At 44.7% G+C, this 139145-nt stretch overlaps 3 protein-coding genes across 4 annotated transcripts; 1 reads left to right on the top strand and 2 right to left on the bottom strand.

Moving 5' to 3' along the window:
• Positions 1-13116: 13116 nt before the first annotated feature.
• Positions 13117-23293, top strand: DNAJA1 (DnaJ heat shock protein family (Hsp40) member A1; the record flags this gene model as incomplete). Its single annotated transcript, XM_084238462.1, has 8 exons — positions 13117-13248; positions 13689-13866; positions 16504-16608; positions 17318-17545; positions 19589-19703; positions 21807-21927; positions 22220-22315; positions 23075-23293. The coding sequence occupies 8 exons, from the start codon at positions 13117-13119 to the stop codon at positions 23291-23293; spliced, it is 1194 nt and encodes a 397-aa protein (XP_084094588.1).
• A 6520-nt stretch (positions 23294-29813) lies between these two features.
• SMU1 (SMU1 DNA replication regulator and spliceosomal factor) lies at positions 29814-51074 on the bottom strand (the record flags this gene model as incomplete). The annotated part of the gene is made up of 12 exons (XM_084237165.1): positions 29814-29912; positions 31108-31260; positions 32844-33011; positions 34140-34266; positions 34807-34934; positions 35524-35640; positions 37370-37489; positions 38821-38949; positions 44433-44543; positions 45825-45977; positions 47896-48106; positions 51049-51074. 12 exons carry the CDS (start codon positions 51072-51074, stop codon positions 29814-29816), a joined length of 1542 nt encoding a protein of 513 aa, XP_084093291.1.
• Positions 51075-76100: 25026 nt separating this feature from the next.
• B4GALT1 (beta-1,4-galactosyltransferase 1) lies at positions 76101-121123 on the bottom strand (the record flags this gene model as incomplete). Of its 2 annotated transcripts, XM_084238753.1 has the most annotated exons (6): positions 76101-76233; positions 76456-76560; positions 78611-78733; positions 81105-81292; positions 94047-94282; positions 120733-121123. In XM_084238753.1, the coding sequence occupies 6 exons, from the start codon at positions 121121-121123 to the stop codon at positions 76101-76103; spliced, it is 1176 nt and encodes a 391-aa protein (XP_084094879.1). The 2 variants fall into 2 exon arrangements, with proteins under 2 accessions (XP_084094879.1, XP_084094880.1); XM_084238754.1 differs by lacking the exon at positions 78611-78733.
• Positions 121124-139145: the final 18022 nt, after the last annotated feature.

Genomic DNA, 139145 nt, shown 5'->3' with positions numbered 1-139145 from the left:
GTTGCCAGTTAGCCACCATTTCCTCTCACTGGTTATAACCTGTCTGGTCCCCTAAAGGCCCTCTTATCTTTGTGACTTTGAGACTCCTGGTCTAAAAGAAAGGCAGTTGGAGCCAGAAGATCAATGTGAGGAGGCTGCAGGGGTCTGGTCCAGAGATTTGCTCAGTAAGAAAAGTATAGAGTTTGGGGAGAGACTATGTAACAAAGTGGTACCCAGGAAAAAGGGGAGGTTCCAGGTTCCCTGCCCCAAGCAAAAGGAGGGTGGAGCTGAGCAGGGAGAAGCAGCTGGAGAAGAGACTGGAGAAGGAAGGAAGCAGAATGGAGAGCAATGAGGAGACCAGGAGGAAGCACAAGGAGCAGAGAGATGTGAAGAAGCTGTACTTCCTTCTTGGTCCTGGACTGATTGAAATAGATGTGGGTGAGAGACCCATGGTAAGGTTAACGGTGGCAGCTTTTATATTGATTTTGATTTTGCTCTTTTCCTCCCAGACTTGTCTGACTGTTTCTGATCCTTTTCTGTGGGTCCCCACCAGAAGGCTTGTGGCAGGCTTTTGGGCCTTGCTCTGGGCCAATCCCATTTGGGTGAACTTTTACCCAAGAGTGTTACTTTAATACTACTTGTATTAAAGTTCATTTCCATTAAAGGTCTTACATGTTTTATCTTGATGTGGTGGATGGCAGAACCTATTTAGAGCAGGCAGGTTTGGGGGTTCTGGGGTGCCCCTCTCTCTGCCCTGCAACAAATATAGCTAGGAAACTTTATTTTGCTTTGGGTTTTTTTGAAGGATAGCATGAGAGGAGTTTGGAAGGGCTGTCAGGAAAGACCTATCTTGAGAAAGAAAATTAAACTAGGTCCAGAAAGATGAAAAGGAAGCAGACAAGTGAAGACTTGGTAAAAGAATATTCTAGGTCTGTGATCTGAGGAAAGAGCATGTACAAAAGCCCTATAGCAGGGCCTTTAGCATATCCTTTCAGACATGACAGAAGTCCAGCGGAGCTGAAGAGTAGGTAATGAAAGGGGAAAAAATGGTGAGATCTGAGCAAGGGTCAGATAGTAAACCATTCAGGAACTGTAGGTGGGTTAATCCTATCTTCAGTGAAAAACCCCTGAGGAGTTAGCCAGGGAGTGACATTATTTGATTTTCACAGTGACTGCTGTGAGGAAGAATGGATTAGAGGGAAAGGGCGAGAACAGAAAGGTTGATGGCAGAGTTTACTGACATAGTACAAAGGCTGCTGGCAGGGACAAGAGAGAAGTGACTGATTTCAAAAGATAATTTGGAGGCAGAATCAACTAGACAAGACATATTCTCCTCTGTAGGCAGACCTCAGTCAGATGCAAGTAAAAAAAGTCACTTGGTGGGGATAGGACCAAAACCCAGTAAGCGCTAAATATAGTTGCAGAAATTCATAGATTCAACAACTTCTCAGTGCAAGCACCTGTGACTGTACCTACAGACTTTGCGTGGCCCCCAGAGTCTTCTCTGGCTGCATACGGTCAGAAGTCGGAGGCTTTTTCCCCAGGGAGCAGTAGTGAAGTGATTTAAAGAAGTCGATAAACTTCCCTCACCTCTGGGATCAAACAATTTTTCAAGAACAGAGCACACTGTCTCCTAGAGACTCAGCAGCAAGACTAATCCATAGTTGCCCAGAATGGTAACCTGCACATTAACCCACCTGTACTGGCCCCCTTCCCAGTCCCTTTTCAAGCCTCCTGTCCCTTGTTCACTTCTTGGCATCATTTCCAAACAAACTATTGGCATTGAAATCCTTGCCTCGGTGTCTACTTCTGTGAAAATTCAATCTAACTCACTCCTCACTATTTTCTAGTGATGATCACTTTACTTCTCTTTTTAGGTAAATTGATATCTCCAAAGTATTTGGAAAAATAATATTCATTTAGGCTAAATAGCCAAATAAAATATTTTCAATTTTTCATGAGAAACTTGAGCATGTTTCTGTGAATATTATACTTTCTTGATGTTAGCTTTCATGATGAAATATATATATATATCATTTCTAACTATATTTTATTAATTATAATCTTTCCATATTCTTGGTGGCACACCTGTAACTGGCATAGAGAAGTTCTGTTCTATATACCCCGTGCTAAACATGCGGATGTATCCTTGAACTGTACCCCACAATTTAAAATCTTCCACCTATAATTTACACTTTGTTTTCAACTCCTTCCTTTAGGACTGGTTAACCTTTCCCACAATGTGTTGATTTCATAGCTTAACTCTTTCATGGTTCTAAATTTCCAGGAGTTTAGGGGATAGTCACTGTAATCCCAAGTACTGACATTGTATCATTGATGGTTCACGTTAGAGCTCTGATATCAATTCAGCAATTCTTACTTCTGTAAATGGTGGCTGTTGTGGTAGCCTCTCGTGAAATTTCTTACAAACATATTACGAAGAAAGTCAGAGGAAGTCCTTCTAACAGTCTGCCTTAACTTCCACCTTACCAATCTCTTTATTCCCAGTCTTCCTAAGCCCTTCTCAATATTGCCAGTAATAATGAACTTTTTAACTTTTTTTTTTCTACTGCATTCCCTTATGTTCATGCTATTTCCTCTGGAATGCACTTTATTTTCTCCATAAATCACTCCCACCTTCTCCAGTGCAACCACAAAAAATATTTCAGGGCCTCCCTGGTGGCACAAGGGGTTAAGCACTGCACTATGAAGCAATCCGCAGCCTCTGCAGCAGGAGTTCAATCCCTGGCCGGCCAGAGAGCAACCCACATGGCACAGCAGACCTCTCCTGTCTCGCCCACTGCTCCCCTCAGCAGTGTATTTCAATAGATCTGCCTGTTCTGTTCCCCACTCTGTCTCTGGTGAATTCTCTCACCCCTGCATCTCTGGCCTATACCCCAGCTCTCTTATGCATAAATAAATCAATCTTTAAAAAAAAAAAAAGAAAACATTTCAAAACACTAATGTGATCATGTCACCTCTGTTAAATCGTTTCATGGCCTTCCAGTGCTCATTCAATTATAACTAAACTTGTTGTTTAGTCTTAACTTCTATTTATTTTTAAAGATTACATTTTTATTTATTTATGCATACAAGAACTGAGGTATAGGCCAGAGGTGCAGAGGATTCACCAGAGACAGAGTGGGGAGCAGAACACGTGGATCTACTGAAATACACTGCTGAGGGGAGCAGCGGGTAGGACAGGAGAGGTTAACTCATGGGTTAACTCGTGCTGCAGTGGCTGCAGATAGCTTCATATTGCTGAGACTTAACCCCATGCACCACCAGGGAGACCGCTCTTCAAATCTTGATGTCTGTATTCATGAACAATCACATTAAAAGCCTCTCTGTAGCAGACAGTAAGCTAGGTGGTAGGTAGGATAGAAAAGTCAGTAAGCCAGACCCAGCTTTGGCACACATTCACCTTTCACACACTTACCTTTGAGCTGTTCTACTTTCCTGAACTTGCTGGCATCGTTTCTGCCAATCCTCAAACATTTTTAATCACTCTCCAAAGGACATTTGTTACAGAAGAGACTTTATCTCCCACCTATATGACTTCTCCTTGGATATCTTAGAGAGGGGGTATGGGATATGTGATTAAGATGAAAAAAAGAACAAAACATTTTTTAGATCACATAGATTTAGCCTCACCATCTGTGGTAGTCAATCACACTGTAGTGACCCTATTGATGCTTACCTGCCCTTATGTAGGCCTCCCCAACAATTACTATGTACTTTGGCTAAAGGTCTGGCTTTGGCAATGGGACACTGACAAGTATGATGTTAGCAGAATCTTGATAGTGCTTGAAGCTCTAGGACCTGTCCTCTTGAGGTACTACTGTTCAGAATCCAGGTGTGAGAAGCCAACCTTAGCCACATAGGCAATCTTATGACGAAGAGTTGGTCCTAGCCAACAGTCCCAGGTGAGCTCGCAGCCAACAGACGGCATGTGAGTGGTCCAGCTTAGAAGGCCCCTTCAGTGCTAGTCATGCCATCACAGCAGTTACCACCTGGAAGAAAAATAAGGTGCTCCTGCCTTGCCCGAATTGTAGAAATAAATGATTGTTGTTACTTTCAGCCACCATTTGGGGAATAGTTTGTTACAGCATTAGAGAATCAAAACACTTAAAAAAAAAAAAAAAGGGTTTGTTCCTATGGTGTGCTGGAAATCTTATGGCTGAAATGTCTACACTTTGAGTCAAGATTCAACTTCCCTAAGAAAAGAGTCTCTTTATCTCCTTGTAATAGTTAGTGTAATGTTGCCCTGATGCATCTATAAATTCATTAGGTACAGGATTATTTCTGTCATGGTCAACATAATTTCCTTTACCTAGAAAAGACTGGCACATAGTAGGCACTCAATTAATATTTTAGTAAATCAACATTATGCTGACTTATTAACTACATTAGTTCTTCTGTTTGAATAGGATTGTAATTCTTATGACCATTTTTATTAGCAGCAAACAATTATATAATATTTACGACATACAGACACTGTTCTAAGCACTTTACATGTATTAACTCCTTTAGTTCTCATAATATCCCCATGAGCTAGGTAATATTTTTATCCTCTTTTGCAGATGAGGAAACTGAGACACAGAAAGGTTGCAAGTAACTTGATTGTGGCAGGGTCAGGACTCAAACTTAAGAGTGTCAGTCTCCAGAATCCACATTCCTAAGCACTACTTCACCTTTCCCAGTTTCCCGGCCTAGATCTAACTATGCCATTGCTATGAAGCAAGAGCAAGACAGGGTCATGTAGCAGAAAATGAAGAGCATCTTCATCATGATGAAGACACCATTGTGACCATGCAGGTAAAAAGCTACATGTAGGGGGTCTCCCCTGGTGGCGCAGCAGTTGAGCGCTGGGCTGCAAAGCTGCCCGCAGCCTCTGCAGCGCCAGTTCAATCCCCGGCCACCGGCAAGGGTCCCACATGGCACAACAGACCTCTCCTGCCACGCCCGCCGCTCCCCTCAGCAGTATATTTTGTCACTCTATCTGTTCTGTTCCCCGCTCTGGCTCTGGTGGATTCTCTCACCCTCCCGCGCTTCTGACTATACCCAGTGCTTGTATAAATAAATAAATAAATCTTAAAAAAAAAAAAAAAAAAAAGCTACATGTAGGAAAAAGTTCCTGCTCCAAAACATCTTTACAATGTCAATGACAAGAGGAAGATGCCAGTCAGAAATGAGAGATGGTGATACCTATCAGGAACAAAGATCCTTGAACCAGTTCCATTCCCAAGCCTCTAACTCTGCCAGTTAAATTGGCTGAACCCTAACCTATAAGTTCAACCCAACCCCAATTTTCGAACAGCACTGTAAAAAGCACTGAACCAGTACAGCTAGCTCAGCACTGAGTCTTTTTATGGCATTGCTACTGTGACCTGTGACTGGCTCTTCCTTATGTTCAGCAGAGCCCAATGGCAAAGGCCCATCATGACACCATTAGCAGCACTGGCTCTGCTCAAAAGGACACTCTGGATGTGGGAGTCTGGATATAAGCCAATGACATTCTCAAGGGCACCTGCAAATTGACCTGCTAGTTTGATGAGTACAGTACTTTCTTTACTCAACACCACCACAACCAGAAAGTGTATACATACACACACACACACACACACACACACACACAAACACACGGCCTCATTCTCATATCTGGAGAAGATTTGAGAAATTTAACATTGAAATGTTTAAATGGCAGTTTAACCCAAGCTACAAAAGGGAGTACAGAGGTGGGGAAAGAGGTTGGGGGGGTCTTCCTAGAGGTAGTCTTTGTTTTTTGTTTTGTTGTTTTTTTTTAAAGATTTATTTATGCATACAAGAACTGGGGTGTAGGCCAGAGGTGGGAGGGGGTGAAAGGATTCACCAGAGACAGAGTGGGGAGCAAAACAGGCAGACTGACTGAAATACACTGCTGAGGGGAGCAGCGTGCAAGACAGGAGAGGTCTGCTGGGCCAAGTAGGTTAGTTCCCTGACCAGGGATTGAACTCATGCCACAGTGGCTGCAGATAGCTTCACAGTGCTGAGACTTAACCTCTTGTGCCAACAGGGAGGCTCTTTTAGAGGGAGTCTTTAGACTGCATTTTCTCCATTTGACATTCACTCAAGAAATACTTCTTGACACATGGTATATACGTGTGGGAGATAAAATGTTGTAACACCATCATCACTGCGACAACTCTCCACCTCAGAGGCATTGCTTACCTATTGAATCGCCTTCTGGTATGTTGCATCAGGATGTATAAGAGGCATCCCTGTGAACTGGTCATCCATCAGGGCTGTTATCAAGGACACTGCTCCTCATATAACACAATGTTCTCTTTATGCGCATCCCTGGGAGACAGTCCAATCTGATCTTAGTTCCATAAATAGTTTAACTTCTCCAGAGTAACAGGTTTGTTTTTTATCTATGGACACCTTGAACTGTGAGACCAATGAGGCTGTCAGCATAGATGCAAATTCATGGCCCAACTGTAGCAAATATGAAGGTCATTCCCACATGCATTTTTAGCTTTGTCCCTGGTTCCATTTTGTGTCTACCCATGTTATTTCTTTATTCCCTACCCTTTTAATTTATAGCATCTTGGGTATGTGTGTTTTCTGCCTTTTGGGCTTTTCTTGTATCCTTGGAAATGGCTATAAATATTTTCTAGAAGGGGACTTCACCATCAATGTTTATAGCAGGTTATACATATGTACATAAATGCTATGGAGGTATCCACAGAAGGAAGTGGGAACACATGAGGGCTTACAAATCAATGAAGAGCACTTGAAAAGACCTTGCAAAGGGTCACTGCTTCAGTTGAGTTTTTCTTTTGTTGAGGTTGTTATAGAATTTATTTGAAATGTGACAACTGTTAAATAAAATTAATTTGTTGCCAAGTTCAAGAAGATTTTTTTTAAATCTTGCAGAGGTGATTTTTGTTATATTGTGGCTTTATGGGACACCCTAGAAATTATTTACAATAAATTGAGGCTACTTCCTTAACAGTCTCTGACAAACTATGGGGCAAAACAATTCAAATCTGCATCAAAATTCAATTTATGTGCAGAAAAATTAAATTCAAATAGAATGTCAAACCTAAGTTAAAAGATATTTGATAGCAAAGTGAGATTAAAAAGGTCAAATAATTACCTAAAGATACATACAAACAAAATATTAACTGTATTATTCAAATAAAATGAAGATAAACAGGATTTAAGAGTTTAAATTATCTAGCTGAAGAGTCTCAGACTTGGAAGGGCTATTAAAAATCATCTGGTGGGCATCCCTGGTGGTACAAGGGGTTAAGACAGAATCTGTGAAGCTGTCTGCAGCCACCACAGCACGAATTCGATCCCTGGCCAGCCAGGGAGTTACAGTTACCCACATGGCGCAGCAGACCTCTCCTGTCTCGCCCGCTGCTCCCCTCAGCAGTGTTATTTCAGTCAGTCTGCCTGTTCTGTTCCCCACTCTGTCTCTGGTGAATCCTCTCACCCCCCACACCTCTGGCCTGTACCCAGTTCTTATATGCACAAATAAATAAATCTTTAAAAAAAATAAAATAAAACTCATCTGGTTACAAAAAATATAGAAAAAATCATTTGGTCAGTGGCATACCTGAGCAGCAGTACTTTTCCTTAATTCTTCACTGCACCTTGCAGGTAGACCCTTGGCATTGGAGTTTCCCTGGGTTGCGTGGTAGCTGTGTGAGGAAAGAGTGAGATAAGGGTTTTAAGTATCAAGGGGAAAAATGTCAAATTGAACACACACAGTGATTTTTTAAGGTAATTAAGAATCACCGGGCCTGCCCGGTGGCGCAGCGGTTGAGCGCTGGGTTGCGAAGCTGCCCGCGGCCTCTGTGGCGCCGGTTCGATCCCCGGCTGCTCCCCGGCCCCGGAAGAGGATCCCACATGGTGCGCAGACCTCTCCTGCCACCCGCTGCTCCCCTCAGCAGTGTACTTCAGTCCTTCTGCCTGCTCTGCTCCCCGCTCTGGCTCTGGTGAATTCTCTCACCCTCCTGCACTTCTGACTGTACCCAGTGCATGTATAAACAAAACAAACAAACAAATAAATAAAGCATGCCTCTATAAAAATAAATAAATAAATAAAGTCTTTAAAAAAAAAAAAAAAAAAATCACCTAGTTTTGTTGTTAGGGTCACAAGTTACTATTTCATAGTTTCAATTAGGAGAGAACTTAATATTCTTTTAAGTGTGATTTTTGAAATAAATACTACAGGGGCTACCCTGGTGATGCAGGGGTTAAAGACACAATTCTATCAAGCTATGGCCAGCCACTACAGCCCACCAGGGGGCTAATCCACATGGCACAGCAGACCTCTCTTCTTGCTCCAGGCTCTCCTCAGCAGTGCATTTCAGTAGATCTGGCTGTTCTATTCCCCACTCTGTCTCTGGTGAGCCATCTCACATACAATCCCACGCCACACCTCCGGAAAAAAAAAAAGATTTATTTTTTTATGCATATAAGTACTGGGGCGTAGGCCAGAGGTGTGGGGTGGTGAGAGGATTCACCAGAGACAAAGTGGGGAGCAGAAAAGGCAAACGGACTGAAATACATTGCTGAGGGGAGCAGCAGGGAAGACAGGGGGTTAGCCATGTGGGTTAGCTTCCTGGCAGGAGATGGAACTTATGCTGCAGTGGCTGCCAATAGCTTGATAGCTTCATGGTGTTGAGACTCAACCCCTTGCACCACCAGAGAGGCCCAATAGATAAATATTTAGAAAAAAATTTTAATAAAATAAGTACTATATTCATAAAATTACAAATTTTCAAATACAAATTTTTTATTTACAAAATACTCCAAAATTCAAAAGGGTAATAATAATATCAATAATATCTCCCTCCCATCTGCCTCGCTCCAGCCCCTAGTTCTCCCCACAGGCAACCATATCATAGGTTTTATGTAAACTTCTAAAATGTTCTATGCACTTACAAGCAAATACAGTTTTCCTTTTTATAACCAACTTGTCTGACACTTAATCTTTATTCTGAATAAAGAATTAAGGTACTGGGCCTCCCTGGTGGCACAAGGGGTTGAGACGCAACCACGGGGGCAATCCGCAGCCACTGCAGCACGAGTTCGATCCCCCCAGCCGGCCGGGGCGCAGCCCACATGGTGCTGCAGACCTCTCCTGGCTCGCCCGCTGCTCCACTCAGCAGTGTATTTCTGTCAGTCTGCCTGTTCTGTTCCCTACTCTGTCTCTGGTGAATCCTCTCACCATCCACACCTCTGGCTTGTATCCCAGTTCTTGTGTGCATAAATAAATCTTTTTAAAAAAAAATGAAGGTACTTAGTGAGCATGCAGATTTAAAAAGTATTTTCAATATCTTATTTCATTTTTATGTTGGCAATCTCACAATGGTGTTATCTTTCTCAAAGTGGTGGGAAATACAGTTGGGTTCCTGAGGCAAAAAGAAGCATTCAACATGGCAATATTCAGCAAACATTAAACATGGTCATATTTATTTATTGGGGAAACTTGAAGTGACTTGATATATACTACACTTATGATTATTTCATATACTTAACCAATGTTAGATTCACAAATGCAGTTCATGTTTTGATGAAGTAGGGGCTTTAGGATCACAATACCCATACATCACAGGAACTATTAATTTAGCTATCATTTGCTGTTCATTGTTAATTGTTCATGTTTTTATACTTGCTGGTCTCTCAGCCTGGGATAGTCATTTGGATGATGCAAGAGTCCTCTCTCCTCAGCACCCCAATACCCTTCCTTTATTAGCATTTATCATGCAATTCTTCCTTCTTTCCTGTGGTGAGTTCCTTGAGAGCAGGGAATATGCCTTACATAATTTTTATAGTACCAAGACCTAGCACCCTGCCTGGCAGAAGTGTTGGTTACAAGAAAAAAAATTTATACCAGAGGTGATATTTGAGGTGACATCTAAGATGGAAAAATTAAGAGTCAGGCAGAGCGAAAGCAGACGTGGAAAAGTGCATTTGGGAAACTGCAGACAGCCAGTAAAACTGGAGAGCACAGTTCAAATAAAACAGACAAGGTGTGGGGAGTTTTACCATCACAGTAAAGTTCAAAATGCTTAGCTCGGCCACATAGACAACATGTGTGAAACAAAAGATGTTCCCTGACTAGCTCTGAGGCCTCACCTCCAGCTTCTCCAGCTCTCTGAGCTCTGGTTCTATATGATTACTTGGAATTTCCTTAAAAAAGCTATATGCTTCCACACCTTAACCTTCTCTTGTGCTTCTTTGTGGGAACGCTCACCTCCTGAATTAAAACTCAGCTCAAGTGCCACTTTCACATAACTCCCTTTGTTCCATCAGATTGATACGGGAGCCTCTCCCCTGCTGACCTCTATCTTGTTCCCTTATAGCAGTGCATAGACTTCTCTGGCTCCCCGCGGACAGCCATGCCACATGAGCCAGGCTTTTTCAACCTCGCATTTCCAGCTTCCTGGGTAACAGATACTCCCATGTTTGTAGTGTTACTGAATAAGGGAGACAGTTTTCCACAACGTCCCCGTCCCAACAACTGCAAGCCCAATGTCTCTCTCTGCAGATTGTAGATCCAGATTCGAGGGCTGGTGAAATCTAAAAGTTGGGTCAAATAACTGAAACAATTTGTTAGTTAACCTCTCAGTGTTACAGGGCAGGGAGAGGGGCACCCCAGAACACCCAAACTTGCATGCTCTAAATAGGTTCTGCCATCCACCGCATTAACACAAAACATGAGACTTCAAGGGGAAGGAACTTTAATACAATTAGGAATCAATGCAGGAAAGGCAAAGAATCTAGTTTCTAAATCAAGCACCCAAAGTTACCCGTCCCCTCCTGGGTAAAACTCCATCCAAATGGGACTGGCCCAGAGCAAGGCCCCAAAGCCTGCCCCAAGTCTAAAGCATATTCCAGTGGGGACCCACAGAAAAGGGTCAGAAACAACCAGACAAGCCCAGAAGGAAAAGAGCAAAATCAAGATAAAAGCTGCCATGGTCACCTCCCCACGGGTCTCACCCACATCTGTGTTACCCCGTCCACGACCAAAAGACAAGCGCAGTTTCTTCGCGTGTCTCTAGGCTCCATGCGCCTCCTCCAGGTCTCCTTCTGGCTCCATCCTGCCTCCCTCCTTCCTCAGTCTCCTCTGCTGCTTCTTCTCTCCCTGCTCAGCTCTACTCTCCCTTGGGTGGGGCAGGGAACCTGGAAACTCCCCCTTTCCTGGGGACCACCCTGTTACATCAGTACCAGCCAAATCAGGTGAAAGTCTGGCCACAGAGTCCAAGGCCTGCAGTTTGCACCAACGCATTCCAAACGCTTCCCTGTTCAGCGCCGCCCTAAGTCCAATGTGTAGGAGACAGCAAGGCCCTCACAGATAACATGTGTCAAGGGGCCTGGACTTTTAGAGCGTTGCAAGTTGGGCCAACTACGAGGACAACGATTGCACGAGAAAAGGAGCAAGAGCCAAGGTCTGTGAGCTTGTTGCAGGGCCAGAGGCCCGTCTTGCTCAGCATTTCTTGCTCGCCGGGTTCCCAGAACCTTAAGGCTAAAGGAACTGGCGGGGAGCAGGCAGGGAAGGCTCTGATCAGAGCTGTTCCCACACTGCGCCCCACACCGCGCAGCCTGAGGCCGGCTTCCAGAAGCCTCCCCGTCGCTGCAGGAGGCAGCAGCCACCCCATTTTGGGGGGAATCCCCCCCCCAGCGCTGGCCGGAAGTGCAGCCCTCCTAGGCCATCTCCCCTCCAGCCGGGGGCCCTCCCCTCGTCCAACGAGTCAAGCAAGGGCCTCCAGAAAGTTCCACGAGCCCCGGGAACCCACGCTGGGGTCCACCCCCACGAGGCCACGCGTCCTGACCCTTCCCGGCCCGGCGCCCCCGCGCCGTCGTCCAGGCAACCGCGGGGCGGCGCGGCGGCGGGGGGCGGGACTTCCGGCGGGTGACGCGCCCGCGCTCGGCTACAAAAGACGACGGCGGCGGCGCGCCGGGCGGAACTTTCCAGAACGCTCGGTGAGAGGCGGAGGAGCGGCGGCTGCCCGAGCTGCGCACAGCAACGCGCGCCTTCCCGCTCCCCCACACCGGCCTCGGCCCGCTCACCGGTGAGTCGGGGCGCCCGCGCGGCCCCCTCGGGAGGGGGGTGTCTTCGGGGCCCGGCGGGCCGCGGGCGGAGGCGGTTGGCCCGCGTGGGCGGGAGGCGGTGGGTTCCGGCTTCCAGGGGCCCCTCGGCGTGCGCTGTGGTGCCGCGGCCACCGTCTCCGGCGCCCCTGAGGGAGCCCGAGGGCGTCGGCCCCCTCCACGACGCGGCCGGCCTGTGGTCCCCGGGGACCTGCGCCCCCTCCTCCGCCCCCGCGCCTGAGGTGGGGGCGGGGTGGGGGCGGGGGCGCGCGGGGACCCTGCGCGCACGCGCAGAGGGAGGCAGGGGCGAGGGGCTGCGGGAGGAGCCCGGCGGACGCTGCGGCTTTCGATTCTCCGTCTCCCCTCCCTCTCTTTGTTCAGGCCTGGACTTCTCCTCCCACCCTTTCGATCCAGGGTGGGAGGGAGAAAGGAAGGAAGCCTTAACGGTCGGAGCCCAGCGCGGGGGGAGCCCAACGACGCGAGCGGCGGCTGGTGGGGCGGTCGCGGCCGAGCTGTTGGGGCCTGCGGTCGAGGGGGAGGGGAGCCGGCTTTCGGGCCCGGGTGTTCGGAATCGGTTCCTAAGCCCCTCCCTCTCTCCCTCCCCCTTGCCGGGGCCCCGACGTCGTCTAGGGAGTGTGTGGGTTATCAGATGTGCCGGGGATAATTGTAAGGTAATAGCGAAGGGACGGAACCTGCTCGTGCCCCGGGAGGTCTCTGCTGCTGGTCTCCTCCGGGAGAGGCGAGCACAGAGACGCCGGACGGGACCGCGAAGGCTTTGGTGAGGGAGCGTGGCACCCCGCTGCTCGGAAGAGACTTTTGAGTGCTGATAATAGTTTCTATTTAGGTTGAGATCGAAGGCTGGATTAGCAAAGGAGTCGCTGCCTTGTGTGTGACGTTTCGGAAAGGCAGTGATTTTGTAGACATGTTTGGCAAGGAAGGCACTTTTTTGGTCGGAGCTCTGATTTTATGCATTAAAACCACTCGTTGAAAGTAAGTTCGAATTGTGTTTTGTTTTGTTTTGTTTTTCCTTAATTCAGGCTGTAGAAAATGGTGAAAGAAACCACTTACTATGATGTTTTGGGAGTCAAACCGAACGCCACCCAGGAAGAATTGAAAAAGGCTTACAGGAAACTGGCCTTGAAGTACCACCCTGATAAGAATCCAAATGAAGGAGAGAAGGCAAGTGATGTAGACATACTCTGAAATGTAGCTGAATAGCACTTTGCCGGGTGTAGAGTGATTCCATCGTGGCCTGAAACTTAGTGTCTAACAATATAGTGGCTGAGTTTCTAACAATTGTGTGTTTTTTTTTTTTAAATATGTATTTCTACATACAAGAACTGGGGTATAGGCCAGAGTTGGGGGCGGTGAGAGTAGTTACCAGAGACAGAGTGGGGAGCAGAACAGGCAGATTGAAATACACTGCTGAGGGGAGCAGCAGGCAAGTCAGGAGAGGTCTGCTGTGCCACGTGGGTAGCTCCCTGGCTGGGGATTGAATTCATGATGCAGTGGCCGCAGACAGCTTCAGGTAGCTGTTTTCATAACCCCTTGAGCCACCAGGGAGGTTCACAATTGTGTTTTAATTTTAAAGTGAACTGTATTCCCCTTTTCTGAAACAGTTTAAACAGATTTCTCAAGCTTATGAAGTGCTCTCTGATGCAAAGAAAAGGGACTTGTATGACAAAGGAGGAGAACAAGCCATTAAAGAAGGTGGAGCAGGTGGTGGTTTTGGCTCCCCCATGGACATCTTTGATATGTTTTTTGGAGGAGGCGGAAGGATGCAGAGAGAAAGGAGAGGTAAGGAAAACCTAGTGCTCAGGGGAAAATTCTTGAATTTGCCTCCTTTAAATGTTTAGATGTTGGTATACTATTGCAGTGACTGAACTGTCACTCTGATTTACAGTATAGGTTTTGGGCTTTTGTGGGGTTTTTTGTTTGTTTTTTACGCACTTTACAAGTTTTTAGGAAAAGGAGAAATAAAGAGGTGCCTGTATAGGCACAGACAGGCAGGAGAGCTGCATTTTGCCAAGGCAGCTTACAATACAGATTTTTAAAATAAGATTTGTAACTAAAAATAGGCAATCCAATCTAGTGCTACCAAAAGCTCTGGAGACATGTATACAGACACAACTTTTGTAGGTTACCAAGTATTAATTAAAGGAGCAAAGTATAGGAACATAATTTTCAAAGCCCTTTTTGCAGAGCTTATTTAATCTCCTAGGACTGTAGTGGGAGGAACAGTGATGTTTTTCAATCAAGTGAGTGAAACTTCAGTAACCTAAAAATTTCAAGGTCATAGAGACAGGTTTGGACACAAGTTCATTGCTTTCAGATGTAACCTATCTGTTTGATCTTGATGCCGCTTTATCATATCAAAGTATGTGCCCTTAACATTTAGCAGAAATGTTTTTGCAGGCTGTGGAAATAACAGTGAGTACAGACAGTCCTACTTTGTTCCCAGTATAGCTTACACATGCAAACATGGACTAATGGATATAACCCATTTTAGAGAGTGCAAACTATTGGGTTTCTTTTGAACCTTTTTTAAGATTCATAAAGGAGACTACTGGGTATCAGGTTTGTTTGTTTTTTGTTTGTTTGTTTTTGTTTTTTTTTTTTTTCTTTTTTTAAAGATTTAGTTATTTTTTACACAAGAGCTGGGGTATAGGCTAGAGGCGTGGGAGGGTGAGAGGATTCACCAGAGACAGAGCAGGGAGCAGAACAGGCAGACGACCAAAATACACTGCTGAGGGTAGCATTGGGCGAGACAGGAGAGGTCTGCCACGCCATGTGGGAATCTCCCTGGCTGGCCGGGAATCGAACCTGCGCTGCAGATGCTGCGGACAGCTTCACAATGCTTTGCTCAACCCGCTGTGCCGCTGGGGAGGCTCGGAATCAGTTTTTCTTGAAGGGGGAATTTTTTTATTTTTTGAGGAATTCACCTTAATTTGCAATCAAAATCAACCTCTTAGAATGATTTGTCCCACAAAATAGTAGTGGTTCATTTTAAATATGGATTCACCAGGAAACTGCAACTGAGATAGACGAGAGGTCTCTTGTGGTTTGATACTAGGAAAGTAACTTGCTTAATCAAACTTAAGACGTTTGGTTGTTTTTTTTTCCTTTTTTTAAGCTGTTAACTTTATAAAGCCAACATAAGAAGGGCAGCTTTCAGATTGCCCAATCAACTTACATGGGGTTGTATTTGATGAAAGAATAAAGATGGAGCTAGGAGCAGAAGGATGTAGTTAATGGTACTAAACCCTTCTTTGAAAATGAAAATGTTTGTTAAGCAGATAGGAGTTTGAGAACTTTTTTTTATTCCGTCATAAGGCATTAATGTGTTGTAGTGGATAAAGTCCTTGTTGGCGATCACTAACTAGAAACTTATTAACCATTGGCAGGCAACTTTCTATAGCCTCATTATCCTTGGATGATTGCCACTTTCCACATATAAATGCTATAACCCTCCTTTGAAGCCCCTGGCCACATTGATTTAAATTAAGTCAAAACAAATATAAGTTCCTCAGTAGTTATGTTCACATGGCCAATAGCCTCGTGCGTTGAATAGCATAATATAAAACCTTTTCCATTGCTGCAGAAAGTTAATATTGGACCGGCTCTATGATAAAGAATATAAGAAATGTGCCAGCCCAGCAGTAAATGTGCTGTTTCTACTTCAGAAAGTAAGAAATTTGGTATATTTTTATGAAAGCTGAATAAATATATGAGCTTCCCTGGCCACTCTTGACTAGTTGGAATGTAGTGTACTGAAGATTTTTTGGATGAAGTAATTTAGCATGTTGCTCAATACTGTTTTGAGAGATTCAAAGAATATAATGGGGATAGAAATGCAGGTTTGAATTTATTGTGAAATATGCCTAATTTAAAGTCTGTATACATAGGTAAAATGCTGAGTAGCTCTCAATTTTCCTCATCTAAAATTATATCAGTTTGAGGTGCATGTGTGATAATACGGCCAGTATTCTGCCTATATAATACGTGCTCAAGAATAGGTAGACCCTGTGAAGTTCAGTTGTCATTCTGACTGGTTTTTGGTTTTTGTTGTTGTTTTTTTTTTTTTTTTTTTTTAAGATTTACTGTGCATGCAAGAACTGAGGTACAGGCCAGAGGTGCGGGGCAAGGGGGTGAGAGGATTCACCAGAGACAGAGTGGGGAACAGAACAGGCGGATTGACAGAAATACACTGCTGGGGGGGGAACAGTGGGCCAGACAGGAGAGGTCTGCTATGCCTTATGGGTCACTTCCCTGGCCAGGGATCAAACTCGTGCTGCAGTGGCTGTTGATAGCTTCACAGTGCTGTGACTTAACCCCTTGCACCACCAGGGAGGCCACTTGACTGTTTTTAATAGTGCATTGAGCACAAATAAGTTGCAACATTTTTGATTTTTAATGAGCAATGTTTCGTTCTAGGTAAAAATGTTGTGCATCAACTTTCAGTAACCTTAGAAGACTTATATAATGGTGCAACAAGAAAGCTAGCTCTGCAAAAGAATGTGATTTGTGACAAATGTGAAGGTATGGATTTAACATCTTTAGTAACGCAATGGAACTTGAAGACTTTTTGGACATATAAAATATGAGAAGTAATTTACATAAATGTTGGAGAATGCAAGAAAAACCACCCAACAAAATAAAATTGAAATACCCTGTTTTATGTGCACAGTTTAAATTGGGGGATCATCCTGTGGGATCAGTCTAATTTGGTGTCCTTTTTTTCTCAGTGTTACTCCAAGACAAGCCACTCCCATTTCATTAAATCTTAAAAATTGTCATCCAGTGGCTTCATCTAATATGAGTTAAAGTGTTTTCTCTTTGAATACCCTACTGTTTAATGACAAATTACTGGCTATAAACCTGTAAGTTAAGCTTCTTTATAAATACAACATATTGTTGGAAATAATGTTATCTTCTGAAGAAGATCTTCAAAAATGTTCTCATTTCCCAGTCATCAGCAAGTTCTAAGTACTGTGTTTTTGGGGAGCACATGTTTAAAATTGTGAAATGGCTCCTTGGGAAGACCACAGTTAAAATTGAAGGTGATTGTAGCTGGGTTTTGTTGTTTTTTGTTTGTTTGTTTTGTTTTTTTCACTCAAACACCAGGTAGAGTCTTAGAACTACATTTCATCCACTCTTAAAGATAAAATGTAGTGTTCAGGGGATTGTCTTAGTAAAACATTATTGTGTCTGATACTAAATAAAGTCATACCTTATTTTAACTGTTTAGGCCGAGGTGGTAAGAAAGGAGCAGTAGAGTGCTGTCCCAATTGCCGAGGTACTGGGATGCAAATAAGAATTCATCAGATTGGACCTGGAATGGTTCAGCAAATTCAGTCTGTGTGCATGGAATGCCAGGGCCATGGGGAACGGATCAGTCCTAAAGACAGATGTAAAAGCTGCAATGGAAGGAAGATAGTTCGAGAGAAGAAGATTCTAGAAGTTCACATCGATAAAGGTAAGTTCTGAGCCGCTTATCCTGAATTTTATTGAGTGCTGCAACAAGTTTATTAATACTATATTTTATAATTGTCAAAACCTATCTTTCATAGTTGGATGTATGGGTCCTATGCCAAAAGATAGCGCTTAGCCACATACAAATACTAGTTTTTCTTGAATACTTTTCCAGCACATTTGCAGGAAATACATGAAGGATCTCTTCACTTGATACAGCACTGCCGTCATAGTGTTACAATATTAATTCTATACTATTAAACAGTTACTTATATCCTTTTTTCATTGTAATTAAGTTATGGGAGAGGGAGTTTAGGTGATGAACTGGGAGTCTCATAATCAGATTTTTCCAAACTGATTTGTCGGAACTTCGATTGTGAATAGTGCTGTCAGTTATTGCCTATTGGACTGCATATTCTAATTGCAGCTCTTTTCCTATTAGGATTTAATTTTTATGTTGCCAATTTCTTAATTGTATCAATTTATGAAAACATCTTAAAGTCTATTACAGAAATACATGTTGGTTGTAGAAATTTTAGAAACGTACAGAGAAAATTTAAATCTAATTCAGCCACGTTGAAATACTATGTAATCTTCATATTCAGCTGTTTTTAAATGAAACCTAGTATTTTATCAATAAGATTCTATTAATATTACTAGCATCTCATGAATACGCACATTTACACCGAAATTTTGCACCAGTATTCACCTGTGTGATTAGGGTGCTGCCCTTCCTCCATTCTTCCCTCCTCCCCTCCCTCAATGGGCAAGTCTAGGATGGGTGTTCTCCTACTACCCAGCATGTACTGGGGAGAGCATCACTGGCAAGTGAAGTCATTTATGACATTTGTACCCTTGCTTTTTCACAATAGTGGAACACCTCTTGAGTGTAATTGTTTCAGTAGCGTAAACAGTTACTTTTCCTCATGCATAAAAGTAAGATAGAGTGTGTTTAGTTTATCAAGTGTGTAATAGTCCTTTTTTCCTAAAGCAACATACTGAAATATTGATGGATTAATTGGTATGTCTGGATTTGTTTCAGAATGTTTGGAAGGGCATGAATTGAAGTACATAAAGCATTACAACTACTGAGTATAGATTATTGGCTATATATGTTTGTTGTACTGATAGCTGCATTTATAGAGTGTATATATTCCATAATAGTGAGAAACAAAGGTCTTACTGTTAGGTTACTTCAGTAATCACTCATTGAGAAAAATAATCAGGTGGTGGTGCTACAGCACAGTGATCTGCAAACTCATGAGTTATGTTCGACTGAGGTGTTGTCTAAGCCCTCGCTGAAGTAAAGTTGAATGCAGGGCCAGAGGGGGGCGGGGGCGGGGGGACAGGGGGAGACTGCAGTAAAGTATATCTGGGCCCTAAAATATTTTGCTCTGTTGGAAAGTACTTCTGACTCTAGCCACATGGGCTAAAGGCATGTCCAGCAATAAGTAAAGCTTTTACAAAGAAAGGGCTAAACTGAAGCATTTTTCAGCAAAAAGATTTTAAAAATTTTTAGGTTATATATAGATTTTCTATTTATAAATACCAAAAGTACAGTAAGAAGAAAATTTTTATTTGTTCTGCTATTAGACTTAGTGGAAATAATTTGATACAGGTTATTCTAAGTAAGTAATGAAGTAGTAATTTATCATTTCAACATTTGAGGCACTGTTTGGTAACAGAATAGACATTTATTTAATCCTCACAACGGCCCTAATGGGTTTGGTCTCTGTGGGAAAGTTGAGGCTTAGAAGGTTATGCAACTTGCTTTCCCAGGGTAATCCAGCCAGTGGCAAATACAAGCTCTGAGACATGAAGCTTGTTTCCCTCTAGAATTTGTGTTCTCCACTGTGATACCCTTATGTAAGAAATCTGTACTCATCTAGTCACATGGGTATTCTTGGTTTGGCTCTGTGATTTTTTTTTTTTCTTGTATCCATAAAGACTTGAACATATCTTTAATGTACACACAAACATGTTTAATAGATGGAGAGTTTGCCCTTACTTGGTTATTAAAAATATAAAATTAACCATTTGTTTTTAGGCATGAAAGATGGCCAAAAGATAACATTCCATGGTGAAGGAGACCAAGAACCAGGACTGGAGCCAGGAGACATTATCATTGTTTTAGATCAGAAGGACCATGCTGTTTTTACTAGGTATGAGTTTGACTATTTACTCAAACTTTTTTTTTTTCTAATACAGCTTTTTTAAAAAAAAAAAAAAGATTTATGTATACAAGAGCTGGGGTACAGGCCAGAGGTTGGGGGTGGGGAGTGAGAGGATTCACCTGAGACAGTGGTGAGCAGAACAGGCAGATTGACAGAAGTACACTGCTGGAGGGGAGCAGCGGGCGCGACAGAGGTCTGCTGCGCCATGTGGGTCAGTTCCCTGGCTGGGGATCGAACCCAGGCTGTCCTGGTGATAAATCTGAGACTGAACTTCCAGCCTAGCAAGGAGGCCCTGGAACCATTTTATGAACTAAAATAGTATATAAATTAAAGTTTATTGATATAGCATATCCATTGCTGTGTGTATGATGAACTTATAATGAATCAGTATGAGAATATGATAGTTAACAGTGAACACTTGTTAAAAATAAATCCATGACTAATTTTAAAATATAGGACTGGAACTGGGTTCCATTAAATCTTTGGGGACTAAATCTTGAAAGGGAATTGAATTTGCATTCATTAAGACAGCATTCACAAGCATCCAAAAAAATAATGGGAAATGAAATGGTCTTCAGCTCTAGATTTTTTTTTTTTTTTTAAAGATTTATTTATTTTATACAAGAACCAAGGTACAGGCCAGATGGCGGGAGGATGAGAGGATTCACCAGAAACAGAACAGGGAACAGAACAGGCAGACTCATGAAATACACTGCTGAGGGGAGCGGCGGGCAAGACAGGAGAGGTCTGCCACGCCATGTGGGACCCTCGCTGGCGGGCCAGGATTGAACTGATGCTGCAGAGGCTGCGGACATCTTCACGGTGCGGCACTCAACCGCCTGCACCAACAGGGGAGGCCCTCCAGCTCTAGATTTTGATGCTGTCATTTGCTGTGAATCCTTAAGAATTTCTCTGGAGAGTAATCTGCCTGAGTAAAGGTTTTTTTTTTTGTTGTTTTTTTTGTTGTTTTTTTTTTTTATAGAGGCATGTTTTATTTGTTTGTTTGTTTGTTTGTTCATACATGCACTGGGTACAGTCAGAAGCGCGGGAGGGTGAGAGAATTCACCAGAGCCAGAGCAGGGAGCAGAGCAGGCAGAAGGACTGAATTACACTGCTGAGGGGAGCAGCGGGCGGCAGGAGAGGTCTGCGCGCCATGTGGGACCCTCCTCCGGTGGCCGGGGAGCAGCCGGGGATCGAACCGGCGCTGCAGAGGCTGCAGGCAGCTTCGCAACCCAGCGCTCAACAGCTGCGCCACCGGGGAGGCCTGGTTTTTTGTTTTTTTGTTTTTTTTGTTAATATACATTGGAAAAGTAAGCAGGAGAGTGTGGTCTTGTCCATAGGAAATATGCTGGGCACTGTATTACTTAGATCATGTACATGAATAAATTTTTGCTGTTCCTTGAAATTGATCCGGTCCATACTTATAAAGCTTAAAATAATCAGGATCTGGTCTAGATCTGTTTGACTTACATTGTAATATCTTCTCTCCCTGTGTATGTTTGCTTTCTTTCAACCTTACTGGTGATATATTTTCTCCCCCATGCGAGAAACTAGATTTTAAATTAAGCAGCGAAGGGCCTGGTGGCACAGGGTTAAAGTGTTCATGCTATCAAGCTATCACCAGCCACTGCGGCCTGAGTTCAGTCCCCAGCCAGGAAGCTGACCCACATGGTGCAGCAGAGCTCTCCTGTCTCGCCTGCTGCTCCCCTCAGCAGTGTATTTCAGTAGATCCGCCTATTCTGCCCACTCTGTCTATGGTGAATCCTCTTAGTCCCTGCACCTCTGGCTTATATCCGAGTTCTTGTATGCATAAATAAAAATTTAAAAAATAAAATTAAGCAATGAAAACAATTCAGGGATGAGAAGTGGGAGAGGCTGAGTAGAATGTAGAGATTTTGAAGTCTTGCCCAGGAAATGGGAGCTGGCACTTTCCTCATATCTAGTTTTTCCTCATTTCCTCACTCTCAGTTCTGATTTTATAGTGGGGAAGGGTATTTTTATGAAAGGGGCCTTTGCTGTTAAGAAAACAGAATTGCCTGCTGAGGTTCTTTTGGGTGGTTTGAAAGATGTAAGTATGTATTGTATTTATAGGCGAGGAGAAGATCTATTCATGTGTATGGACATACAACTGGTTGAAGCATTGTGTGGCTTCCAAAAGCCAATATCTACTCTTGACAACCGAACCATAGTAATCACCTCTCATCCAGGTATGGTAACTAGATGAGCTTCTCTCTCTATTCTGATGTTCTTTTTTTATTGCTGACTGCTTGTACAGTCAGTGAGATGACTTATTTTTCTTGCTCAGTTACATATCCTTGTAGACTGAGCTGAAATTACAGTTTGCCCTTTGCAGGCCCCTAGGAAATCCATAAATGAAAGGTAATAGGATTGCTTCTCATGAATTTACCCCTATCAGTGAGCTAGAATATTCCTGATCTTTATTTTCTTGCCTCGTAAAAATGTGACTATATTTAAAGAACTTGACTTGAATGTTTTTAGGTCAGATTGTCAAGCATGGAGATATCAAGTGTGTGCTAAATGAAGGCATGCCAATTTATCGTAGACCATACGAAAAGGGTCGCCTAATCATTGAATTTAAGGTAAGTTACAAAGTAGTCAAGGAATATTTGAGAATAATTAGCTTATTAGAATGTGATACAGAATAACTTTTTCAAATGCAGGAAACATTTTCAGTCTTAGTCCATGAAAAAATATACTGAAATACTTTTCCTCATGTTGAGCATTCTTTAACAAGCTGGAGCAAATTTGTTTGCCTTTTTGGCTACCTGAAGATTAGTATGGGAGGAGTGTTTGCAAATGGGTATTAATGAAAGACTTTAAGTGGAATCTTAAATTTCAGCAGAAGCACTTAAAGTAATGGGGATTTGGAGGCAAAATATATTGCTTGTTTTTTTAATAAGGTGATTCAGAAATAATCCGACCTATTTCTCAATATTAAGTGACTGTTTTTCACTCAGACATCATTTAATAAAACATCTTGGGGTAAAGAATTACCATTTTGAATGAGTGCTATTTAAATCACAGGATTAAAATACATAAAGTATATTTATATACTTCTATATAAGTATATAAAGTTCTTATATAAAGTACTTACTGGATAGAACAATGATCTCTATAGTATAATTTCACTAGGATCATTATTTTCTTAAAAGACCTGATTGTCCTTCAACTCTAGTTCATAGTAGTAGGTGGAATTCTTTCTAGAGCATGTGTTTTAACCTGGGGTTGTAAGATTTAAAAAAAGTTTGTGTGTTTGAAGAGGGAGGATGGGTTGGCAATAAATTTGTCTGAAGAACTAATGAAGTAAATCAAGTTAAAGTGGAGATTTCTTTTTATAGGTAAACTTTCCTGAGAATGGCTTTCTCTCTCCTGATAAACTCTCTTTGCTGGAAAAACTCCTACCTGAGAGGAAAGAAGTAGAAGAGACTGATGAAATGGACCAGGTAGAACTAGTGGATTTTGATCCAAACCAGGAAAGGCGACGCCATTACAATGGAGAAGCTTATGAGGACGATGAACATCATCCTAGGGGTGGTGTTCAGTGTCAGACCTCTTAATGGGGCCAGTGAATAACACTCACTGCTGGCAGTTTATATGCGGTAGTGAATGAGTGAAGGACTATAATCAATACGATCACTACTTGGCAATTGTTTTTGTTTTAATATTCAACTATAGTAGTGTTTTAAAGTTAAATGAAGAATAAACTCAAATATAAAAGCTCCAACTTTGCCCTGTATGTATGATGACTTCAGTGTGCAAGATAAAGTTTAATACCTGTAAAAACTACTTTTAAAGAATTGCTCCTAGCATTTGTTAGGCCATACATTGTAATGATTTTGGCTATCTATGTACATGAAATAGTGTAGACTGAAAAGTTCTAGGTGTGTGTATTAATTTCAGTGTATGACCCTTACTTGTTTAAACTCTGAAAGTTAAAACTGTATTTAACTGGCAGTCAAAGAATTTAATTTGTTAGGGCAGTGTTTTTCTGTATAATTACTTGTATTAAGTGGGATTCATTGTGATGCCTCTACATTTATTCTATTGCCTCAACTGTTATTTGACGGCATGATAAATAATTTAGCCTGTGGTATCAGTGATAGAAAAGATAACCTTTCTAAAGAAGGGGTTTATCATAATATGCTGCTTCTTGAGGGCTTGCACTTGTAGAATTGCATTCCCTTTTGCTGTGCCATCTTTTTTTTAATGAGTCCTTGTTACATTTTTGTTCCCCCTTCTCTTTGGACCATGATAAACCTCAGTAGTGACTTCTGGAGCACAGGATAACTTAAGAAGCTAAGAGTGACAAGACCTTTACATGAAGATGTCATTTGCATGTATGAGATAGAAAGGTGTTTATTAGATAAGTTACAGGCTTACTTTAAATCATTTATGCTCCAAGGTAACTGTAATTTAATGGTGGTAGTATAGCAAATTATGATGAATAGCTTTAATTGTATGTTTAAAAGTCATGTTTGCAAGCTTAAATCTGGGTATCAGAATTTAAGCAATTCTTGAAATGTGTGAGTGTCTCCTTAATATACTGATTACAAAGCATTTCCAGTGTGTGTCACTACAGGCTTTTTTTTTTCCCTCTCAGATGAAAATACTAACTTTCCACTAAGTTCTGCAAATTGCCTTTCAACTACTTCATGAGATATATCCAAATGGAAAAAAAGTTTTAACTGGAAATAAATATTTAATATGAAACAAAGGTATTCAGTGAAAGTAGAGGGATGAATTATGAACCAAGAAATGGGGATTTAAAAAACTTTACAGACACTGGAATGAACCTTATGCCCATTTATCCGTTTCTGAGTTGCTGGATTTATTCTAATGAAGTTTAAAAATTCCAGTTGTAGAAGTGGGAAGTGCAGTTCCTGGCTCCAGCACTAACTCCACTGTTAACTGTGATGCTTGCACCTATTCATGTTTTTCTTGACAGGATATGTCAGTTTTTGAAAAACTAAAACTTGATCTAAAGAATAAGCCCAAAACTTCAGTGTGTGTTGTCATAGTGACTTTCCTCATTGGTAACTTCTTTCAATTCTTGGGTCATCTTTTTCAGTCTGTCTGCTAGATAAGCTACCTTCTTGTTTGGCTATGAAGCAGTTTTTCAGGAAAACATTAACAAATCAAAATAAAATGGCAAAATTAGTTTTCATTAGATTTATATGCAGTTTAAAAATTTTGCAATGAACATGTTATGTAATACACTTAAAATTTTAAGGACATTTTAAAAATTAAAATACAATAATCTTTACATGAGGAGGCTTTCCATATTTCCAAATCAAAACCACAGCTTAGTAGGATAATCCAAAAATGGAAAACAAGTGAGAATGTGGCGGAATTGGAACCTGTATAATCCTGGTGAGAATTTAAACTGGTGGAGCTGGAGGTGGCTATGGAAAAGTTCGGCAGCTCCCCAAAAAGCTAAACATGGAATTACCATATCTAACCCAGTAATTCTTTAATACCTGTGTGCCAGTTTCTTACTGTGGCATCATTCACAATAATCAAAGTGGAAACAATCCACAAATACAAAAAATGGATCAACAAAATGGCATGTATATATGGCAGACCCAAAGGGACAAACATGAAATATCTAGGCAAACTCAAGTTGGAGCGCGATGGAGAATTAGGGCTTTGTTTCTGCTGAGGGGTGATTGAAAAGGGCAGAATAATGATGACTGCCAATAATTAATGAATTACGTAAAAGTGGTTTAGTATATTTTACACGTTTTACTACAGTAAGGAATCAAGTGGAAGTACTAAAAAAAAGTACAACCTGGAGAGGCAGAAATAGACCAGTTTGTATTCAACCCACCAGAAAAAAGATACTAGCCAAGGTCACAAGTGAAATTCCTAGCTCCAGCACTAACTCCACTGCTACCTGTGATGCTTGCACCTATTCATGTTTTCAGAGACTAAAAATAACAGGCTGATAGTGGCCCATGAAGGTGCTCTCTGGCAGATCTAACTGAATTTGGTATCATCTTTCCTGCATATGGAATTTCTTGTCACCCTTGGCTACAACTGGAATTACCTGGAAAGCTGTGAAACAGACTGAAAATTTGAATCCCACCCTTGGGGAACTTGAGTGTAGTTGAGCTGGATTATAGCCTCCATAGGATGATTATGTACAACCAAGGATGAAAGCCACCAGTATAGGGGTACGGCTATATCAACTATCTATGACGGTAATGCAACTATTAAAATTGCTGTGGACGGTCAAATAATGGTGGTCTTTGTTTTTCACCTAGTGTGCACGGACACTGCATTTGACACTGAGACCACAGACCCTTACAGCTTAACACTTAATTGCAATTTCTTCACTTGAGTAATGTGGAAAATAGAAGCATAGGATTTAGTAGTACAATCAACAAAAATGTTAGCAAGCTATGGAGATACAAAGGTGCCCTTTCCAAGGGTTTGAGTCTTGTTGCACCTTTATCACTTTGAGTTTTTTTTTTTTTTAAACTGTACTATACATCATTGTTCATTTTTGTACAGTGTTTGCTTTCTTTGCTCAGGTATAGTCTCCACAGTATTTCCACCAATTCACCCGTGCACCATCAGCATAGTCCCTTGTGCTCTTCCCGCCATCGTTTTGATCCTTCTCCCTCCGCCCCCCCCACAGAATGTCTCTGATTTATAGTTGCCTGTTTATTTTTGTCTTGCTTTGTATTTTTTCCCAAGTCCTTATTTGGTTCCCCTGTATTCCTCCTATAAGTGAAACCATCCGATATTTTTCTTTTTCCTTCTGATTTATTTCACTGAGCATGATCCCTTCTAGCTTCATCTAGGTTGCTATGAATGGCATGAGTTTATTGATTGCTGAATAGTATTCCATTGTGTATATATACCACATCTTGATCCAGTCATCTATTTTTGGGCATTTGGGATGTTTCCAAGTCTTAACTATTCTAAAAAGTGCTGCAGTAAACATGGGGGTGCTGGTGTCCTTTTGAATTAATGTTTTTGTATGCTTTGGGTAAATCCCTAGGCATGGAATTGCCAGGTCATATGGTAGCTCCATTTTTAGTAATCTGAAGAACCACCACAGTTTTCTATTGTGGTTGGACCAGTTTGCATTCCCACTAGCAGTGTAGGAGAGTTCTTTTCTCACCACATCCTTACCAACATTTGTTGTTGCTAGTTTTTTTTAGTATGTACCATTCTCATTGGTGTATATCACTGGTTTTTTCTGCAGCCTTGTGAAGAGTTAAAACACTTGCTTTTTAGTGAGGAAATCAAGACAACTGGCTGTCAAATTTGAGCGAGAGTGCTGAGCCCCGCTGCCACAGCTGGGTTAAGTAGGTCTCTAGTAAGCACCCAATAATTTGCCTTTCAAGTAAGATACCAGGTGACACTTAGAACCACTGTTCTGGCCAAAGTTAAATGACAGCCAGAACTGGCATTCAGATTCTTGCCAGTGCTTTTCTCACTGCCTGTGGCCAATTCGGTAGGTAGAATTCTAATAAAATTTGAAGAAGCAGGGCCTCACTGGTGGCATAAGGGGTTAAGATACAACCTATGAAGCTATCCTGTAGTTTTAGTTCGATCCCTGGCTGGCCATGGATTGAACTTTTTTTTAAGATTTATTTTTATTTATACATGAACCGGAGTACAGGCCAGATGCGCTGGAGGGTAAGAGGATTCACCAGAGACAGAGTGGGAAACAGAATAGGCAGACTGACGAAATACACTGCTGAGGGGAGCAGCGGGTGAGACGGGAGAAGTCTGCTCACCACGTGGGTTGCTCCGAGGCCAGCGGGGATCAAACTGGCACTGCAGAGTCTGCGGATAGACTCAGTGCTGTGCTCAACTGCCTGCGCCACCAGGGAGATCTCTGGATGGAACTTTTAAATAAATCTTCAAAAAAAGATTGATAAATTTTTAAAAATAAAAATTTATTTATGCATACAAGAACTGGGGTACAGGCCAGAGGTGTGGGGGCATGAGGATTCACCAGAGCGGGGAGCAGAACAGACACACTGACTGAAATACACTGCTGAGGGGAGCAGTGGGCAAGATAGGCAAGGTCTGCTGCGCCATGTGGGTAGCTCCCTAGCTGGGGATCAAACTTGCGCAGCCCCACAGGTTGTGTCTCAACCCCTTGTGCCTCGCCACCAGGGAGGCCCACATGTTCTTTAAATGGTGCCTTACACGTTACCTGCATGTATCAACATGTCACCATAACAAAGACTGCTTCACCTTTGTACTCCGAAGAATTCTGCAGTAAACCACTAAATTTAATTTGCTTAATAAAAACAATAACCAGGACCCAAAATTGCAAATTATGACCCGTAGACCAAAAGGATGGTGCCAGCAAGACAACCAGATGGTCTTTAGTCAAGGTAATTCCCAAATAGAATCTGCTGAACCGCCATACCCCAGAGCTCCTGCCCCTTTAAAAACCTTTGTCACCCTGAAAAACTTGAGGTGGTCTTTGGAACAACAGTCCTCCATCTCCTTAGTTTGCTGACTCCAAAAAACCTGATTTCCTCCCAGCAACTATTGTGTCTAGAGAACTGGCTTCCTAGCGGCAAGGAGCTAGATTTTGGTTATGGTGACAAATGTGCCCAACAGCTTTGCTCCCTACAGCTTTGACTGAAAGAGACACCCATGTGCAAAATATTTACAAGGGTTTTGTTACTTTAAAATTTTTCTTATGTGGTACATATACACAATGGAATATTATTCAGCAATCAAAAAAGATAAACACATGCAGTTTGTAGCAACATGGATGGAGCGGGAAGGGATCATGCTCAGCGAAATAAGCCAGAAAGAAAAAGAAAAATACCGGATGGTCTCACTCATAGCAGGAATTTAGAAAACCTAAATAAGGGACCAGGAAAAAGACTAATACAAAGTAAAAATCAAAATCAACAAGCAACTATAAACCAGAGACACACGGTGGGGGGGGTGGGGAGAGGAAGGACTAGGGTCAAAATGGGGGGGGGGAGGTGCAATTGTATGGGGAATATAACCAAAATGAAAATGCATACATTTTCTTCAGCTAACTGGTAATGATGTATATAGAGAAAAAAAAAAAAAAGTTCTAAATTTCAGGTCCTTTTCTAGATTTTCTTCAGAAACATTAGCACATTTTCAAAACCAAACTCTCCTTCACATGTAAAGGAGATGCCAAAACTGAATTCTCAGAATGGATCCTACAGGGAATAAATTCTATATAGAAGACAGAGCGTTTTCTGGAGCCAGCCAGAAAACGAGAAGGCACAGGTAAGCATGAATGGGTGAGAGTAATGAGGGAAATGAGATCCAAACCAACATCTGACCTTTTTCGTCTGTTCTTCCACCCCAGGAATTGACTTCCTGTTGTACTTAAGATTCAAGAAATGCTGTTATATCCCACTCCTCACTTGGTTCTAAATAAAAAATGTTAACTAGGTGAGCACTTAGTTACATTTGAAATCAAAGTTTCGGGCCTCCCTGGTGGCACAGGAGTTGAAGTGTCAGCATTATCAAGATATCGCCAGCTACTGCAGCATGAGTTCCACCCCCAGCTAGGGAACTAGCCCACATGGCACAGCAGACCTGTCTTGCCCGCTGCTCTCCTCCGTCTGGTGAATCCGCTCATCCCCTGCACCTCTGGCCTACACCTCAGTTTTTGTATGCATGCATGCATAAAGTTTTTACCAAAAAAAAAAAAGTCAAGAAAAAGGTGTAAAGTTTATTAACATTAAGATGAAAAAACAGCTACTGAATATGGAATAGCTCCTTATTTACAAGTATTACTGCAGGAGACACAGTTTAATCAGAATTTCAAATAATCACCCAAGTACAGCTTTTCTTCTAGAAATAATAGTTTCACTCTCCAGAAAGAATACTGAAAACACCAAGTGACTGTCCCAACTAGAAACAAACAAATGGATACCTTTTAAAAAATGTTTTTAAAAAAGGGTAACTGCTACTTAAACATGAATTCTCACAAAATTATTCGTGTACCTAATTCAGATAATCTGCTTTAAAAAGCTGGCCTTAAAAAAAAAAAAAAGCAATACAAGACTGTCTTCATTTACGTACGTGCTCTCAAGCTATTAAAGAGTCAAATTAGGGTTTCCAGAGCTTGAGGAGTCCATCTTCACTGTAGGTAGCAATCAGGTTCTGATGCGGGTGATGTGCAATTCCAATTACATCTTTCTCATGAACCTAGAACAGGTAAGCATAGGGTTTAGGTACATGAATCTACAAGAAGTCATTCTCAAGAGGCTTCCAGAGCCAAGCAGGACGAAAGACTAAAGCTCTTTGGATAGCCCCAAAGAGGGCTGGACAAACACACAACCAAAAACCCAAATGAGACTATCACACTGCTGCTCACACTTTTTATAGTTTCTTATAACATTTGAATACTGTCCCGAATCATTTTTGCACTACAGCTGAATGCTAATAATCATCACCATCATTTTATAAGTTCTAGGCAAAGAGAATGGCTGAGCCCAAGTGATTCCTTCAACTCAGTGAAATTGCATTTTTCAGTTACACATTCCTACCTCACAATTTAGCTCAAGTCTTACATCTGTACTGGAGGTTTCACGAGTGTAACCAAAAGTTGAACCAAGAATAATTCAAAAGAGATTCTTTTCCAACATGTACATAATTTTTTTCATATGCTCACCATATAATTTACTCTTCCAGGACTACAGAAAACTACATTTTCTCTTCCACCCCTGTATTTGGGCAGGTGACTGAATTCTAACCAAAAAAGGACTAGGAACAAAGTAACGTAAGCCCTTCCAAGATGTGGGTCTTAGAAACACCAATAGAACTCTCTAGCTTGCCTTCTCCTCCTGAGATCCTGGAGATAGCTATGTACCTCAAATGGCACTGCTGATGGACAAGAGGAGTGCTACACAATTTCTATCAGTAAGAAATAAATTTTCACTGGTAAGCCACTCAGGTTTGGGGACAAGTTGTCAACAGCTGGCATTTATTACTTCTTGTACCGACTCTTACAACATAGAGCTGCTTAAAAACAACACAATCAAGTCAACAGAACAAAGGATAAGTAATATGCCTCTGCCAGAACATGGGGGAAACCAGCCATCTGTATCACTTTCTAATCCCCTGGGGAAGATCTGCTAATCTAATTGGCCAGCAAGGCTTGTTCCTGCCTTCCTTCCTTGTTTAATGTATCCCCGTCCTAAGCTGAGGACTCACTGAAGAATGATTTTTCATGACAGAGGAGATAATTTCGTACAATTATGGAATTTATGAATAAAAATTTTTACATTTTTTATACCAAATTCACACTGATAGCAGTAAGTTTGGAAAAGGTTTACTTCAAGTTCAGAAAGACACAAACATTAATATAATTTCTTTAGATGGCATTAAGTCTAATACTCACTGTCAAAGTTCTCTCCAGTTTGCCGGTGACCGTGCTGAAACAGTAGAGCACAAAGTCCTCCCCCACACAGTAGATCCATTCACCACGGGGAGAGAGGGCACAGCAAACAAAGTCACCACCTTCTCTTTTACCAGAGCTGAAGCTTCTGACAATCTAGATCAAACCACAGCCCAAAGCCAAAACAAAACATAGATCAGCAGCAGTTCTAATGCAGCAATTTAAACTGGCCTCTCAGATCAATATGCACTCTGGTTTACAGTCATGTATAATCAGATGACCAAGTGCATTCATCATGTGCTAAATCCTCTTGCCTGGGAAACAGTCAATGAATAAACTAGAAATCAGTAACAGACAGAAGTTTAGAATTCATGTCCCAAGTCACCTATCCTGCTGTAGTCTTCAGTGAGGTAAGATGCTCTCTCCATGCAGAGTGGGGCTCTGTCCCCAAGACTTTGCTTGCTCTATTTTATATGACATTAAAATCATCATAAAAGAAGCTGAGAGAAATCAATTTGAAAAAGTTAAAAGGCTAAATACTGTATGATTCCATTTACATGCCATTCTCAAAATGAAAAGATTATGGTAACAGAAAACTGATCAGTGGTTGCCAAGGACTAGAGTAGAGAATGAAGACCTGATTATAAATGTATAGCATGAGGGAGGTTTTTTTTTGTGAGGGGAGGTGCGGTTGGGGAAGGGTGATGAAATAGTTCTGTATCTTGATTGTGGTAGTAGTTACTTAAGTCTATCGATGTGAAGAAATTTCAAAACTATTTACTTTCTGCCTCAAAATAAATGCATATAAAAACCGGTAAAATCCAAATAAGGTTTGTATTTGTGTTAACAATATGAACAAATGTCACTTTCCTGAATGCAATCATTGTTACTATATTTATGTAGGATATTATCATTGGGGAATGTTGGGGAAAAAATATACAGAACTTTTTGTAATATATTAGAAATTTTTATAAAATGTTTTAAGTATGAAAAGATAAGCAAAAAATTAATGAATAGGAAGCTATGGCTATTACAAGGTGGCTGACTAGACATACTGCAAATTAGCCATTTCAGCCATGGTTCTCAATGACTAATTAATTTATCAGTTACAGGACTAGATACATGAAGCGAGAGTTGCAGACACCTGCATTGGGTCTTCTCCATGCTCAGTGCAATCCCCAAATGCCCAAGGCAACATTTCAGATCAATACAACTCCCAGAGCTCAACACCTGAATCTTGAAGTCTTCATGGTACTACAAACTGAAGTTCCTTGGGAACCATGAATGTGTTCTGGTTACAAATGTACATCATGAAGACACTGGTGCCTTCTATTGGAGTCCTATTGCAGACCAAGTAGTAGCTAGGAGAAGTCCCATTTTGGTACTCCACACCACACTGTTTCTCCCTCACTCAGTATGTTACCTTAAAATTTGCCATGAGGTTCTGAAGGAGACTTAAAGGCAGATCAGGGCCTCATTTATCCACAGGATACCAAAAAAAAAAAAAAAAAAAAAAAAAAATGCATAATCACAAACACCCTGGGAAAAGAGATGACATGCTAAAGAGATGCCTTGTAGATACATATTGTAGTTTAAATGACTGTCTGAAAAACAAAGATAGTGCATATGATTTTCAAAGTGATGAACTCATATTTGATTACTGGAAGGACCAGAACCAAGACAAACTGATTTGGGAAGAGCCTACAGTGCCGGTACAAAGGCACTTTCTGAGCACTCACCTGCCCCTGCATGTTCATGATGACCACTGTGTTTGATCTGTTGCACACCACGAAGTGCTCTGGATTTTTAGGAAGCAGGATTACACTGTTGACAGTGATGTCTGTCCCTGCAGTGCTGCCCAGGGATTTAAAGGTATTTGAACATTCTGTGGTCTTCATATTCCAGATCTATGACACAAAAATTTAAGGCATAAACATTGGGGGGGAGGGGTAGATAAGAATGTCTAAAGACTTGGGATTTAAAAATTCAAAAATTAAATTACAAAAAATAACGTTGACCCATCCATTCTAAGGTAGAGTACACACTGCTTACCTTCAGGTTCCTTACTCTAGTCCCAAGCCAGAATAAGTAATCTTACGAGAAGATCTGACTTTTAAAGTATTTGTGTTAAAATGTTTAAGTTTCCTACCATAAAGCGATTTAAAAACAGGTCCAGAATATAAATGGCATGTCTCGAAGATATGTAGCAAATTTCTACCTCTTCTCCTCTTTTCTAGGAAATGGAGCCCGCATTTGAAATAGCTAAATCTCTTACGATACTAGGATCCTGTTAAGCTGAGAGTTGAGCACAGTAAGTATCTGAGAGAGGGCTCTGCTCATACTCTGCACCTCTCCTACTCCTTTTTAAATGCTGTTACAAAGGCAATACACAGGTGGCTAAGGTTGTAGAACAAGAAAAGAGATCTATTTCTAAAATCAGCCCTTTGTGAATTTGACCGTTGCGCTGGCAACGGCAATTTGACATACTTGTGACAAGATAGACGTTAACCACTGTAAATGGAGATAACCAAGTAATACAGGGCTCCATATTCTTCTTTTACTACACATGACAAAGCTTGGTTTAATTTCACAGGTTTAAGATTTCAGGTCACGAGACCAATAGGAATTCCCCATACAAATCCTAGACTCATCTCTATTATAGCTGAAATAGCTATAGAAGAGATTTATTTCACCATCATATCACCACTAAAAAATTCTTAAAGGACAAAAATGGAACAGACATCCCCAAATAAACTAGTAGGAGGGTCTCCATCGTGGCCTAGGGGTTAAGTCTCAGCGCTATCACCACTAGGGCCTGAATTCAATTCCCAGCCAGGGAGCTAACCCACATGGCGCAGCAGACCTCTCCTGTCTCATCTGCTATTTCCCCTTAGCAGTGTTATGTCAGTAAATCTGTGTGCTGTGTCTCTGGTGAATCATCTCACCCTCCCCCACTTCTGGCCTACACCTGTTTTTCTATACATAAAATAAATAAATCTTAAAAAAAAAAAAAAAACTAGTAGGAAATACTTAACCTTCACAGTGCCATCAGAAGAGGCACTAATAATATAATGTCCATCTTGTGTAAATGTTGCTTCATTAACAAAAGAGGAATGACCACGAAATTCCTTCAAGGTTTTCCCAGATTTTAAACCATGAATTCTATCACAAATAAAAGCAAATGAGAACAATTAATATTCTATATGTTATGACTGTGACCAAATGATGAATATATTTTAGATGAATTGCAGAAGCTAATGTTACAATATCTGGTAAAGAAAAAGGGCTATGAAACTATGTATGCAGTATACTTTTCATTGTATCAAACAAACAAAACCAAAGGAAAGCTCTGCACACAAAGAGGAAGAGAATATGCCAATAATACACAAGCTTCTATTCCGGTCTTGACTGTGTCCTAGGAACTTGTGTTTGTAATATGCCTCCTAAGGTGATTCTGATGCAGGTGGGTCCCTAGACCCCATCTTGAGAAACATGAAACACTGCTGTAATTGCTTTCTAATCTCTTCTGAGTAAAGACTCAAATGGACAACTGCACAGTCAATTGTAATTTGGAAAAATGGGGTCTCTCCTACCCTCACTTTCCATAAAACAATGTTCCAGTGAAGCACAAGGAATCCCAGTACCTCCCTCTGGATCATCATAGCAAACCCAGGTAAGGGCAGTTTGGGGGTTCTTACTTACCTAATGGTCTGGTCAAAAGAGGCACTAAGGATCTGACTGCTATCCTTTGAAAAACTTAGACAGGTGACACCTTTACTGTGTGCTCTTTCAAATCTCCTCAAACACTGTCCACTCTGAATCTTCCAAACCTTTATTAAAAAAAATAGTAAAAACTAGTAAAGAGAGTATCCCACTCCACCCGCAGAGCCAAGCAAGATGCAGTGCTCACTAATGTACTAAAATAGCATTAAAAATGTATGGTAATAGCTGAATATGATATGTCTAGTTCACATAGCACAATGAGAACTGAATCCTCTGAAACTTAAAACTTCCCTTGTAAATTATTAAAGCAAAAATTTAGACTCTTAGTCCACTTAGCAGAGACCATTTCTGTAATTTATCCAGCCCAGGGCATTTACCAGCAATTAAATACAAGCCACAGCTAATCAGAAGCACATCCTCTACAAAAAACAAAAGTACAACACATCACGCAGTTGAGCACTGTAGAAAGGGCATGAGTAGATCTGAACTCAACTTCCTGATCTATCACTTTTGAACTGTGTGACTTTAAGCAAATTATTGGAAATTCTCAGGCAGTTAGGACTAAACAAGAAAAGGTAAAGTGATCAGCATAAAGTTGATGTTTAATAAACAGCTATTATTAAGCTGACCAGTTTGGGAGGACACTGCCTCATTACAGGACTCTCAAAATATCTAATACAAGCCACTAAGCCACACCTTGATTTTTCCATCTTGGGCCCCAGTTGCTAACATCTCTGTGTCTCTGCTGAAACACATGCAAAGAACGGCATCATCCATCATCATGAAGTTATCCTGCGCCTGGTACTTAAGATCCTAAAGCAAACAGTGATGAACAGTAACAGTTAGCAAAATAACACAAAGGCCAAAGCCAGTTACACCAGATCTCTACAAACTCACTAAAAGCAGTACAATACTTATACCTACTCTAAATCTCAAAGCAAATAGCGGTGCCATACACACATTCTTAATGAACAACTGATAATGCTGGGAATAGAGAATTTTACACAATTCAAATTAATACTGTAAAAATGTCAGCATAATATCCTGTATCTTTCACTTATTGATCATTTCTGGGCAAAGATTTCCCCAGTTCCATACTGTATATCTTAAAATTAATCTGAATTCATTTATTTTAGGGGTAGGACATGAGAAACTAATGTTTTCCCAAACTGTCAGCTACTTTTCCTAAAACCATATATTGACTAATCTATTTGTGATCTATCTTTACTTTTTCTACTTATAAAGTAAGATTGCTTCATGGGTTTTTGTTTTTTTAAAGCAAACTATAAAGAAACATATAAAACAGAATGTGAAAATAACCCATACATCCACTCACCCATGGAGTGGGATTTAGTACTTCTAGGGTAAAATTACATTTTAAATCAATAGGTAAACAATAAAATAGCTATGTTGTGGTGAGAGGGTTTAAGCTGGCTCTATATCAACACTATGCCCCTAAAGAAATTTCAGATGTATTAAAAATTAAAGAGACAAAACTAGCAGGCAAATTATAAATCAGAGACATACAGCAGGGGAAGGAGAGGAAAAGAGATCAAAACAGGGGAGGGGAAAGCACAAGAGACTATGGTGACAGTTCACAGGTAACTTGGCTGTGGAAATTTTATGGGGCTTACACCTGAGAGGAAAAAATCAAATATTACACAAAGATAAGCAATGATGTAAAATATATATTTAAATAAATATATTTAATTAAAAAATAAACACAATAAAAAACAAATGTACTAGAAGATATTATGGGCAAAAATGAACAAAGTATGTTTGTCTATAAAGCAAAGTCAAAAGACAAAATTGAAAAACATTTGCAATACATATTTTATGAAAGCTGATTTCTTCAAATCAAGAGCTACAAATCAGTAAGAAACAATTCAAAATAAAAATGGGCAAAAGAGATTAACAGACTTCTCAGAATAGGAAAATCTGGTGGTTTTTCATTATTAAAAAGATGGGCCTCCCTGGTGACACAAGAGATTCAAGACACAACCTATGAAGCTGTCCGCAGCCTCTGCAGCACGCGCTCGATCCCCGGCCAGCCAGGGAGCAACCCACATGGTGCAGCAGACCTCTCTTGTCTCGCCTGCTGCTCCCCTCAGCAGTGAATTTCAGTCAGTCTGCCTGTTCTGCTCCCCACTCTGTCTCTGGTGAATCTTCTCACCCCCCACACCTCTGGCCTGTTTCCCAGCTCTTGTATGCATAAATAAATAAATGTTTAAAAAAATATATTCAACTTCATTCATAATAGAAACACAATTACAATAAAGTTAGATTGAAAATAATTAATAATGAATCACCTACACATAGAAAATTCCAGGAAGGTTACATAAAAAACTGGTAACTCTGACTGAACTAAGGAAGGGAACTGACCAACTAAGGGACAAAGGTGGGAGCCTGAAAGTTTTATAAAATATTCTATCAGATGAACATATTTCCATTTAAAAATAAATTTAAATGCAGAAGTAACCATTAAAAAACAATAAAAGATAATTCTCCCACTACAAAAATGATTGTACTTTAAATACTTTACCTTCCTAATTTTTCCAGTCGTAAAGTTCCATACTTCAATGAATCCATCAACAGATCCAGTGACTAGATACTGACCATCTGGAGAAAATCGAGCACACTCCACATGTGATTTCTGACCAAACTGTTTCAAATGAAACAATGAAACAGATATTATTTTTATCTATTGTACTTTAAAAAAAATCTCATTTTAATCTTTAGAGGAGGTCTGCCTTAGAATAAAGCCATAGTTAGCCTATATTATGAGTATTGGGGGAGCATTTCTATACCAATACAGAGAGGGGCACCATTATATTCTCTCATGAGTCTTATTCCTAAGCTTTCAGTTGAAACTAGTTTTTATTTTTAAAATGAAAGTGACATTTCCAAAGAGAAGCAAAAAATTTTTAATGTGGGACTTAGAATAACCCTTAAATTAAATCAAGTTAAGTTTTTACTAGAACCAGTCACTGTTAACATGACTTCCACACTCAATAGAGAATTATACATTCCTGCTGTGCATCTGGGCAAAAAACTTTCCTTTTCTCACAATAAAATACCTGCCTTTCCTACACTATTTTTTTTCATCTGTTTTTTACCCCAGGACTTTCATTTAATCAATGACTCACTTACTGTAGGACTAATTAAAGCTGATACACTGTTTGATTAGTAAATATATCCTGAGCATTTGCCAACAGTGAAGCTCCCAGTAACAGATGAAAACTACAGAACATCACATAGATGAGAAGACAGAAAAATTATAATGGACTTCCATTTGTCTCAATGCTTCAACTAAGGTAAATAAAGGGACTGTTCAAAAATATCTTCACATGTAAGTCAGAACATAAAATCCAAACAGACTAATTCAAAACACTAAATCAAAGAGTTGAAGAACATGAAATATTTTGAAATCCATAAATTCGATTAAAGCATAAACCCACAAGCTACGTGTAATAAAGGAAATGCTGAAATAGCAAATACTTGTAATTCTGACAACTGCTGCAATTACTTGCTTGTGATATTTCCTTAGAAAAGTTTAAGGTTTAAAAATCAAAAAGCGAGAACCGATCATCAATTGATAAAATTATTTTCCTCAAATCCCACATAAGCACATTTTAAAATCCATGCTTGGTACGAAACCTGACATGCAGCAAACAAAGAACCAAGTTAAGTGTCAAGCAGGACAAACACAGAGACACTCACAGTCCCAGGCTCAACCACTGTTGAGCATTCTTCCAAATGCAGGCTTCCCGGGAGGAAGTACTTGGGTGGATAATGGGCTCAATGCTGAATATCTGTCCACCTGGGTATACAGCAGAGGTGTGCCACTGCCAGGCCACAGGAATCCAAACCCAGTGGTTATTAGCAGCAACCCCAAATGCTGTCAGAACTGGAGAATGAGTTCTGCTCCCAACCCACACTCCTGGCACAGGCAGGCGCTGAACAAGCACATTACTGACCAGGTAAGGATCCTACCTTAATATGCCTGCTCAACTGTGTAGGAAACTTTTCTTCTTCCACATCTTTGACAGCTGCTTTACCTCGGAACAAATCTATGGTCATGCCGGGAGGAAGCAACCCCTGGTGCTGCTGCCATTTCAGTGCCTATGAGAAAAGAAATGTATAGCGATCCACTCGGTGTTTTTAAGATCTGGTCTTGATTGCTCAAAGTTCAAAAGAATGAGGTTCACAGGAAACTTAAAGCCATGCAGCCACCATTTCTGACCATCTAAACACTACAGAATCTGTGCTTCTCTGTGGGTTCTAGGAACACAGGCTGAGACCAGGTCCATCTTTCCCATACTATACTTTTTTTTTTTTTAAAGAGGCATGTATTATTTATTTGTTTGTTTGTTTGTTTTGTTTTTGTTTATACATGCACTGGGTACAGTCAGAAGCGCGGGAGGGTGAGAGAATTCACCAGAGCCAGAGCAGGGAGCAGAGCAGGCAGAAGGACCCAAGTACACTGCTGAGGGGAGCAGCGGGCGGCAGGAGAGGTCTGCGCGCCATGTGGGACCCTCCTCCAGTGGCCGGGGAGCAGCCGGGGATCAAACCGGCGCCGCAGAGGCCGCGGGCAGCTTCACAACCCAGCACTCAATCGCTGCGCCACCAGGGAGGCCCCCCATACTATACTCTTAAAAAAAAGTGGGGCTTTAAAAAAGTGTGGGGCCTTCCTGGTGGCACAGGCGGTTAAGCACAGCGCTGGGGAACTGTCCACAGCCTCTGCAGTGCTGGTTCAATCCCCGCCGGCCTCAGAGCAACCCACATGGCGAGCAGACCTCTCCTGTTTTGCCTGCTGCTCCACTCAGCAGTGTATTTCATCAGTCTGCCTGTTCTGTTCCCCACTCTGTCTCTGGTGAATCCTCTCACCCTCCCACACATCTGGCATATACCCTGGTTCTCGTATAAATAAATCTTTAAAAAAAAAAAAAGCGTGACTCTTTTATTATGAATAAAATTTAGAGAACAAATCTCCCATAGTTCTGATATCCAAGCACAGTCACTCTAACATCTTATATATTATCTTCTAGAATATTTACCTTACATGTGTTTAGTTATTATAATTAAAATACTGAATATTTCTAATTATTTCTTTTATTTGCCTCCAAAATTCATGTTACTTATTTTTCAAATTTTAGCAATAACCAGAGAACATTCATCTGCTCAGAGCCCCTCTCTCCAATCAGCATAAACTTGGCTGTTTACCTGTAGTTTCAAGTCACTCCCATTTAAAAAAACAAACAAAAGGGCCTCCCCGGTGGCGCAGCGGTTGAGCGCTGGGTTGCGAAACTGCGCGCGGCCTCTGTGGCACCGGTTCGATCCCCGGCTGCTCCCCGGCCACCAGAGGAGGGTCCCACATGGCGCGCAGACCTCTCCTGCCGCCCGCTGCTCCCCTCAGCAGTGTACTTCGGTCCTTCTGCCTGCTCTGCTCCCCGCTCTGGCTCTGGTGAATTCTCTCACCCTCCCGTGCTTCTGACTGTACCCAGTGCATGTATAAACAAAACAAACAAACAAACCAGCAAACAAATAAATAAAGCATGCCTCTATAAAAAAAAAAAATAATAATAAAATAAAATAAAAAAACAAACAAAAAAAAAAACCCTTTCCACTGCAAATGCATCTTAGATATTCCAACAGCCAAAACCAGATTGCGTAGTGACTCTAATCTTCATATTCTCACTTGCTCTGAAGTTGGTGAACACTCATCTTCTTAAAACTCCTCTCCTGGCTTTTCTAACCCAGTTCTCTTGGCTTCCCTTTTTGTTTCTCTGACCAATCCTTTATCCTTTCTCTGTCCACCCTATTCACTTTAAGTGTTGCCTATAGCATCTCACCATTTAAACATGGAGAACACTGAGTTCATTTCTATTCTCTCTAGATACTCCACTATAGTGACAACAAAGGAATAAAAAAGGTATATATCCCAAAAGACAAAGAGAATGAAAGATATAATTGCTGAAAAGAAAATGTTAATTTTAGAAGCGGAAAAGCATATGGACCAGGGCCTCCCCGGTGATGCACGGTTTGAGCGCAGTGCTGTGAAACTGTCTGCAGCCTCTGCAGCACGGGTTCAATTCCCAGCCAGGCAGGGAGATTCCCCCATGGCGTGGCAGACCTCTCCTGTCACACCCGCTGCTCCCCTCAGCAGTGTATTTCCGTCGTCTGCCTGCTCTGCTCCCCGCTCTGACTCTGGTGAATCCTTTCACCCTCCCAAGCCTCTGGCCTGTACCCCAGCTCTTGTATAAAAATAAATCAATCTGGGCCTCCCCGATGGCGCAGTGGTTGAGCGCTGGGTTGCGAAGCTGCCCGCGGCCTCTGCGGTGCCGGTTCGATCCCCGGCTGCTTCCCGGCCACCGGAAGAGGGTCCCGCATGGCGCGCAGACCTCTCCTGCCGCCCGCTGCTCCCCTCAGCAGTGTACTTCGGTCCTTCTGCCTGTTCTGCTCCCCGCTCTGGCTCTGGTGAATTCTCTCACCCTCCCGCGCTTCTGACTGTACCCAGTGCATGTATAAACAAAAAACGGAAGGAAGGAAGGAAGGAAGGAAGGAAGGAAGGAAGGAAGGAAGGAAGGAAGGAAGGAGGGAGGGAGGGAGGGAGGGAGGGAGGGAGGGAGGGAGGGAGGGAGGGAGGGAGGGGAGGGAGGGAAGGGAGGGAAGGGAGGGAAGGGAGGGAAGGGGGGAAGGGAGGGAGGGAGGGAGGGAGGGAGGGAGGGAGGGAGGGAGGGAGGGAGGGAGGGAGGGAGGGAGGGAGGGAGGGAGGGAGGGAGGGAGGGAGGGAGGAAGGAAGGAAGGAAGGAAGGAAGGAAGGAAGGAAGGAAGGAAGGAAGGAAGGAAGGAAGGAAGGAAGGAAGGAAGGAAGGAAGGAAACATGCCTCTATAAAAAAAAAATAATAATAAAAATAAAAATAAATCAATCTTTGGGGAAAAAAAAGCGAATGGACCAGTGGCAAGCAAGAACAGAGAAAAAAATGAAACCTATGAGGAAGCCACAAGAAGTGAGCCGAATTACCTCACAAATTCCAAAAAGGCTTAGAAACTGGAGGTACCATACACCCCTCAAGGATGAGGCATGGCAAAAGGCAATGATAAAATGTGAATGAAGAGTAGTTAGTTCCCACCACTTCTCTCAACCTATCCTCAAGAGATATCAGGTGGTTTTTTTTCTGTTATAGAAAGGGAATGATTCTGGACTCTGGGAACCAAGGTACAACTGAGGGGGAGGTCTTTAGTGAAATGTCACAGTGAAACACGGAGCCAGAACAAACTGATACGCTAAAGAGTTCTCTAATCTCCACTTCCAGCAGTTTAAACTATGTCCTCTAATTTCAGGACATAGTTTAAACCTCCCCAGGCAGGAAACTAGGAAACTAATCTGGAGAGGCTTATTAGTCCAAAAGAATCTATCTTACAGTGCCTCCCTGGTGGCGCAACAGGTTAAGCACAGCACTATGAAGCTATCTGCAGCCACTGCAGCATGAGTTCAATCCCCTGCCAGGGAGTGACTCACATGACGCAGCAGACCTCTCCTGTCTCACCCGCTGCTCCACTCAGCAGTGTATTTCAGTCAGTCTGCCTATTCTGTTTCCCACTCTGTCTCCGATGAATCCTCTCACCACCACCACCACTCCCCCGACACACACACCTCTAGCCTGTACCCCAGTTCCTGTATGCATAAATAAATCTTTAAAAAAAAATCTTTTTTTTAATAACAAGAATCTATCTTATAGATATGATTTAAAAAATATGACCCAGTACAATAACTGAGAAACAACCTAAAAATTCTGATGGGAACAAAGGAGAGAAGGGCCCCAGAGAGGGTCGTGAAAAGGAACTTTACAGTTGAGATTTATTGAAAGACTCAGACTGAATTAGCAAAAGGTACACAGAAAGCTCGGCAAAATAATAATAATAATAATAATAATAAATCAATCAAAAGGAACCATAAAATTATGTAAGAAACTAAATGCAAATATTGTGGGACTATGAAGAATACTTTTGTAAAGATAATAATGTAAACATTAAACTGATTTAACCAAAAGTTGTACTGTAATTAAAATCTAGAGGAAGAGGGCCTCCCCGGTGGCGCAGAGGTTGAGCACTGGGTTGCAAAGCTGCCCGCAGCCTCTGCAGCGCCGATTCAATCCCTCGCCACAGGCGAGGGTCCCACATGGCGCGCAGACCTCTCCTGCCGCCCGCTGCTCCCCTCAGCAGTGTATTTCGTCACTCTGCCTGTTCTGCTCTCCGCTCTGGCTCTGGTGAATTCTCTTACCCTCCCGCGCTTCTGACTGTACCCAGTGCTTATATAAATAAATAAATCTTTAATTAAAAAAAAAAAATCTAGAGGAAGAACAATGTGTAAATGCTATGGGAAGTGGGTATGAGATACTCCTCCACAAAAGGAAGCTAATAGTTAATGTCTTTAAAAAAAAAATCAAGCTGCAATAGTACATGCATGTTATTTAGCTACTGAGAACAAATCACTGAGAGGTAGATATAACTGTGGAAAGTAAAAATCACAAGAGGGCAAGGGCAGATGTGGCTCCTTTTCATTATAAGGCTCAAAGTACTACTAAAGCTATGCAGTTATTACTTTGATTAAAAATTATATTCAGAGGGTCTCCCTAATGGCATAGGGGTTAAAGTCTTAGCAAGATCAAGATATCACCAGCCACTGCAGCATGAGTTCGAGCCCCGGCCAGGGAGCTAACACCCATGGTGCAGCAGACCTCCCCTTTCTCACCTGCTGCTTCCCTCAGCAGTGTGTTTCAGTAGATCTGCCTGTTCTACTCTCTACTCTGTCTTTGGTGAATCCTCCTCCCACCCCCACCTCACCTCGGGCCTACACCCCAGTTCTTGAATGCATAAATAAAAAAAAAAAGAAATTTAAAAAAAAAGAAAATTTTAAAAATTAGCTTAATCTTAAATCTCAGAATCGTTGCCAACCTGTAACAAATAACTTTTGGCCTTTTTCCAAATACAAATTTAGTGCAAAGAGGCTGTCTACATCTCAATTAGCCATTTGTGCCCTGTGCTATTTATAAAAATATCTATTACTCTAAATAGCTTTATGAATAATAATGACAATGCTAGTAAAAGAATCACCACCAGTAGCTACCATTTACTGAGTGTTCACCAAAGTGCTAGGCAAATTAAGAAATGTTTTATATGTGTCATTTCACTTAATCCTTACTATAAAACCTTGATGAGAAAATGAGATTCGAAAAGTTTGGTAACATAGCCCAGACCACCAGCTGGGTAGAGCTGAGATTCTAACGAGGGTGAGCCTCTGTTCCAATTTGCCTGGGACAGTATCCTGGCAGATGATCATCAGTGCCCTCAGAGTATCTCAAACAGGAGGATACACTCTATAGTCATCCTACTGCTAAGTGACAGTACAGCCTGTGCTCTAAATACTAATTTCTACCGCATCTCCTAAGGAAGAGGAAGGGTGCCTGGCACAGCTATTGGTACAAGCAGCTCCACAGAGAGTATCCAACCCTTAGATGTCTGATTTCTTTAGTTCATATATACAGTTTATATATAAGAAACAGAAATCCAGGGTAATTTCAGTTCCTCAGGCATTTTATTACCTGTCCCAGCAATGCCATGAGACGAGATGGAGGCACCACACTGACTTCCCCAGCCAAGGCCTGAGCAATTGCTGCTCTTCTCTTCTCTTTGCTGCTTCCGTCTGGGTATGCCTAAAAAAGGAGAGGGGCTACTAGCATCATTTCCAAAAAGCAGCTAGGACATATAAGTATGTTTACTTAAAAACAACATCAAGCAGAAATAGTCGACAAGGAAAACATGTAAGAAACTAACCAGTTAAACAGGATCAGTTTAGGGCCTCCCTGGTGGTGCAAGGGTTAAGATGCAACCTATGAAGCTATCCGCAGCCACTGCAGCACACATTCGATTCCCGGCCAGGCAGGGAGCAACCCACAAGGTACAGCAGACCTCTCCTGACACGCCCACTGCTCTCCTCAGCACTGTATTTCACTCAGTCTGCCTGTTCTGTTCCCCACACTGTCTCTGGTGAATCCTCTCATGGCCTCCCCCACACCTCTGGCCTGTACCCCTGCTCTTGTATGCATAAATAAATAAATCTTTAAAAAAAAAAAAACAAAAAACAACAGGATCAGTTTAATCAATTAGTTCTTAAAACAACTTCCCAATTCTAAACTTTTGCATTTTTAAAGTATAAGCTGGGAAAGAACTGAGGTAAGCCAATCCACACTGTTATTTCTAAAAAGAGTTCCAGTAACCCATGTTAACAATAGTTGTCTTTCTAGTTTTTCAAAAATCTGCAGAGCTAAGGATTTTTATATTCTTTGGTAATTTCTTTCTCTCACTAGACTCCCAGGTCAGAAGTTCTTCACCATCTCTAACTTAAAGTCTATCCTGATATTCTAATCTCCTTTCCCTTAGCCTCATACTTTGTGATTTTACTTTGCACCATTCAATGCCTATCAAATTCTTCTTCCTCCTATTAGACAAGCCTCTAGTAAAAGGCAGGGTGAGAAAGAATGAAACACTACATATAATAAGGTTTTGGAAGAACTAAGAGCATCAATCACCATGCTCTACCAGTAAGCAAAATTGGCTGCAAAGCAAAAGCATGAACTTCTAAGAACTAAAAGAGCTGGGCAGACACTGTAATTGTTAGGGGCAAAGGTATACACAGCGAACATACCAACCAGGCAGCACTTCAGGGCCAGATAAGTACAGGGTTAATGTGGAAATAATCTCAAGATAAAATTTTGCTTCTTTACTAATCAAGACACATCTCTAAAATGTGTTCGGGGGACTGATGACCCTCAAATACAGAACACTGACAACATATGTCTTTAACATATGTAAATTCCAGTCAACATAAACAGAAAAGAATCATTCTGAAAAACTAAATCAGAATCATAGAAGTAGCCAATAAAACTGAAAAAAAATCATATTATATCATAATTTCAAAGTTCCCACAGTCATACCTCACGAGGATCAAAGTAAGACCTGGCCAAGAGGTTCTCCAGATGGATATATCGCTCCGGCTGTGTTTGTTTTAACATGATCATGGGGTCAGTCTGTCTCAGAAGTGACCGAGCAGCGCCCAATTCACGAAGCTCTATCAATTCCAGAACCACCTGCATAAATGAAAGAAAAGGGCTGTTTTCTATGCATTTTCCTATTAATAATTTACACATTGAAAATTGTACTGACTTTTCAGTGTAAAAAAATAATCAAAACACAATAAAACAAAAACAGACAATTATAAACCAGACATCCTGCAGGGGAAGAGGAGGGAGAGGGATCAGAGGGAGGGAAGGAGGAACACAGGGGACTGAGGTGATGTGCACAGGTGTATTGGTGAAGGAAATTCTATGGGGATGACACCTGGGGCAGGGGAAGCAAATATTGTTTAAAATTGAACAATGATGTAAAACAAAAGAAAACAAACAAAAAAAGAATCTCCACCATGGTTGCTGCAGGTGACAATAAATGGAGTAAAATGCAAAATGCAGGTCATTAAATAAACCAGTGATTACATAAAAAAAAATCTGTACTGATTTTTTTCTTTTCTAGTACAATTTCTATTGTAGAAATGACCAAAGTGATTTCCAATCTCAGGAAATGCCCCGTCTCCTTTTTACAAACAATTTCAGGCAGACTAGTGAAGTATTATAAGCAATAACTTCAATACCTCCACTTTCATCCTGCATTTTTATCTGTTGATATCCTTTCCTCTCAAGCCTCTTGTTCAGAATATGGATGTTGAAGAAAACTAAAGATGGGAATCTCTCCATGGGCTCCAGAGAAACCTTTCTTAAATTACCAAAAAATTTGGGGGGGGGGGGGGGGAATTACTGAACTAAAATATATTGTAAAGAAACAAACCAATTTCACTTATTTGTACTTCAAATAACACTACATTATTTCCAGAAAGTCCCCTCTATTCTGTTGTATATTAAATTTCCATTGTCTTTGTCCTGGTTTCCTGCATGGAGTTTCTAAAAATCTTGGAATTTTCCCAGTTAAGGAGTATCTGTTATTCATGAACCCTTTGCATCACCTTAGTTTGTCTAAGGAGCAAAGTGAGGAAAGCAGAGGGTTACCACATGATTAGAGGGTTGAGATTTTTGAGACAGTCAACCTCCAGGGAGTATTTGGGAAGTTAGAAATTGAATGGAACGCCAATAAAAACCTCAGTGGAGCTTCCTTGTTGGTGAACACATCAATGTTCTAGGGAGAGGTAGCCTGATTCCATGGGAAGAAGGTATTGGGTACCCTGCATTTACCTGGATCTCACCCTGTATCTCATCACATGGCTAGTCTTGACCTATATCCTTTATAATAAAATGGTAATCATACTATAGTGCTTGCCTGAGTTCTGTGAGTCATTCTAGTGAATAACCAATTCTGAGGCAGTCAAGTTGATTGCCAGTTATAACCAGTTGATCAGAAATGCAGTTGGACTGAGACCCCAAAGTGCAGTTGTTTCTGAAGTAAGAGTAGTCTGTGAAAGAACAAGCCCTTAACTTGTGAGATACATGTTACTCTGAGTAGTTTAGTACCAGAACTTAACTGCAGTACATGAGGTAGTGTCAGATATAGTTGATTTAATGATCACTTTAGAAATTATTTCAGGGCCTCCCCAGTGGCACAGCAGTTTGAGCTCAGCGCTGTGAAGCTGTCAACAGCCTCTGCAGCGTGGGTTCGATGCTCGGCCGGCCAGGGAGATACCCACATGACGTGGCAGACCTCTCCTGTCTCACCCGCTGCTTCCCTCAGCAGTGTCTTTCAGTCGTCTACCTGTTCTGTTCCCCGCTCTGTCTCTGGTGAGTTCTGTCACCCTCCCGCGCCTCTGGCCTGTACCCCAGTTCTCGTATAAATAAATCTTAAAAAAATAAAAATAAAAACACTTTAAAAAATATTGGAAAATCTTGGCTTTACCAAGGAGAATACAAAATAGCACCCATGCCTCCACAGTCATAGGTTTTAAGGGCTATTACTGAGTGGACCCCGCAATAAACCACCCACGGGATCAGCATCACCTTCTCTTACCTGTTCATAGAGGTCAATAAGGGTTTTGTCTGGCAATTTCAGAGACTGTATAGCCTGTAAAACTGTATCCCAATGGCCACTATTAATGTCAGCCACAAAACTCTCAATGCTGTCCACGGTATTCAGAGACACAGTCGTCTCTTCCTGCAAAGTGGCTAATGCCCGATGTAAACTGTTTTCCTTCAGATACTGCATGATAAGACGGATCACACTGAAAAAAAAAAGAAAGAAAGAAAAGTAATCCAGCTCAGGGATTCTCCCTCACTGAAGAAACCACAAAGTAAAGCCCATCCCCATTTATTTCCCCAACTCAACAATCCTCCTCTCACTACCTACTTTCCGTTTCTTTACTATTTAAGTGAAACTTTCTTTTAAAAAAAAAAAAAAAGATAGACTCTAAATTATAAAGGACTCAGGGATAATTCAGCCCTACCTTCATCTCAGAAATAAGCGATTTGGGGTTCAGAAAAGAGAAATAGGGGCTTCCCTGGTGGCGCAAGGGGTTGAGATGCAACCTATGAAGCTAACCACAGCCACTGCAGCACGAGTTCGATCCCCGGCTGGCCAGGGAGCAACCCACATGGTGCAGCTCCTGCCTTGCCCGCTGCTCCCCTCAGCAGCATACTTTAGTCAATCCACCTGTTCTGTTCCTCATTCTGTCTCTGGTGGGTCCTCTCATACCCTGTACCTTTGGTCTGTGCCCTAGTTCTTGTATGCATAAATAAATATTTAAAAAAAAAGAGAAAGAAGAGAAATAATTGTCCAGTACCTCACAGTCAACTATAGTACCAAAATGATTCTTTTACTTCTAATGCCAGAGATCTTATTAAGATCTTATTAATTTATATATTATAGTTTCACTTTGATGAAAGATTTTAAATCTAGCATAGTCACCAACAAAACATATAAATTACTGTAAGATGATTTGGTTCATTTTTTAAATGACAATCAAAAACTTGAGATTTTTAGTGGGGATTTGTTGAACATACTCCATGGAAAAACAAAACAAAGCTGTGTCCTCACTGGCAAAAATATCACCTATCCACTGTTACCAAAATTTCAAAACAAGTGAAATTAAAACACTGTTGTTTCAGTTTTCAAGAAAGAGGACACAATTTCCAAATGTGAAAAAAAGCAATAATATTCAACATGCGACATAAAACTATGAGTTGTTTATATTCAGTTAATACTTCTTGATTGTGGGCACAATCATGAGTCTGAGGAATATGTTCATATAGATTTTAACACTTCACTGTAGGGTGCCATGATGCACTAGTTTTCCTTCTCTTCATTTAAAATTACATATGTGGCTCACACTGACTTCCAATTGGACAGTATTTGTGTAGTGGATCAGATTGTCTTAGTCCGAAGGGATTATAGATTGGAACTGACCCAATTCCCTTTCCCAGAGGAGAAATAATAATCATAAAACAATAACCAGTATTGACTGTTTATTATATACCAGGTATTATTCTGAGCATTTCAGATGAACTGATTAATTTATTCTTCAAAATAAACTAAGAAGTAAGTATTATTTCATTTTCATTTTACAAACAAGGACTTGGCCAAGTTAACAGTGGAAAAATGAAGATTCAACTGGTAGCACATACTAACAGGAGTATGTGAGCACATACTCCTAACAGGAAAGCAAAGACCCTCTTCTAAAACTCCTGCAGAAGTGATTACTGCTCCTCACAGCGTCTTTTCTCTCATAGCCCTGCTTAGGAGATAACCAGGCTTAGATCCCTGCTATTCTAATAACATACTACTTCCATTTGCACTTCCTTAAATCTCCCTGCAGACATCTCATATTTGACATAGCCAAAATCACATTTATTTCCATCAAACACAATGTAATACAAAAAGTGCTGAAAGTTTTTGGGATGGGCTGGAATTTGACTTAAGAGTTCTGTTACTCTGACTATGGGCAAGTCGGTTAATATATCTGTAACCTATTCCCTCATCTATTAAGAAAAATACCTAGCCTGTAATACCTATAGGGTTGACTATAATACTTATAGTGTGCCTGGGGCGGGGGGCGCTTAAAAAACAAAATCTACTATTGATGATAAAATCAGGCAGCACCACAAGGCTGGAAGAATGGTTGGTGTCAGCTATTATTCAGCACACCTCCTAGATTAGTTGTCCTAATTGCCAGCACACTCTATCACACTTTTTATTTTTCTCCACCATACTTACCATCTGTTAAGTCGCATATTTTACCAATCACAAAGCACATTCTATAAGGACAGGGATGTTTGTCTTGTTTTGTTCACTACTGTATTTCCACGGTCTAGAATAGCAGACACTACTCTTCAATACTTGTTGAAAAGAGTAAACCTCCCTTCTTCCTATGGCAAATCCCCAGGAGAGTTCCTCTTATTTATATTCAGGGTACAGATGTTATGTCTTATGATTTAGTAAGTGATGGCAAGGACAAGGTGGAGGGTGGGGTGTAGAGTCCTGAAGAAGTTCTAAAGACCTTTAGTCACTCATTAGTCTCCCTCCCAACGGGGGGAAAAAAAAAAACCAAACCCTACCCCTTTTCTAGCCCAATCTTCAGATTCCATCTCACCTTTGAAGCTACACAGAGCTCAAAGACTAACCAAAATTCAGCACCAGATAGTCTGATCAAGTAACTAATCCTTAATTCATTCCGAAGGCACGCACCAGGACTATATGGAAAAGTATCCCTAAGTGGAAACTCAGGCTGGAAGGGCGGTTAAACAATTTATTTAAATAGACACGTGCTGGGCAGAAAGCAACGGGACCCTGTAAGCAGAGGAGGAACTGAAGCACGCTGCCTAAGGGAGGCAAGGCGAGAAGGAGGACTTAGCGTCCAACCCCCTTTGCACAACACACTGAAATCAGAGTGGGTGGGCACCCGGGGTCGGTGACGGCCCGACGTATTTAGATCCTCAAGGACTTTTCTTCCCCAGCGCCTCCCCCGGGTCTTTGGGCTCCTGGTCCGAGAGCTGCGACTTTCTCAAGGACCCGCCTCCGAGGTAGCCAGGTCCACGAAGCTTCCTTGTGGACAAGGAAATGCCCCTCCACTCCGCATCTCTCGGGCTCCCTCCCTGAGCACCTTCCACCCCACACCCTTCAACGCCCGGCCACCGCAATTTGGCGAATATCCGCCACCGCAGGACTCACTCCGAGGACTCGATTTCGATCGACATAGCGGTATCTTTCCGGGCGCAGGCCCCACTCCAACCTTAGGCCCAAGCGCGCCACACAAACGACACTTCCGGCGGCCGCGTTGCGTCACTTCCGCTCGACGCCGACTCCCGGTCTGGAGGCGGAAGAGGGACGTAACTACGTGAGGGGCGGAGCCTTGAGGGGTTGTCAATAATCGGAAGTTTTGCGGCTGTTTCTACGAATTCTGTAGTCTTTTCTTCCTAAAGGAAGATTTCTGCAGAGAAGCGCTCCTTTGGACATTTTGCTCTCATTCTGTGCAGTTAACTGCTTAGATTTAAAGGTAGGATTGAATTTGTAGTACTTGATGGGGAGATTAATACATGAGACCAGAAAACACTAGGCAACATCTGCGGGAAGAGCTAAGTTCATAAATAAGCAAAAAATACTTTGAAGCCAAAACACAGTTTAGTGGATCTAAATATGAAAAGCTTGGGGCCCCTTTAGAATTTGCATACCCACTTCTTGGAAAGAGCTACATTATTTATAAATTTTCCCACTGGGTAGTTTCATACTGTTTCGGGCAATTGTGCAGTTACTGGAAAAGCAATGAAACCAAATATAAATGTGTATATTTGAGACTCCTATTAATAGACTTTTAACCATATTTTTTTTAATTAATAGATCCAAAGTGTTAAGATGTGAATGAATTTCATCAATATAGACTAGTTTGAATTTTTTTTTTCCATCCCATATAAACTTAAAAAATATTTCTAGCGGGCCTCTCTGATGGCGCAGGGGCTAAAGGCGGCACAGTCGGACCACAGCCACCATACCTTGGGTTTGATCCCCTGGGCCGGGGAGCTAACCCACATGGCGCAGCAGTTCTCTACTGTCCTGCTCACTGCTCCTCTCAGCGTGTGTTCCGGTGGATCCGCCTGTTCTCCCCTCTCTGTTTCTGGTGAATCTACTCAGCATCCCCCAGCAGTCCCCCTTCCCCCGCCCCCACACTTCTGGCCTACACCCTAATTTTCTATGCAAAAATAAAAAAATAGAAAACCTTAGAATCTAAATGTTTGCTCCAGTATGTGGTGAGATAGCTAAGTCGGTGTATGATTTCTGAGAAATTCTTTCGCTTTACCATGCCGTGACACAACATAGAAAATCCCAACACCTTCCTGGAAAAGGAGGCCCAGCTCATTTTCAACAATAGCATATACCTTCATTTTCTCTATCTACTTCTTGTTTTTCTGCTTCCAATTAAGATTACTTTCCTGAGCAAAAGAAAAATACCGATGGTCTCACTCATAGCAGGAATTTAGAAAACCTAAATAAGAGACCAGGAAAAAGACTAATCAATGCAAAGTAATAATCAAAATCAACAAGCAACTATAAACCAGAGACACACTGGTTGGGGAGGGGGGATTAAGAAGGGGTGGGAGAGGAAGAACTAGAGTCAAAATAAGGGGGGGGGTGCAATTGTATGGGGAATATAACCAAAATGAAAATGCATACATTGTACAAAGATGAAAATGATGTAAGAATTATATAAAATAAAATATTAAATAAATAAATCTTTAAAAAAAGATTACTTTCCTGTTTTGCTTATACAAAGATGTCTTTGCCATAGTTACTTAAAACTAGGTTTTAGTTTGGTGTCACATACATCTTTGTTCCTATTTCATGGCATCAATTGTTATGACTCCTATTAAATCTAAACTTGTTCATTATACATAGATGTAAGCATCTCATTGCTTTATTGCCTTTGTTACTAATGCCCAAGGATTTGAATATTTAAGTATATATTACTATATTTTGTAACAAATGAATTTATTTTTATTATGCCTATATAGTAAGCATTACTTGAATTTTAATTATGCAATTATTACATTGTATATGAATTTTAGGATACCAGAGAAAGTGTTACAAAATATCTGGGCCTTGAGCCTAATAGTACTATAAACGCTTTGTGGTGATTTCCATCAGAAGTGATTCCAACCTAATGACTCCAAGCTCTTATTATTTTTTTTTAACTCTATATTTTTAACCTTTGTGGTTTTTTTTAAAGATTTATTTATTTATGCATACAAGAACTGGGGTACATGTCAGAGATGCGGGGGGTGGGAGGTGTTTAAGAGGATTCACCAGAGACAGAGCAGGGAACAGAACAGGCAGAGAGGACCATCGCGAGAGACAGGAGAGGTCTGCTGCGCCACGTGGGATTCTCGCAGGCAGGCAGGTGTCAAACTGGCACTGCACAGGCTGCGAACAGTTTCACAGCGCTGCGCTCAACTGGTTGCCTGCGCCACCAGGGAGGCCCTGTATTTTTAATTTCAAGGAGAAAAGTCGCATAGCTAAAGATGCAAAGGTCAGTTATCTGAAAATTTAACTTATGTGAAAAAATTTAATCTTTGCACATTCTAATTTCAGAGGAAAAATACCTCCCTCAGTGGAGGCAGCCCTTTTCAAGGCCACCTGCCTGCAACCATGCGGGCCTCTCTCAGCAAACCTGTCCCTCCTGGGACAGCTCTTCCTGCCTGCTTGTTTGTGTCTATGCAAGTCTTTTACTCTTTTGTCCCTTTCCCTAATAAACTTGTTCTTTAAATATAAAAGAACAAACAAACCTCTAAACTAAAGGATAAAAGGTGTCAGGGGTTGGGGTGAGGAGTGTAAACTGTAGTATATTTGCATTGACTACTGCTTGAGAAAATCCCTGATACCAGGTGGCCTATTTTAAGTCAAAACTTGTTCTTTGCTGCTATGTCTTTGGTTTATGCATCATGACCATCAGATCATCAGATGCTTTTCTTGAGAAATGAAACCAGCATTACAGATAAAGCAGTCACAGATGATTTGCTTCTTAGATGTAATGTATTTTTAATCTCTGATTGAGATCAAACCCCGGTATCAAAAACCCTTTTCATCTGTTTCTTCTGTTGTAATGGAAATTGAACTGAAATGACCTTTTGTTAACATATGCAATGAAATGCAATCTCCACATAGGTAGGGAGGTTTTGTTCCCCTAAACTAGCTTCTTATGTAAATCTTCTGAGTCCTAATTATATATAATCTGTCAATTTCCATAACCTTTTGTCATCTTACTGATTCCTTATTAACAAGTTGATACACTTTGGCAATTGTTAAAGATGAATATGTCAGGGAAATTTTGTTTTTTAACTCTCAACATGAGTTCTCTCTATATGTGGATAAACTCAAACAGGCAGGCAACGTCTAACCCCTAAATTAGGCAGTTGTATTCTTCAGGCAGCTTCCCACCAGTCCCACGCTCACAAGCTGGGTCATTGCCCCCTAAACTTGATTTCTGCTGAACAAACAGCCTAGAAAGACCCCAAAGGAAATCCGGTTTCCTGATTACGTCCCCTTCCAGAAATCAGTCATTCCCACTTTCACTTTGCTATCATCCATCTCCATAATCCACTAGAGGGCAGGATGTCCATAGAAAAACTGCCATTTTAAAACTGGCTTCTGGTACTAACTAGTTAGCAAAGAGGAGAGGTGTAGGGGGAGACAGATGTTCTGTCCTATGAGCAAAGGATGTAGCTGGCTGGGTCAATATTTAAGTAGCAAAATGGGGTGAAAGTAACAAGATAGTAAAGGAAAATCAGGAGAATTATCACACAATTCTATTTGCCCATGGCAGATCATGACTTAGAGATTTTTAACTCAATCTCCTTTTTAATCCCCACCTTCTACTCCAGGGCAGGAATCCCATGTCATTCCTGATGAAGGATCTTCTCTTTTCTGCATACCCAACTTGAATGAAAGCCACCTGTTCTGACCATGAACAAAATATGCTTTCCTGTAACTTCCCAAAATAACCTGTTTTCTTCAGAGACTGCTGTGGCTGGCCCTGGCCATGGAATCAAAAGGTGAGTTTGTCCCCAAAGATTAATTTTTATCAGAGTCATTTTTCAGAATCCCTTCCCCTTTCACTAATACACTGGCCAAGGCAGTGTCATGGGTCTGTTGTCAAAGTCACCAATGGCACGAAGGATAGAATTACCATGATTGACCTGAACATTTAGAAGTAACCCTCCTGGGACTTTGAAGGGATTACTTTCCTAAGCATCCAAACCCAATTGCAGATCATCAAGCAATGAAGAAGAGATGGAATAAACACAGTGGATAACTGTTGGGTGAGCAGCAGTCAACTCTGTCTGCGTGGTCCTATCTGTAGGCTGGTAGGAAATACTGAAAAGTCCCATCACAGAGACAAGAGAGTGGAGAGGAAGTGCCCCATGAGGTCTCATCATGAGTCCCAAGCTTGTAAGAACTCAGTTCTGCTGACTCCTGGCCCTTCCCTTCCACTGATTCAATGTCTGAATCAGTGACTACACCTGCTGTCCTCACTGGAATGGACAAGTCCAGGCTTCTAGAACTTAGAGAAAGAGAGGGGAAAGTGCCCTCTCCTTAGGAGGGTAAGGGTAGGGGCTGCCATGAGGCAGAGAATAGTTCAAGCCTGAGGATGTGATACTGGGACGGGACCCGAGCTCCACATGCCCGTCACGGAGGCCCCCTTCTGAGGACATAGCCTCACTGCCTAAAAGGGTGACTGGAGGTAACTGTGTTTTATACTAATTATATTCCTGGTCTGAGCTGACTGAATAAGACGTAGAAGATACTAGACTCAAGAACAGACAAATTATAGTCTGACCAGCCTCCTACAGCCTGAACTGTCTCAAAAAGATGGCCTCCTCTCTGTCAGAATTATGACGTTGAAAATGTGGAGAAATCTGGCACTTAGGAGTTGGAACAACTGAAAGCTTCAGATGAAAGGAGCCAGAGGCCATGAGATGAGTGAGACAGAATTCTGATGCAGCTTTAGATGAAAGAGAAAAAAGATATTGAACTGAGGGAGAGAAAGTCGGTGTTTAAGGCAGACATGGAGCAGAAACCTGAAAAATGCTAAGTAATGAAGGGACTTGAATGGGGAGCCTTGAATGTACTCCACCTTGCTGCTGAGGCTATGGAAGTGACCTTGGGGCCCTAGATTGCCTCACTCCCAGGATCCTAAAGTCCTGACTGCACCATGGTGCCTGTTTTTAGATTTCTGAGCTTCCATCTCTTTCATTTAGCTCCACTTTTATCTTTTAATAATGCCTTCTTTCTTTGAAATAACTTTGTGGAAGGCTATTTCTTGCTTCCAAAAGTGTCTAAGAATACACACTGTTAGCGTGAGAGCAGTGGTGCTAAGAGTGGTTAAGCAGATTGCCGGGGTCAGAATCCCTTGTGTCACTACCAGTTGTGTGACTTGAGGTAAGGTGCTTACCTTCTGTGTGCCTTGGTCTCCTCATCTGTAAAATAAGGGTAATCTTAGTACCTACCTCCAAAGTTATGGGGATTAAATAAGTTAATACATATAAAATACGTAGAACAGTGCCTGGCACATAATAAGCGCTAAGAGTTTGCTATTGTTACTATTATCACTATTATGTTAAAAAGTGAAAGCTGTGTTCTTATTTATGTTTCTTAATACAATCAGAAAATCAATACAGAAAGTGAAAATAAAATCTAAAACTAGTCATTTGGGGAGCGAGAGACGACTCCTGCTTCGGTGAAAACAGATGGGCTTGGAATCTGCTCTTGTGCCACCACATGGTAGATGTCTGGTCCCTCTGTAATCCTGCACTTGGTCTTGATTCCTGAAATTCCTGTGTGTATCCTGCTGACCAGTTCAGCCTCTGTGACCCAAAGCCGCATGGTGTGTATGGCCAGCACCTCCCTTATTTACACAGAAAGGGGTCTTCCCACAAGTCTGGGGCTCAGATGGGAAACCAGGGTTGTAAAGTCCCATTCCGCACACCATGACTTGTTTCCACTTGTGGTTTCCAGAGGCTTTGCTCAGCACCCCTTTGATCTGGGATCTGTGCAAATGGAATCTGCAAGACAGGCCTCAACGAGCCCCAGCAGCTTTCTGTACTTCCTCCACAGGGATTTCCCACTGTTGTCCTTTTTCTTAAATAGCATCTCTGATCTCCTTCCCCATGCTACTTTCCTCCACCCTCCAGGGACTCTAAGGCATAGAAGAAAGAATAAACTTATGTACCTGGAAGGTTTGACTGTTCTTTATCTACATTGAGGGGAAGGCTCCAGTCTCATTCCCCATGTTATTCCTACACATAGAGAAGACCAGGGTCACCCATTCTCCAATAGCAGTGGACAGCTTTTAGGGTGTTTGGCTGACTCCCAATTCCCCTTTCTTCTTGTAGTGCTCGAGCTGTCCTCAGGGGTAGTCCTGCTAGAGCCACATTTAATCAGATATTTCTCTTCCCACTGTACTTGAATGGCACAGCAATGGATTACTGACCCCAGCTACACAAATGGATTCTTTCCTTCAAGTTTTAAGAATTAAGATAAAAATATTCCAGTTCTAACTCATATGCTGAGGCATTATAGGTGGCAACTTTCTCTTTGTGACTCAGGAACAAAGAATATCAGGTTGCAGAGGAAACAATGAAATTAGTCATTTATATAAAAAAGAGATGAGAGCCACCAAGAATGCTATCTGGGGTCCTCCCCGGTGGCGCAGCAGTTGAGCGTTGGGTTGCGAAGCTGCCCGCTGCCTCTGTGGCGCCAGTTCGATTCCCGGCTGCTCCCCGGCCACCGGAGAAGGGTCCCACGTGGCGCGCAGACCTCTCCTGCCGCCCGCTGCTCCTCTCAGCAGTGTACTTCGGTCCTTCTGCCTGCTCTGCTCCCCGCTCTGGCTCTGGTGGGTTCTCTCACCCTCCCGTGCTTCTGACTGTACCCAGTGCATGTATAAACAAACAAATAAATAAATAAATAAACACACCTCTATAAAAAAAAAGATATTATAAGATCTTAAAAAAAAAAAAAGAATGCTATCTGGGTTTCTGTTGGCTTTTCCTCCTGGTAGGGGCTGTTAATATCCCATTTTACAGATGAGGAAACTGAAGCACAAAAATTGTGTCATTATCCAGGAGACATCGCATGATCTCAATACAAGAATACAATACCAAAGATTGTATTCCCAAAAATACAACTTTGGGAATCCTGGTTGTGTGAGCTGGTAAAGGTTCCCTTTTTGTCTCCTCAAACTGGCGAGGATTAGGATTCTGTCACTTTCCTTTAAATGAGTACAGAAGTGCTGCCAAAACGGAGCTGAGATGGATTTTTCCTGGAGGGATCTAGCTTTGGATGTGAGGAAGAATATCTTGTGAGGTACAGGAAAAGTTGATGAGCTATATACAAACAAGTTTGGAGGGGGGTGGGGACAGGAAATAGAAGATGCTCACACCCATTGACCTTAAAGTGTTTTCTTGTGAGGCAATGTCTTTGTGTTGAGATCAACCACAGTACTTCGGGTGGAGGTGAAGGATGAAGTTGGGGGTGGGGGAGATAGCTATGAATAGGAGAGGGGAGGCAGTTATTTGTTGTTGTTTTTTTAAGATTTATTTATGCATACAAGAACTGGGGTACAGGCCAGAGGTGGTAGGGGAGGTGAGAGGATTCACCAGAGACAGAGTGGGGAACAGAACAGGCAGATTTGTAACAGGGTGGTCCCCAGGAAAGGGGGAGTTTCCCTGCCCCACCCAAGGGAGGGTGGAGCTGAGCAGGAAGAAGATAAGCTGCAGAAGAGACTGAGGAAGGAAGCAGAATGGAGCCAGGAGACCTGGAGGAGGCACGTGGAGCCTAGAGACATGTGAAGAAACTGCTCTTGTCTTTTTGGTCATGGACTGGGTGACACAGATGTGGGTGAGACCCGTGGGGAGGTGACCATGGCAGCTTTTATCTTGATGTTGATTTTGCTCTTTTCCTTCCGGGCTTGTCTGGTTGTTTCTGGCCCTTTTCTGTGGGTCCCCACTGGAAGATGCTTTAGACTTGTGGCAGGCTTTGGGGCCTTGCTCTGGGCCAATCCCGTTTGGATGGACTTTTACCAACGAGGGGACGGGTAACTTTGGGTGCTTCATTTAGAAACTAGACTCTGCATTACCTGTATTGTTTCCTAGTTTTATTAAAGTTCCTTCCCATTAAAGTCTTATATGTTTTGTGTTGATGCGGCGGATGGCAGAACCCATGTAGAATAGGCAGGTTTGCGGGGTTTGGGCTGCCCCTCCCCCTGTCCTATAACAGATTGACTGAAATACACTGCTGAGGGGAGCAGCAGGCAAGGCAGGAGAGGCCTGCTGCACCAAGTGGGTAACCTCCTGGCTGGCTGGGGATCAAACTCGTGCTGCAGAGGCTGCAGATAGCTTCACGGTGCTGTGCTTTAACCCCTGCTGCCACCAGGGAGGCCCAGGGGAGGCAGTTTATATCAAGTAGAGGAATTCCCAGCTATGGTTCCAGGTGATGAATTTTAGGTAGACCTATCCACCCCGTTGTTTACAGTTTTTCTTAAGCAAAGCTCAAATACATCATTGTGGAATAGCTGGCTGGGGTAAACCTAGGAGAAGGTTAGGACACTGATGGTGGTGAGGAGAGAACTGTTGAAATGATAACACCTGAAGGTCAATGCTGAAGGGGATGTGGAGCTGTGCAAGCTTGAGGCACCAGTGAGGTAGAAGACAAGTGTGGTGAGAGTAAGAGTGTGAGAGAACTGGAGAGAGCAGAGCAGAGGGCAGGTCAGAACCTGAAACACTGGCTTTTGAGATTTCTGAGGTGGAGCCCTTCTCACTGATGCTGAGATTCAGGCCATGAGCACAAGAGGGAGTGACTAAAGTGGAGTGAAGGAGAAGTGTTGGGGTGGAAGAAGTCATGAAATTTGGGGCTAAATACAGATAAACAGGCTTCAAAACACATGAAAACAAATATCACTTAGACTCAGGATGCAGACATGCATGCTAATATACAGGCACACAGCATAAGCAGGCAGGCAGGCACTAATTCACGAATCAGGACACAATATATGTGCCCCCATTTTCTCTCCCAGCATACAATGCAAACAGGTATACAGATGGGGACAATGGAACACAGGCATACCCAGATAAAAAAATACAAAGAGACGTATAATCATGTGACAGACACGGAAACTTTGACAGGCACGCACCATAATCCTGTAACTTAAGGGAGTAGGTTTTTCCCCAGGGTATTGTTTTTCTTGTTGATTCTGGCCACTACAGTGCCCACATGGTACATCCAAGTTCTTAGAAAAAAAGACAGAAATCCGAAGCCTCTTCCAAGTCAGAAACAAAGGCCTTGGCACAGCTTAGCCCTGGCTCACCAGTCCAGGATGTCTGCTCTTACCTTTGTCTCCCTGGAACTGGAGTTCTGGCTCAAATGCTGCCCCAGAGACTCCCAGCCAAGGTAAACAGGGCCTGTCCAGGCACGGAGTACCCTTGGGACCACTGTCCCAGGCTGGACAGACACACTCTGACACCCAAGACCCCTGCCTTCCCCAACCCAAACATCTCTTTCCCAGACAGGCCAGCCTTACTTCCCATAGCAGCCTGTTTTGGAAAGGGAATAGCGTGCCGGGGAGAGGGGGGCTGCAGAGACAAGTAGAAATTAAAGTTATAGCCGGAGAAAAATGGGGAGCCAAGAAGTGTTACTAAGTGGGAAAGCAGCATATTTAATTTTGCTCTGTAGAGCTCTCAACATCTAGAATGGTGCCTGGCAATAATAATGTGAATATTAAGAATGACTCTGGTAACTCCACATAGGAAGGTCTGGAAACTGGTGATCTTAATGGCAGGAATCCAGGTCAGGAGCATCGGAGCAGGTAAAAGTGTTTAGGGTTTTGGTCTAGGGCCAAGGATGATATGGATGTGAGTTGAGGAAGAAATAGAAGTGGCTATGGATGTGATGAGAGGCTGGCTAGAGCTGGACTTCAGGAGCTGGATCTCTGCTTCACACTAATTAAAATACTACTAGGAGGCAGACATAGAAAGCCAACTTGTTATCTGTCTTTTCGGTATGAATTAGACCTTTCAGTGAGGATGGCAAATATGTACATCAACATAAGCATTCCCATCAGAATATAAGCAAGGCCCAAGATTTCTCACTCTAAAATTTTTTTTGACCTACATGATCCCTTTTCACCTTCCACTTCATTTCTCTGCTTTCCTTCATAACCAAATGTCTAAAAAGAGTACCCTCCCCCCCCGAAATGCTATTTCTACTCATCACATTCACTCCTAAACCATTCCAACCTGACATTCATCTCTGCCATTCCAAAAAGTCTGCTCATGTCAAGGTCACTGGTGACTTCCATATTGCCAAATACAGCAGGCATATCAAGGTCTTTATCTTGAGGAAACTGAGCCTCAGGAGTAAAATTTCACCTCTTATAATTTGGCGCAGTCTTCCTACTGAGGACAACTGGAAAATGTAAAACAAATCTGCTAGGAGGCATAAAAGAGTTAATAAATTGGTGTTTGGAACCACTTTTTACCTAGGATTAGGAGGTATTTGTCAATGCTAGACTGTATGACCAAGAGGCAGATGGCTGTTTTTCTTTTACAGGACAGGTATTGGATTTTACGGATGGCCAACATGAAGAGCCGTTGGGTTAAAATAAATAAGAGTGAATCAGAAACAGACAGGCAGTGACTTCCAAGAACTTGGCAGAAGCAAACTTACATCCTTTCTGAAGAAAGATATCTTAAGCCTCAAATTATTGCTATAAATAATTTTTGCTTTCTGTTTTGCAAATACAGTGACACACGAATAAACAATAGGACATAAATGAAAACCACCCCAAATAACAGACAACAGAAACACTCCAGTAGCATGCTTGGGGCTCCAAATTTTGGGATTACAATTAAAGTTATTTACTTTAAAATAATTATGTTTACATGTTCAAAGGCAAAATTGAGAATTTCAGCAGAGGATTGGGGACAATAAAAAAAATGGAAATTCAAGAAATAAAAATACAATAATCAACATCATAAATCATAAATAGGCTTACTAATTTCATGAACTGGAAAGTTAATCAGGAAAAAATAGAAATAAATGTGGAGCGAGATAAATGTGAAAGATATAGGACAGAGGGACAATTCATGAAAGGTATGTTGAAAAGAGCTACACATCAAAAAATCAAATTTCAGAAGAGTCAGAGGATGGAATAATACCAAAACTTAAAGGGCTAATGACTTAAAACCTTCCAAAATGAAAAAACAACATCCAGGAATTCAAGAAGTCCTAGAAATCCAAGCAGCTAATAAGAAGAAATCCACCAAAAATAATAGAAACCAGTAGACAATGTAATTGAGGGAAAATAACTGCCAAACTCAATTTCTACCGCCAGTGAAAACATTCTTCTAGAAGGAAGGTATGATTCTGATTCAAAAAATATATAAATAAAAATATATGAAATAATTTGAGGAATTTGAAGAGTGAATGTTTGATATTAAGGAATTGCATAACTAATTATTATATTTGTGTCTTTAAAAAAGAGCATACAATTTGGGCCTCCCTGGTGGCACAAGGGGTTAAGACGCAACCTATGAAGCTATCCACAGCCTCTGCAGCACAAGTTCGACCTCTCTCTCCTGACTCGCCCGCTGCTCCCTCAGCAGGGTATATCAGTGTATCTGCCTGCTCTGCTCCCCGCTCTGTCTCTGGTGAAATCCCACCACCACCCCTCCTCTCGCACCTCTGGTCTGTACCCCAGCTCTTGTATGCATAAAAATAAAATAAATCTTTAAAAATAAAGAGTATACAATTTTTAGTATAGACACATAAGCATTTACAGATGAAATATTACATCAAGTATTAGCTTCAAAAGAATCTGAGATTGGGTGGGAGCAGGTATAGTGATACAACTTGAATAAGTGGTAGTTATTGTTGAAGTGAAATGGTACATACAGATATTCATTATATTAGTCTTGCTACTTTTGAGCTTGTTTGAAATTTTCCATTCTAAAAATTTTATCAAAGACAAAAGTGAAAAATGGCCATTTTTCTTTTTTTTTTAAAAAAGATTTGTTTTATTTTTATGCACACAAGAGCTGGGGTATAGGCCGGAGGTGAGGGGTGGGTGGGGGCGGATGAGAGGATTCACCAGAGACAGAGTGGGGAACAGAACAGGCAGACTGACCGAAACACACTGCTGAGGGGAGCAGAAGGTGAGTCAGGAGAGGTCTTCTACACCAGGTGGATTGCTCTATGGCCAGGGATCGAACTTGTGCTTGCAGTGGCTGCAAGTAGCTTCATAGGTTGCGTCTCAACCCCTTGCGCCACCAGGGAAACCCCAAAATGGCCATTTCTCACAAACAAACAAAATACGAGAAAATCTGTTACAGTTGTGTCAAACTGAAAATATTGTGTAAGAATAAGGAAAATAATTCCAGATAGAAGCTTGGAGAAGCAGAAAAGAATGAAGAGCAATGAAAGTGGTAAATATATGGATAAATTCAAGTTGATACTAGCTATATAAAACTATAATAAAAATAATGTCTTGTGGGATTTTAAATATATGTGGAATTAAAATGCATGATAACAATGACAGAAGTCAAGAAGGAGTAAATTTTTTTTTTAAAGATTAACTTATGCATACAAGAGCTGGGGTACAGGCCAGAGGTGTGGGGGGGGGGTGAGAGGATTCACCAAAGACAGAGTGGGGAGCAGAACAGGGAGATGTACTGAAATATATTACTGAGGGGAGCAGCTGGCAAGACAGGAGAGGTCTGCTGCGCCATGTGGATTGCTCCCTAGCTGGCTGGGGATTGAACTCATGCTGCAGAGGCTTTGGATTGCTTCATAGTGCAGTGCTAAACCCCTTGCACCACCAGGGAGGCCCTGAATTTTTTTTTTTTTAAAGCTCCATGTTTTTTGTTTTTTAAGATTTATTTATTTTTTATTTATTTATACAAGCACTGGGTACAGTCAGAAGCGCGGGAGGGTGAGAGAATTCACCAGAGCCAGAGCGGGAGCAGAACAGGCAGAATGACGGAAGTACACTGCTGAGGGGAGCAGCCCGGGCAGCAGGAGAGTTCTGTGTGCCATGTGGGACCCTCGCCCGGCGGCCGGGGATTGAACCGGCGGCTGGGGATCGAACTGGCAGCTGGGGATCGAACTGGCCCTGCAGAGGCTGCAGGCAGCTTAGCAACCCAGCACTCAACCCAGCGCTCAACCGCTGCGCCACCGGGGAGGCCCCACATATCACTCTTAATGGTGACATAGTAAGGGTTTTCCTTTACAGATCAAGATCAACTCAAAATGGATGAAAGAACTAGACATAAGACCTGAAACCATAAAATATATAGAAGGAAATATAGGCGAAACACTACGTGATTTGCACATCAAAGACATCTTTACAGACACATCACCCAAAGCAGTGATAGTGAAGGCAAAGATAAACAGCTGGGACTACATCAAATTAAAGAGCTTTTGCACAGCAAAAGAGACAATAACAAAAACAAAGAGAAACCCCACCAACTGGGAGAACATTTTTGCACCCAACACTAATGATAAAGGACTGATCACAAAAATCTGCAAAGAGCTGATGAGACTCAACAACAACAAAGAAAATAATCCAGTCAAAAAATGGGCAGAAGAGCTTAAAAGAAACTTCTCTGAAGAGGAAATGCAAATGGCCAACAGGCATATGAAAAAATGTTCAACATCACTTGTCATCAGGGAAATGCAAATCAAAACTACCATGAGATACCATCTTACACCAGTGAGAATGGCACATATTAAAAAAACTAGCAACAACAAATGTTGGCGAGGGTGTGGAGAAAAAGGAACTCTTCTGCACTGTTGGTGGGAGTGCAAACTGGTCCAACCACTGTGGAAAGATGTGTGGAGATTTCTGGACCTACTAAACATAGAGCTTCCATATGATCCAGCAATTCCACTCCTAGGTATTTACCCAAAGGACACAGAAACATCAATTCCAAAGAACACCTGCACCCCTATGTTTATAGCAGCACTGTTTACAATAGCTAAGCTTTGGAAACAACCCAAATGCCCAAAAATAGATGACTGGATCAAGAAGATGTGGTACATATATACCATGGAATATTACTCAGCATTCAAAAAGATAAACACATGCAATTTGCTGCAACATGGATGGCGCTGGAAGGGATCATGCTCAGCGAAATAAGCCAAAAAGAAAAAGAAAAATACCGGATGGTCTCACTCATAGCAGGAATCTAGAAAACTTAAATAAGGGACCAGGAAAATGAATAACTATAAGAAAGTGAAAATCAAAATCAACAAAAAACTATGAACCAGAGACACTTTTAGGGGGGCGGGGGCGGGAGGGGAGGGATTGGGGTCAGAATGGGGGGCTGCAATTGTATGGGGAATATAACAATAAAATTTATTAAAAAAAAATAAAATAAAAAAAAAAAAGATTTAGAATAAACAAGAATGCCTCCCTCTACTACTTCTATTTAACATTATAGTAGAGATCTTAAATAGCATAGTAAGTCAAGAAATAAAAAAGTTATAAGGATTGGGGAGGAAGAAACATCATTTGTAGGTGATAGGATAGTATACATAGAAAGTCCAAAAGAATGTAGAAGAATTGTTAGAAATTAGCAAGGTTATTGAGTACAATCAGTACAAAAAATCCAGTGCTTCCATATGCCAGAAAAATAAACTTTGAGGGCCTCCCTGGTAGCGCAGGTGGTTGAGCGCAGCGCTGTGAAGTTGTCCACAGCCTCTGCAGTGCGGGTTCAAGCATGGCCGGCCAGGGAGATACCCACATGGCTCAGCAGACCTCTCCTGCCTCGCCCACAGCTCCCCTCAGCAGTGTATTTCAGTGAGGCTGTGAAGGGGGGAAAGCAACAGGGCCTTCCAGGGAGACTAGCAGCAAAGACCTAGTCCCCTTTCACCTCCAGGCCATGCCCCTGAGGGGCCTCTCCTTTCCTTCTTCCCCCTACCTGGTTTCCTGGATTGACAAAGAGGACTTTTGTTTTTGGCCTCGAGTCCTGTCTTAGGCGTCCCAGCAGCAACATCAAGCACGCATTGGGGATTGGAAGAGCACAACTCAAAAACACCCTGAAGACTTTTCCTAGAATCACATGCTGGTTAACTCTGAAGGATAAACCAATTTCCAGATGGGGACCAGAGATAATCTGGCCTTGGTCACCCAGGAAGTCAACTCTGGTCTGCTAGTTCAGGGCTTCCTTTGCTCCCTCTACTACGTGTATTATATGTTTCCTCACTTCAGGGTTATTGAGGGGCCAGGGAAAGGCCTGGGCAGGCTTTTCCACAAAGAAAAGCTCTGAAACAGTCTGCTGGAGGTTGTGGGCAGTGAGCCTGCAAGATAGGGCAGGTTAAGAGGGAGCTTGTCCATAGGCGCAGGGGAGTCAGCAGGGCCAAGCTTACTGGCCAGACCAAATCAGTCGCCAAGTGAACCTGAGCGAACTCTGTGAAACATAAATCATTACAAGCTAGTGTCTGATCAAGTTAAATCCTATGACCTGCTTTTTATAGCTCTAGGTTCACTCTGTATAAAAAATATGAATCATTGGGCCAAACTCCAGTCACCACCCTCCTTGGCTAACAATATTTGGGAACATTGAGAATGATGTGGCAGCTGCCTTTTCTGGAGTGTGTGGTGGGAGGGAGAAGAGGCTCAAAGAAGGAAAACAGAAAGCTGGGCAGAAGTCTAGCCTCAGCAGAGCTGCCTGATCCTCCTTCTCCCGTGGGTCCCCACAGCCCTGTACAGAGCATCCTAGACACCAGGGGTTGGTCTAGGGCAGGACAGAACTGAGCAGTGGTATAAAGGAGCTGTGCTGTCTGTGAACCAGGAACTGATTGGTGTTTCCAGAAGCCGGAAGGAGCCTCACTTCCCAGCACTCAGACCCACCCAGGCCTCCTACATCCTCATGGATGATTTCAGCACTAACCTCTCCCTCAAATCTCCCATAAGGAGCTGCCAAGTTCCCAAAAACTGTAAAAGGAGAACAAAATGAAAACCAAGCTCTTGGGTAAAGCCTGGAGTCTAGCCTGTGCTTCTTGGCTGCAGAGGCCAGACTCAGTGAGGGCTTATCTTCTGGAGCGGGGCAGGGCACAGCTCAGCCTCCAGCCCTTCTCCCACGGTTTGTAGACAGCTGGGTGACTGGTTGGATTGTGATCCAGCGCCAGAGCCCTGGACTTGGGATTCCAGAGGCCTGGGTCAGACGCTAACTTTGTGTGAGCTGGTACACATCACCCGACCTCCCTGAGCCTAAGTTTTTCGTATTATAATGAACAAGACAGAGCAGGCGGGAGAGTGCCAGGCATGCCCATTGGGAGAGAACCCATGTTCGGAATTACAACTCTGCAGCAGTTCACAGCTTGGCCTGCTCCTTCCCTGTCTCCCTCCTTCACTATAGACCTGCCTTTGGGGAACTTGGAACCTCAGAGGTTGAGCCTTGGAACTGGCCTGTCTCCTGTGCTGCTGTCATCGGGAGACCAAAGTCACTGCAGTCATAGCAACGGAACACTTTCACAGAAAAGGAGCATTAGGAAGGCCCTGCCAATGGCCCAAGTCCCTGGCTGGGTTGCCTCCAGTGGCCCACCCTGTGCAAGGCTCTAGTACAGGAAGATCCGGCTGTCCAGGCCGTGGAGCTGACTAGGGTGCCGCAGGGCTGGGTATACAGCAGGTTAGGAGTCCAAGGTAGAAGTGTGAGGAGGAGTCAAAGGTGGAAGTGTGCACTCTTGTTGGTCATGGTCTGGTTTTCACCCTTCCTGCACATGCCTCCCAAGCAGGAAACAAGTTCAAGAAAATAGCCTGACTGGCACTCACATCAGACCCGGAAACAAGTCTATGATAGCTCCAGGCTTGTGTCTGTGCCAAAATCCAGATGTCAGGGTCTCCTTCCACAACAGGGCTCCTAGATTCTGGGACCAAAAATCCATGGGCAGAAGGGTCCGCCTCACTTTCTCTTGGGCTCACGCTCCTCATAGGTTCCTGATAAGATGCCTCAGACCAATCTTGCCTCTCCAGAGACAAGGCATTCTAATTTTTTTTTTTAAGATTTATTTATTTATACAAGCACTGGGTACAGTCAGAAGTGCGGAAGGGTGAGAAAACTCACCAGAGCCTGAGCGGGGAGCAGAGCAGGCAGAAGGACCCAAGTACACTGCTGAGGGGAGCAGTGGGTGGCAGGAGAGGTCTGCGTGCCATGTGGGACCCTCCTCCGGTGGCCGGGGAGCAGCTGGGGATCAAACCAGTGCTGCAGAGGCTGCGGGCAGCTTTGCAACCCAGCGCTCAACTGCTGCACCACCGGGGAGGCCCTCTAATTTTTTTAAAAGATATATTTATTTATGCATACCAGAGCTGGGGACAGGCTAGAGATGTCAGGAGGGGTCGGTGAGAGGATCCACCAAAGACAGAGCAGGGAACAGAACAGGCAGGCTGACGAAATACACTGCTGAGGGGAGCAGCGGGCACAACAGGAGAGGTCTGCTGCACCATGTGGGTTTCTCCCTGGCCGGCTGGGGATGGAACTTGTGCTGCAGAGGCTGCAGATTGCTTCATAGAGCGGTGCTTAACCCCTTGTGCCACCAGGGAGGCTCCATTCTTTCTATTCTTTAACATTTTTATTACACAAGTTTATCAGGCATGACAGTTCCATTGCTCTCAAGAGTGGCAAGAAATGTCCTAACTTTATTTTTCTAATTGTGAGAGAATTATTAGGAGTTCCTCAGCCTAAGTCGACCACCCTGTACAGACATCCCCACAACATGCCATGTCCCATCTCCCACCTCATGTGAACAGGGCACAGGCCTCCATCTGTGGGATGAAGCCCCTACCTCCCCTTCCAAGTCTGGGGGATTTTCAGGAAAAGTCTTCTCCCTAAGGTGCCACAAAGCTGTTCTCTCGATGGGGCCAACAAAGTAAAAGGCCCTCAGGCAATCTCTGAAACACTAAAGGTATTACCCCAGAACGGAAGCTTGGTTGCACTGTCTGTGCAGAGAAGGGAAGATCATTTCTTAGTTTTATTGTTCATGCATCTGCTTTCACAGTTAGAGTAACTTCTGTACTAAATTATTCATACATTCCCCTACCTTGTATGGAAATTCCATTCTGTAGTTTGCTTTCTCCCTTAGACCTCTTTTCAATCAATAAATATAGATCCTCTTCAGCATTTTCTATGGTCTCATAACACTTGTTTTGATGTACCTCATTTTCACTTCGCATAGTCCCCTGTTGATGGTGACTTCTAAGTCTTCAGTGTTATAAGCAACACAAGGTCAATAAACACTGTGGCACATGAACTTGCTTGTTTTATTTTGATAAATTCCAAGAAGCTAAATTGTGAGGTCAAATTATAGTCTATTTTAAAGATCTAATTCTCTACAGTTCACTCCCAGAAAGGTCGCACTAATGTAGCAACATGGGGGTGAAGGTCCTCCCATCCTTGCTAACACCAAGTTGTAAAGCCAGTGTCCCTTCCACCCCTTAAATGCCAGGATTCATTTAAAAAAAAAAAATAAATTTATTTATGCATACAAGAACTGGGGTATAGGCCAGAGGTGTGGGGGGTGAGAGGATTCACCAGAGACAGAATGGGGAGCAGAACAGGTGAATCCACTGAAATACACTGCTGAGGGGAGCAGCGGGCGAGTCAGGAGAGGTCTGCTGTGCCATGTGGGTCACCTCCCTGGCTGGGGATCGAACTCCTGTTGCAGTGGCTGCAGATAGCTTCATAGTTTGCGTCTCAACCCCTTGCACCACCAGGGAGGCCCCTAAATACCAGGATTTAACATAGGACTCTGCCTAGCTCTCGTGACACCCCACGGCCTTCCTCCCATGGAGACAGAACATGTGTAGCTGACTGTTTTCATCCCCAGATGTAATCTGGCTCCTACTTGTCATTTCTTCTTTTAAGAAGCCTCAGGCTTAACCCCTTCTTTCTACCAACAGTCAATGAGAACCAAGTGGGCACTGTGGGAATAGGCCTTCTTGCCCCCCTGTCCTAAGATCCTACCTGAGTCCAGGCTTCTTCTCCACACACTTAATTCAATTTTTAAGTGTACAGATCTGTGACATTAAGTACATTCATGTTGTTGTGCACGCATCACACCCACCCAGCTCCAACTAAAATTCTGCACTCATTAAACACTGCTCCTCATCCTCCCTCATTCCTCTCTCCCCATTGCCCCTGTCAACCATCACCTTCCTTCCCGTTTCTATAAATTTGACCACTTTAGGTACCTCATGTGAGTGGAATCATGTGTCCTATTTTTTTTAAATATTTATTTTTATTTATTTATTCATACAAGAACTGGGGTGTAGGCCAGAGGTGCGGAGAGTGAGAGGATTCACCAGAGAGTGGGGAACTGAACAGGCAGATCTACTGAAATACACTGCTGAGGGGAGCAGCGGGTGAGACAGGGGAGGTCTGCTGCTCCATATGGGTCAGCTACCTGGCCGGGAATCGAACTCATGCTGCAGTGGCTGGCGATAGCTTGATAACGCTGAGACTTTAACCCCTGGGCATCAGGGAGTGTCCCCCCCCCCCTTGTGTCCTTTTGTGACTGGCTTATTTCACTTGATGGCATGTCTTCAAGGTTCACCCATGTTGAAGCATGTGTCAGAATTTCCTTCCTTTTTAAGTGATTAATATGCCATTGTATGTATACATCACAGTTTGTTTACCTATCAGTAGACACTTGGATCATTTCCACTTTTTGGTTTTTGTGAACAACTATGAACATGAGTGTACAAATATTCTAGTACTTGCTTTCAATTCCTTGAAATCCCACCCCAAAGTGGAATTGCTGGATCATATGGTAATTCTATGTTTGATTTTTTGAGGAATCATCCTATCATTCATTTTTCATAAGAGATGTACCATTTTACATTCCCACTGGCGATGCACAGGGATTCCAGTTTTTCCAATCCTTAGCAACACTTGTTAATTTTTTTTTTTATAATCGCCACCCTAATAGGTGTGAAGTGGTATCTCATAGTGATTTCGATTTGCATTTCCACAGAGAGCCTTCTTCAGGTAAGGAAATCCCAGGGTAGGAAGGCGTGTGGGTACAGAATTGGCTCCTACACCACCTTTTTTAAAAAGATTTATTTTATGCATACAAGAACTGGGGTACAGGCCAGAGGTGTGGGGGTGGGGTGAGAGGATTCACAAGAGACAGAGTGGGGAGCAGAACAGGCAGACTGACTGAAATACTCTGCTGAGGGGAGCAGTAGGCAAGGCGGTAGAGATCTGCACCATGTGGGTCACCTCCCTGGCCTGGGATGGAACTCCCGCTGCAGTGGCTGCAGGTAGCTTCACAGTGCTGCATTTTAACCCCTTGCACCAGCAGGGAGGCCCCTCCTACACCACCTTTAATCCTGCCTCCTTTCCCCAGAAACAGAGGCTCAGCTCTCCTGTCCCCACTCCTATACTTCTCCCTCAGATCCTATGGGATGACAGGAAGCCCAAGTTTTGAAGGGGAAGAGGAGGTGAGAGGTATCTGCCCTGATCCTGGAGGGCTTCTCAGGCAGGAGAAGCAGCAGCAAGACATTCCAGCCCATCCCCACCAGGCAGAGAGCTTTATTAATCTCCATGATCAAGGCAGCACTGGGAGGGGGCGGCAGGCAGGGGGAATCCTGCTGTTTTGACAATTGAAAACTCGGACATAAAGTGACTTCCTTCAAGATGACACAAAGGGTTAGCTTCTGGGACAAAAGAAAATCCAAGACCAAAGCACTTCCCCACGGGGGAAGGGAGGAAAGGGTAGATTCTGAGAGCTAGTCGTAAAGCAGAAGAGCAAACCAAGGCCCAGAGAGCGGAATCGATTTTCCCAGAGTCATACAGCAAGTGGGAAGGCAGGGAGAGCCAAAAGTAACTATCATTGTTGATATGGCTTCTTCTTGGCAGTTTTCTTTTCTTTTTTTTTTTTTTGTAAATCTTTTTTTTTTTACAGATTTATTTATTTATTTATACATGCACTGGGTATAGTCAGAAGCGCGGGAGGGTGAGAGAATTCACCAGAGCCAGAGCGGGGAGCAGAGCAGGCAGAAGGACCGAAGTACACTGCTGAGGGGAGCAGCGGGCGGCAGGAGAGGTCTGCGCGCCATGTGGGACCCTCCTCCAGTGGCCGGGGAGCAGCCGGGGATCGAACCGGCGCTGCAGAGGCTGCGGGCAGCTTCGCAACCCGGTGCTCAACCACTGCGCCACCGGGGAGGCCCATGCAGTTTTCTCAGGCCCTGCCCCCACCTGCTGACCTGGCACACATCTTGCTCAAGTGAAGAGGTCCTTCGAGAGCCATGTTCCTCAGGTTTCTGGTCTATTTATAATGAGGGGCCAAAGACTGTTACAGTTGGTGCCCCCCGGACAGGGGTGCTGGTGAGGATGAATGCCACAGGCGAAACACAAACAACATACCCATGGAAGTGGAGACTGATAAGAAATATAAGTGAAGCAGCCCCCGGGATTCTGCTTTCGGGATTTCAGTGTTTTCGGATATTCAGGGATTCCGGGAGCAGCCATTTCTGCCCCCACCATGCCAATCTTCCGGAAGGCTGCTGAGGGCCTCTGAAGGACATGGAGAGGCTTCCAGCAGCCAACCTCAGAGAAGAAAAGTTCGCAGGCTTTGCAAGTAGCCAAGCAACTGAAACTGCTCCCAGCTTTGCTGCTGTTACAGCCTGGAAGGGAAGGCAAAGACCCAGAGGCAGGAACCTCGCTGAACTGCGTGAGTGTGGCCGTTTGTCTGGTCAGTCGGCTGCTGCAGCTACTGCTTTGAGTGTCAATTGTCTGGTGCTGTGCTGGGGCATCTTGGCAGCTCTGGGGAGTATCTCCTGTTGCGTCTTCTGCTGTCTTCATGAGTTGGATCCCAGCCTATTGTCTGGCTGCCATGTGCTCTGTGTCTGCAGTGGCGGGAAGATGCCATCTTGGGAGCGTTTGTGTTCAGGACTTTAAAATACTGGACACTACTTTAGATGAGGTAAATGGCCATTTGTGGCCTCAGTGACTCTTTTTTTCCTTGTTTGTTAAATAAATCCCATTATTGTTCTCTGAACCTAAGAGGTCTTGCAATTGTGTGTGACCGGTAAACTATTTAGGCACTGTCCTTGGCCAGTTTTGTGCCCCTTGCTACCCTGTATTATATCGACCTTGTAACTTCCCATGAAAATCATACCTCACAGCCAAGGCCCAGGTCCCAGAGTCCAGACAAGGCAGCAGCCACGTTCTCTGCCTGGGAACTCCGCCAGCGAAGGAAATGAGGCATGTCTAGCATGATCAGCTCTGCCAGACAAACCTCATTTCCTTTTAACAGAGTAAGTTCCAAGTCCTAAGAAGAAACCAGGCCCTAAGAGTGTCCACACTTCTAACTTCTAGAAACAAGAGGAAGGAAGCCTGGGAGTGTAGCAGAGATTTAGTAACCCCTAGAATTCAGTCAGCTTCTCATTTCCTCAACATCTCCCCACCCCACCTCCCAAAGCTTCCATCTGTCACCAGCACCAATATCTACTCATCTTCCATTGGTGCCCACCTGCCCCTTAAATCAGAAAAGAAATGACCTGCAGTTACAAAGATAGGGCGCATTTATTCATGTTATATTTGGATTTTAAAGGCAAAAATACAGTTCTGTTTCGAACACCACTATCCCCCCTCCCCAGAACAATGGTAAATACACATATCTGCATACACAGGAAATGAAAATATACAGCAAGACAGATGTATAGGACAGGAAAGCTGAAGACCTGGCTGTGTGGGGCACCCCACGTCCAGCCCTGGGTCAACAGGGAGGATCCTATCCACGCTGAGAGCCAGCACCAGCATTACCTCCGAGGTACCACCTCAGCCCTCTGATCTTTCCCAAAGGCCACTTCACAGGGTCACTAGCAACAGGATAGACAGACACAGAGAAAGGCACAGCGCGTGACAACTTCATGGTGATGACTTCCAGGTGAAGGAAATGCTTCCTGAACTCCAGGCCCTGAACTCCCCAGGGAGGAAACTACAGAACTGACAGCATCTCATGAACTAGGCAAGTGTCCAGGCCCAGCCCGGGGGGCCCCCTCAAGGGCAATGGAAGGTCAGCAAATGGGGAAAAGGTGAGACGGATTCCCCTGGGCTCTGAGAATGAGCCACATATTCGACTACTCCAAGTGAACATGGAGGAAAATGTAATAGGAAAACAAAAAGAAAAAAAGTTTTGTTTTAACAATAAAGTAACAAAGAAGTTAAGTTACCACCAGGTTATTTTTCTCCTTTCTCATAAGGCACTTTGGAGAAGTCAGGATGGTGGGGCGGGGTGGGGGGGTGGGGGGTGGGGTGAAGAGGGCCCTTTTATTCTTTACATTTCCCAAAACTTCCTCCCCATGCAGCCACTCTGAACTTTGCTAACATCGTTTTTTAAGAAGGGGAAAACTAACGGTAGGAATACTCTTCGCATAGCCCAGCTGCTTCTGCAGTGGAAAAATAATTTTTAACTAATACAAAGGCGTCTGGAAAAAGAATCAAGTTAGCATCTGAGATGCTCAAAGCGATAAAGGCACAGGTAAGACAGGGCCAGGCGCCAGCTCAGCCTCCACACCAAGGTCAGTAGTGGGGGTCCCGGTTGCCACAGCTGAGTCTTATGCCTTTACCCCAGGCTGGACCCGCAAGGGTGCTCAGTGGTAGGAGTTGCCTTGGGCATCTCACCACAGCAAAGATGGGTTTGGGGAAGACACTCCCTTGGGTCAGCCTCCCTGGAATGGGGAACCTGCTAAAAACCTGAGAGGGAATGGGAGGCTTCAGGCACCAGAGTGGTCGTGGGGGAGCAGGGGTGGGTCCTGATGCATTTCTTTCTATGTCTCTAATTAAAAGGCACATTCATGCTGGAGAATGAATAGTCTGACCCTGAGTGTCACAGGCAAGTTTTAAGGAACTTGCTAGAAGCAAAAGAACAATAAGGAGGAGGAGGAGGAAGGAAGAATTGGTCATGCAAGGTGGGCCAGGCAGTGTGGCCAGCAGAGCCTCCCAGAGAGATGGTCCCCAGGGTAAGGGGCTGGTAAACAACTTGACTGCTGTCACAACTCCACGTCCCAAATAGGAGGTCCAGGTGGGCAGAGGTGGAGGTTCTGCCCTGCCCACCAGGGTTGGGTGGGTGGGGGAAGGTGGGGAGCTCTGCCCAGCAGGCTTTTGCCCCCACCCAGAGGTCCGGCAGGATAGGGCTGACCAGGCTTTGCCCTCATCGAGGGGATGAAGGTGCTGATTTGCTCTTCACAAAACCTGGTCTGTCAGCTTTATCAGAGGCCCGTTTGGGGCCACTACAGCATACATTATTGTTCCCCTAAAAAATGTTCAATCCCCTCCCCAATATTTAAAACACCACAATAAAAATACATAGTAAATTCAAGTTTACATAGCACGCTCAGAAAAGAAACTGCCATGACAACACTAAACAGCTACGCAAATCTGGATTGACACACAATCAAGCTAGCTCAGAATTAGAACCTGATTTGTTCTTTCTTTAAAAGACTACAAACTGCTATTCTAAAAAAGTCTTTACATTCAGAAATCAGACAATCTGGAGAAAGGCCACTGAATGTGAGAACACTCGCGGCTTTTGCTTTGATAGCTAAAGTTGCCTTGGAATTCACACTTTTGAGCAGGGCAAAAAGATCCACGGCTCAAGTTTAAAATTCATTTGTTAAAAAAATACACACACAAACACACACACACGAGTGATTGTAACAGTGGCATAGAACTGAAAGGAGGAGGGAAGGGGATCAAATGAGAATGGTTGATTTCTGCATTTTCCTGTTAAAATGTGATAACCAAAAAGAAAAAATCTTATCAGTTCAACTTCAGCAGCACTTTCCAATTTTTCATAAGTAATAATACCACAATTTAAAGCAAAATTCTTATTTCACGACAAATTAGCAGTTGATCATGGGGAATGAGTCCCACAGCCACCAAATTTTGGGCTGTGCCCAGATCTGACTCTTTGGAGTGACCCTGTGAACATGCCAGGGATGCCCCAAAGGCTGACAGTTTCTTCACTTACAAACACCTTGTAGAGCTAAGAAGTCACATGCTCAGCCAAGTTGGGGGCAGAATCTCCCGCTCTGGTCATCTGGAAAAGCATCTGAATAGTGAGTGAAGGGGCCTATCACTCAGACTGGTAAGGATGAGAGGGACCAGCCCAGCAGATTGGCAAAACACAGCAGAGGTCCTGCTCACTTTCAGGTTTCTTATTGTTCTTCCAAAATGCTAGCTCGGTGACCCGATGTCCACTGTGATCTTGGTATATAAGGGGTGTCTCTCTTTGTCCAACACTTTATAGGTGAGTGAGTTCAAACCATCAGAGAACATTGTCTCCTTCGTGTGTGCAATTCGGTCAAACCTACACGGAAACAGGGCAAGGGGTTGGTGTCAAGACAAAGATCTTGGGAAAAAAACACTGAACCTTTGTACTTCACTGCTCCTCCCCCTCCTACTCCACCCTCACCCCAATAGCTGAACCCTCCCTTTCCCTGGAGGCACAGAACCATTTCCAGAGCCTCATTCCTGCAGCCTATCCCACACCATAGAGGGAAGAAGGAATATAAAGGAACACAAAACGCACCTTTGAGGATTGGGTTCATTTTTCTTGTCTCTTGAATGACGGATCATCCGACACTTGCCGACAATAGCATTTGGGCGAGATATAGACATGCCCTTGAAAACTAATCTGCAAGGAATAAAGGGGCACGTGATCATCGCAGTGCTGCCGTAAGTCTTGGGTCTGATAGCCCAAGCTGCAAGACCACAGCCCCAAATGCCACCGTGCTCACTGTGCTCACAGGGCCCCCACCCCAAGCCAGCATGGCACCGCTTCCCTAAGTCCTTTTGTCTGGTGACTGTTATATGCCAGCCTCTGGGGTGCCTGCCCTCACAGAACTCACAGTGCAGATATTAGAACAGTGCCAGGATGGAGGTGGAGGCGGGGAAGAGGGACTGTAGCAGAGAGAAGCGACTAACTGCCTGAGGAAGAGCAGTCGGAGCCACGTCATGAAGCTGTACAGGTTCCTGCCAGAGCATTTTGAGTGGCCAGGACAGTACAGGAAAAGGCAGGGAGGTGAGAGCAAGCACAGTGGCCTCAGGGGGCAACACGAGCTTCAGGAGAGTGGTAGAAAGGGTTTACGATAGGAAGTGGTCAGAGATGAGGCTGGAAAGAAGTGCAAAGGCTAAGATGTGGAAGGCTTCTCAGAGCTCTTAGCATCCCAAAGAACAGAGCCAGTGTCTGAAAGGACTACAACACGTGGTATTTCCCAAAGGCTTTTGATCAAGGAGAAGTCTTTCAGATAAGCAGTCTAAAAATGGAGGTCAGGGAATAAGACTAGAGGCAACCGGGAGAGGGTAGATGGTTCTGAGTGGGACTGGGGGCAAAGCATGAGAATAGGAAAATTCAAGTGAGTTAAGAGGCAGGACTGGCTGGTCCTGGCCTCGTGTAGTGCTCTGCTCATGCAGCTCCCATGCTAATCTAGTGCTTAGCACATCAGTAGGTGATAAAGGACCTAGCTCTTACATAATATGGATGGAGGCATCCATCCTCAGTGCTCCCTGTTTCCAGCCTTTCTGACCATTTAGGCCTATGGTGTCACATCAGTCCTGAACACCATCCTATGCACTCAGGGTTTGCCCAGGTGTGGTGCTGTGTAGGCAAGTTTATTTGTTTTTAAAGATTTATTTATTTATGCATACAAGAACTGGGTGTAGGACAGAAGTATGGAGGGGGTTTGAGAGGATTCACCAGAGACAAAGTGGGGAGCAGAACAGGCAGACTGACTGAAATACACTGCAGAGGGGAGCAGCAGTTGAGACAGGAGAGGTCTGCTGCGCGATGTGGGTAGCTCCCTGGCCGGGGATCAAACTCGTGCTGCTGTGGCTGCAGATAGCTTCACAGTGCCAAGACTTATTCCCCTGTGCCACCAGGGAGGCCCCAAGGCAAGTTTATTTTTGTCTGGGCATGGTATACAGGTCTTTGGTGTCCTCATTGGGCCTACCGGGCACAGTGCTCTCTCTGCATGTAACAGACACTCAATAAGTGCATGCTTGATAACCAGTCTTCATATTCTAAACCTGAAGTTTTCTTCAAGGCCTTTATTAAAGACTTCAGTGTATGTCAGGTTCTCATACAAAGTTAACCTTGAATGACCTGGGTGCTACTCTGACAGACATCTCCTATTAATTGATCAAATTCAGGAAGGCAACAGTGTGTATTCTGATGTCAAACCCACAGACAAGTTCAGACAGGCTCCCAGAAGGAGAAGTTGCTTCTTCTCTGCAGCTGGCAGGATTGAAGCCTCCATTACCAGGGGGAACTAGGCCAAGTGTGGATGCAAATGCCACTGACAGATGGCTTTTGACCACCTGCAATGACAGCTATGTAAACCTACAAAGGTTTACTGGTTCCAGGGAGCCCCAGGGTGTGGATGGGTGAGTAGGTCATGGAGTGATGGTTACTTCACGATAAAGGGGGTGGGCTACGCGTCAAGTACACTCACCCTTCACTTGGGTCTCACTTTACATTTTTCAAGGCTAAAGCAAAAAATCATAAGGCCCAACTTTTCTGAAGACATCTTTAGCATCTATAGCAGGACACACCCAAGAATTTGGAGTGAAGACTGTACCCCCCACCCCCACCCCAGGGTCAGTCTGGCAGAATAACCAAACATTTATTGAAAAACCAGATGTGAAGGAAGACAGGGGGAAGAATGAGATCAAATTGTGACCATTACCTGTTAAAAATGTCATCGTCTTCACCTCCCCAGCCCCAGTAATTATTAGGAAATCCATTGATGGTGAGAAACTGCTGTTTGCTTAGAGCAGAGACACCTCCAAAATACTGAACGTAAGGTAGGCTGGGGAAAAAAACACACACACGTGGGGGTCAGTGGTTAGTAAGCTCTAATTTTCTCAAAATAATACTTTCTCAAAACAAGCTCTTCTAAAAGTAATTTTTATTCTCTGGGACGCTTAAATTGGGAATTAGTTGGAATTAATTGGAATTTAATTAATTGGCATTCCAATGAATTGGAATTTTATTAATTTTTGAGGATCTTCTTTAAGTTTGTTTTGTTTTGTTTTAGACTCAGATTATATTCAAGAACACACACTGATCGCAAAAGGCAGAATACTGTGTTGCTCTTGTGGTTATCTAGAAAATCAGTCCATGACAAGTCACAAGCACAGTTCTCTTGCACACCTCAGGAGCCTGCTTCCTGTGTCTCACTCCTGCATAGACAGTCCTTATACAGGAGGTCCTGGACTTAGACTGTTGTAGGGTCTCCCTGTCATGTCCCCCTGCTCCCTATCCCATCTGCCACTCTAGCTTTCACTGTCCCAAAAGTACTGGTTTGAACACTGACCCCAACAGTCAGATTACATTTCTGAAAAAATGCTAAAATAAACATTTCCTGGAAATTCCCACCATATCCTGACTTAACAAAATTTACGCTCTATCTTGAATTTATTTTGACACATTTTCAAGCAGTAGGCTTCTGGGCTGTCATCCTTCCAAACCTCTTCATATTTCAATAGTGCACCAGTTATGAATCGTGGACTCCAGAGGGATGCAGAGTAAGCACTGATGAGAAATGTTAAGAATCAGGACATGCCCAGAGGTCAGGCAAAGAAAGGCCTGCCTGTGGGTCTTTTAAGGAATGTGGTTTGTGACGACCCTGTGGACAGCTCCAAACCACAATCAGGCTCTTACTGGAAGCCAAAGAGACCAAAACCTATCACACAACTTAATGAAACCTCTAACTCAGATTTTGAGGGGGAAGTCAGCCAAACCAGATAGAACATAAGGGGGACAAAAGGTGCAATTATTATTTTCAAATTTATTTAGGAATTCTGACTTGCAAAAACCCACAAGCAAAAATCCCTGGGGGCCTGCTTTAATGAAGCTAAGGTAGTCTGTTTGTAATTAAGTGACATTGCTCCGATGCCAAGTCAACCACTTTTTGGTTTACCTCACACTGCAGTCTACACTTGTAATGGGAGGCTTTGAACCAGTAGTGGCCAGGTCAAAAAGGTTTTTTGATAATCAGTGTTTTTACACTTAGCCACTTCAATGGGAAGTACATGCTAAATTGATGAGACTTGGTTTTGTTGTCTCTGCTGCTTTGTTTGGTAATACCTGCCTCAACCCCTCCCCCGCACCCCCTGCCTCTGCCCCAACACTGCCCCCCAAGCCTGACTGGTTTGGGGAAAACACAGATGTGGTACTGCGGTAAAGAATTAGGTGATCACCACCATGCTTCCAGGGAGGAATTAAGAGGGGTCAGGGTATAAGTCTGTGTATCTCAGAGAAGATGATACACAGAAGGGGGAGGCAGGAAAGACAGGAGGGCAAAGAGTGATGGTTAGAATTATGTTTTTCACCCTTTAAGATAGCAAGTTTACGGCCTGAATACCTTTGATCTACGGGAAGGAATTCATAGCAATTCTGTAATCATCTCACAACCCCCAGACCCCTGAGCAGGGAAGATAGAATGGATTATGAGAATAAAATGAAGCTGAAAAAAGGTAGTTGTATCTATGCCAAAGGGTTGCTGGTTGGCACAGGGCAGCTGCCTCACTGTATAGTCAGCCTATGACAGGGGTGCCCAGTGCCCAGAGCAGGCACAGCACAGCTTCCTAGAGCTCTGAGTTGACTTAGAGCAGGGAGAGAAAGGTCAGGTTATTCAACTGACAGGTGATTTAGAACAATTTTTTGTTAATAGAAACATGGGTAAATTATGAAACAAAATGCAAATTTATTCTTTAATGTAAAATAATGCACTACAAGGCAATTTTCCACCAACGACAATATATTTTGGATTGCATCGCTGTCCCTGGGAACCAGCAGCAGCTGCCTCCTCACCAGGGAGCATTTTGGTGGAACCGTTTGGGCTACTGTTAAAGCTGATGCTGGTGCGCTGCTGGGAAATAGAACCCAGTTCCTTCTTAAAATGCCAGGGGACACCTGCTGAAGTACCCAAGCCTCAGAACACTGAGAGGAAAGGAGTCCTCAAGAACCACCCCAGGCATTAAAGACTCTCCTGTCTGGGTGGGCAGACACTTCCCTCCACAAACAGTAATTGCCTTTGGGTTTAAAAAGCAGCCACTTGTCAGGGGAGGAATTCTCCTCCAAAGCCCAAAGAGGCATGCTGACCCAGAGGAGCTGCGTCTCCTAGTTGTCAGGCCAGTGAGAAACGTTTTCTGCAGACTCTGGCGAACATCCCTTACCTAAATCCAAACTTATCCATTGCAACAGAAATGTGCCGCGGCTGTGGAAAACACCTATAGGTGTTGTGGTCATCCATGGGAATGAGGTCCACGTCACTAAACACGAAGCAGTTGTAGTCATAGTCCTTCAAAGACTCCTGAAAGCCAACGTTGAGGAGCTTAGCACGATTGAACATGACGTCTCCTGCCTGGCGCAGAAACAAAAGAAGTGGTATCAGGTGCCATAAGAACCTCAGAGCTGAAGGAAGGGACTGGAGACATGTCCACCACATGTGGTCATTAGTGCGCGCTTGGGCCTCATTTTGCTGCCCTCACTTTGCAAGTGAATACCAAGTGGTTGGCCCCGAGTCAGCAATCCCACTTCTAGGAATTTTCCTGCAGGACTTACAAATGTGTTAATAACATACAAACAGTGTTGTTCACCGTGGGGTGTTCCTCAAAGCAAACAATGACATAAGGATCACTAGGGAACTGGTTAAATAAATCATGGTACATGCATATAGTAGAAGAGAGTTGTTTTTAAAAATAAGGAAGCTCTAAAAGGAAATGATCGTCAAAATAGCATTGTTAGGTGAAAGGACATTTAAAAAAACATGTTATTTTTTATATACTACATGTAGACTGATTTCAGGAAAGAGATTCAGGAAACTAGTGCCAATGGGACTTTACAATTCTCCCCTCTTTATAGGGCTGTCTATGGCTGATTATCACATACTGTGTGCCTACCAGATGTCTCTCACCAAATGAGGCACCAGAGAAATATGGAGAACCCAACTCAATGGGGGCTGTCCCCTCATGCTGCCCACTGCAGAGAGGAAAGCTGCATGATACATGCCATGATAGATACACAGTGATGACAGGGAGGACAATACCGCTTCATGCTGCCCACCAGTGGGTCCCGAACCCCCAGGCCTGTTGGTGCAAAGGTACTTCACATTTTATTTATTTATCTTACTTGTTTCCAGTCTCCTCCAATAAACTGTAAGCTCAATGAAGGCCAGAATTTTTACTCTTTATTCACCCAGTGCCTTAACACTGCCTGGCATAGAATAAGAGCTCAATAAATAATGGACTGTTGGATGGATGGACAGATGGGTGGATAGATGGATGGATGGACAGACTAATGAATGAATTTCAACATACAATGGTAGAGGGACACCCTTTCTTGGATGTTCTAACCAATTCCCCATCCCCCAACCTCAAGGTCATGCATCTCTGCTCTTACCAACCATGGGCCCAAGTTAGTAAGGACGTAGCAGTTCACAGGCCCTTACATACACAAGCTCTCAAGCCAGTCGAAATCCTCACCAATGAAGAAACTAAGTCAGGGGAGGGACAGGCTTGGGGCGGCAGCCTAGCACTCTGGAGATGTCAGTTAATGCCCAGCATGAGGGCCCTTTAACTTTGGGGTGAAATGTACCTGGAAAGCACCAGCAATTCCTACCCAATCTCAAAAGTGGGATGCCCAGCATCCTCGCTCCATACCCCCAACGGTGGGCTTCGAAACACACTTCAGGAGGCTACCTGTGTGAGTAGAGAGAACAAGCACAAGAGACTCACAGCCGCCCAGCCTCAGGTGAGTGACTCAGGAAAACACAGCAGGAAAGGAAGATGAGTGCCAGAAAGTCAGACAAAGCAGCCAGAGAACACTCAATCAATTTAGGAAACATCTACACAAAAGCTCCTTTCTTGAGCCCATAACAAAGCTTTCTATCCATGCATGGTGGCTGTTCTACCAGTCAAGAGTCACTTCAAATGCTGCCTTCATGCTACTTCTGCGTTAAGTCATGAGGCATATGAGAACTATGAAGCTGCTGGCATTGTAAGCGTAACAGTACATTACCAATATTCACTGGGTGGACGTGACATGCCGGGCGCAGGATTAAGTGCTTTACGTGCACGGCAGGTCATTCAAACACCTCAACAATCTTGTAATGACCTTCACCCCAACCCAGATCTGTTTCACAGCCTCTACCTTTCAGTGATGGGGAGATAGACTCATGCCTGGTGCTTTCCATTTTGCTCCGTCAGCCCCAGGAAGATCCCAAAAGCATTACTTTTGTCTGAGTATTTCAAACACAATTCAGCCCCATTGATAACTTTTCTAACAAGTGAAAGGGTAGTGTCTCACCAAAGCCTTTCACGATTGTGTGAAAAAATGGGTGCTTACCCAGTGCTGTTTCTCAATAACAGGGACAGGGTTCTTGGTGGCCATGCCTGAACCAGAGGACCTGGCCTCCAGGCCACAACTGTTTGACCTTAGCAGACTAAGGCTACACTCAGCAATTTTCTTCTCCCAGGAAATTTGGAACCATGAATGGGCACCTCCAGAGACAAACTCCAAGAACCATGGAAGAGAAACCTGATTCAACCTCCTTGCCATGTGTGATGCAACAGCTCCTCAGTAACAACAAAATAAGGCTCTCTCTTGGGTGGCTCACATTTGGAACTAGTTAGGCAGTTTCCCAAAATAACCTGAACTACCTCTCACTCCATCTTTCCTCCTAGCCTGGCCACACCTGTGTGTCCCTGAGGGATATGACAGGCAGGGTACATTTTTGCAGGTGTTACTACCTACTATAGCCTACTAGGAACTCGGGGTCAGGAAAATGGTAGATGAGAAAAGTGCATGTCTTCCTCTTCCTCCCCTGGGATTATAGAAAAGTCAATTCTAGGCTTCTCTGGGTAAAATGCTCTAACACCTTGGATGACTTCCTTTGATAAGACAGATAGGCCCTTGCTAGTCCCCCATCCCCCACTGCTAACAAGAGGTGCTCATTCCTTGAAGGGAATGAGCAGGCCACATTCCTGGTCCTGTTCACTGGGCACCTTCATCCAGTGCATCTTCTGCTTCATTCACTGAGCACTTACTGTCTGGCCCAGACAAATACAGCTGTGACAGACATAAGCAGTGGCCTTTTACCCCGGAAATGATAACTTCTTCATTTATTAGCTATGTGACTTTGGGCAAGTCATACCTCTAGGCCTTAGTTTCCTCATTTGGTCATGGGGATGACAACAGTGGGTTGCATTACGTCAGACAACGCATGAAAAGGCCTCAGCACACTACCCACCGCAAATACTGGCCACTATTATAGGATTGGTCTTTCCATCCATCTTGCAACAGACAGACCTTTTGAAATATCTCCCAGAGATCCAACCTGGAGACACATTCCTCCCAATTTCTGCTTCTCTGATGGAGGAGGTATTTCTAAAAAGGATTAAGTCTCAAGTGAGCTTGCCTGTAGCACACAGCATTAAAGTCTCTGTAGCAGCAGGAGAAAACCAGATAGGCCTTTAGAGACATGTGAAGTGGCCAGGAAGTCACACTCGGGAAGGGGAGCTACACACTGGGAACAGCTTTCCCACTGAAAGCTTTTTAAGTGCAGGCTTCACAGATAGTCCAAGTTATATTTATCCTTTCCTTCTAAAGCAACTGGTTCCTCTTGCCTGAGGAAAGGACTGGAACAAAAAAAGGACAAAAACTATATGACAATCCACAGCTGGCCAGGGCAGCTGTCCTGTTGGCCAAAGGTAACAAAAGTTTTTCCTGACTGGGCATATAATTTTGACGATGGGCAGGTCAGTCAAGCAGAGCCAACAATGACCAGTCCAGAGAGAAGAGGAGCCTGCGCTAGATCAGTCAGGCATGTCGGCCTGGGGCAGAGTGAGGAGATTTGAGGGAGGTGGCACAGGCATGATGGTCAAGCTCCTCAGAGGAGAGAAAAGGAAGACGTGACCATCATACACTTTATGCAGGAAACCCAGTGTCCTTCTGGTAAATTTGAGTAGCAGGGAGGAATGTTTTAAGTATCAGATGGCTCTCCAGGGCTGTTAAAATCTTTTTCTACAGCTCACAATTACGCTAAAGTGAGGAGACAGCTAATAGTATTGTCCACTGAAAATGGAATTCTTTGACATTTCTGTTCAGAATGTAAAATGGTGCAGTTATCTTGGAAAATAGGATAAACAAAGTATTGCCATATGACCCAGCAATTCTACTCTTAGGTATATACCGAAGAGAAATGAAAACATATGTCTACACAAAAGCTTTTATATTATCTATGCATGACAATGCTTTTCATAATCGCTAAAAAGCAGAAAGAACCTAATTGTCCATTTACCAGTAAATGGATAAATAAAATGTGTCGTAACTATCAATGAAATCTTATTCAGCAATAAAAAGGAATAAGTACAGATACATGCAACAACATGGATGCACCTTGCAAGCATTACACTAAGTGAGAGAACTCAGTAACACAGGGTCATCTATTGTATGATTCCATTTAGGTGAAATGTCCAGCATAGATATCTCCTCAGAGACAAAAAGACTGGCAGTTGCCGAGGGCTGAGGGGATAGAGATGTGGGGCTTCTTTTTGGCATAATAAAAAGGTTCTAAAGTTGATTTTGTGGTGCTAAGATATATAACTCTTGAGTATACTAAAAGTCACTGAATAATATACTTTTAATAGGTGAACTCTATGCTATGTGATTATGTCTCACTATCGTGGTTACTGAAAAAATAGAACAACGAGCCAGTCCCAGAGAGAGGAAAAGGCCAGAGGATCTGTTCTACCCTTCCTCATACATTCATTCATGCAGTGTGTACTATATGCTTGACGGTAAGGCTACAGAGAAGGAAAAGACAGGCCCTGCTTTCGAGTTCAGAGTTAAACAGGCAATTATAATGTGACAATGGGTGCTTCAGGGTGAGCAGTTACCAGGAAAGGGAAGGAAGGGCAGCTACAGAACCAAGAATATATGGAGAAGAGGAGGTGAAGACAATGAACTAGTCCTAGGGGTTCAGAGAAGGCGTCTAAGAAGTTAGGTAAGTTGAGCGGGGAGGAATGAGAAGAATATTCCTAGGAGAGACAGCAGCATTTATAAAGGCTGTGAGGAAAAGAGAACATTCAAGGAACCATAAGAAATATAGAATGCGGAAGCCAGAACAAAACATGGAGGAGGAGTTAGACCAAATCACGGTGGGGAGAGGGAGGCTGGGTACTCTGCTAAAATATTTGGGCTTTATCTTTGAAGATAAAACTTGAAGGTTTTATTTATTTTTTTTAAAGATTTATTTTATTTATTTATTATACAAGCACTGGGTACAGTCAGAAGTGTAGGAGGGTGAGAGAATTCACCAGAGCCAGAGCGGGGAGCAGAGCAGGCAGAAGGACCGAAGTACACTGCTGAGGGGAGCAGCGGGCGGCAGGAGAGGTCTGCGCGCCATGTGGGACCCTCCTCCAGTGGCCGGGGAGCAGCCGGGGATCGAGCTGGCGCTGCAGAGGCTGCGGGCAGCTTCGCAACCCAGTGCTCAAGCGCTGCGCCACCGGGGAGGCCAAAACTTGAAGGTTTTAAACAGGATTATGCATTGCATGTCAAGGTTGGGTATGCGCCACTCCCCAACCAAAGTCAGGGAGACGGGTTCAACAGCAGCAGCTGCATGATTCCTGGGAGAGAGACTAGGCAGTAATAGTGGACAAGCAAAGAATGCCTTCCCCAAGGGCAAAGGCAAGGACTCCACTTCCCTGTTTTATGCCTCACTTGCTCCCTGGGCATGAGCACTGCACTTGCAAGTAGCCTTAGAGAGGCTTTCAGAGCAGGTGCCAGAGTCTGGTCCAATCCCCAGGCAAATCTTGACTGCTTAAGCCAAGAGTGGCTTTCCCCTCATTTATGGGACTGATGAACAACTACAAAAAGCCACTGTTGGCTTGCCCAAGATCCAATAATCTCTGGAAGGTCTGTCCAACTACCCTGCCTTCCCTGGATGGCAGGCCCATGCATGCTCACCTGCAGACATGTGCCCAGACCATTATGGCTTGGGGAATGACCGTATCTGGCCCTTCCTCCACCAAAAGACACAGCTGCTAGGACACTGGAAATAACAACTGGAAGCCCAGACTCTCAGAGAATCAGTCTCTGTGTGATGGGAGAGACAGTGTTGCTCCTGTACACATGCCCTGGCCCATCACAAAGCACTCTCCCACACCCACAGATACCCCCAGGCTCTCAACTCCAGAGACCCAGAGGCAGGGGGCTGCAGTCAGTGGCGATATCTGCTGGTGCTTGGTTTTCTGTTACCCCTGAGCCACCAAGAAGAAAGGCCTCGTCTGAGTGGGTAGTAGGAAAGCCGAGAAAGACCTGGCTGAGCAGTCTTCTGGCAGGACTGACCGTCAGGACCTGGTAGACAGGCTGGCTGGGAGGTGATTCCCAGAGAACTGCTGAGAAGGCCTGGGATGATACAAATGCTGAGTTTGCAAAGGGGCTAATATCTACTCACTTATGATTTCACAGCAGTTCGGCCTCTGGGTTTTTAACCATAATAATATGGTAACCCTGAGCTTGGACAAGGCCCTAAACAAAACTTGGCTCTGACTTAAGGTTTTCACCCAGTGAGTGAAGGAAACATGCCTTTCAGGGTCAGGGGGCTACGGGGAAGGTTCCATCTGCCAAAGTCATTGCTCACAAGAGTGAGCATTATCTTTGGCCCTTGCTGGACTAGGACTCATGTCAGGAGCAACAAGTTGCCTTCAGAGAGAAATGAGCTACAGAACAGCCCAGCAGGGATTCTGGGTGAGGGGAGCGCAGAGAAGAGCTTTATGACTCTATCTCCGCAGCAAGCAGGCCTCTCTCCCTGGGCCTGAGACACTAAGACTTGACTTTCTATGGAAAAGCACTTTAGGAAATAAAGGCTTCCCCTTCAGAAAGCAATTTGACCATTTATAGTAAGAATCATAAAAATATTTAAACTGTCTCTGAAACCCATGATCTCAGTACCTGAAAACCTGGCAGGGGGAAATGATAACTAAATGTGGAAGAAGCAAACCCAGAATAAGCTCTAGACGCAAAGCTGTTCATTACAGTATTATTTACTCTAGGTGAGAAAATGGAAATTATCTAAATGCCTTCAAGTAGAGGAATGGCTAAGTTAATTATGGTTGAACGACGTGCTCAACTACTAGGAAGGCATGGAAAGTGGTGATTACAAAGACTATGAAATAACATGGGAAGATGCAGATGACATAGAATTGAAGAAAAAAGCAGGATACACAAGTGTACATACAAACAGTGTGAGCTCAGCCGGCGTAATTTTAAGAAGCCAAAATTTCTTTGACCTCGGCACAGTGGGCTGGCATTTGACCTTGGCATTTCTGAGTGACCTTGGCATTTCTGAGCAAGCCCACAGGGGCCATGGCCTGGTCTGGAGACCCCTGGGGATGGCATTCTCACAGGATCATTTCTACAGCTTTGCCCTGATCAGCAGGGCCTGGGTTCTGGGTTTGATTTGGGGGCGTGTGGACATTACCAGGGCGGCAGCGGTGGTGGCAGCAGCGGCGGCAGTCACAGCAGTAGTTAGGTCGGCACTCCACTCTCTCTCTCTCTCTCTCTCTCTCTCTTTCTCTCTAGGAGGTGGAGGGTACAGAAGAGGAGGTAGGTGGAGAGTAAGAAGCAGATCACAGAGAGGAGCTCTTCCTTCAGCTTGCTTTGCTACAAACAGAATTAACAAGTAAAGGCAGAGGGCCCCCACGAGAAGGGAAAAAAAAGAAAAAGAAAAGAGCGGAGGATGGAGGCAAAGAAGAGAGGTGAGGAGGAGAGGCAAGTGTCAGGGCTGCAAAGGAAAAAGGGGCCCATTCTGACGACTTGTTCCAGGGCAAAGGCAAATTCCAAATAAACTGTCATTCCCCATCACGACATCAAGGGTGAGCCGAGAAAAACAGTATTTCGCGGAACGACATTCAGGGAAGTGATTCGCGAGCCCTGTGAGTACCTGGAAGTGCTTCCACGCATCCCCCAGGGGAACAGAGACACGGGCCAGAAACACAGTGAGTGGAGAAACACAGTGAGTGGAGGCGGCGACGGATCCCCAGGGTCATACACAAACAGCAGGAGGACAGGCAGGCTCCTAGGCCCCACGCGCCAAAAGGCTGAGTGCCCAGAGGAAAGGGACAGGACTCAATCCCTTCCCCAGCCCCACCCCTCACACGTCAATCTGGCTGCTGACAGCTCAAGGAAATGGAGGGCCAGGATGGGAAGGGCAGCAAAGATGAGGAGATCAAGAGAAAAATAAACCAAAGCAGTGGGGGGGTCACAGGCCCAGGTGGCTGTCTCCTATAACAGGGTGGACTCTGCTTCACCCCAGTTCTTCGGGGTCTCATTTAGGAAAAGCTGCTTGACCCAATGAGAGAGAGGTTGTTGAGATGTGGTAACAAATACTTTCTGTCCTAGGAGCTACAAAGCCCTGTGTCCACATCTGCCACACTTGGTCTCAGGCAAGCAGCTCGCAACCACCTCACCAGGGCACATGTGTCAAAAGGGAGAAAATTCTAAAGCCAAAGACTCCTTAAGCAGGAGCTGGGTCTCCTCTCTATGCTCCCTTCCCTAACCTTTCAGGCCTGGGTCTACCTGTTGGCACAACCCATATACTCAGAGGTTATTCCTCCAAAGCTACAAATTCCCCCAAACCCCCTGGACTTACAGCCTTACCAAGTGGCTGTGCGCTGCTTCCCACTGAGGGACGTGGAGGGTTCAGGGGAACAAACACAGCAAGGTGAGGTGTTCCTTAAAACTCAGGTGACTTCTGTCAAATCCCAGCTCCACCACCAACCATCATGGAACCTGAGCAGCTACTTACCGTCACGAGTCTTCCCTCAGCAGGAACAATGACAATACTCATTTGTCTCACTGAGGGTCAAAATTCAAAGTGGTATTATGAAAGATGTTCAGCCCTAAGGACCATAAAGAAGTTTTATTATGGCTATCAAAAACAGGGAGGCCACCCTTTGGGCCATGTCCCAGGCAGCTTGCTCTGGACAGCAAGGAGCAGGATGCTTTGGGGAGCTGCTCCTGGGGGAGGGGGCGTGCAGGTTCATAAGGGTCATGACCTGGCCTGATAAAAAAAGGAGGCTTCATTTCCAAGAAGGAAGTGGTATAAGTAAAATGGCACAGAGGCAGACACCCCAGTAGCACTGACCCTGCACAGAGCCCTGTGGCCAGGGAGATAGAGAAGTTCCCCCAGAAAGTGCTAAATGAATTGGGGGCAACAGGGAGGGAGAAGTCAGCCCCACTCCAGGGATTCACAGAGCTAATAAAGTTGAGAGGCCTTCAATGGTGGCCAGAGAGCAAGAAGGGGAGGAAAGAAAGGAAAACGTGGCACCAGGGTGGCCTGAGCAAAGGCACTGGAAGGAAAGCACAGCGTGTGTCTGGGTGAAGCTGGAGTGTGGCTGTGCATAAAGGGCATGAGAGAGACCTGAGGAGGAGCCTGGAGGTAGGTCAGGGCTGAACCTTGGAGGGCCTAGAATTCCAACCTCAGACCGTTTAGACCCTGGCCTTGCCCATGGGCAGTGCGGACATACTAAAGGTTTCAGTCACAACTAGAAAGAGCACAGGCAGCTGACTGAGTGCAGAGGTGCCAGAGGGTATACAAATTGGAGATTCCAGTCCTGGGTGCTGGAAATGGGCACCAAAGCATTGCCATAGCAAATACAAACCCACCTAGCCAGCCGGGCCTGCATTCCTCACCCATTTGGTAACTTTTATGATCATTAACCCACAAACATCTTGCATTTTTATTTAGGGCTGGTGCTGCCAGGTGGCAACCTGCCCTCCTGTCACCTTGGGCGGTTTTAGATTCCTTTTCCTGATTAAAGCATGAGGAAGTAGGGCCTCCCTGGCAGTGCAGTGGATTGAGCGCCGTACTGTGAAGCTGTCCGCAGCCTCTGCAGTGCAGGTTTGATTCCCCGCTGGCCAGGGAGCAACCCACATGGCGCAGCAGACCTCTCCTGTCTCGCCCGCCGCTCCCCCGAAGAGTGTCTTTGGTGTGTCTGCCTTTTCTGCTCCCCACTCTGACTCTGGTGAATTCTCTCACCCTCCCGTACCTCTGACCTGTACCCCAGTTCTTGTATAAATAAATTTTTTAAAAAAAGCATTAGGAAGTGCAGCATGCACCCCCCATCTCCGATGACATCAAGGTAGCAACTCAGCACCAAGGTCCCAGTGTCAGGTCGCAGGTAGGACGTCTGTGCCTCTTATCAGCACCCTGATGCCCCAGAACCCTAATGGAATCCTCAAACACTGGTGAGCTAAGGCAAAAGGAGGGATGGAGACCTGAGGACAAACAACAATGCTTGCTCTTCTCTGTCTCAACAGGTAAACTTCTCCATCCCACCCCCACTTATGGTGAGATGTTAGTTGTTATGGTCATCAGAGGGACCTAAACCCAAAGGGGGTGGTTAATATATGGACAAGGGTAGGAGCCACAAAAGCCCATGAAAGCTCACCCCAGTAAGTGAGCAAAATGCCAAAGTGCATCTGGCCACTATGGAAAGCACACTTTGGGATAAGCCCTGAGCTAGGCAGTGTCCAGCGCCAGGCAGCACAGTGGTGGCACTGGTACAAGTTGGCTTGCTTAGCTGTTCTGCCAGCTTGGACTGGGTAGCAGGAGCATAAAACCGCTATAGGACATTTGGAAATTGTTGTTTGAAACTTAAAGGGGTGTTGTTTATATAAATTATGTTACAGGAATTTTTAAGATGGTGGCTAGATTTCACACCGCTATTTGTTTAGAATTGAACAGGGAAGTCTCCATTCACCTCTAACATATCTATGTCTATATATCTTCCTCTCCAGTCTTCCTTGGCCCCAGTCACCTAAATTAAAAAACTTGGCATCATCAGTAACTCTTATAGCCTCCTTACCCAAGTATATATTTTAATCTAATTTATATGCCACCCAGACCACAGTTGTTTTCTGCTCGGGCAGACTTGTGGGAGGCCATTAGATGCCTTGATGAATGAGATCTGACATCACTGTGTCTGTAGCCTCTCACTCAAATACTGATAAAGCACAGTCAAAAAGAGAAAGAAGATGCATCTGGCATGGTATATTTTTAGTAATCCCTGCTGGCTCCTGGTGACCGTGGCTGCCTCTTCCAGGTGCTCACTGCATTGCTTTATTAACAGGTTCCTGAATCTTACTACGATCAATGTGTGTTCACCGGCATCACACAAGTACTCCTGATGGCCAGGCTTAAACAATACTGGTTGGATTGCAGTGACCTGGATTCTGCAGCACATTTACCTGTTCTCTCTTATATTCCCAATATTTTTCTGAGATGACCCACAACTCTTGAGCTGTCTAGCTAGCAGATTTTCTTAAGGCCATGGTCCGTGCTTACTTGGTCAAAGGACTCAAAGAGCCTTGAGTGGTTTGCCTGCAACATGCTCTCCCACCTTGAGCTTTGGTTCCCCCAAAATATTGTCTGTTCTGTTCTTTCCTGCCTAATAGACTCAGTCCCCCACCCTCATCTCATAACTTCTACTGCCTTCCTACCCCAGTGGTCACCTCAATCTCTAGGACCAGACAAGGCTCCTTTCTGCCTTGAAGTCCCAGTTCACTGGCTCCAGCTGAGAAGGCCCATGTCTCCCTCTAGCCTTTAGAACCTGATTTATCACCTGGTTCTACCAAGCCTCTTCTGCTGAGCTTCCAAAGCTTTTAGCAGCCACCTTCCATTCACACGCTATGTGGGGCTGACTAAGCATGGAAGCTTCAGGACTGGCAGAACTGGGATCTTACAATTTTTAAAATCTCTTTGCAGCAACTGGTGCAGTACTGTGCCACAGCAGTCCATAGAACTGCCTGCTCTTTCTAGTCTTCCTCTGGTCCAGGGGAAGGCACATAACTTGGATGGAAGCTGTCAACTACCAACAATCTCATTACCTCAAGCAGATCCAGAGTTCATCTGGTAATGCAATGGACATTGGGTCCTTTAGAAATGGGTAAACTCTGTCTCCTCCGATGTATTTCAATGAAATTTAGTCTACAGATAAGCTAGGGTTATTATTGCACCAGGAAATTAAAGTCTAAAGAGAGGAATTTAAGCATTCAAGATAAATTTGAAATATCAAAGTTATGCTCTTGGAAAAACAATCATGCTTCTTAGATAGACTAGAAATAAGCTATTTCAAATAATCCATTGAAATAAGTTATTTCAAAAACAAAACACTGCCTCCTAAATCAATCTGATTCTCCAGGTTGTGGTGATGAAGGATGCTATGTTTTCAATGTCAGTTCATTAAGCAGGGTTAAACCCGACACACACCCAGATCATTGCCGTTGCTTTAATAATGCAGTGAGAAGCTCTCTTTTCACAGACCGGTCCAGCCCACATGGTACTTAGACGCCCAGGGGGGGGTCAGACTTCCCCAGACATTTGTTGGGGGCTGGCATTCAGGCCGAAGCCATGGGCACTGTCTCCTGCAGGTGCCCCAGAAGATGCAGTTAGACTGGGAAACTTCAGCTGCTGAAAAATCTGACATTTAAATGAGTGCTTTTATTTTTTTTTTTAATTTATACAAGCACTAGGTACAGTCAGAAGTGCGGGAGGGTGAGAGAATTCACCAGAGCCAGAGCGGGGAGCAGAGCAGGCAGAAGGACCGAAGCACACTGCTGAGGGGAGCAGCGGGCGGCAGGAGAGGTCTGCGCGCCATATGGGACCCTCTTCCGGTGGCCGGGGAGCAGCTGGGGATCGAACCGGCGCTGCAGAGGCTGCGGGCCGCTTCGCAACCCAGCGCTCAACCGCCGCGCCACCGGGGAGGCCCGAGTGCTTTTATTTTTAAAAGGCAAAACATGCAGTCACTCCAAAACAGGAAATAACCAGTGCTTTACTGGGGATGTGGGGGAAATTGAGATTGTGATTTTTCTCTCAATTTCGTTGGAAGGCTTTTCCAAAAGAAAACCAAACACCCCACCCAGCAATTTCCCCTACCTAAAAGAGCTGATAGCTGCGAGCAAGCAGACTGTATAACATTTAGATTTATGAACTATTAAGATACGAGTGTGGCGTCAGCAGGATGGAAACCACCAACTGACTAGGTAATTACTTCCTTTCCTTCACCCATATTTACAATCTCCCCGCCCCTCCCGCCTTTTTTCTAGAACCTCACCTGGTTGATAACGTAGATGCCATAGTCCAACTGCTGCCGCTGCAGAATTGGGTGCAAGTAATAGAGCCAGTACTTGAGATGCTCCTGCCGGTTGCGGAATGGAATAATGATGGCCACCTTGTGAGGAGAGATGCAGTCCTTGGGGCTGTAGCGGCCGCCCGCCTTCACTTTCGGGTTCTGTTTCTCCACAAGCGTCAGGTCCACTTTTATATTAAAATCGATTGGCATGGGGCCGACTAGAGAGGTGGAGGGAAGGAGAAGTTAGCAGGCCACAGGACTTGTGGCTCCACATTGTCAAATGGCCAGGCTGCAGCTGCAGGAGACATCTCTTCCTGAGACGCAGAGTGGTCGTGGAAAAGGCACTCACGTCCAGCACTAGGTGTGATGTCCAGCATTAGTGTGACCAACCACCCCAGAAAAATCCTCACAGCTGTGTGGCCTTTGTGCAGGTTCTCTCTGAGCCTAGCCTAGTGGGGAAAGGGGTGTGTGTGTGTGTTGGGGAGGTCAGTGGAGCAGGCTTCAATAAGAAAGTAGTAGGGAGTGGCATGAGGTCCTGCTCCCAGCTGTCCATTAAGAATCTCTTGGCTCGGGCCTCCCTGGTGGCGCAAGGGATAAAGACGCAACCTACGAAGCTCGCCATAGCCACTGCAACACAATTTTGATCCCCGGCCAGGGAGATACCCACATGGCACAGCAGACCTCTCCTGACTCACCTGCTGCTCCCCTCAGCAGTGTATTTCAGTAGATCTGCCTGTTCTGTTCCCCACTCTGTCTCTGGTGAATCCTCTCACCACCCACACCTCTGGCCTGTACCCCAGTTCTTGTATGTATGAATAAATAAACCTTAAAAAAAAAAAAGAATCTCTTGGCTCTTTGTTAATTACCTAGGTCCTTCCCAAGAACGTCAACTCAGACTCTCCAGGGGAGGGACTTGAGAGTCCATATTCAAGTCCCAGGAAAGGACCTGATGGGAGGGGCTGGAGAGCATGAGGCCCCAGAGGAGACTGAGAGGAAAGAGTGAAGAAAGAGCTGGAAAGAGCACCAAAGACGAATGCCTAATACAAGCAGAGTGTGCAGATAGCAAAGGGGATGAAGAAGGGATGAAGGATTAACTCCAAATTTCTGGCTTGGAAGAACATGGCGCCAGACTTTGGTGATAGAAATAAGTAAGACAGCTCCTGGTGTAGAGGAAAGCTGATGAGATAAAGATGGTTGATACTGAGTGAGCAGTAGGTTCGGAGTAGAAAAAGTGGGAAGGTGAAGGTGCAGAGGCAGACGTGGATGTCCTTATCTCCTGAGGAGAAACAGGTTGTGCCAAGAGAGGGCTGCACGTCTCGAAGGCTGGGAACTGCCTCACGTGCCGCACACAGAGAGGCAGAAGCAAAACGACTGGCCCATGGCACACAAAGAATGGGGGAAAGGGTCAACACTCCAGCCTAGGTCCTCAGTACTCCCTGGAGGCCAGACTTTCTCAAAGTGGGTTCCAGGAAACACAAATCCCAGGGCGATACTCAATGGAAGGTCAAATATGGGTGGGAACCCTGCACTCTAAATCCTGCTTCTTGAATGTCATGAGGTATATATACCAAAGACTCTGGGAAGGTGTATAATCAAGAGCTCCACGCTTCACTTTATTTAACCCACATTTCCAAACTCTTGTGGCCACGGAGCTAATTAGTTAGGATACTTTGGGGACTACACACTACTCTGGTGCAAGAAGCTTCACTGCAAAGTGAACTATCTACAAAAAAACTACCTACAAAAGAAGGACCCCTACAGAACAGAGGGGAAACACTAACCACAAACTCAGAACAAGTTCACCTAAAACACACCTGTGAGAACCACCAAGGCCCAGTGCGAAGCCCTCTGTTGCCTGTTTGTTTACCAAGTACGCCCTAGTCCCCAGAAATCACTCACCCTCCTGAAATGAGACATTCTGAGAACAGGAAGCTAGTTCCTCTTGCCCCTCCTGCTTCACACCAGGTGTGCACTTGCCACCTCCTGCTCTCCCCTCCCCAGGACTCCTGCTCTCCCCTCCCCAGTACTCCTCACAACCTCCTTCCCTCCAGCGCCATCATCATGGGACCCACTCTTTTGCATTTATTTTCTCCTGCGATACAGCGCTGATCACATCACTTTCCCACTAAAAACCTCTGATGGCTCTCAAGCTGTGTGGTTTTGGACAAAGGTCAGGCCAAGCCTCTTAGCTTGGCAACAAGGCCCTTCACTCTCAACTCTACCTATCCGCCCCTTGACACCCCCCCCCATCCCTATTAACCATGCCCTTTTTCCTCTTACTGGTAACCTGTTGCATTGATAGGCTATAATCTCAAAATCAAACCTCCAGTGGGCTTCATCCTTCTCCTCTCTACATTGCCACAGAGCTCAGACAGCAGCAGACCACCTGGGACAGGAGACTCTCAGGGCTCCAAAAGCCCTGGTCCCCCCCTGGCCTCTAGGGAAGGACCAAGGCCTCACAGCTCAGTCACTACAGAAGGGCCTGCTGACCTAGCTCCAATATCCTAAGGTGCCTTCAGCTAAGCAGTCACTCCGCCCCACCACTAAGAGGTCACCTTGGACCAGTTTTTTCCAAACCTATCATCAGAATCTCCTGAGGTACTCTGTAAAAATATGGACTCTCAGGCCCCTCCCCTAGAGAGTCTGACTTGACTGATCTTGGAAAGGACCTAGGTAATTAACAAGGAGCCAGGAGATTCTTCATGGACAGCTGGGAACAGGACCACCCCCCGCCCTTCACAAGCCTCAGGGCTTTTATGGAGGTAGCCCTTCCCCAGGAGCCCCACGAGGCTGGACTCCCCAACCCTGAGGATAGGCTTCTGGGAGGCCTTGCTGCACAGCACTTGTGAAAAACATGAAAGCTCCGTCATTAGGCTCTTTTAACTTCAGAGGGCCCCACAACATCTGCAACTACCCAGGACCATCTGAAGATGGTGCATTTTCGGAACCCAAAAGACATCTGGATTGTCACCTTACCAACTCACACCTTCTCTAACCAACCAGAAGGCGCGAATTCACACTGGGCCTATCTAGCCGCTCCAGAGTAGACACCTTCAGGCTGGAAAGCAACTTAGTTTCACCCCTTTTGGAGCTCCAGAAAGGTGGTCCGGAGGTAGTTTCCTCTATAGGAAAGGATGCCTGAGCCTGGCTCAGCTCCATCAGTGGCTTGCTGAATGATCTTTGGGCAAATACCACTCTCTCTCGGCATGCTGGTTTCCCATCTGGAAACCCAGGAATTGGAACTCAACCTGTCTCCAGTGAATGCTATTGAAACACCCTCACCCTGCCCTTACCGCCTATGACCAAACCTGCTTCTCTGGGATCCCACCCGTGACTGACACCACTGTCCAGCCTATGAGAAGAACTGAGTGGTTCATCTTCCCCTACCTCTCTCCTTATCCCCAGCACACTCAGCCACACACAGGAGGTGACACCAGCATGTGACAACCCACAGGAGCCTACTCAAGTGCCAACCAGAGTCTTTTCTAAAGCACCTGTTTATAAAGACTTTCCTGCAGAAGTGTCAAGGCCACTTCTAATTTGTTTTAATCCATACTCTCTGGATACCTAATGTGGTGCCAAGTTGTGTGCCAAGTCCGAATATGCGGTACTGAGAGGAGGGGATAGGATGGACAAGATAGTTCTGGACTTCAAGGAGCTCCCTGATAAGTGTGTGGCAGAACCTAGTGAGAACCACACTGGCTCACGGCTGGCCAGCAGCAGAGCTTTATCCCCACACTGCCTCTTCTCCCTCCCCTGCTCCCCTGCCCCTCTCACATCATGTCTCCAACCCTTCTCACCCAATCTGGCAATTCTTTCCTTACCTTCTCTCTTTACAGCCTGCACAGCTCTGAGAATTGTGCAGCTTATACAAGTGAACAGTGATTGAACAGTGTGGGCTGTCAGTGGCAGCTCCAGGCCTGGAGCCAAATTACCTTCTTGGGTTCAGTGCCAACCAGGAGGCCTCCCTGAGTACCCTGCAACACCTCCTGCCATGCTTCAGGGGCCATCCTCCACTGCGTGCCTGGTTCTGTCCCATGGAAAAAATCCGGAGAGCACAGACTCCAGAGCAGTGAGCAGCTCTACTCAGAACCACGCAGCCCTGCTACCAGATCTCAGAGCCACTGCCCAGAGTCTCAGGGGGAGGTGAAGGGAGCAAGCGGAGGGCTGAGGGCTCTCTGACAGTCCTCAGGCCAAGCCAAGGCTCCCTTGCTGTGCGGCGCACGGCGTGTGCTACCACAGGCCCTCGGCCCTGCTGGGCTGGCTTGTGTGTTTTCTTGGCTCTGGAAGCTGGGAAGCAGGGTTACGTAAGCAGATGAGCAGATGTGAGCCTGTCCTCGGCTCCCCCGGCTAAAGCCCCGCCACGTGGGCCTCTCGGCTGGGAGTCCAGGTCATGGCCTTGCGTGTAAGTCGCTCAATAACTTCAATGTGTGAGCTCAACTCAGACAGATTCCACTGCTTCCCTTGCCCGGCCCGGCAAGCCCAAGCACACACATGCCCTTCCATCAAGCCCTGCTAATCTAGAGTCAACCCAGCACAGACTCCACGCCTCACGTTCACGCTGGCTGAACCCCCCGTTCAGTCCTTGAGCCTCAGTTAAGTAGGCAGGAACATCTAGTTACCGCTTCCCAACAGACCAGCCAGTGTTTCAGGGTACAATTCCTGCCCTGATGCTGCCTGGAACAATGTTTCACCAGCCTGGGACAAGACAGTAGACAACGGTTCTTCTTCATTAAAGCTAAATGTCATCGATGTATCTTCCTCCAAGATTAAGTGCTTCTTACTCTTTAAATGTTAAAATGTCCCTTTCAAAATGAAATGATCATGGTGGATTTTGATGCTGGATTGATTTTTATACTTTTAATTTTATGAAAAAAAAAACATTTGGCAGTTGTTGGTCAGGCCCCTAAGTTTCTTTTGAAATTTTCCCAGCCAGTGAAATTCAAACATTTGAGAACTATGGGGCTAGGCAGTGCCCAGAGCTTTATGGTTCTAAAAGTTGGGGGGCTTGAATATTTCTCTTAGCCAGGTCTCAGTCTGGCTAGCACACAGCATAGCCCCCTTACAAACCAGCCCCCTGCCACCACGGAATTGTTTCAGCCTCACTTAGGAGGGCTCTTTCCCTCTGTACCAATCTTCCAAAGGCCAGCTATGCCCCAGAAACTGAGCCAGGTACTACCCATCCCCCAGGCTGGGGAATGAGAGCTGTTTGCAGTGGTGCCAAAAACAGTACCCCCAGAGGCCCCTTAGACTAGAAATCAGAAGCATCATCCACTACACAGAGCTCATCCCAAACCTTCTCTCCAGTCCACCAGGGAAAAGAAAAGCTTTCCAGAGTTCCCCAAGGACTTCATAATCACCAACCCAACAGCACCTGTCTGGTTCAAACATCATCCCTCCACCCCCAGGAAACCTTCTTGACCCACTCAAGGTTGGTTCTTCTTCTTCCTCCTTTTCCCTTATGTACTCAGAGCACCACTTTCATTAAAACATGCGCCTGGCTAGCACACACCACATACCCATTGGCACCAGGCATGCCACAGTGGGGCTGCGTTAAGAGTAGGTCTCTGCCCTTGGCAGAAGGGGCACCCGCAAAGCAAACAACGGAGGTGAAAGTGACAATGCTGAGAACAGCTGATACGGCACAAAGAAAGGGAGTTATTTCTGGGGCCAGAGTCAAGGAAAGCTTTGCAGGGAAACAGCTGCCTGAACTGGGCTCCTCAGCTCCTCCCCTCTAGGAACACAGCACACAGAGCAATGAGTGTCCACCTGGCTGCCATGGCCACAGAGAACACCAGCAAATCTTAGCTGAGTGCAGGGTACATGGCCTTCCTTCCCACTTCTCTGTCGCTCTGAAAGCAACAAAGGATTTCAATGAGTCATGAGACAAATTCACGAAGACGACGAGGCAGAGTCACCCTATGATAGCCGTTTCTCTTGAATTCTAAAAGTGCCAGAAATCATTTCTTATACCAAATTTTAATTGTACTTTCCTTTATACCTTTGGATATATTTTTAAATAGAACATTCAACTTTAAAATATATAACCCAAGGACAATAAATGTGACTCCCCATCCCTTTTCCAAAATAAAGATTTCAAACATACACACACACACACACACACAAAATTTCAAAACATGCAACTCGGTACTGGAAAACGGGAAGTATCTGCTATTCCCAATGCTGATTTCATATGCCTCGGGCACATGGAACACATTTTTAAGAGCCACTGTTTTGTTTTTTTATTAAGATTTATTTATTTATGCATACAAGAGCTGGGGTACAGGTCAGAGGTGTGAGAGGTGACAGGATTCACCGAGACAGAGTGGGAGCAGAACAGGCAGACTGACTGAAATACACTGCTGAGGGGAGCAGCAGGCGAGTCAGGAGAGGTCTGCCGCGCCATGTGGGTCAGCTCCCTGGCCAGGGATCGAACCCATGCTGCAGTAGCTGAGGAAAGTTTCATTGTATCTTAACCCCTTGTGCCACCAGGGAGGCCAAACAGCCACTGTTCTCTTTGCCAACTCACCATCCCATCCCCACTGTTAGACCCCAGGGGCAGAAATGCTTTTTCAGCAGGAAGCAGAACACATTTGCAGCCCCAGCACACTGTGTCTGGGGGTATCAAGAAAGACAAAGCTCAAAAAATACAAGTGTGCCAAAGAAGGCCTGCAGAGCAGAGCCAGATGGCCACGAGGGAGCAGGGTGCATCAGGCACAGGGGGACCAATTGCTCTTCCATGTGTGTAAAGTGGCGCACTTTGCAGGGCCTCCAAAACATGGCCTGAAAGTAAGCCGGTCAGCAAGGAAACCAGGACCTCCCTGGAAATGTCCTTTCTTGTGTTCTACTCTCACCCCCATCAAATCCATCCAACCTTTACACAAAAACTAGAGCAACTACATCTACTTTCTAAATACTGGTGAGATTTCGATCTATTGCAGACTTTCTCAAACTGTGGAACGCAAGGAAGATCATCTGGGAAAGCATGTAAAACTGCAATTTCTGAGTCCTACTCACCAGAGCTTCTGGTACAACTTTAATGTCGGCCCCTGGACTTTATTTTGAGACATGCTGATTTATAGGTTCACTCATTAACCATCCCTTTCCTTTTACTCCATGAAGCTCTTTAACAGTAAGGTGCCAAGAAAAACAACTTCCACCTGGAACTACAGTGTATTTCAGCTCTCTGACAATGCATATCATATAAAAGAATGTGCTTCACTTTGGGGTTTTGCAAAGGGACAGATGTAACAACTTTGTGCAGAGGCTCCACAATCATAACACATTTTAACTCTTCCCTAGCCTTGACTTTTTGTTACGTTTTCTCTTTTTCTGATTTTAATGTATTTATATTGATCCTTTTTATGGCATGTATTCTTAGAAGTTACCTCAAAAGCCTTGGTGAAAGAGGTTAAAAATCCTCCCAGGTTCAAACCAAAGTTTCCCTAAGCCCCCCAGGGCAATCAGTCCCAGTTACAGATGCCCACAACATCCTTCAGAACCAAGATCACAACATTTTCAAGGTTACATTCCAGTCCTGCAGGGGTGAGGAATACACTCAATCTATCTGCCTCCTCCATCAGACCCATATTTCCTTGAGAGCAGGGGTTTTGTTCCATTCCTTTATGCACTTGGGACAGTTTCTGATGGAGAAGGATCCACAAATGTGTGCTAAACCAACAGCACTTGTTCAACTACAAGGTAAGCAGCTAACAGAGAAAGGAACTACCTTGATTTTGATCTTTGAGCATCTAGATTGTCCTAATTAACACCAACAACCAAGGTGACTAAAGGCAAAAACACTGTCCTTTCTGAACTCTAAAGATGTCTCCTGTTTCCAGGGAGAGCACCTGCGAAGTGATCTACAGGAATATCCCCTGCTCTCAATTGTAAAATAAATGTCCTCAGATTCTAGGTCAATAATTTGAGATTCTGTGGTAGTAAACGGCCTAACCTCCTAATGAAAATATCATATTTCCTCATCTAAACCTCACAATGACACATAAAACAGGCTCTTCGTTGAGAGAGTAACCCTATGAACCTGGGGTGGTCACTGAGTGCAGGGTCTTGTCACCAACAGTACCAAGGTTTAAACCTAAGGCAACAAAGCTCTAATCAGACCCTCCCCGACGCTAGTCAGGACACCCCCCCTGACCATGATCCTCCATGATCCACCATGATCCTCCTTGAATTTGAGTCCTGAAGAATCCTGGCACATCAGGGCTGCAGGAGCCTTGAGAATTATGTTTCAACCCCAGGGTTATGCACATAAATCAGAGAGAGTGACAGAGTTCCTTAAGGACACTCTTGGACATCCTTATCGTCCCCCTTTTAGTCCTTTAAGGTTCTGACATTCACGGACACTTCTACACAGTGGACAACAATATTCACCCTACCTGTGCACATTGGTGTTCTGTCTCAGAAGCCTTCTCAACCCTGAGGTCCAGGGAGACACCAACCGATCCCAGGTGGCATAAAAGCAAATCTTACTTGACATCAGTCATATATATCTTTCTCAAACACTATCACCACGAAGGCCTGAGTTCGATCCCCAGCCAGGGAGCTAACACACATATGGCACAGCAGACCTCTCCTGTCTCGTCTGCTGCTCCCCTCAGCAGTGTTTTCAGTCAGTCTGCCCATTCTATTCCCCACTCTGTCTCTGGTGAATCCTCTCACACACACACATTTCTATAGCATGAATGGTGATAGTTCCCAAATCCAAAAATGGAGCAATAGAAGCAAGGAGAGAGCACCAGGGAGGCCCTAGAACTGGAGGCATGATATAGTACATTTCTGTCTGGGGTAACCCAAGGAGGTGGTTTCCACCAATGAAACTACAAATATGCAAGGCCATGAGGTTGAGAGCCAGTACCTGAGGAGCAACAACTTTTAAAATCCAGTAAAAAGGCTTCCTGGCATTTGTCCGAGGAGGAATTTCTGCTTTGTTTGGTCCTTGCTCAAAGGCAGATTTTCTCCTCACCCAGCCCTTCTTCCTTCTGGTTTCCCTTCTTCCCTCCCTCCCCTGGAATTGGTGGAAACTGTGCCTGACCACAGTTACCACTACCAGGAAAGGCCCAGGAGGCCAACTTGCTTGGAAATTGTTAGTTCCAGGAAGATCTCACTGCATCTCTCTTCTCTCAGAATTAGAGTACTTCTGGAAACAATGATTTGAACTTCGCAGAAAGGACTAGATAGATGATAGAAGCCTGGTGTTTAATTTTAAGACCTTCTCCTTCAAGGGACCTCCCTGGTGGCCTAGGGGTTAAGTCTCAGCGCTATCACCACTAAGGCCTGAGTTCAATCCTCGACCAGGGAACTAACCCACATATAGACCTCTCCTATCTCACCTGCTGCTCCCCTCAGCAGTGTATTTCAGTAAATCTGCATGTTCTGCTCCCCACTCTGTCTCTGGTGAATCCTCTCACACACATACATCCATCGCACCTCTGTCCGACACCCCAGTTCTTCTATGCATTAATAAATAAATAAATCTTTAAAAAAAAAAAAAGACCTTTCCCTTCAGACTCAGATAGTCCCCCTTCCTCCTCTGGATCCTCCCCACTCAATCTGGAGCCAGTCGCCAAGTGGCAGTAGGGGACTTGCCACAGAGAACTCCAGGCTCAGAATGAATGGCAAGAATCACATTTATCGCCATTCTTTTCTCATTAATTTCCCCTGCTCAGGGTGTTGGGGAAGAAGACTTCATTCTGTGTCGTCTTATGCCATTTGGTAGAAAATATGTCGAAACCTAACAATGTAGTTTCCAAGGGTAGCAGCATGGTAGCAAGAGGTCACAGACCAAAGTTCTCAACAAAATATGGGACTGGGGCCTCCCTGGTGGCGCAAAGGTTAAGACACAACCTATAAAGCTATCCACAGCCATTGCAGCACAAGTTGGATTATCAGCCAGCCAGGGGGCAGCCCACATGGCGCAGCAGACCTCTCCTGACTCACCCTCTGCTCCCCTCAGCAGTGTGTTTCAGTCAGTCTCTGCCTGTTCTGTTCCCTACTCTGTCTCTGGTGAATCCTCTACTGCCCCACACCTCTGGCCTGTACTCCAGCTCTTGTATGCATAAATAAATCTTTTAAAAAAATACTTAAAAAAATATATATGGGACCAACAAGGAATTAATATCCACAATGGATAAGGAACTCCTGACATAGCTCCAAGAAAAATGTAAGCACCCCAGGGAGAAAAAAGAACAAAAAAAAAGGAGAGGCAAAGGATTATTAATAATAAGTAACTTATCAAGGAAGAATTCCAAAAGCCATTAAGCATTTGAAGAGAAGCTCAGAAAAAAAAAAAAAAAGCAAATTAAAATGAAAGCTGTAACAACATATCTATTTGTTTGGCAAACATAAGGAAGCTGGCTAATGCCAGTATTTGTGGGGGTACAAAGATTTCCAAGGTCCCCTGGTGGAAATGTAAATGGGTGGTGGCCACTCTGGAGCTGTATCTGGCATTGCTCAATCAACATAAACACACACACAGGTCCATAAAGGACACGTAGGAGGCTGTTCCTTGCACAGTACTTGTGAAGGCAAAGGGAAAGAGAAAACTGGGATGAACACCAGTCTAGTATGCAGCCGTCAGAATCAACACATTAGATGTACACTTAGCAACATGGGCGGGCCTTGGAAAGAAGGGTGAGCCCAGTTCTTGGTTTCTAAATACTACTCTATTAAAAAAAGCGAGGACTCATCAGAGAAGTGGCTGATTCCAGGGCTGTGTCAGGAAAGTAACAAAAGAGGCTAGATCAGTTAGTGCCTAAAGTAAGAGGCGCTCAAAGAATAATGGAGTATGTTAAAAGGGCCCTGGAGCCAGACTGAAGGACACCTCATTGGCCAAATCTGGGGCAGTCTGAGCATCAAAATAAATCATAATAGTAAAGGACTATGAGCTATTGAATGAAGTCAGAATCCACAAGTCTGCCCTAGGAATTAATACGGAGAAGAGAAAGCTTTTCCTCACAGGAAAACACTAAGAAAGGCAGAAGGAATGAGGGAAAGAGAGCACCGACCACCGTAACAAAATTTGATTCCGGCAAGATTCATCCACTAGTGGATGAAACTAGTGGATGGAAGTTTGAGGAACGGGACATTTACATAATCTCAAAGTAAATGCCTATAACATAGTTTTTAATTCCAAAGGGTAACATGGTAAACTTGGTAACAGAGAACAACGGCAGACACCTCCATAACGAAATGATCACACACACTATCAATTACGAACAAATTGACAGCAGGAGCCTCCAGATAGGATACACTGAAAATTCAACATAACTTGCATGATATTCTTGTGAAATGTGTATAAGCTGAACCTAGTCACAAGGAAACAACAGACTAACTCAAATTGAGGGACTTTCTACAAAAGAACTACCTGAAATTCTTCAATAATGTCAGTGTGGGGCCTCCCCAGCGGCGTGGCAGCGGGTTGAGTGCTGTGCTGAGAAGCTATCCGCAGCCTCTGCAGCATGGGTTCGATTCCCAGCCGGCCAGGGAGAAACCCACATGGTGTGGCAGACCTCTCCTGACTCGCCCGCTGCTCCCCTCATGAGAGTCTTCGGTCCCTCTACCTGTTCTGCTCCCCACTCTGTCTCTGGTGAATGCTCTCATCCTCCCGCGACTCTGACTGTACCCCAGTTCTTGTATAAATAAATAAATCTTTAAAAAGGGGAAAAATTAATAAAAAAAGAATTTAAAAAAAATGTCAGTGTGATACAAGACCGATTCATGCACTGTTCCAGGTTAAGAAACTAAAGACACAGGGGCCTCCCCGGTGGCGCAGCGGTTGAGCGCTGGGTTGCGAAGCTGCATGCGGCCTCTGCAGCTCCGGTTCAATCCCCGGCTGCTCCCCGGCCACCGGAGGAGGGTCCCACATGGCGTGCAGACCTCTCCTGCCGCCCGCTGCTCCCCTCAGCAGTGTACTTCAGTCCTTCTGCCTGCTCTGCTCCCCGCTCTGCCTCTGGTGAATTCTCTCACCCTCCCGCGCTTCTGACTATACCCAGTGCATGTATAAACAAAACAAACAAACAAACCAGCAAACAAATAAATAAAAATAAAGCATGCCTCTAAAAAAAAAAAAATAAGAAACTAAAGACACAGGACAAATGAATATGATACATGACCTTCAATTTTCTTTTACTACAACATTCTTGGGACAACTGGCAAAATCTTCATAATGTGTGTAGATCAGATTATAGAAATTTTGCAATGTTGATTTCCTGATCTTTATCATTATGTAAACAAATTCTTATTTTTAGGAAAAACAGATTAAATATTTAAGGGTAGGGGGCATGGTTCAGAATATAATCAGAGAGAGAGAGAAACACTATAGTAAAATGTTAGCATTTGGGTAATTTAGGGGAATCCAGAGGATATCCAGAAATTCTTTATATAATTCTAGCAACTTTTCTGTAAGTTTGAAGTTACGTCAAACTTTAAAAAAAAAATTTAAAAACATTTGAATAGGAAAGTTAGAATGAGGATGAAACAGAATAAATAAGGCAAGACAGATCATGATGATAATGGGCCATGAAATAAATCTTGATAGCCAACCCTAGAAGGAAAAAAGGAAGAACAGTACAGAAGCAAAACAAAACAGAACAGGGCAGTGATAGAAGGTGGAGTGAGATGCTGCTTCTCCAGCTGTAACAGGGAAAAGGGAGCCCTGATCTCTAGACCACGCCATGATTCCCAAGGCAGGGTTGTAATACTGTGGGGATGCATTCATCAGCCACAACAGCCTGACACCATCAGATATTAAAGTACAAACTCACTTCTCTGTTTTGATTTCTGATTCAGAAGCTCCATGATTATACCGTGGTATACTGCTGTCCACAACCACTTAAAAATGGTGTTCATCCCAGTAAAGCAGCAATTCATTATTCTAGCACATAAGCTTAGTCTCATGGGAGTTTTATTACTGTACCAGCTACCCTTCTAATCAGTTCTGGAACTCTGACAATCTCTGACATGACAACTCTTATCCTGAAGCAGAAATCTGGACTGACGAGAGCTTGCTGGGAAATCTGGGACGTTAACCAGTCATGCACACACTCCTGCCAATCTCTCTATGGTATCAGGACCATTTTAAATGCGATTAGTTCCACTTTCTTCCTCTAAGAAATGGGCACAGGGCCTCCCCAGTGGCGCAGCGGTTGAGCACTGGGTTGCGAAGCTGCCCACAGCTTCTGCAACGCCTGTTCAATCCCCAGCCACCGGGTGAGGGTCCCACATGACGCGCAGACCTCTCCGGCCGCCTGCTGCTCCCCTCAGCAGTGTACTTCGTCAGTCTGCCTCTTCTACTCTCTGCTCTGCCTCTGGTGAATTCTTTCACCCTCCCGCGCTTCTGACTGTACCCAGCACTTATATAAATAAATAAAAAAAATCTTTAAAAAAAATTAAAAAAAAAAAAAAAGAAATGGGCACAATAATGTGTTGTTTTCAGGTGGTAAATGAGAATAACATACATACTTATCACAATGCTTGACACTAACAGATGTTCAATAAGTATTATTTTGCCTTATCCCCTGACTCCCTAAACTCCAAAGCCAACAGATTATTTACAGGTCTATAAGCACAAGTGGTTCAAATTTCCCATCTCTATGTTAATCACCAGCATCAGTGATAGAGTTGGAAGAACAATCTGGAACCTCAAAGGATGCTTTGGGTATGATATAAAGCTTCTTATGACACATGAAACAATTGAACAGCAGATATGTTTCTCTGTCAGGGGCATGTACTAAAATGATAAAGTAACATTCTAGAAAAGAATACAGAAGAAAAATCTTATAATCTTGAGACAAACACCTTTAAGTGCAAAAATAACCTGAAGTCACAAATGAAAAGACATAATTAAATATATAAAAATTCAAAACTTTGAACTCTTTACAAAGTACAAAGATAAAGTCAAAAGATAGGTAATAGATGGAGAGGCCATATTTGCAAATAATACATAATAAAGGAGTAATCACCATAGCACTGTAAGTTTCTTCAAACGTATTTTTAAAACCGAGAGAAAAATTAGTAAAAATATTAACAATTCACCAAAAAAAATACAAATGGTCAACAAATAAATGAAGTTTGCTCAACATTCAGTAATCCAAGAAACTAATTAAAACAAGATGTCACATTTGACTAATTTTTTTAAAGATTTATTTATGCATTCAAGAACTGGGGTACCGGCCAGAGGTGTAGAAGGTGAGAGGATACATCAGAGACAGAGCGGGGAATAGAACAGGCAGATTGACTGAAATACACTGCTGAGGGGAGCAGCGGGCGAGTCAGAAGAGGTCTGCTGCACCATGTGGTTATCTCCCTGGCCAGGGATCGAACTCATGCTGCAGTGGCTGCAAACAGCTTCATAGGTTGTGTCCTAACCCCTTGCGCCACCAGGAAGGCCCTTGACTAATATTTTGACATGTGTAAAAAGCCTAATAACATTCAGTGCTGGCAAGGAAGTGGGAAGCAGGTACTTCTCATACACTGTATGAGTATAAAATGGAGGGCAATTTGACAGTATCTATCAAAATATTAAAAAGTATATGACCTTTAGATATCAAATAAATAACCTGATCTTGTACCTTAAGACACAGAAGAAATAAAAAGAGCAAACTAAACTGAAAGCAAACAGAAGGAAGAAAATAAAAAATATTAGAGCATAAATTAATGAAACAGAGAACAAAAAAATAGAAAAAACATACAAATGACCGACATGCCATGAACAAGTTTTAAAGACTGATTTATAAAATCAATCAGTGAATAATATACTGTATCTGTAGAATAAATAGCTAAATAGAATCATCTCGACACAGTAAAGTATTTGACAAAACACATCAATTATTCATGATAAAAATACTCAACAAACTACAAATAGAAGGGAACTTTCTCACCTGATTATGAACATTTTTAAAAATCCACTGCTAGCATCACACTTAATGATGCTCAGTGAAAGCCTGAACGTTCTCCCCTAAGATCAGGAACGTGATAAGGATGTCCCCTCTAGTTGCATATATTCAACATTGTACTGAAAGTTCTAACCAGGGCAATCAGATAAGAAAAATTGCTGCTGTGAGAGTAAATGAAAATAATGTTTATGAACCACTTTTCTCAAGTGGTGAATAAGCATTATCTGTTGTGAGGATGGCTGAAGTGGTTGCTGCTGGAACCTAGGACCCTAGATTCACAGCAGCTCCCACTGATTGGGTTTTCAAATTAACCAACTGACGCATTTATCCCCTCACTTTTGATTTTGTGCCTAACAACTAGATTTGGTGGAAGGGTTAGGGAGTATGGATTCGTCCAGAAAGACTCAGGCTCAGGAACCACTGTCAGTCAACCGAGTTCTACTGGGGCTGGCCCCACAGGTGCCACACTCATCATGCAGGGCAGCCACTTAGCCATAGCAGGTGGGAGTACATGGCTATGTCAGAACTCTCGGGCAGGAAGAGCCTCCAGAGAGCATCCAAGCCAATCTCTCATCTCATTTTATAGGTGGCTAACCTGAGGCCAAGAGAGAAGATTTGACTTCTCTTAGATAGCTCAGTCACAGTTGGCTTCAGAGCTGGACTAAAGGACATCACATCCTGGCTTCCAACACCAGCCCCTAGGTAGAGTAAAGACAGATCATAGGTAGAGTAAAGACAGATCATTTACTGGCCTGAGTCTTAAGTTTTTCTAACAACATATCAGGCACAGGTCACGGGGGAGCCTCTGCTGAATTCACCTATGTCCAGTCCCGTTTTTTCGTTTGTTCCTTTGTTTTTTAAATCATGTTCCTTCTTACCTCCTGAGATTTCTCCAAACAACTTATACTCCTTCCAGCAACTCCTCCTGACCACCCTATTCAGAGTCTATGACTTCTCCCCAGGATTTTGACAGTGTCCACCTGGAGAAGGAGGGGTGGTGGGATACCCCATAATCCTGGCATGCTTGACACATGGCAACCCTCACTTCAAGAGCTCAGGATTGTGGATTCAACAAGATGGAGGGGCTTCTTGTGGCCTTGGGTAGGACTGCTCTATATAAGCCAGGCCACAGTTTCCACTAAGCCCTGGCTCCCGGCTAACCCTTGCCCCTAAGCTGTGATTACAGCCTCATACCTCTCCATCCTCCTTTAAATTCTGCTCTAGTGCAGATGGGGGAGAGAAAAAAAAAAAAAAAAAAGAACTGCTTGAAGGAGACTTTACTCAGCCGCTTACAGTGCTGAATGTATGACTTCTCTACCCCCAAGGGGACTAGTTAAACATTGATTAAACAATGAGAGCACTGAGATTATAGACTTCATCTCATTCAATCCTCCTGAGACAGGACTTATCACCCCATTTTACACAGGAAAAAATTCTTGCCCTGGGTGTCTCAGGAACAATATGCTGATTCCAAATGGACCTAGAGTACCCTTTGCGTCCACATTGATTGTTGCGGAATGCACAAGAGAAGATGAATGAAATTGTCTACAAGAAAAAGGGAACAGCTGTCACGAGCCGTTCTGTCTGCTGAATTTGTAAATCTTTGGTCACTGAAATCACTAGCTCTAATATTCTCCTACCTATGCAATTCAGCAAAAGGGGCCCATGAGGGTGAGGCTACTGAGCTACATGGTCATTAATTTTTGCAGACCTGGAGCCTCCATGGTGGCGCAAGGGGTTAAGATGCAACCTATGAAGCTACCCGCAGCTACTACAGCAAGAGTTCAATCCCCGGTCAGGGGATTAAAAGTGTGACACCAGGTCTTAAAAGTGTGACTTTAAAAAATGGTGGTGACCTAGAAATTTCCTGGTCAGTAACTACAAACACTGTATATAGCCACCCACAGAAACAGTGTCAGGTTCTAATGGACTAACTTGGACACCAGGCCATTTAACCTGTGTAGATGAAATCCAAGCTGACATTCCTGGGGTATGGAGTCCAGACACAGATCCCAAATAAAGAAAGGCTTTTAAATTATATTGGATACAAATACATTAATCTGTAGCCCAAAGTCTGCAATTTTTTTTAAAGATTTATTTATTTATTCATACAAAAGCTGGGGTACAGGTCATAGGTGCAGGGGGTGAGCAGATTCATCAGAGACAGAGTAGGGAACAGAACAGGCAGACTGACTGAAATGCACTGCTGAGGGGAGCAGCGGGCGAGTCAGGAGAGGTCTGCTGGGCCATGTGGGTTGCTCCCTGGCAGGCCGGGGATGGAACTTGTGCAGCAGAGGTTGCAGTTAGCTTCATAGGTTCGGTCCCAACCCCCCAAGCCACCAGGGAGGCCCCCAATGAGATAATTTAAAGCACTATATACAGCACTTCAAGATGTTCTATGGTGAAACTTAGAATGTTTCATTCTAAGAGGATATCCATAAGGATTTTAAGATAGCAGCTACCAAAATAATTAGGATACTTAGAAACAACATGAGTTACAAGAGTGTGTGTTAGACAAAAATAGCAAACTGCAAAAATAGTTTCACAGTATGATTGCAACAAAGTAAAACAGGTGTGCTTTTGGAAAATAATGGCAGCTTTTGTTATACTAGTAGACAGTAACATTATATATTTTTAAACATTTTAAATGGTGACATTTATTTTCAACCAAAAGAGAGTGCAAGAAAACTTACAAAAGCAAAAGCCAAAACCTTCACAAATAAATACTACCAAAAACAGGTAACATAGATTCAGAACTGGTTTCTGCATTGGGCAATGCGTAAGCCCTTTCATCACAACTATAAAATAAACTTCCCCAAATCTCTAAGTATGACCAGGTACTATGACTGTGCCCATTTTACTGGTGAGAAGCCTGAGGCACACTAAAGCTAACAACATTCCCATATTACACAGCTAGCCAGAGTGACAGAAGCATTCCCCCTTTCATTCCAAAGGTCCTCTACCTGCTAAAATCTTCATGCCTACTCAGAGATCACAAAATGTTCAGCAGAAGCTCAGCCCTGAAATGGATAGTGCTGAGTGGGCTTCACAGGGAATTGCCGAGGGCTTTGTGTCGCAAATATGACCAGGGTTTCTCCCCCCATCAGCCTAGACCCCATGAGGACAAGAAGGCAGGGCATGCTAGCCTAACAGGTTCTTGCCCAGTCAAACTTCAGAGAAGGGTACGGGGACCAGAGGAGTCAGGACTTGCCCAAAATGATGTCATGATTTAGGAAAAGAACCAAAAGTCAGAATGCTAACTCCGAAGCCTTCAAGTCTTGCCCCTGCCCGCCACAGACCATGAACCCCCTCTCTGTACCTCTTTCCCCCTTTCTCCCTTCTGTCCCTCAACCTTCCCCTGTTCAGTACAGCCCAAACTATACCACCTTCTCCCCCCTTTACCATGGCTCCTTCATTCTGCCTCTACTTCCTGTCTTCACCTGGCCTGCTGGGAACTGTATGCAAGAGCTGGAACTTCAGCTATGACCGTCTCTCCATGTGACAGCAGCTAGAGGAAACCACAAGCTGTCTTCAGCAGTAGATTCCTGCCCTTCCCAACCAGGGAGACTGTTCAAATGTGCTAAGAGACAGGAGTGCTAAAACCAGTGTATGGAAGGGAGGTGGTTAACTTTGACTCTGGTTCTGGACCAGACCATGCATCTGTCCCCCTGTGTCTCCCTGTACCTGGGAGGACCCACGTCCATTGCTGAGGGCTCACTGCTGAGTGGTGCCCCGAGCAAGAGGCCAGCCCTTGTTCATATCTATCTCCCATGCTTTTTTTTTAATACTTATTTATTTATGCACACAAGAACTGGGGTACAGGCCAGAGGTGTGGGGGGTGAGCGGATTCACCAGAGACAGAGTGGGGAACAGAACAGGCAGATTGACCGAAGTACACTGCTGAGGGGAGCAGCGGGCCAGTCAGGACAGGTCTACTGTGCCATGTGGGTCACCTCCCTGGCCAGGGATCTAACTCGTGCTACGGTGGCTGTGGATAGCTTCCTATTGTTGCGACTTAACCCCATGCTTCCTATAGTGTAGTTATCAATAAAAGTTTGCTGAATAAGCAGCCCTCTTCCTTAGGACCCTTCCTGACTTTGGAGTGAAGATTCAAGTCTACTAATTCTCAGCCAGGCAGGGACCCCACCCAGGCTGCCCTGAAAGACTCATGTGAATGCCAGGAGCTACCTGACACCTCAATGTCAAGTTCCACAAGCTCCTGTAATACAAATAACAGTTCCCCTCGGTCCACCCTTTACTCCTTTCCTGTTTTTTCAAACTGGCAGTGTCCTGATACACCAACGACAACTCTGTGGTTTCAGGATGTCAAAAGCAAAAGGATGTGATGCAAAACAGGAAGAAACTTTTGAAGAAAACTTTAAAGGCATGTTTAAAATGCAACCTGTCACGGGGCCAGGAGATTGCTGAGCCCTGTCAGGGGCCCTCCCCATGACCTCCAGACTCATGTGCCTGGGCAGGAAGGAGCATGACCTCACATAATACTGACCACACTGGTCTAATATTATCCTGCCCCTTCCCTCAGCACAGCCTCTCCCTGGATCCCCAGGCTTTGTGTCAAACGACCCCTGGCAGATTCCCAGACTCTGAGAGTCCCTCAGAGGGAAGAATTCAGCTGCAGTCAGGGCATTCCAAAGGAAGTAACTTCAAAACTTATACCTTGGGAAGAGCCTGGCGCACTGGCCTGACGCTTGTTCTAAAAGAATTCCTGGAAACCTAAAGGTTCCCATTTTAAGGTCCCTCCCCAGATCTCATACCCTCTGGAAGTAGGAGGGCAGGCTGCCTGTGTCTGTCTGATACAAGCTATTCCCACAACTGAAGAGTTCACATCTCTGTCGTGACAACAGCAGCCAGTTAACTAGCTGATGTTCACCCCAGCATCACAGCCCCAGTGCAACACTCCACGTAAGCCTAGCCCAGGGATTTGGCCGCTAATGGAGAAGCTACTGAGAAAGCTAACTCCTGGGACATCACCCCCACTGATCTGTTGTCTGCAGATTTCTGCTCAGCCTGATCCCAAGAGCCTGTCCTGTAGCCTGGCCCTGAGTCCCTGCCTGTGGCCCTTCCTGTACCTAATTTCCATTTTTTTTTTTAAAGATTTGTTTATTTATTTATACAAGAACCAGGGTACAGTCAACAGCACGGGAGGGTGAGAGAATTCACCAGAGCCAGAGCAGGGAACAGAACAGGCAGACTGATGAAATATACTGCTGAGGGGAGCAGCAGGCGTGGCAGAAGTCTGCGCGCCATGTGGGACCCTCACTGGTGGCCGGGGATCCAACCGGCGCAGCAGAGGGGCCAGGCAGCTTCGCAGCCCAGCATTCAACCGTTGTGCCACCAGGGGCGGCCCCCTAATTTCCTTTTTAATCACAATTCTAGACCCATCCTTCCACCAGCAATAAACTATATTCATCTGCCAGCACTAAGCAAACCCGTAATTGTCAATGAGCCTACTCTTTAGAAAGATTGGTTTAGGGCCTCCCTGGTGGCGCAAGGGGTTAAATTGCAGCACGATGAAGCTATCAGCAGCTACTGCAGCACAGTTCAATGCCCAGGCCAGGGAGCTACCCACATGGCGCAGCAGACCTCTCCTGGCTCACCCGCTGCTCCCCTCAGCAGTGTATTTCAGTCGATCTGCCTGTTCTGCTCCCTACTCTGTCTCTGGTGAATCCTCTCACCACCACCCCCCTTGCCCCGCACCTTTGGCCTATACCCCAGCTCTTGTATGCATAAATAAATAAAATAAATCTTTAAAAAAAAACAAAGACTGGTTTAAAAACCTAGTCCTTCTCAAAAAGCATTCACCCCATATTTTCTCTTTTAGAAAACTCTCCTATGAAAATCATCTAAAAAAGTGCATAAAGCTTTAGGCATGAGCCTCACCACACCACTAAGAAAAACAAACTGTGTGTGTGTGTGTGTGTGTGTATGTGTTTGTATTCAACAACAATTGAATGAAATTAGAAAGTCATGGTGTAGTCAGTGGGAAAAGTGATAAAACCTCTGTGGCTTTTAACAGTATAAGACACACTTGTGACAAAAACTTAAGTGACAAATGCTGGACACCAAGCTATCTACATCGGGACCAACCTGTCTGTCCATCTACAAAGTCACTAGCTGAATTTTTAAACATACATAAGGAAAAAAAAAAGACTAGCAGGAGCATGCCAACATATTTCCTCTAGGTTACAGGAATGTAAGTACGCTTTTCAACCTCTTTTAACTTTTCCAAGTATTTTCAATGAATCTACTTACTTTTTACAAAAAGGAGGAAGAATTGACTTGCTCCCCCCACCAAAAAAAAAAGAAAACCCCACAAAACAAACAAGCAAAAGTAAAGACCTGCAGCCCTAGGCTCTGGCAAATCATGTTCTTCCTTTTTCTGGGCTTCACAAGGGGCTTTGGAGAGGCAGCAGGGGGCATAGAGAAACAGTTATATAACACACCCAGACCAGACATTAAAATCACTGCCAAAGAATTCAGCAACAGCCAATTATATAGCCCTGGTCTTCGTTTGTGTAGGAAAGGGGCGGGCTGAGACCAGGCTGAAAAGTGGAACCTGAAACACTGAGTATGTGACTCAGCCCTACTAGAGACGAATCCCTGTAGGCCACGTTCACCCAGCACCAGCTCCCAGCTAGACCCTGTCACCTACTTCCACGTTACTAATCTTCTGACCTGGAGGTCTCTGACCCCTAGAATAGGCTCCAGAGATCTCTCCCCAAGCTGGTGACCTGCTTGGACCCAGGCAAACACAGAGGCCCCCTGCTACTAGGCCTTTTCAATTGCAGCCATGGTCTGGCTCCCAGAAACTCTCACCAAGCTAAAGCACAGGGACAGCTCTGCAGCAGTCACAGAGTCCAATCTCATGCGTTGTTAACTCACCTACAAGTCAAGTTCTGGCTCGCTGGTACTCACAGTGACCCAACTATGCAGAGACTACCAGGAAGTGCCAGAGCCAAATGTAAAATGTCCCCAGTGCCAGGCCCGAAATGGCTTTCACGCTCAAAGGTGAACCATTCCTTGTAAGACTACTGGTTTGCCATTTACTTGGATAAGAACTGGAATTTTCAGGTGTATGTGGATTTAAGCAGACTTTCAGTCTCTGTTTATTGTCAGGAAGAAGCAGGGAGTACTAAATAGGGAGCAAGGCGCAGTTGACAGCGGGTAAGGGGACAGTGGAGAGAGAAATCACCAGGTTTAACTTGACCACAGGATGCCCCTTTCACACACACCTAGAGGCCAGCTGAGCCCCCAAATCTGGAAAGTCCCCAGGATGGGCTCTGTGGGAGGGACTGGGAAAGCCTTGGTATTAACATGTCTGCCATTCCCAAGCATAAATGAGCCTAGTCCTAGTTTGGAATTCCCAAAGCCCGTAAAACACAGCCATATTGCTGTTGATGTCTCATTACAGTCATTATAAAGCAGCAAGTTAAAGATTACTGAGCGGAACTAATAATGTGTGGCTTCAGAAATTAGAGGAATAATTTCAGACAAATAAAATCAGGACTGCAGAACTCTGATATCAACTCTGGGTTTTTGAATGAAAAAGAAAAGAAGAAAAGGAGGGACGAATAGAGAGAGAAACAAAGAGACTACACATACAAACACACCTTTGTATCCAAGTGTCATTTGCTAAATAACATCCTCATAGTCTCCTCTGTCTACATTGTGAGTTTCTGAAGAGGAAGTCTTCCTCTTTGTGGCTCTATGTCCAGTACCATGAAGGCCCACTGTTGAAACTGAACGAAGTTAGCCAAGAAGACATCCAGATAAGCCATCCAGATACAAGACCTTTCAGATGGACCCAAAGACATCTAGCAGAGCACACACTCCACGTCACATCAGGTGTCTACTGGGCAATATCCTTAAGGGAGAACACTGGGTTGATTCAGCCTTAGCTGGCTACTCCCTGGCTGTGTGGCCTGAGGCAGACCCCCTCACTCCAGCACAATGAGGTTTGGGGATCTGGGGACTGGCAGTCCTATCTTGGGAGGCTATAGGATCCAACACGCTGCAGTTTGAGTCCAATCCCACATTTGGCTCTTGCTCCTCACGTCCTGAGGATCTCCCACCTGGTTCATCAGAGGCCCGACTACAGGAGGCTCCCACCTAGCCCAGCATCTAGGACAAATTATGACAGTCAGGAATCACTTCTGCTGCCATAAGGCCAATGGAAGAAAGCAGACAATCACAGGAGGCATTTCTTAACCTTGGACTGTTAAGACAACAAGGTGTGTGTCTGTGTACATGTCAATAAATTCTTTTTCCCAGAAAAAACAAAGGACAAACTGGTTTAAAAGTAAACTGGTTCAACTAATCTTACAAAATTTCAAGATCTCTCTGTGCCTCCTTAACCTTCCAAGCAGGACAGTGTTAAGATTCCAAGACTCATTTCCAAGGGGAGAGAGAAAGAAAGCCCTTTCCAGAGCTGAAGACAGATGTTCTCAAAGTACACCTCGTTCTGGGTAGCCCGACTGTGTCCCAATGTGTGCCTGTGAGGGGAAAAGGGAAAGGGAGTAGGCAGCTCTGGTGAAGAAACGCCTAAAAGCTGAGAGCCCACCAGAGACCAGGCAAGTACTTTGTCTTTCCAAGGGCACAAACCGAGGCAGAGACTCCATTATTTCCCACCATAGTCAGAGGAAATTGGTTCATGGACAAGGGTTCTTAGGCCCCTGCCTATCTACAGCTGCTGTCTGCTGGTTCAGATGCCCATGACTCTCTGATGGCTGCCTCTAGATTAGAGCCTTCTTTGGGGAAGATGAAGAAGACTTCCTCAAGCCACAACTGAGCAAGAGGGGCCTCTGGAGATTAAGTAGTCCTATACTCAACCATTGCCCCCTAAGTGCACCCTTGAGGGGACTGCAGCAAATGTACCAAGCCCCAGTTGAGCCCCTAGGTCACTCCAGTCACCCCTAACCAGTCCAACCTGAGGTACTGCCTGCCCCCTATCAAGCCCCTCCCTGGGTTGGCAATGTTGGTGCCAGTCAAGTCAGCTGAGCTGCCACCGATACAGGAGAGATAAACATTCCGGGAAAAGAAACAAATGCAATGCAAGGCCACTGTTCCTGCTAAGCTGACTACATTTCAGGAAAACACCCAGGCAGCCAGAAAAGGAAGTCTCACTGTCTACTATAGGAGAATGGAAGCTGCAGGGGCCCCAGAGGCCTGAACTCCCTGGGGAAGTTGTAGGAATCCTCCAGAAAGACCCACCTCCTCCCTACCCCCTCCTGCAGCACTCACTCCTGGAGGCTTCATACTAGCCCATGGGATGCCTGAGGAGAGGCCTACTATGATTCTAAACACTGTAACCTAGCATACATTAAAATTACAGTGTAGACAGAGAGAAGATTCAAACCCAAGTCTATCATAAGTCTACCCCAAGGCTCTGACAACCCAAACTGTGACGAGCCAACAGCCCAGTCAGGTGTCTGACTCGTCCAGATAGAACACTCCTGTTAGCCACAACCTACCATCTAAGAGGAATCACCAGGCCCCCTGGACATCAGAAAGCAGAGCAAAGTCATGGAAAGGAACTGCGAGTAATAATAAAAAGTTAAATGGGGGAAAAAAAAAAAAGCTTTAAATTCCATGGATTTTTTTCCCCCAACAACTTCAAACCATCCCATAAGAGGTTTGGTTGACACCTGCCCAGCTGAGCAGATGAGCTGAATCCCCCAATGCACCCACTTTCAGGGAGACTTTCAGCTTTCTTAAGGCCCCATTGAGCCAGACACCACCCCTCTGAGAGCTGCACCCGGCCACTCAAACATAAGGAGGTCCATTAAAATAAAAACCCCTCCACCCTCACTTTCTGGGGTTGCCTCAGTTGCAGCTAAATATCATGGTCCCATGCAGGTCACACAGAGGCAGCCAAGTTACAGAGGGCCCAGGCTACCCCTGAAAATATTATCTTTCAGGAAGTCTCATGAGCAGTCAATTCAGAGTCAACTCAGAAACACCAATAACAGGCCACTGGCCACTAGCAATACCACAACAGAACAAAAGCAACGGTGGTGACCCAATCTTTCATGTTTGATTGAGAAATTCTACTCCTCAAGCAACAATCTAAAGAACTTTGGGGTACTTTCTTTAATTTGCTAAGTAATCTCTCTTTCTTTCTGCATAATGTTCAGACAACAAAAATAAAAGGACAAGGACTCATTCTTTTTTCTCTTCTCTCTTTCTGCTGTTCACAGCCATCTCCACAGGAGCCTGAGAATGAGATGATAATAATGATGATGAAATCCACTATGGACTGAACGCCTATTTACCACATGTTTAATATACAATATATCATTTAATCCAAAAAATACCTCAGTTAGTTACACATCAACAACTCCATTTTACACATGAAGAAAAGACTCTGAGAAATACTAACATGCCTGAGGTCAGACACTGAACAGTTGGGCAAAGATTCTACTTCATTTTGATGACTATTGTGCATTCCCAGACTAACCATTAAGGAGAAAAGACCCCCTTTATTACCACAGTCCCTGTCTGACCAATTCCAAGAGCTTCCTCCCAAACTTGATAAGACAATATTGAAGTAATTATTGGAGATGTTGAGCAAGAGCATGTAGGAGGTCTGCTCTGCCAGGGTTCTGAGCAAAAGTGACGAGTTCCTATTGGCAGGATGCCTGTCTGCCTGCCTGCCTGCCAGCCTGCCTGCTCGGGGTGTGCAGGGGGAGGGCCCTCACTCAGAACATTTCTCCAAATCCTAGTATTAGAAATGCGCAGCCACCTGTCTGGTAATCTTGGGAACACTGTCTGTGGATTATAGGTCAAGGAGAGGTCCGGGTGGGTTCAGCCTCCTCATGAAATAAGGAATGCAAACATATCCAGCCAAGCTCCCTGACTATTAGAAACAGAAATGGGAGGCCAAGGTTTACAGGGTCTGGACGAGATAAGTGAGACTCCCTTCCTGGGAAATGGTTGCGACTAGTTCTATTTTAGCACCGCCCTAAGAGGGTTCACACTTCACACCTCACAAACACCCTTCCGTCAGCTCCAGCGAGAGTCCCTCTTACTTAGGTTTTGGGAACCTATGAGGGCAGGAAATAGGGGAAGAAGGGCCCCCGGGGAAAGGATCAACGTAGAGGAACTAACTACAACAGTGAAAATTGACAGAGGGCTTACCCTCATTAACACAAACCCTTGTTTACACTGGTTCATCTCATCTTCTGAAACAACCACGCAATAGGTACCACTTGTCAGCCCCAACCAACAGGTGAGAAACTAACTTCGGGAGAAGTCACCTGCCTAAAAGCTCAGGAAAAATGAGAGCCGCCTTTCAGGAGAAAGTGGTTCTGTGGACTAACAGCAACAGGGGCGGTCAGCTCCCTTCCCCAAGGAGGCCTCGGCATCGTCCCCCAAACCAGGACGGATTACTCTGAGCTACTCGGTGGCCCCTACAGTGTCAGCAAGGCGAAAGCTGGTCAAACTCGAAGCAGACTCATTCTCCAAAACTTTCTGAGGCTGGAGCCAGAGCAGGGATGTCTTCCAAGGCCTTCTGCGGCGCTGGGGCCAGAGGAGTCTGCATTCCCTGGACCTCCCCGTCCCGCTTCCAGCACGAATCCAAAAGAACTCACCTCCCAACTTCTCGCCCCTAACTGGTTTGGGATTAGGGACTCGAATTCCACCTAGGGAGCCAGGCGGTCGCGGAGGAGGGGATAGGAGCCCGGACTGGGGATCCCGGGGGGTCTTAGTCCTGGGACTGAAGCCTCCCGAGTTCTTACCGAGCAGCGGGGACTCCGCAGGACAAGCGGTGAGCGCCAGCGCCGTGGTGGGGAGCGCAGTGGCCGAAGTCAAGTTGCTCGCAGGCCCGAGGCTGGAGTCACCCCCCGAGCGCAGGTCGGAGCCGCCCCACGACAGCGGCGGCCGGGCCCCCCGCTCCCGGAGCTCCCCGGAGGGCTGCCCGAGGGCGGCGGCGCCGTCCGAGCCGCCCTGCAGCGCCGTGCGGACCCCGACCAGCTGGGGCAGGCGGCCCAGGTCGCGGCCGGCCAGGTAGTAGACGAGGGTGACGCCGAGGTGCAGCGCGCACACGGCCACGAGCAGGCGGCAGGCCCGCTGCAGGGACGCGCCCGGCATCGCGGCGCTGCCGCCCAGGAGCGGCTCCCGCAGCCTCATCTTCCCGCCGCGGCTTTAAGAGGGGGTGGGCTACGGTTGGGGTGGCGGCCCGCCCGCGGGCCGCCGGCCAGAGGCTGCCTGGCCACCGCAATTGGGGGAGGGGAGGCGGGGCGCGGGGCCGGCGGCGAGTTGCTCGGCGCACGGCGCGGAGACGCGGTCGGTCCGCGCCGAGTCTGGAAGGGGCCCCCGGGCGCGGGCGGGGCGGGGGCGGGGCCGCGGAGGGGCGGGGCCTCAGGGGCGGGGCCGCTCAGGGGGCGTGGTCTAGAGGGGCGGGGCCGCGAGGGCGAGGCCGCGGGGGCGGGGTGAGTGGAGGGGCGGGGCCTCGGGGGCGGGGCCGGAGCGGGACTTTCTGGGCCCGGGCGGTGGGCGGGGGCTCCGGGGCGCTGGACGGAGGGGTGGTGCGGCTCCGGGCCGGCCGAGCCGAGGGGCGCGGACTCCTCAGGGGAGTCTGACGGGGGCGGAGCCGTGCGTGGAGGTGGGGAGTGGCCGCGGGGCTCGGCGCTGAGCGCCCCGCGTGGACCCGCTGCGCCAGCCCAGTCTCAGGCTCCGGTTCCGAAGCCCAGCCGGGTACCGCGCGCCTCCAGAGCCGTCGCTGCGGGGCTTCGGTCGCCTCCTGCGGGCTGCCCTCGAGAGGCGCCGCCACTTGCTGGGGTGCTCAAGGTGCGGCTGGGGTCCGGGCCTGCAGCTGCGGGGAGGGCCTCTGTAGGTCCCGCAGGACCTCTCTGTAGGTAAGGGAGGTGGGGAATGGTTGCCCAGGAAACGGGCTTCAACACTGTTAGGGAGGTGGGGCCCCGCCAGAAGGTTCTCTGGAAAGTTTGGGGCTCGCTTGGGTGAGCTAGGGCCTTTACCGAAGTGTGGGTGCAGCGAGGGCGCGCAGCCCATTCCACTCCCTGCGTGGAAAAAAGACCACTAGGGTCAGCTTCTCCATGTAACCCGAGCTAAGGGATCTTGGAGACCCGCTCAGTTCTGTTTCCTAGGGGTGGGTGTATGGGTGGCGGAGAACTGTCTCTTCTAGCAAGTCCCACCTCAGGTAATTCCTGCTTTGGGTGGAAGGGAACCGTCGTGATTACCACACTGTCATACAGAAGGAGAGCAACGGGCTTCATTTACAGTCTGCAGAGACCTGGACACTATCTCTGGAAAAATCCCACTTTTCAGCATTCCAGGTGTCCATGACGTGCCTCTCTTACTCTCAAAGGTCACTGGTCACTTTCCATCCCTACGCAAGTCAGCAGTACTTTCAAGTCGTCAGAATTCACCACTCCCTAAATGCTCTACAGTCATCCTGCAGCAGGCTACCATCATGCTGACCTGGGTAATATGGTAGCCTCCTGATTGGTCACCCTACTTCCACCTCTTTCCTGTGGTATACCGAGTCAATTGTCCACTCAACATCCAGGGGGATCTTTGTAAGAATAAATCAGATAATACCACTGTATTCAAAACAAAATCCAAGTCTCTAGAAGTCTATCTCCTAGGAAGATGAAGAATCCAGTGAGGGGTCAACACTAGCTCCTCATCCAGAAGTCATCCTCACCCACAGTTCCTATGACTTCCTACATGGTTTACCTTCTTTAGCCTCGATAGCATAATTGTTATTCCTTGAATTTGCCTTATTTCTTCCTGCCTCAGGGCCTTTGCACTTGCTGTTCACTTAGCCTACATTATTCTTCTCTGTATTTAACTCTCAAATGTCATGAGAGAGGTCTTCTCAGACTATAATGAGAGGTCTTCTCATTACTATAATGTCATGAGAGAGGTCTTCTCAGACTATAATATGTGGACTAGTTTCCCACACAAATACTCCTAACCTGTTTAATTTTTTTTCAGAGCAGGCATCACTAAAATTATATATATATTTGTTTATTGTTGACTGTCTCATTAGAATATCAGCTCCATGAATACAGGAACTTTCTTATTCACTAGTGCATCCTCACATCCTAGAACTGAACCTAAGATACAGTTGGCACTGAATAAATATTTGTTAAAATAGTTGCAAATGAATGATTTTGTTCATTTTAATGAGGAGGAAAGGGTTTAAGGGAAGAACTATTACTAAGTTATTTATAAATGCAAAAGTCAGGAATTGTTCTCTAGGGAATTGATGAGGGTGAAGCTGACCTCTGCAACCTAGATCTAGAGGGAAACACCTGGCCATTGAGTTGGGATGGGTCAGATTAGTTCTCTACCTGAAAAATGAGGGGAGGGAAAACTGGAGCTCCGTCCTCCATATGTCCAGATAATGCCTCGAAGTTAGGATTGAGGGGCAGTTAGGGGTCAGGAAGTAAAGAAAAGAAATACCACTAATGGTCTATCTCCTAGGAAGATGAAGAATCCAGTGAGGGATCAACACCAGCTCCTCAACCAGAGGTAGAATTGGTAAATGTCTTGCTTCAGAAAGTTCCAGAAGGTCAAAACCTTCAAGACAACATTGACCAAATGTCCATACATGATCTGACAGACGGAAGGCGGTTCTTTCTACTCTCAACTTTGTCAGGTGAAAAACTAATCCCATCACAAAATAAGTCAAAATGAAAAGATAAATATCCAATGGCCTCACTTACATGCAGAATATAGAGAAACAACAGGTAAAGAAAAAGACAAAAGCAGCAAGCTGACCATTGATCTGAGGCATACAACAAGGAAGGGGGAAGGAGAGGGGTCATATCAGGAGAGGAAAGAGCACAAGGGGCTATGGTTATGGCTCGTGGGTGATAAGGTGGTCAGAAGTATGGGGACTACATCTGAGGGGAGAAAACAAATACTGTACAAAAATGAACAACAGGGGCCTCCCTGGTGGCGCAACGGTTGAGCGCTGGGTTGCGAAGCTGCCCGCAGCCTCTGCAGCAGTAGTTCGATCCCTGGCTGCTCCCCAGCCACCGGAGGAGGGTCCCACATGGCACGCAGACCTCTCCTGCCACCCGCTGCTCCCCTCAGCAGTGTACTTTGGTCCTTCTGCCTGCTCTGCTCCCCGTTCAGGCTCTGGTGAATTCTCTCACCCGCCTGCACTTCTGACTGTACCCAGTGCTTGTATAAATAAATCTTTAAAAAAAAAAAAAAAAGAACAACAGGCCTCCCTGGTGGCACAGGGGTTAAATATACAGCGCTATCAAGCTATCACCAGCCACTGCAGCATGAGTTCAATCCCTGGCCAGGGAGCTGACCCACATGGTGCAGCAGACCTCTCCTTTCTCATCCGCTGCTCCCCTCAGCAGTATATTTCAGCCGATCCACCTATTCTGCTCCCACTCTGTCTCTGGTGAATCCTCTCCCCCTCTCACCTCTGGCCTACACCCCAGTTCTTGTATGCATAAATGAATAAATCTTAAAAAAAAATAAACAACGATGCAAGAAAATGAAAAAAAGAGGAAAAGAAAAGAAAAACTAATCCAATCAGAGGAGACACTGGGGAAGTAAGCTGCTATGCTGACTAACCTTAAAGCTGGGACCTGGGTTTGGTAATATGCCCACGCATGTTGATCTGCCCAGAATTACCCCACTTTCTCTTCCCCCCTATAGGCTGCCTTCAACTGGTTAGTGGCATTTCCAAGACCCTCCCACAGCACCCTCATCTGCACCTATCAGTTTACCTTTCTGTTTTACCCTAGTAGATCAGAAGGGCATAGACTAGTGCCTGGCCCATGTTACAGTTATTTCAGATTCCTATTGCTACACAATCTACCAACTCAAAACTTAGTGTTTTAAAACTATTTCTTTTTTTGATTTTATTTAATTTTTATTCTATTTCTTCTTTTTATTTTTTAACTTATTTTATTTATATATATTTTACATCACTGTTCATTTTTAAACAATGTTTAAACACCGTGGTGTCATTCCCATAGAATTTCCTTCACCAGTTTACCTGTGCTCCACCACCTCAGTCCCCTGTGCTCCTCCCTCTCTCCCTCCCTCTGATCCCGCTCCCTCATCATCTCCTGCAGGTTGTCTCTGGTTTATAATTGTCTGTTGTTTTGTTGTGTTGTGTTGTGTTCTGCATTGTTACTATTTTTTCCCCGATGTCTTATTTTTTCCCCTGATGTCCTATATTCCTGCTATAAGTGAAACCATCTGATATTTTTCTTTTTTCCTTCTGAATTATTTCACTGAGCATAATTCCTTCTAGCTCCATCTGTGTTGCTGCAAATGGCACGAGTTTATCTTTTTTGGTTGCTGAATAGTATTCCATTGTGTATATAGACCACATCTTCTTGATGCAGTTAACTGTTTTTGGGCATTTGGGTTGTAAAACTGACAATGTCTTTCTCAGAGTTGTATAGGTTGACCAGGCAGGTATGCTTCCCATGGTGTCAGTTGAAGCACTGGCACAGTTGTAAGTTCCAAAATGGCATCATTCATATGACTCGCAGTTGATGCTTCTGGAGGCTGAGAATCAAGTTCTTGCTTCTCCACTTGGACTTCTTCATAAGGCCTCTCATTACATCACAGATTGGGTCGCCTCACAAACTGGAGGGTATGTTTGGAGAAGGAGCATTCCAAGAACAAGCTAAGAAGATACAGATCCCATGGGGGCCCAACCTTAAGTATCACTTTTTGTTTGTTTGGTTTTTTGTTGTTGTTGTTGTTGTTGTTTTTGTGTGTGGGACCCTTGCTGGTGGCCTGGGATCGAACTGCTGCTGCTGAGGCTGCAGGCAGCCTCGCAACCCAGCACTCAACTGCTGCGCCACCAGAGGAGGCCCCTTAAGTATCATTTTTAGACACATTTTAGTTAAAACAAGTTATAGGGAGATTCAGATTGAGGGGAGTAGATATGGAATTTACTTCTTTTTTTAAAAAAAAAAAAGATTTATTCATTCATACAAGCACTGGGTACAGTCAGAAGCGCGGGAGGGTGAGAGAATTCACCAGAGCCAGAGCGGGGAACAGAACATGCAGGAGAGGTCTGGAAGCCATGTGGGACCCTCGCCCGGTGGCCCCCGGCAGCCGGTGATGGAACCGGCGCTGCAGAGGCTGTGGGCAGCTTCGCAACCCAGTGCTCAACCGCAGCGCCACGGGGGAGGCCCTGGAATTTACCTCTTAATAGAAGAAGGGGTAAAGAATTGGCAGTCATTTTTTAAATCCAGCATCATTTGCCCAATGACCACAAGTTATTTAGACACTCCCACATCAAAAATATATTCACCTTTAAAAAATAATACAATAAGGGCCTCCCTGGTGGTACAAGGGGTTAAGATGAAGCACTATGAAGCTATCACCAGCCACTGCAGCACAAGTTCAATCCCCAGCCAGGGAGGTGACCCTCATGGCACAGCAGACCTCTCCTGACTCACCCGTTGCTTCCCTCAGCAGTATATTTCAGTAGGATGAGGAAATTGTTTAAAACAGCTTCTTGTTTTAAACATATCAAATTCCTGACTATCAGAGAACGAAGTGGCCAATATAGACAAGGAGAAAAGTAGTGTACTCTTTGATACTTTATTGGAATTAGAGAAATTGGTTTGAATTCAAGGTTTTCAATATATAATGAAATAAAGAAATGCATATGTATGTCTGTATCTGTTTATATGTATATACAAGTTAATATTTCATTGCAACTTGGTTATTTGGAACTATGCATCATTGTGGAGTCATGTGGCATCATGTCAAAAACTTACTCTCAAATAGTCCCCAAAGTATTTGTATTAAACTAGCAACTTCACTGTACATTTTCTCTCCCTTTCCATCCATCCTCTATCCAAATAATAGGAAGACCAAGAGGGAAAAAAATCACAGTTAACATTCCCATTTGAAAGGGGGACATGAAAGTCACTGAGAAGTCAGTGGACCTAAAGAAATCTTAGATCCAATGATGCATATGTCACCAGTTTCCCCTGCTCCAGAAGCAGTGAATGTTATTCCCTGTGGCTTTTGTCTCTACCCTCTGGATTCTTGGTTCCCTGCTCTGAGTCATTCCTTTTTTCTGTGGAGATAGTACTTGTTTGCAGAGAGTTCAGACTGCCATACTGGGTGCCCAGTTCCTTTATATCTTTTTGACTTATCTGTGTCTATTTTAGTCCAGGTCATACAATACTCAGAAAATCAAACAAACTTTGTGGGTTTCCCATGAATCTTGCTGAGTTTCACTGTATTAGACCAAAACCAACCCCACCCCCACCCCACCAATCTCAAGATAAGCGCCTCCCTTCTTTAGATTTTGAGTCAAGGTGTTACAGGACAAATCCTTAAGATTCTTGGAAGCACTTTGGTCTTGGTGAGTGATCTATGAGGCACTCTTTCTGAGATTTTAAAGTCACAGAGTCACATCCTTCACCCTTAGGCTATATTTTACTGGGCATGTCCTGAAATTAATCTTTCCCTCTAGATCTTAGTTTGAGTATCTTTATCTGAGCCCTCTATAGTTTCTCTAAATTCTGCTTGAAACAAGAGTTTCTTCTTCCTGTACTTTTTACACAGGCAGCTAAAAGTTCCTTGGAACTTTGAACATTTTGCCTAGAAATCTTCATCCCAAAACCACAAATTCCTTTGATACATTTGTTCTTCTCCATGTTACCACACATTGCCAGTATGTAACTTAGGTCCCCAGTAACTTCCATTAACTATGTCCTTACTTCTCTTGCATTCTCCTTAGTACTGGTCAAGACTCTTCAAGTTTTCTGGTTACAAAAGCTATGCAATATATTTTAGGTTTTCACTATGAAACCACCCCACTTCCAGGGGCCAATTTCTATTTCAATTTTCTGTTGCAGGGGTTGACAAACCAGATTCCAGCCTACCACCTATCTTCATAAATAAAAATGTATCCCAAAAATACTTAGCCACCTGCTGTTTGCCTATTATCTGTTTGCTTTTGTGCTGCAATAGCAGAGCTGAGCATTGCAACAAATACCATATTGCCTGCCAAAAACTAAAACATTTATTATCTGCTCTTCTACAAAAAAGGTTTGCCAACCTCTCTGCTTTTAAAAACACCACCCCAATATGGGTTTCTTAAAACAACTTATTATTTCTTAAAATTATGCATTAACCAGGTGGTTTTCAGCTTCACATAACATTTGTTGGAGTAATGCAACATCTAGAAGGTACAAAGGGCTTCACTCACATGACTGAAAGTTAGTGCGGGCTGCTGGCTGGAAGCTTAGCTGGAACTGTTAGCTGAAGATCTCCGTTCTCCTCCATATGGCTAGTTGGGTTTCTTACAGCACATCAGCTGGATTCTAAGTAGGAGTATTTCAAATGCATAGAAAGGAGTGGAAGATCTCTTAAGGCTAAGTCTTAGACGTTATACAGTGACACATCTGCTACATTATCTTGCTCAGAACAACACACAGAGCCAGCACCGATTCAAGAGGAGGGGAAGTAGACTTCACCCACTGATAAGAGATAAAGAAACTGTCACCTTCTTCAATCCATTACAATATAAACTGCCTTTCAGGAGGCTACTCCTGTTTTCTCTTTCTTCTGAGTGTCCTGCTGGACTTCTTCCCATGACCTGAAGTGAGATCAGCTTCCTCTTTCACTTCTTTACCTCAGTCCCCACAAAGTGCCTCTACCACTGGGTCTACGCCCCACCCAGTGACCTTGGCCATCCATTCTTAGCAACATTTATACACAGGACAGGATATGCCCATAATCTCTTGGGATGAGTTCTTTGCCTCAAGTGCTACTTTCTCAGACCCTAGAAAAAGGTCAACAGAAACCTGAGAACTGCCTTCAATCCTGTATCTGAAAGTGTTGCATTGTCCCATCTGTCTGAGCGAGTTACTGCCATAGTAATGCTGCATAGCAAAGAACTACCAAGTCTATGTGCTCTGCAATAAGAAAGCATTTCTTTTTCTCTCATGTGTCCATGTGTTGGCTGAGGCAGCTCTGCTTAAGGCTGTGAGTCTGAAGGTTGACTAGAAGAGCCTACTCCATGTCTCTATTCCTCTGTGACACCTACCAAGAGCACATTTTTTCAGACAATAATGGCATACAGGAAGAAAAATGAGTGAACAAAAAAAGCCAATGCCCTTCAGGGACTTTGCTTGGAATGGTCACCTCTACTCACCTTTTGTGAACCAAAGCAAGTCATTTGGCCAAGTATCAGTGGGGCAGGAAAATATATTCTGCCTCTAGAGAGAGGAACTTCAAAGTCACATGACAAAGGGATTGCTATAAGGAGTGGTAAAGAATTGAGAATAATGTAATCCTGTATTTTTTTTTTTCTGGATATCGAACAGTGACTGGGACTTGTGCTCCAGAACAGCTCACAGTTTGCAATTTCTCTGGTCTCTACACCTTCAGTTTTCTGCTCTTTCCAACCGGCCCTATGGACATGGTCAGATTTCAGGATGGGTGGAAATGTAGAAGGACACCAGCCCTACCTTTGTTCAATAAAGGATTCTCCCACAAATTATACTCTGAGAGTTTATCCAGCTTGTTGTACCCCTCTAGTGACAGACAACACACTACACGTGAGCAGCCTACTTCAGTGTGGATATCACTAAGCTAACAATTAAGCCCTTCTTACATTAAAGTGAAACCAACCAGTGGCACTGATGCCAGCTAAGTTCCTTGGAGCCACAGAAAATAAACCAAATCTTTTTATGTTTCATTATCTCTTCGTTATTTGAAGAAATTAGATACGTGGACTCCCAACCTGAAGACAATTCCTTTCTCAGCTGACTAATATCTACTGTTTTTACTATTCTTCATGCTTCACGGTTGAGTTCCTTCCCTGCCTTGATCATTCTTCCTTGACCAGGCTTTAGTCTATCTATTTTCATCAAAATATATTGGTGCCCAGGACTGAATGCAGCATTTCAGCTGAGGTCTGAGCAATGGAAGAGAGCAGGACCATTCCTTACCTCCACAATTCCAAATATCATCCTTTCTTCAGTGCCTGCTAACACAACATTCATTTTTTGATGTTCATGTTAAACTAAAAGTCAGAGCTAATGACAATCCCAAAACAGTAAAAACATCCCTAGAAGTTGACTTGAATCCTTTGTGTGAGTCATTAAGTCAATCAGGATTTTTGTCAACAAAACAGTCAACCTGCTGATTACTCTGTCCCTGAACCCTCAGGGCTCTCACTCCAGGATCCTCTGAGGCACTGCTACTGTTGTCATGAATTTTCCCTTCCTCCATCCCTCCCTCCTTCCCTTCCTTTCTTTTTTACATCCTTGTTCCTATTTGTACAATGCATGCTTTCTCCTCTCAGGCTTAGTCCCTGTAAAATTCCCACCAGCAATTCACCCTTTCACCATCACCACAGTCCCTTGTGCTCCTCCCTCCCTTGTTTTGATCCCTCTCCCTCCCCCTCCCCTGCAGAATGCCTCTGATTTTTTAGTTGCCTATTAATTTTGTTTGTTTATTTATTATTAATTTTTTTCCTGATCCCTTATTTGGTTCCCCTATATTTCTCCTAAAAGTGAAACCATCAGATATTTTTCTTTTTCCTTGCCATGAAGACTTTCTATGCTACCCCTGCCTCGTAGCATCGCTCCCACTCCTTGGTGTAAGTGGATGAGCTTAATTCACTAAGATTTGAGCCTTAGCTGTCAAGAAGTGAAAAGGAGAATCTTCCTTTTCTGCTTTCATGGTAAGGACCAAGGCACCACTGCCCCCCAAAACTTTAGAAAATGCTTAAAAATAAGGGTTACGGGCCTCTCTGGTGGCACAGGGGTTAAAGACACAGCATTTTCAAGCCATCACCAGCCACTATAACATGAGTTCAATCCCCAGGCAGAGAGCTAACCCACATGGCACACCGGGCCTCTCTTGTCTCTCCCACTGCTCCCCTCAGCAGTGTATTTCAGTCGATCTGCCTGTTCTGTTCCCCACTCTGTCTCTAGTGAATCCTCTCACCCCCCACAACTCTGGCCTACACCCCAGTTCTTATATGCATAAATAAATCTTTAAAAAAAACTAAGGGGTTACATGCTGAGTGAACAAATATAACAAGAAAGTTTCACTTTAGTCATTTAGCAGCTTTTTTTCCTACTACTCATATCATCCAACCCATATATTCCATTTTAGCCACAAGAATTTCATGGCAGAGTTTGTTAAAGGGTTGCTAAATACCCAGGTTGCCAACAGACTACTGAGGTCACACTAGCTCTGTGATCTCTCAGTTCAGGGACCTGTAAAAAGGAAATTTGAAATGGAATGGCTATACCATGATGGGGTTGTTCATTCTCCTATTGTTTGAGGATACTATAGATTTTGTGCTGAGGTGGGGGAGGAAATTTGGTTGCCCTGACTTCTGAGAGATCTCCACTTCCTTTGAATCTTTAAAACTCTGTTCTTGGATGAAAGTGTAGCTTGCAAAATTAACTCTTTCTTCCTGTGGTGGACAGATGTTACCTTTGCCTGCCCTGTATTCATTACTCCTGCTGGTAAGAGATGCCCACTCTCCCCTATGTGGTTGGGAGAGCTGACCTCACCACAGGCTCCTCCATGGACAGGGGATGCATATCTGGCCTGTCAGAGCACTGTTTCCCTCCCACCATCTTGACATCCAGGACACATGGTTTGAAGGGAAAAGAAACAAAGGTGACCTCTTCCTCCAGAATTCCTGCAAATGTTGAGGAGAAGGCTCTAAATTTCCTCAGGGGTTGCCAGCCTGGAGTTGTTATATTAGTTTTCTAAGACTCCTACAACAAATTGTCATAGGCTTGGTGGCTTAAAAGAACAGAAATTTTTAGCTCTCACAGTTCTAAAAGCCAGAAGTATAAAATCAAGGTATCAGCAGGACCGTGTTCCTTCAGAAGGCTCCAGGGAAGAAGACTTCCTTGTCTCTTCCAGCTCTTGCAGTCCCAGCAGCCTTGATATTCCTTAACTTGTAGCTGCATCACTCTAACCTGCCTCTGTCTTCACATGACCTTATCACTTGCATGTTTCTTTTCTGTTGCCATATCCTCTCCTATTTCTGTTAGGGACATCAATGACTGGATTTAGGGCCTACCCTAATTTAGTTTGACTTGATCTTGACTTAACTGATTATATATGCAACAATCCTATTTCCAAATAAAGTTTATTCTGAGGTTTTGGGTAGACATGGATTTTGGGGGGACACTATTCAACCCCTAACAGCCATCATGTGGAAAGAGCCTGACTGAGAACTAAGCCAAAAGGAGGCAAGGGTTGGGCCTTTCTGGTGGCTCGTGGTTAAAGTCTCAGCACTATCAAGCTACCGTGAGTCACTGTGACATGAGTTCCACTCCTGGTGGCACAGCAGACCTCTCTTGTCTCGCCTGCTGCTCCCCTCAGCAGTGTATTTCAGTCAGTTTGCCTGTTCTGTTCCCCACTCTGTCTCTGGTGAATCCTCTCACCCCCTCCCACCTCTGGCCTACAGAGGTAGTGTCCTCTCTTCATTTCTAGGTTCTTGTATGCATAAATAAATAAAATAAATCTTAAAAAAAATAAAGAAGACAAGGGGGTGTGTGCCCTGGTATGGCTATCTCCAACTCCCCCTAGTCTCATCAGTTCTTGAGCTGGCAAATTTCTCCTCCTTTTTCCCCTTAAGTCAGTTGGAAGTCACAGAAAGAAAATAAGTATCGTCTCTCCTTTTGCAAAATTAGAAAATCATTTGCACATGACCAAGATTGCAAACTTCTTCCTAATCCACTATCCTGCAAACATCTCTGATAGGCATTGAGCAATTCCATTTGGGAGACCTCTTGGTGCCTTGGATTTACTTATTTGACCAGGAAGCAAGCCAATTTTGACTATTTAGATGATCGTTTACAATGTTTTTTACTGTTACTCCTTTCTTTTAATTTTTATTATGCAAAATTTCAAAGATACACAAAAGTAGAGAGAATAGTGTAATGAACCCCCAGTTTTTCACATCCAATATTTGATTCATCTTTCTTTTAAAAAATGTTTTATTTAATTTTTATTTTTTTTTAAAGATTTATTTAGTTGTTTATACAAGCATTGGGACAGTCAGAAGCACGGGAGGGTGAGAGAATTCACCAGAGCCAGAGCGGGGAGCACAATAGGCAGAAGGGCCAGAGTACACTGCTGAGGGGAGCAGCGGGCGGCAGGAGAGGTTTGCGCCATGTGGGACCCTCGCCTGTGGCTGGGGATCAAACCAGCGCTGCAGAGGCTGTGGGCAGCTTCGCAGCCCAGCACTCAACTGCTGCGCCTCCAGGGGAGGCCCTAATTTTTATTTTTGTGTAGAAAAACTGGGGTATAGGCCAAAGATGTGGGGGGGTGAGGGGATTCACCAGAGGCAGAGTGGGGAGCAGAACAGGGGGATTGACTGAAATACCTTGCTGAGGGGAGCAGCAGGGGGCGGGCAGGAGAGGTCTGCTGCTCCATGTGTGTCAGCTCCCTAGCCGGGGTAGAACTCAGGCCACAGTGTAATGCTGTGACTTAACACCAACACCGCTAGGGTGGCCCCTGATTCATCTTTCCCTCTGAAATCCCTCCACCTCCTGCAGGCTTATTTTAAAAACAAAGCTCGGATATCATATAATTAGTTTATCCTCTTCTACTGCTATTCTGGGCTTTAAATCTCATTAGCGCATTTGAGGTGTTTTGTCCCTCATAAGACAAAGCAAATGCTTTACACATAGAAAGTGTAAAATTGACACTTGTTGAATAAAGCCCTTCCCTTCAGAATTATCAGTCTTGTGGGAGAAATAAGAATTTGTCCCAGTGCTTACCAAATCTTCATATAAATCTCTGAGGAGCTGTTAAAATGCAGAAGTGTTAAAGCCAGAGGTGGGGTGTGTGTGTGAAAGGATTCACCAGAGACAGAGTGGGGAGCAGAACAGGCAGATCCACTGAAATATACTGCTGAGGGGAGCAGTGTGGAGACAGGAGAGGTCTGCTGTGCCATGTGGGTTAGCATCCCAGGCCAGGGATCGAACTCATGTTGCAGTGGCTGTACACCCCAATTCTTGTATGCATAAATAAATACATCTTTAAAAAATAAAAAATAAATAAAATGCAAGTAAAACTTGACTATTTAAGGGTGGGGCAGAGACTGCAGTTCTAACGAGCTCTCTGGTGACATCAAGGCTACTGGCCTGTGGTCACAATGCAAAAGAGAAAAAGACAGGGAGGCAGCCACCAAACAAATGTTATAAACTCTGGGAAGAGAAGGCACAGTTACCTGTCACTTCCAGGAAATCTGTGTGATAGTGAGTATCTAGTCAGCTCAGAATGACTCCAAGTTTTCTGAAAACTTGGCCCTCCTGGAACGGTCTTTTGTAGTCTCTTTTGTACTGCTTGGCCCACCCCACCCCAGCCACAGCTGTTTGGACCAGCAGTGAGTATTTGACCCAAGCTGAGTCAATCAAATAGTCTCTCCTGAGAATTTGGATTGGAGATACAGGACAGTCAGTTCCTGGGTGTGGCTGGAATTGAAATTATATAAATATTCCATGTTCTGCCAATACATAGAGAAAAAAAATGCTAAGAGAATGAAACAGACTACAGACCATGGACCTAGAAATGAAGAGAGGACACTGCCTGCACTCCTAAGGCTTCTAGCCCGCTTTGCATCCCTCCTGAGGCCTAACAGCATTTCTGCCTGCGGATTCTGGCTCAGAACCCAATCTCCTTATATTGAAACCTTCCAGGTGTTGCACAGTGAGTTTCAGATCTTCATCATTAAAAAGACTGGCAAATAGACATGGTCACACACCAAGTTGGGGCAGTCAGAGAGGGAGGAAGTTAAGGGTAAGGGTTGCTGGCCTAGGAAAGCAGGTCAGTGTGAGTCCTCCAGGCCTGTGGGTTGGGGAGAAGCCATTCCTGGCAGGAGTGAAGTTTCAAGATACAGAAAAGAAACTTCCTGTAGGCAAAGAGGGTTGGGCCCTGCCTCTGGCTTCCTCTGAGGTCACCAGGTTCAGGACACCAAGTTCATCCTGCCTGCCTGCCTACAATCCTCACCTGGGAATTTTGCTCCATCTTCCTGATTGTGTTAGGACTCGCACACCAAAAGGCAACTTGTTTCCACTAAGTTCAGCATTCTGCTTTATTTATTGCCACCTGATGTTGTAGACTGTCTCTCCCAAGCATCTGAGCTGCCAGCTGATTGTTATTCTGTCCATCTTCCTAATCAGCATAGCACTCAGTGAGTCTCTACCCCTCAGGTGTAAGGAGGAGCTTGACCCAAAGGTGAGTCTGAAGTCCAAGGAGATGATCCACTCCCAGTTCTTTTGTTATAGATAGGAAAATTAGCTTATCCTTGTTTGGCCAGAACCTTGCTGTTTTAAAGTTCCAAATCCCAGAAACCCTCTCCATTCCAAGGGAAATGGTAGGGTTAGTCACACTAATTATAGAGCCCTGGGTCCGCAACGGAAACCTGCTTTAGCATTGTGCCTTGAAGGCATCATCCCAGATCTGGGGCTGCAGATCCAACCCCACCCTCCTAAGGATTCTCACACAACTGGAATCTCTGAAACCAATTTTTGTAGCTACCGCATCTCTCCATAGGCCTCTAGGCTGTGTGGCAGGGTCAAATGAAGATTCTGAAGCCTCCTGTTCACTAATTAGCCCTGGGTGAGTTACTAACCTGGCAATGCTTTGCCAGAAAAGTGGTGCCAGTAATAGTACACTCATTGTGTCTTAGTGAGAACAGTGGGGGGTCTTTTCATGCCCTTCCCCTAATCTAGTCAATGCCTCCTACCAACAGGGAAGCCTCTCCCCTGGGCAGACTGAGAATCTTGGTGGCAAGGTGCACACCCTGTCACAAGGCAGTGGGAGGATCCAGGCTGCCTCCAGAGTCTTCACCTGGTTCTCCTCTCCCTGGGCCCCTTGGGCCTCAGAGCAAAGCCTGACTTCTTTCATTTCTGGGCTGAGTCCCTGAAGGGGAAAGCTCCTAGGGCCTGCTGGCAGAGGCACCAAGCAGAAAGGGCTGACAGAGGACTTTAATGGCTTGGCCAGCCCAGAGGACCCTATAACTCTGTTCCCCTGCATTGTGGTCAGCCTAGTCCCTAGAGCTGCTTTCTCAGCACCCATGCTCTCACACCTGGCAGAGTGAAAGATTCCAGACCCAAAGGGGTGTCTCTTGAGAACTCTGTCAACAAATGCAGAATGCTCTGAGGACATTTTCTGTGTGTTTAGTGTAAGGAGCTCGTGAAGTCCTTGCAGCGATCCCACCTGACCACTGACAAGTGGAGAGAGGCCTGTCTGCCCACAAAGGCGCCTGGTCCTTGTAGATTTCTTCCTCCCTGTTCACCACGGAAAGTGTATGCACCAATGTAGGCTTTGTATGTCAAATGAAAGCAATTCCCAAAGCCCTGGTGCTGGGTTTCAAGCCCTTTAAGGAAAAAACCCCAGGAGTGCATGGAGGTCTCACCACCTCCTCTTGGGCCAACCTCAGCAGGCTAGCTCCCAAAAGCCTTTTGTGACTGTCCTTTGTCTTATCTTTCCCCACTCTGATAAATGTCCTGGGATTAGCCCTTCTGTGTTTATTGGATGAGCAATTTGTGTCTGTCTGAAAAGCTACGTCTGAATAATATTTGGCACGAGCTGAAGAAATGTGATCCATTGCATTCCCCTCCAGCCAGCTCTCTGGAGCCAGCCGGTCTCCTGCCAACAGCGCTATACAGTTCTGCAGCTGGGTTTGCAGCCTAAACATGTTTGCAGAGTGAGGAAAGGGGGAGTAATGGGAGTGGGGGAGGAGCCTGAGGTGGGACCAGAAAGCTAGACAGGGAGGCAGAAAGCTGGGCAGCCTTCGTGAATCTGCCAACAGTTCTGGAGTCCCTCGTTATTAGGGATGTCACAGATGTCCATGACGGTGACCCAGTTCTAGAGATAGTAAAACCAGGGTGCCATGCAGCTCAGGAAGCTGGACCCAAGGTCCCAGGTGTTAACTGCAGTAAAGGAGAGTCAAAGGAGACCAAAGGTAACCTGAGGATCTGATACAGGGCAGCAAGGGGCACTAAAGCTGACCAAGGACACTGCCCAAATAGTTTATTGGTCACTGTCTGAGTTCTTTACCTGTGCACAATTGCTAGACTACTCAAGTTCAGAGAACAATAATGGAATTTATTTAACAAACCAGGGAGAACAAAGAGTTTTTGAGGTCACAATGGCTGTTTGCCTCACCCAAAGCAGTGTTCGGTGTTTTAAAGTCCTAAACACAAAGTCTCCCAAGATGGCATTTTCCCACCACTGTGGACACAGAGCATGTTGCAGCAAGACAATAGGCTGGGATCCAACTCACAAAGACAGCAGAAGACACAACAGGAGATGCTCACTAAAGCTGCCGAGATGTGCCAGCACGGCAGCAGACAATCGACACTCAAAGCAGAAGCTGCAGCAGTCAAACCACCAAACAAATGACCCCACTCAGGCAGCCCAGTGAGGTGCCTGCCTCTGGGTCTTCACCTTCCCTTCCAGGCTATTACAGCAATAAAACTGAGAGCAGTTTCAGTCACGCGGCTACCTACAAAGCCTGCAAACTTTTCTTCTCTGAGGTTGGCTGCTGGAACCTTCTCCATGTCCTTCAGAGGCCCTCAACAGCCTTTTGGAAGATTGCCATGGTGGGGCCAGAAATCGCTGAACCCAGAATCACTGCCAATTCAAAAACGCTAAAATCCCGAAAGCTGAATCCAGGGGGCTGCTTCTGCAGTCACTTATAATTCTTATCAGAGTCTCCACCCCACGGATACTTTGTATTTCACCTGGGCCTATCAACCCTCACTAGCAACCCCCTTCAGGGGGTGCCTCCTGTAACAGTTTTTGGCTTCAGCCCCCTGTTACAGATCTAGGTCCAGAGAAGTAAATGGTGCTGGGCTCTTGACGATTGTATTGTTGGGTGGGGTGAGATCTGGGTGGGGAAAAGAGATAAAATGTACTGAAACTGTCTAAATGCTTCCTGACTTCATCTATTCAGGTCCCGGAACTGAGGGAGTGATGGATGCCGGTGGCAGGGCTTGCAAAGGGCAATCAGGAAACCCAGCTGAGATTCTAAGAGGAGCAGTGAGGACCAACCTCTGAGCCAATGCATGGCACTCAGCCCACTCCATGGTCAAGGGTGGAGCGTGCTGATGCTGACTGCACCCCCTGACTCCCTAGATGGGCTGCTGGGAACTAGAGGTGCAATGGAGGGGGCAGGTTGATCTTAAGGAGACTGAATGGTGGCACATCACTCTTTTATTTTAGCTTCCAGTTGTACGGTGGTCCCTGCTCAGCTGTCACTCTGCTGGACAGACTGCATCCTGCCACATGCCGCCCAATAAATCTGCTGATTCTTATGTGTGGGGGGCAAGACTCACAGGCCCTGTCATCCTCTTTGTCACTTCTTTTGCACCATAGCGTGAGTTGCTGAGGAGATTAGAGGAAGGGGGAAGTGACTGGGCGGAAATAGGGGGTGTCAACAACTTCCACTCCCACCCTCACCCCAGAAACCTGTCTTCAGCACATTTCCTGCTTTTCTCTCAGGACACACATCACTTCTCCTTGTAGCCTATCATTTAGGCCTCAGACAATCCTCCACCTGTACCCCACTCTCCCCAAGTCAGTGCTTGGATTGAAGGTAGGACTTCATCCCTCTACCCCTCATGGCAAGGGTGGAATGGACCAGAGAGGAGGGTGAGTAAAGAAATGTCTGAGAGAAAATGGGAGCTCAGGTGTTGGTGGTTACAGGCTGGCAAGAAGATAGCAAATAACAGGTCAGACAGAAGCAACAAGGCAGGAATTGGTTCAGGAGTGAGGACACGGCCACAATAGCGACATCCTCAGTCTGTGCTGGGCAGAGGCATGTAGGGAAAGCCAGCTGGTTGGGAACGGGCACCCTGAGGCTCTTCCATAGTGGTGCGTCCATCCTGCTGACCAGCTGTGGTGTTTTCACAAGGTTACATCTATCAGGTTAAGGAGTTTTGAGTCCCTACCTTGTACCATTCTCCATAGAATACCATTTATCCCCTCAAATTAAAAAAGAGACAGATGGGGACCTCCCTGGTGGTGCAAGGTGTTAAGTCACAGTGCTATGAAGCTATCCACAGCTACTGCAGCATGAGTTCGATCCCCGGCCAGGGAGCTACCCACAAGGTGCAGCAGACCTCTCCTGTCTCGCCCGCTGCTCCCCTCGGCAGTGCATTTCAGTCAATCTGTCCGT

This window comes from Talpa europaea (assembly GCF_964194135.1).
Source record: "Talpa europaea genome assembly, chromosome: 7".
Classification (NCBI taxonomy): Eukaryota; Metazoa; Chordata; class Mammalia; order Eulipotyphla; family Talpidae; genus Talpa; species Talpa europaea.
This window is presented reverse-complemented; position numbering and strand designations above follow the sequence as displayed.